Consider the following 144,179-nt stretch of genomic DNA (forward strand, 5'->3'; position numbering starts at 1 on the left):
CACCTAGCTGCAGTGTAGAACGACTTTGTGTGTTTAGATACCTCTATGGGCTTCGCTGATTGCAGCAATCTTAGGCATCCTGTGAGGTTCAGATTCAGGCAGGCTCCACATAGTGTAGGAGCTCCAGGGACAATGTCCGAGTGCCTGGGGTGAGAGGCACAAACAACAAGACAAAAGACACAAAAGGGGAAAACAAGTGATTGTTGTTGCTTGCTTTTATTCACCTGGTGGGGGGAAAGGAACCTCCACACCTGTGCTGTGTGATGAAGGTTAAGAACACAGTGCACACAGATGATGTCATCAGATGTGCGTCATGTACAGAGAATGTCACTGATGTACTGTAAGGACTGTCAGCTGGCTGTTTTGTCCCAACATACCCCTGCAACACTTTTGACAAAAAGCAATGCTGGTGTTTTGCCGTTTCTCGACTCCTTCACGTGAATGCGCATATGAAGCTACACGCTATGCTATGAACAATGCCCGCTTTTCTTTAGCTTAACTTCTCCAATTAAAATTGAAACGATAATACTGTGAATGGCGGTCGAAGGATTTACCATGAATTGTAGATTGGTCTGTTGATTGTGGTGGGTCATCATAATGGCAAAATGTCATGGTGCACTGATGAATTTGTCTTTAGTGCAGTGGGTAGCACAGCCATGGGAGGTATTCATTCACACAATGACACAATTTCTTAAAATATAAATCATTAAATGGTATTTCAAGACTGTCTCCTAATCTAATTGTTTGGGTCACAAACGTAATTTAATTTGCTATTTTTTTCAGTGTGAGCAAAATGTTAAAAATCAGTGACCGACAAGATATTTTCTATATCACAATTCTCATAATTACCGTAGGCTACTAACCAATAGGGTCTACTGCAGCACCCTAAGCACGTCTACTTACTGTGCCTGTACTCAAAGGTCCACTTCATCCTTCACTAAAGATCATGTTGATTTAGACAGATCCTTGAAGTTCAATCAGTTCAATATTAGCACTCATCTCTCACGTAATTACAGGTACTTGACTTTTTCGGGGCCATGGGTAGAATGTAACAAATCACTTGGTTTACTTATATTTCATGTCCACTGCTGTCGCAATATTCTGAAGTTCATTTTCTTTCTCTTTATATAAAGAGTATACTATACTACGGTACCTGAGGATAAAAGGCATACTTGAAATGTCTGTCTTTGATTCTCAGGTAAAGTAGTATAGTATAATGGCTAATAAATGGATTCATAGGGTTATGTATAAAATGCTGGGGAGGCCAGGTTACTTGTAATTATAGCTAGCGCGGCTGCAAGAAGAGACCTTGGTAACTTCTGATGAGGGAGGGTTGGGAGCTTCAGTGACCAATATAGCTCACAATGCTGATGTTTCATGAGCAATGCTGTTTAATGTAGGATGTATTAAATTGGATGTTCTAAGACAGCATTTACTGCTTCCATGAGTCCACTTTTGGACTCAAATGAGTCCACTTTTGGACTCAAATGAGTCCAAAAGTGCTGTTGCCAAGGGTGGTAGAATGCTTGAGCCCAGTAGATCAGCAAATACAGGACAGAACAGGGCTGTGCTACCCTGACCCTGAACAGCCACGTGGTCTGCTATTTTTTGTTTTCCTCGTAAAATCAGGAACTTGAATAAAATTTGATCATGTTATTGACTGTTTTTATTGATCAAATGAGTGCTGTGAAACAACAAACGCCAGCTGACCCTGTGACTCTCCAGAATCAAGGGTTGTAGACCCTTCTAAAGAATAGTGAGACATCATTGAAGGAAACTGTGCCATCTAAGGCCATCTTTCTCTGGGTGGGCCTATGGGCGATAATTCATCAGCCCCATGGGACTTCTGGCAAAGCGAAGGGTCACATCGCTGTACTGCACACGAGCGCTTAAAAATGGATTTGAATGACTGATAGATTGAGATTAAGGTGCTAAAGTAACACAATGTTTTGGTTTCTTAACAAGTGGCTTCAGAAAGGCCTATATTGATTTCTTGAAGTTAAATTATTAACACTACAGGTTATAAAAGGATATGGTTGTGTACATGATGTATGATGTCATGGATAATGCTGAGAACAGTATTCTTTTATTAATAGCATGTGGGTGTTGTTTTGCACACACTTGTATGAGTGTCTCAGCTGCATCCCATGGGTCATGAAGACTAATTGTAAGTGAATGCAAAAACAGCACAGACAGAAACTCTGTAACTACAGTGAAGTTCCACATCATCCAACCCATTACATTTTTTTTTTCATGGTTTTTAAAAGATAATATTAGTCTTATTGTTTATTCATTGCAGTGTAGAATCACAGCATCATCAGTCTTCTTTCAGGGGGTGTACTCAAGCTCCAAGTTATTCCTGGTAAATGTCAGTGACGCATGTTTCAGGAAACAGAACCAAAATAATTATCTCCTTAACTGTCGGGTTGTCTTTTTGCTTCAACGAATCTGGACTTCTTTGCTAGATAGCTCCGCAGCCACACCCATCCCTTCCCACACAGAAAACAGAGCCACACCCGGGAGTGTCTGGAACACATTTTAGAATGACAAATACATATAAAGGTGCATGAATTTGGCAAAAGTGCATAAAGAGACAGAGTTCCAGTGCATCGCAGATATGCTTTAGCTTGATTACTATATAATATTTTCAAGATAAAAATCCTGCATAGCATGCCTTTAAGGTAAAATATCAGGTTCTAAGGCAGAACATTACACAATATATTTTGTGTGTCTTAAAAACTATAATACACACTAGACAGAATAGGAAAACAACATAAGATGACTAACAGAGACAACAAGTTTATATTTATGTTATATTTATTCCTTATTTATGGAAGATAGCGGCATGCTGTATGTGTTGTAATTGTGTTGCATTATCCATACACTAGGACATTGCTGATTTATTTGTCCTCAGTTAACTTGTATTTAATACATGCATATACTGCTCTGATAGTAATAGACCTTTGATACAATCCACCCATCCATTATCTATACCCACTTTTCCTGGTCAGGGTCATGGGGGCTGCTGGAGCCTATCCCAGTATGCATTGGGTGAGAGGCAGTAATACACCCTAGACAGGTTTCCAATCTATTGCAGGGCACACACACCATTCACTCACACACTCATACCTATGGTATTTCAATTAACCTAGCTGCATGTCTTTGGACAGTGGGAGAAAACCAGAGTACTCAGAGAAAACCCAGACAGATATGCAAACTCAAACTCAAACATGCAAACTCCACCCAGGTCAGGATTTAAACCCAGGACCTTCTTGCTGTAAGATGACAGTGCTAACTACTGTACCACCATGCTGCCACCTTGCTGTAATTGCTTAAATGCAATTACTAAACAAAAACAGAAAAAAATAGCTATTATTTTGAAAACATTTATCCTTGTACTAGATTTTTTGGGTACTGTATCAGAGGAAGAGGTAATGTTCCCTTGCAAAGATATTATGTGTCTTTTGTTCAGCATTTAAATATTTCATTCTTATTTTACATGAGTGATACAAATTTAGAAACCGTATTAGGTCAGCTATTTAAAATCACTTGTAATTTTTAACAGTCTGACTGGTCTTACACTGCCAGGAATAATGTGGTGACCCAACTGTGATAGAATCTCTTCAGAAAGAAATCACTTTGACCCATTTTACAGGAAAAATAATGCATGTTCCTTTTCTATTTTTCCTTCAAAAAGAAAAATAAAGTGATAATAGACAACTTTAACAGCCTTATCAGATATTATATCAATATACATCCTACATAATCATTGCAGGCCCAATCTATATAACAGTACAGGCACAATTGTCAAATGCTTGCGGCAACTCAAGGCACTGGTGAATTAAGGCATGTCCACCTCAGTTTCGGTAATTTTGTGACACCAGGCTTTAGCGCAACTACAGCACAGTTGAAAAAAAGGCTGGTTCATTAGGAATACATTGACTGTGTGTGTTATGGGGGTTTTGTTTCATTATTGCCAATCAGGTCACTCCATTTATTTCCCTTTAAAAACAGTGTGTTAGCACCACAGCCGAAGAGCAAGCGTGCCATGAACCTTCACTCATGATATCAAAACACGGGATACTGAACGGTTACATTTTCTGATTTATTTCCCCCTCAAACTACACATTCTTTCCATTTATATGCCAGTGTTTGGTTCTTTTCTGTCAGTTTTTAGATGTGAAGCACCTCGTGGACCTGGCATGTAACTCATTCACTCACTCACTCACACTGTAATATTTAGCAAGCTAAAGATTCTCCACAAGGGGAAGCTATTAGCACTCATGGTGGTTCGCATCAATGACACTGTGTGTCTTTGTTGTTTAATGCCACTATTTCATTTTTTTTTTTAAATCACCACTAATTTTCATTCATTTCAGACATGCACTCGATAAGAAACAATTCTGCAGCCAATAGCCTCTTCTTGTGCATTATAAATTTATATGCAGCTTTTGCATTTTTTACTTCTGTTTGGATATATTCAATTCAGGTTAAATACCTTGCAGAAGGGTGCAACAGCATCATCCTAGTTGGGAACTGAACTTACAAGCTCAGTCCTTTAACCATCATATAACACTGCCGCCACTATGTTGTGTAGAATGCAGCTCGCCACAAAGTATACACTGACTTTTTGAGGGCTATATTGTACTGTATCACCCAATCTGAAAAGCCTTTTTAACATTACAAAGGTTTACTTAATCAGTGACCTACACTGCCAAATGCACAAGTAAAAGAAAGTTGTCAGTGTGTTCTGGGCTCAATATATGCTAGGATAGCATATATTGAGCAATAATAGCAATAATTTTAATGGAGAGCTACTGTCTCCTAAGAACAGCCATTATAAATCTGCTGCCTGTAAATACTCTGTAAATACCCTGTATTGTCACCCAAAGACTGTAGAAAAACATGGATACTGTGACGTCACCCATTGACCATCCATGGGCTTGGTGAAAAGCATTTTGAAGCCCGGTAATCGTTGTTTGTGAGCACCTGAAGCCTAGGAATCGTTGTTTGTGAGCACCGTCATGTTGTACAAATTGGAGGCAGAGACTGCACAGTAGGGACATGAAGTCTGTACAGTGACTCGGTAGTGATGCAAACTCTCCCTAATTCCTCCACAAAATATTACCGTCTTGTCCAAATAGCACAATAACTTAAATAAAATTGGCATATCGGGAGATATTACACAAAGAAAAAACACCTATTATGACTACTTTTTTTTTTTTTTACCATATTATTACCATTGGCTTACATAAAAACAGGTCACTGAAACACCGGCACTGGCGCCAACTGCACTGGCACTAGTGAGCAACGTCTCCCAACAAAACAAGGAAGTTAGCTTCAAAAACGCAGCCCGGTGTTGGCTGCTTGGTGCCACATCATACTACTTCCCAATATGTACTCTAGTTTCCTGCAGTGACATTTAAGAAAATGAATGTAGCCTTCTTTTTACTTCAGTCCATGTTCCAAATTTGGAAGGGTTCCAGGTTTTACACAGCATTGTAATCCAGCTAGCTCAGTAGTCCTGCTTTGTGAAATGCCACCCTGCTCTGGGTTGGTTTAAAACGTGAAGAACTGACCACCAAACTTTCACAGCACTGAACATTTCTGTTGACATGTCCCCTACTGTGACACCCGACCCATGTTGACACAAACGGGTTTACTGCAGACCACAAAACTACCAACCTGGCACAGACAACAAAAAATCCATTGGTGGGAAACAAAACTAGCAATTCCACTTGCACCCAGGCACTTTTGTGCTTACATTGTCAAGAAAATAGGACCCTGTAATTCCAGCCTGTGCCTTTTCAAAATAAATTATACACTCTGGATCTTGGTGCAAAAATAGTGTATATAAGTTTAATACAGGCAATGGAAATCATTCTCAGTAAACATTATAGGGGTTGCTTATGTAAACTGTGGGTATTCTAAACCACTAGTTCTCAAAATCGTTCCTGGAGACACTTGTGTATCCTGGTTTTTGTTGCAGACAATCTCTTGCTCAATTAAGGTTGTTCATATGCATTTAAGTTATTGAGTATTCGTTTCCTTAATCTTAACACAATGCATGTTTTGATCCTTTTCATTTGATTTCTCTTTGAATTCTTCATTATCTACTGTACCAAATGATTAGTTTTAGCAGTGAGTTGTCCACAATTGGTGTCACCAATAGTTTCAGCTCAATCTTTAATTTGATCATTTCAAATTTTGTAAACCTTTTTTAATGTTATCATTTGTAATATAGTACAATAAACATAATTTGAATACGACATGTAATTATTTATGGCTTATGTATCACTATTTCGAACATAATGTGGCTTAGGGGGGAAAATAATCACTCAAAACATGAAAAGCTTCTAATTAAGAAAAATGAACAGCCTGTTAAAATACTGGGATTCCAATTGTGGTTGGAACGAAAGCCAGCATACACAGGGGTCCCCTGGACTGAGTCTGAGAACCACTAAGCGAATGCGTATTGCATTCAACACACTTTCCACCTACTTGTATGAATAACTTTTGGCAGACTATACATCTAATGTACTGAATAGTTCATAGGGTTGTCAGACATTTGTAAAAATAAATAAATAAATAAATATATAATAAATAAATAAATGAACATTCAGTATTAAGGAATGTCCTATGTATTTTCAAATTTATAGTTTAATATCAATACTTGTACCCTTGTCTTTTTCAATGTACAGTACCTAAAATGCCCTCACTATAGTAAATTCTGTCTTGTTTCCCAGTAGTTTAATGTGTCAGCTTTCTTGCAGTCTTGTTTTAGTGCATTTTTGAAACTTGAATGAGGCCATTAGTCAACAAGGCAAGTCTCTTACCTCCATTAGTATTATAATAAATGGCTTTTTTGTGATGTTTTGTTTTTGTTGCACATCATAGCTATCAACATAAAATAAACTGACAAAATTGTACTTTAATACAGTGATCCATGGCCAACTGCATTAACATGTTTGTACATATCCAAAAGCGAAAGATAAGGTATAAATCCATCCATTCATTTATTCATTATCTTACCTGCTTATTTCAGGTCAGGATCACAGGGGGTGCTCGGGCCTATCCCAGCATGCATTGGGCGAAAGGCAGGAATACGCCCTAGACAGGTCACCAGTCCTTCACAAGGCACACACACCATTCACTCACACACATACCTAGGGGAAATTTAGACTCTCCTATTAACCGACCCTGCATGTCTTTGGACTGTGGGAGGAAAACAGAGTAACTGGAATATCCACATGGCCATGAGAAGAACATGCAAACTCTGCACAGGTAGCATAAATATTGCAATGGAATAGATATGACTGACCAGAGACACATTTCTCTGTAAATAAAAGGCATTTTTAGCAACACTGTCTAACAGTTAAAGTTATCAAGTAGTTATGAAATAATAAACATTGATTAAATAAACGTTTCAGGGCATTCACCTTGCATGGCATCACTGTAAGATTATTTAAAAAACGTACCTCATAGGCACGAGACATCTTGTTTCTAAAGTAATCCTTCGGATTCATTAAAAGTTTAATGACAGTGTTGGAAAAGTTAAGCATCTGTGTAAATTCAAACTGCTGCCAGAGGCTGGTCGTCTGTTTTGCAGAGTTTTAATCAACACCAAAATAATTTAAATTCCTTGCTTTGTGTGCTTATTTTCTACTTGCACATACCTGATTTATGCGAGTTACATCCAAAGCATGTAGAAGCAACTTTCAACATACAGAGCCATGAAAAAGTATTTGCCCCCTCCCTGATTTCCTCTATTGTTGCATATTTGTCACACTGAATAGTTTCGGATCTGTAGTCAGAATGAAATATTAGACAAAGGGAACCTGAGTAAACACAAAACACTTTTTTTAAAATTAGAATTTCATTTATTTCATGAAAAACTTATTAAACACCCATATCTCCCATGGTGAAAAATGAATTGCCCTCTTAAACTTAATAACTGGTTGAACCACCTTTAGCAGAAATAACTGCAACCAAATGCCTCCTGTAATGTGATACATCATACACCACTGTGGAGGAATTTCAGCCCACTCTTCTTTGCAAAACTGCTTGAATTCAGACAAATTTGTATGTTTTTGGGAATTAACTTCTTGTTTCAGGTCCTACCACAGCATCTTTATGAGGTTCAAGCAATTTTGTTTCTTTTCAGCCATTCAGATGTGGATCCTTGCTTTTGTGTTTTAAATCATTGTCTTGCTGCATAACTCAATTACCCTTCACCTTCAGTTCATGGACAGATGACTGGACATTCTTCTTCAGAACTTTCTGGTACAGAGCAGAATTCATGGTTCCTTCAATAAGGGCAAGTCATCCAGGTCCCAAGGAAGCAAAGCATACCCACAACATCACATGATCAAATGACAAGTCTTGTTCCTCTTAGTTTACACATGATTTTACACGGATGTGAAATCCTTTTGTAATTTTTAGAGGGAGCATGATGCATGTACACACACACACACACACACACACACGCACACACAAACACATACACACACACACACACACACACACACAAAGCAATTACCCTCTGTGTAGGTTGTCACAGGTGCCTGTCTAGAAGTATCACTTTAAATCCTAATGCTGTGGAAAATATAATTTTCCATATTAGGTGTCCAGTGAAAAGACAAATAAATGTAAATGTCTCAATTTGCATAACAGATAATTGTGTTTGCTTTCTATTGTTTGCAATGCAGCTGGTCCCATTTTGAGGTAGTTGCAATGACATGTCATTCACAGCCTCAACATATGATATTCTTTGGTCCTAAATAAATAAATAAATAAATAAATAAATAAATACTAGTTCCAAGGATTCAACCAAAAAATCTCTGTTTAAGTGATTTGAATAAACTTATTTCTTTCAGAAATAATCTAACTCAACAAAGCAAAGACAAAAAGCCCTGAACTCCCCCTGCAATGCAGGCCTCTCTATTTCATAGAGGCATCTCATGCAGCTGAAAGTTAAAATGAGCAAAAGAAAATGTTACTGGAAAGGGCACATAGATTGAAACCACATCCTTTGAGAATTTTCCCTTGCAGATAAAAAATGCACTTTGGGCTGCATAAAACCTTGCCTCCGTGGCAAGATAGGCTGTTTTAATGGGCTGCTTGAGCAACACATTTGCTCTCATTACCCGAAGAAAGACTGCTGTCATTAAATTTAAATCTAATTTCCTGATTGTGTTATAATGTAGCTATTTATGTCCATACTTCCAAATGTATTCCCAATGACAATGTTTCTTAAGGTAATTTCATTTGTTCTAATGTAGAAAACCATTCAAGGATAAGGTTATATTACATGATTTGTTTCTGCTTTATCTCTCACTCGCTGTATGTCCTAATACATGTGGAACTTCAGTTAGAATGTATGTTAATATTTCAAAAACAGGCAGATTAGGGAACGCAATAATGCTGTCACAGTTGTCATTAACATTATTACAGTCTGAAGTGTGAGGCATGTGTGGTCCATCTCCTTGAATGTGTCAAGAACAGGTGTAATCTTCTTTCCCTGTTTTCCTCACAGGAAGGACCGTTTGACTGTTGTAGCTCTGCTGGAAGCAATAATCAACAAACTACAGGATAACTAGTTAAATTCCTTCAGTATATACCAGTTTTTGTTGGACCATCCACTTGGGGGATGGGGGGTGGGGGTGGCTTAAGTTATTTGCTTTATTTATTGCACCAGTAACAAATAATCAATGATTTTCTCTAGTATAATCTTTCTCTTCAGCCAACCGATATCAATATTTTTTCTTCAGGGCCATATTTTAAGAACACAGCAACCCTCTCAGCTTCGTCGTTATATAACAATATTTAAGTTTAAGTAGTATGTGTATGCAATAAACAGCAAATGCACAATGCAATACATAGCAATTATTTATCATGCACATAATGAAAGGTCATCGTTACCTTTTTATCATGTATTGGGCCTAGAGTTAATCTCAAGCATGTGACTAACTGGTTTGTCAACCTGAATTTTAAAAATTATCCTCCAGGTGTCCTTGTAGACACTTTAAGTTCAGCAAATCTTTGGTAGTCAGCACAGACACATGACTAATTATATAATTAGGGACTCATTCTGAGGTGCTCAACAGTGCAAAACGACAATGACACTTAGTGGTAAGTGTGGAAGAAGTGAAACATTGAAGACAACATCAAGATGGATGAGTAAAACAGCATCTGACTGATACTGCATACAGATGGGATTAATTTATTTATCACAGATTGTGATTTATCTTTTGAACACACATCAAAGATTACAGTAAACTGGCACAAAAGGAATAGTTCACTTTCTGGAATTTGATATTATTTCAGACACAGAATTTTCTCGCAACTTTCTTAAAACTGGCTGGTGTAGGGACATTCCCAGGTTCATGGTCATATACAACAGAATATATAAATACACTTTAAGTAATTCCAAAGCAGCTTGTACATAAATGTTACGTCTTCAGAGGTTTTTTTTCAAAGAAAAAAAGGTTTTGTAAATAAGTAAGTAAATAAATAAATAAATAAATCATGGATGATTTGAGCAGACAGACTGCATATACGTACCCCAAAATGATCTGTTGTCTTGTACAGGTATAGTGCAATCTTCATGATCAGGGCTTCCATAAAAATATAAATAAAAAATTGATCTCAAAGGCAGAAAGGCATAATTCAGGATATAATGAATCTGAGCAGCTTGTTAATGCATATTGAACATTGGATAGGCAGTATAGGTAGAATACATCTGTGGCATGGTCTTTGTGTCAGAGGGTGAATGGGTAAGACACACAGAGGCTCACCACCACCTTTTATTTACTCACAACGTTCACAAAACAAAAAAAATCCTCAAAATAACAATCATCTAATCAAAAAAAAGAAAAAAAAAAAAAAGAAAAGCCTGTTAGGATGCACAACAAAGAGCCCGGAGGCTGCCAATCCCACACATGCAATTATTGAGTTCCCACTGGGTCTCTCCCCTAGGCTTAAAAGCTAGGCCTTTATAGCCCAATAATTAGGCAATGGGTAGCAGCTGCCATGAGTAGCAATGACCCATAGCTGCTGCCCTACCTGTGAGTGGAGCCGGCACAGTCCCTGGTCCTGCAGCTTTCCCTGGTGGCCAAAACACCAGAATGGTGCTGAATGGACAGCGTCTCAGAACACAGCAGCAGCCCCTCCTGCTCCCGCCCCTCCCTTTCTGAGGTAATATGAAAATATTAAACAAAATACCAGAAAGGCTCACAAGATTATGCATCCCAATCAATCGAAAAAAGAAAAAAAAAATCACAGTTCAGTCAACCAGCTCAGAAATGTCTGTAGGCTGTCAGGGTTTTTTTCAGCCTCAATGTAGTAAAATCTAATGCGAGCTTTGACAAGGGCTGTCACTCTGAACTTCTAATACTAAGGAAAATTTCCCAAAAAATAGGAGGGGCGGGGGGGGGGGGGGGGGGGCAAAATACTTAACGGTATTCTATGGAAAAATGTTTTTTGAATCTGGGGTACAGCTGAAAAAAAATTTTTTTCTGTTTATTGAGGAATACCAAACAGTATGTCAGTTGTTACATATTCTGGAATTTGTGTGCATGTTGCTAGGTTTTCACACATAATTTCCTGAAAGAACAGCTAGTAAACAGAAAAAAAATGAAATATAAAATAAATAAATAAAATTAAAGCACTCCTTTATTTAAATGTGTGGCATTAATTTGCAGCGTACAGCATATTTTAGCACTCCAGAGCAGATTGCAGATAAAACTACATTTTCTACCTTCTCAATAAAAAAACTGTTTTATGTGTTCTTGGTTGACATTTTAATTTATTGCTGCCAATCTGTGATATGTCTGCATGGTGACTGAATTATTCTCTGAGATGATATCTGAAATTAAATGAATGACTGTTTGACACATGACTTGAAATAGAGACTCCATTGAATCTTTGATGGTCAAGGGCTGAAATACAAGCAAGATAACAACCCTGGGCCATTTCTCTGGGCCCTAAGCATGTGTAGATGATTATCATTTTAGGACACTTAAGTCCGTATAGAACAAAACACAAAAAAGAAATAAACAAATACAGAATATTAGAAAAATAAAATAAATAAGTAAATAAATAATGTGTGACAGGAATAATAGTCCATAAAGAGAAAATGGTCGATAACATTATTACATTTTTTTTTTTACATTTTTTTATTTGGCAGACGCTTTTATCCAAAGCAACGTACAAAAAGTGCATTTCATGGTCATAGACAACTACTAAACACAGGTTCAGTAAGATACAGTACTTATTTTGTACAGCTATTTCTAGCCAAGAACACAGTTTAGTTCACACAGTGAACACTATTCAGACCTAACCCTAACCCTAACCCTAACTAGGCAGAAGAATAAGCTACAGTATTAGGACAAATACAAATTACCAAAAAGTGCTGGGATGGGGCAACATGTAACAAGTGTCATGAAAAAGGGGGGGGGGGGGGGGGGGGGTTTAGAGTGAAATATACAGCGTGGTGGTGGTTAGTCTAGGTATAGTCTGAAGATGAGTCTTCAGGCCACGGCGGAAGATGGGTAGTGAGGGGGAGGTTCGGAGAGGGACGGGGAGTTCGTTCCACCACTGGGGAGCTAGGGTGGAGAGGCTCTGTGATCCTTTTGGTCGGGTGGGAGGGGTTACAAGGCATCCTGCTGCCGCAGAGCGGAGTGGTCGAGCAGGGACATAGGATCGACATTATATATTTTAAATATATAATATTTAGATTTTTAAAAATATAAATTTTTTTGATCAACTGAAATCATGTTTTAAATCTGTAATGACAAAGGCACAAAAATTAGGCTTTAGCAGTTCACATTTGGCCCCAAGGTTGCTAGTTGCATTCCATGACATGCAGACATACCTTTTTCATTAGGTAAAATGGAGAAAATGGTCTGTTCTCTGTACATTATAATATTGCCTTCCTGAAATTATGAATGACCATGATCAGGGCCAAATCTTAAATTGTGAAAAAAAAAAAAAACAGTAAAGCAGATTAAGAACACTCGCCAGGATGTAGTCATAGACACACCACAAATTACTATAAAGACAAGACTACATCAGCATAAACTCACCAAAAGATTCACCACAAGATGCAAACCACAGGTAATCCTCAAGAACAGAAAGGCCAGATTAAAATTAGCTAAAAAAGTACATTAAAACTGTAGAGTCCTGACACAATGTCTAATGGACAGATGAGATGAGCACCAAAGTGATGGGAAAAGGAAAGAGTGGTGAGAGAGAGGAACTGCTTATGATCCAAAGAAGCCCCCCCCCTACCCTAACCCCCCCCCCCCCCCCCCCACAACCCCCAACCCACCCCCACCCCCATCTGTGATTTGCGTAAGCAGCACAGCAGGGTGAATACTGAAGTGTACAAAAACATCTGCTCAGATCCAGCCAAATACCTCAAAACTCACTGAATGGCACTTCACCTTGCAGAAGGACAATGAGCCGAAACATACTGCTAAAGCAACCAAGTGGCTTTTCAGAGCCCAAAGGTGGAATGTTTTTTGTTGGCAAAGTCAATCACCTGACCTAACTCCAACTGAACATGCATTTCATGAGCTGAAAACAACCCTGAAGGGAAAATGCGTAGATGCATTCTTGAATTAAATACATCATAAACATTATTTTATTATATATTACACATCACTTTTAGGAATCTAATTTAAGACTGTGATCCATTACCATTGATAAATCACTGTTAATTGGCTTTATTGACTTCACTGAGTGAAGGTTTTCTATTGTTTTGATTTTGCTGATGGTCTTGCTCTTAATTATGGTGGCTAGTGGTACAATTGTAATTGTTATTGAATCTGGAAATACACACGTTCTCACTGATCATTTTTCTACTCTGGTTTTGCTTCTCAGTGTTAATTTTAATCACAGCACTGTACAAATTGATACATTGAAGCATTATAATATATATATATATATATATATATATATATATAATATGTGTTGTATGTTGCATTCTAAAATTATTTACACATTTTAATTCTAGTCTTGCTGGAGCCTTTCTGGTAGGATGGAAGCTTAAAACAGTGCACTGCATTGCATTGGAATCTGTGCCAACAATACTTTAAACATCTCTGTGGTAAGGAAGAAAGTAAGTAAAGTCCATTGGTTATACAAACTGCTCCGAAGATGACAAGCCCTATCATTGCTGCTAAAAGTATTTGTCAGGAAAAGGGGGTCATCCATAGGGTCAAGGAGGTACCATGCTGCTTCCTGACTACAGAAAACCATTACAGGGCCATACTATCAAATGCAGCAATCTCCTGGAATAATCAAAGGCCATTGCATATTGAAGCACTTCAAAGCAGTGATATTAAAGGGACCAGCATGTAATGATATGACAATGGCTCTGCAGAGGCACAACAGCTGATGAATACCAAATCTGCAGAAAGGAATATAGGATGAGACAGTACGGGGCTCAATTCCCATGTTGCATCTTGAGGAGGCACTTTCAGAGAGAGTGTTCAGAACAGACCTACACAGATTAAATAAAGGGGGTGTCATCAGTAATCCACTCCTCAACTGACAGCGCATTCAAGTAGATTAGGACCAAATCTTCCCTATTGTTATTCTCATTGTGGGGAATACCATAATATCATGCAAATAATATTTTCATTGTCAGAGAAGGAGTATATCATTACCAGTGATGCCGTACCACCCTGTGATTTCTTGCTATCTGAAGGCTCAAACTAAACAAGGTTGGGGTTAGTTAGCACTATACACAAAGTCTGGAAATACTAGCTTTCTGCTGGATGTCAAGTTAGTAGACCAGTAGGAGGATTTTCTCAAGACCAGTTATGTGCAATGCCCCAGTAATTGGGATACTGTGCTGTAGGACACGCTGTCTCAGCTCCTGAACCATGGAAATTGCTGCTGTTAATGAGTTGCCAAAAAAGTAATTATATATACATATGAAGACACAAATTATATATATGGACAGATAAGACCAAGATTCACTTTTATCAGAGTGATGGCAAGACTAAGGTGTAGAGGCCAAAAGGAACTGCCCAAGATCCCAAGCACCCCCTAATTTGTGAAACATGGTGGTGGGGGATGTTATGGTTCGGACATGTATGGCTGCCAGATGTACTGGCTCACTTGTCTTCAGTTATGATGTAACTGCTGACAGCAGCAGCAGAATGAATTCTGAAGGGTGCAGATGTATCTTATCCATTCAAGCTCAAGCAAATGCCTATAAACTCATTGGCCTTCATTGTGCAGCACTGTACAGCAAGCCAATAATACTGCAAAAAAAAAAAAAAAAAGAAAAAGCCAAAAACCTGAAAGATACTTGACTGGTCAAGTCATTCACCCAGTCTGAAGATAAAAAATAAGGCAACTCGTCCCCAAAACAAGCAGGATCTGAAGATGGCTGCAGTACAGGCCTGCCCTGTCTATCGGTCACAGACTTGATGAAGTCATTGTATCCAAAGAATATGCAACAAAGTACATGTATAAAATGTAGCACAAAACAACACAAAAAGTAATGTCTACATGCGCAATCAAGTGTATTAAAACACCCTTAAATAAAAGCTGAGAACGTTCACTTTAACCACGTGAATTACATTAGATTTGATTAAACATCTAACATTGTTGAGTACAGAGCCACATCATGTATTTGTCCCAAACATAATGAGACTCTGAGACTCACCGAATATATATATATATATATATATATATATATATATATATATAACATTCGTAAATTCCATTTCGAATACACATTGTACGATGTGTTGTACAGAAACCGTTCAATATATTAATCGAGCTTTGATTTATTGCATTTAATCTCAAACTAAACAAGCAGTTTTTTTTTTTTAATTTGCAAAATGTTTTATCAACTATACTCATATCCCCGATCTCATACTTCAAAGAACGCCACATAAACGCGGATGATTGACTTAAATCTCACCCGATAACCTTCGTTGTAATAACGAATGAAAACGTTACCCTGGCATTCTTCTCAGTCCACAACACCACTACTAACTGGTCAAATCACGTACTCTCTGGACTGATTCTGAAATCCCGCCCTCGCCGCTAAAGCTGCAAAAACTATTGGACGATTACCCGAAGGCAAATCGTGTTCCTATTTCATTCATTGGTTGGCAGCAGATCAGTAACCATTTTAATGCACTATGATGCGCTACGAGCTAGTCACTGAGAAGTGTCGAGAGGGGTTTGTGTGCTCGAGGTGAGCGCAATTATATTCCTGCAGTTTTCAACAGTTGACGCGTCAAGGAGGGTACACATGATACAGGAAAACATTTTCTTTTGGGATTAATGTCGGCAAGCGGGACTCTTGACTGTCTGTAATAGTCATATAGCCTACATTGCGCATATTATGATGAAATATGTGTTATCTCAAAGTTCGGCGTAACCTGCATAAATGCAGCAAACAAGAGGGCTGATCACATTCGTAATAATTTTATCGGCTCTGGATCAATATTCCATATTAGGATCTTCTTATTTCTCGCAAGCATTCATCTGAAGAATTTGGTGGGTCTCATAACGCCAAGTGACACAAATCGTTGCGTTATAATCAGGGATATATTGTGTAAATCAAGCTTATTGGTATTACAGACATACTTTCTGGAACACTAAAACTACTTCAGAGCTGCAGTGCTGTTTTGTGGAGCTCATGGGTTTTCCGTGGCCAAGAAGATACAATTTGTACCAACGGAATTAAGATTTAATTTCGGACCAAGTGTGACGGGTGAGTTGTATTTTTGACGTATCATTTTAAACATTCTCGTTTTTACACGTGTAGCATACCTAGCTACAACATGTTATCATTATCCATCTGAGAGAGAATGTGGACTGAGTGCATGCAACAGTTATTACAATCCCCGAGGTGATATAGAAATAAGGCTAACAAATCAGTTTTTGGCAGACTGATTTGTCGGTGCGTTTATGAAGTTTATAAAGGCAATTGTGTCGGGTTGCTTTAATTGGAGAAACGTTCGTATGAGATGCATTATTAAAATATTTATTCATCACACGCATTTAGGTTTGTGGATAGTAGCCTATGAATGATTGAGTAGACTAGCCTACATTTGAAATTAAGTAAAATGCACGCGTGTCGACTTAATAAAAGCATAAACCAGCATCGCCTTCAGTGATGTTTCGCAACGTGATTTAGTAAGCAACCCACTACTTTTATCTGTTGAGAAGGGAAAGTCCTTCCTTTGAAGCATGTAATGTTACGCAACGGTACGGTCTAGTTGATAAATATTATTGAAGGTAATGCTTAGCCTACGTGGCAGTGAAAAACCGACACATTGCAACTGTGATTTAATTGCATATTGTTTTATTGATGTGAGCATATCTGATCTCCCCTTTTTCCTCCAGATGAGCACGCTCCCGAGTCTCGTTTCGTGGAACTGGATCGCAAATATTGCACAAATTACATCGTTCAGATGAATAAGAATTAGGTGTATAGCTTTGGCATTTGCAAACAGAGGGGAGGCCAATAAGGAAGAAGGTAGCGAAAACACGAAAATGTGGCGAAATGATTCGATTCCGTTTCTCTTATGAAAATAACTGTCTGCGATGACAATTAAAAGGTGGAAATTGTCAGTTTGCTGAACAAATCAACAGGTAGGCAACTAAACGTATCGGAATTAAAAGTCCGCACACCACAAGGGGATGTATCTTTCTGTTTTCTTTTTCCTCCTGTTGTGGGCACAAGCCCTGACGTTGAAAAACTTGAATTACTCTGTTCCGGAGGAGCAGGGACCAGGGACTGTGATTGGGAACATTGCCAAAGATGCCAGACTTGGACCAGGAGAGCGTGGCAAGAAATCCAACTTCAGGGTGTTGGAAAATTCAGCCCCGCATCTCATCGATGTGGATCCCGAAAGCGGACTGCTCTATACTAAACAGCGGATTGACAGGGAAACACTGTGTCGGCGGAACCCCAAGTGCCAGCTCTCAATGGAAGTGTTCGCCAACGATAAAGAGATCTGCATGATTAAGTTGGAAATACAGGACATAAATGACAATTCGCCCACTTTTCCTTCTGATCAAATCGATATTGACATTTCTGAGAATGCAGCTCCTGGTACTCGCTTCCCTCTGGCTAGCGCACACGACCCAGATGCAGGAGGAAATGGCTTGAAAACATATCAGATCACGCGAGATGATTACAATATATTTTCTTTAGATGTAAAATCCAGAGGAGATGGGACGAAGTTTCCCGAGTTAGTTGTTGAGAGACCCTTAGATAGAGAGGACCGAAGCCGGCATACGCTAATATTAACAGCAACAGATGGAGGGGAATATCCACGATCTGGTACGATGCAAATCAATGTGCGGGTTACTGATTCTAATGACAACAGTCCACTGTTTGAACAGTCTTCATATGTTGTAGAGATTCCTGAAAATGCCCCTATAGGAAAAGTACTGATAGATTTAAATGCAACAGACTTAGATGAAGGAAACAATGGACAGGTTGTTTATTCTTTTGGTGGTTATGCTCCAGACAGGGTCCGAGAGTTATTCTCTATTGACCCCAGGACAGGTGTCATAAAGATTCAGGGAGAAATTGACTATGAGGAAAGCTCTGTTATAGAGATTGACATACAGGCAAAAGATATGGGTCCTAACCCTATCCCAGGCCATTGCAAAGTCACTGTTAAAGTGGTGGACAGAAATGATAACTGGCCATCTATAGGTTTTGTTTCTGTTCGACAGGGGGCCATTAGTGAAGCTGCTCCCCCAGGGACGGTCATAGCACTGGTCAGAGTCACTGATAAAGATTCAGGGAGAAATGGCCAACTCCAGTGCAGAGTACTCGGCAACGTGCCTTTTAAACTGGAGGAAAACTATGACAATTTTTACACAGTAGTAACTGACAGACCATTAGATAGGGAGATGCAGGATGAATACAATGTGACAATAGTGGCCAAGGACAATGGAATTCCTCCTTTAAATTCTTCAAAATCTTTTACAGTGAAAATTTTAGACGAAAATGACAACGCGCCCCGGTTTCCGAAAGCGGTTTACCTCCTGCAGGTCCCTGAGAATAACATCCCAGGTGAATATCTTGGCTCAGTCCAAGCTCATGATCCAGATCTGGGCCAAAACGGAACAGTGTCTTATTCCATTTTGCCGTCAGATGTTGATGACGTGTCTATTTACACCTACGTGTCTGTCAACCCCACAAATGGTGCCATATATGCCCTGAGATCATTTAACTATGAGCAGACTAAATACTTTGAGTTTAAGGTTCTGGCGAAGGATTCAGGATCTCCGCATCTGGACAGCAATGCCACTATCAGGGTCAGTGTGCTAGACGTCAATGACAACACGCCGGTCATCGTGTTGCCCCTTTTGCAAAACGACACAGCTGAAATCCACGTGCCGAGGAACGTGGGCGTGGGGCACATCGTCACCACGGTCAGAGCCGTGGACAATGACTACGGAGAGAGCGGCCGTCTCACCTACGAGATCTCGGACGGGAACGACGAGCACCTGTTCGAGATGGACTCGGTCACTGGGGAGATTAGGACTGCTCACCCCTCCTGGGAGGAGGTGGCCCCGGTCGTGGAGCTTATCATTAAGGTGACCGATCACGGGAAGCCCACGCTCTCAGCCGCGGCTAAGCTGATCGTCAAAGCTTACTCGGGACCCCTGCCGGAAGGGGAACCCAGAGTCACCGAGGAGCAGCGGCGCTGGGATGTGTCCCTTCCCCTGATTGTCACCCTCAGTGTTATCTCCATCATGCTCCTCGCCGCCATGGTTACCATCGCCGTCAAATGCAAGCGGGAGAACGAGATCCGGACTTACAACTGCCGGATCGCTGAGTACTCGCACCCGCAGATAGGAAAGGGCAAAAAGAAGAAGATCAACAAGAATGACATCATGCTGGTGCAGAGCGAGGTGGAGGAGAGGGACGCCATGAACGTCATGAACGTGGTGAGCAGCCCCTCGCTTGCCACCTCCCCCATGTATTTCCAGTACCAGACACGCCTGCCACTCAGCTCCCCCAGGTCAGAGGTCATGTACCTCAAACCCGCCTCCAACACCCTGACTGTTCCTCAAGGACATGTCGGCTGTCACACCAGCTTCACGGGCCCTGTGACTAATACCACCGAGACTCCGGTTAATAGGATGTCAATAATCCAGGTAGGAAATCCAATTTATGTCTACCTTGTGACCCCCATCTTTCAGCACCTGTCCATGGGGTAAGGGGAGGGGATTAAACGTGTTCAGGAAACACAGTCAGATCAATTTTGATTCTATGAACTGTATGATAAGTGTTTTTTCTTTTATTTTGTGAAGTTCCTGCATGGAATCCAAAACCATTTTCTCATCCAGAATTCCCCCACCCAGAATCATATTTTTCTCAGATGGTTTCACAATTTAATGTTGATATATGAAGATATTTTTGTTGATCTACAGGAATCTTTTTTATTTTGATGGGTATTGATATGTTGTTGCTGTAATAAATGCAGGTTGTTTTAGCTATGCTATTCGTTCAGTGTTCTCCACAGTGTTTGTGTTCATCAATTATCTTATTAAACATTATTCACATCTGCTGGGGGATACAATGTTTAAAAAAACATGGTCATGTTGGATGACCATTCATTGTCTTAATTTAAAATTTCCTTTTCACTTAGTCATTTAACAAAATGTATGTGGTTTTTTCAATGTGTTTCAGAATCATAAGCTAGTACATTGACAAATAGGCATCTGGGGATATGCAATTTCTTGCATCTTTATAGATATGAGCTTCTATTCAAAAGGCTAGACAGCTCATCCATGACAATTCTTGCCATTTTGGGGTATTTAAAGGATGCAAACTATTTAATTTACTTTTCGTATTAACTCAATTGTAATTATATACTGGATGCCCTAAAAAGCACAATAATCCATGGGTCACCAAATTCATCCCAAATGAATAAGGAGGGAATTATCCAAACAAAATGGGTGCTCAGACTCTTCTCAGAAAACAAATAGGTTTGATCTTCACATTCCTGGTTAAGTCCTCTTTGTGGAGGCTTCTCTAAGCCTCTGACAACTACTGCATATCTTTTGTGCTAAGCCTCTTAAGTCATGTTAAATCTGTTCTGTCAGATATGTTAAAAAGCTGTTTTCTGCCTATACACCTACAACCCCTCTAGACTACTGTTTGCGAAAACAAACTTTTCTGTTTTAACTTGGTTATGCATGTATTATCTGTTCTGAAGCCTGGTGTGCTTTGATTGCCTGTATTTTATATTTGAAAACATGTCCAAAGGATTTGACTGAGGTATACATGGAAATGGATACAGTACATTTATCTCAAGGGATGGTATGGTGGTGCTGTGGGTAGTGGTAGGGCTGTTGCCTCACAGCCAGAAGGTTCTGGGTTTGAATCCCTTTCTGTGTGGAGTTTGCATGTTCTCCCTGTGTCCACGTGGGTTTCCTCCACGTACTCCAGTTCCCTCCCACTGTCCAAAGACATGCTGGTAGGCAAATTGGAGACTATAAATTGCCCATAGGTCTGAGTGTGTGAGTAAATGGTGTGTGTGTGTCCTGTGTAGATTTATAGATACAACCTGTCCAGGGTGTAGTGCAGCCTATCGCCCAGTGCATGCTGGGATTGGCTCCAGCACCCCCTGCGACCCTGACCAGGAATAAGTGGGTATAGATAATGGATGGATGGACATTTCTCTCAACACAGCTGATTCACAAGCCTTCTGATGCTTTGATGTGATTAATAAAATATACAATTAAAATAAAACACCTATGTCTATAACTACTAAAGAGTGTAACCAGATATGGCCAAACTGGATCTGGAAGCATGGCAGGACAAAGATTGTAAAGGAAACACAGTCTATTACAGAAAAGGCTTTATTGTTTCACCATGTGTATATGTTGTGCATCTATCATCATCTTCAGAAGTGAGACTTAAATTAATAGAATTAGCTTTATAGGGGCACATGAAAACTTTTTATAAGCTCAACACAGTACACAATATTACTTGGGCAGTAATGTCATTTTATAGCAGGGCAGAAGCTTGTGTCTGCTTGTTCAGAATATGTTGTCGTGAGTGAAGTAATAGAGTGCATTTGCTCCAGCAGGCCTTTCAGAGTGTAGCAGGCAGCATGATTTGATTTGTAAAGAACTATTCAGTAAGAAACTGACAGGTAATGATGCTTAATTCAGCTTAAGGTGTTAAAGCATTATTACTTACAGTGAAATCGAAGTAAAATGGAATTATATGCTGTATTCCTCAAAGTAGTGTGACGTATTTATAAAAAGCGATGGAAAATACTGTCTGACAAGCTTTAGGCTTAATGGAAGTACTATGCCAGCATTGTAATAACGACTAGATTTGAAAATGAGATTTCTTTTGCATTCTAGGTGGACCATTTATCCAAAAAACATAAAATAAATAAAAAGGCATGTACATGGCTTTGTTCACCACATAATAATTTTCCCTTTCCTGATTTGATATTTGCATCAAATCCTAGATGTAAAATACAAGTAATGAAGGTCACATCTCTGGAATAAACCTTCAATCACATCTTTCATCGTTAGAAAACAGCAAGGGTGTGTACTTGCTTTTGTGTTCATTGAGTTTAGTTTTAGTGAGTCCTTGGACTCCCAACAATGCTCCCACAGCTGCTCCTCCGTTCGTGTTCAATCAAATAGCCACTGTAAGGTCACTCAAAGAACAGAGAATATGGCACAAAAAATGCTGTACAATTGTCCTCTGAGGGCATATGTGCTCCTTATGGCTAGTATAATGTTTGCTTAACAGAAACCGTGCTGTTGAGTAGGTTTCTTGCAGCTGTCTATCTCACATGTTTTTACTCTGCACTCATGAATATAAGTGCTTACTGTATTTTAGGTCCACTTCATCACCTTATTGCAAATCAACCTTGCTGATTTGGCAAGAGAACATAATCAAGCACAGATTGCGGACAGTGGAAGCAACATGACTTTAAATGGGACTGTAAGATGAAGTTCTGCAGGCTACACAAGGGGGCAGTAGGGGACCATATGGCCAGTTTACAGAATTATACATGCAGTTTCAGGCCAACACGTTTCAATCTGGGGAAGTTCTGCAGATGTATGCAGCTGTTAGCCAGCGAGGTAGTGAGACTTGGCTATTTCACATTCTTGACCAACTCATAGGAACTATACTTCAGTTTTTATTTTTGGATAAGAGTTATACTATACTTAATATCAGACTGGGATGTTCTGATTTGGGCACCCTGACATCTGTCTAGCTAGCTAGCCAATTTGAGCTATAGCATGAGTGAATCAAAACTCATATTTTACAAAAAAATATCTTACAACTTGATAGTTACCTCATAAAGCATATTTCAGTGGAAAAAGAAATCTTCCAGTGGATTCACTGGCAAGGTGTATGTCACCATCTACAGCATGTGGGTGAATGAGCATGATTTTCCGCTTATGTTGTCATTCAATATCCATGTACATTGTGTTTCTGTGAGATTTTTCTGTGACATGAGGTACTTTCAGACACATAACAATAACAATTTATCCTTGGTAAATATTAATACCCCTTTCACATGAAAGGGTTAAAAATTACTGCATTGACAAGCAGATACAAAACGTAGTGTTTGGTCTAAAGAGGAAGTTTCATTAGTCATTGTAGATGCCCTTGCATATGTAGCCTCAGAACTGTCAATGGAAAAGGTGTTGGTCAAAATGATGCATTATCAAATTGTACAGACTCCAATTAATTTACAAGTGCAATCAAGTTGCACCCAGCTACCTAATTCTGTGTTGTATTCACCATTGGCAGTGTAAACATGAAAGCTGTTTTTGTATCACTTGATTGATAATTGTAATTTTTCAGTAGATTCCTTTTAGAATAGCTGTAATGGTATGGTGTTTAGCACAACATGTCCACTGTGATTAACTGTTTAAATAATTATGCATATGTCAAGTATCACGTCAACATTTATTTAGGGATCAAACCTGTGATGCTTTTAATTTAATTCAAATTATTGTAAACCTTGAAAACCTTTTTTTTTCCGGAAGACAAGCCTTGCCTGCTTTACAGCAGCTGCAGACTTGCGTTAAATGAGTTGTGGTTTCCTGCTGAGCCTGTAATCTGGGGATTGTGTGGTTCAAACTGATCCCGACCCCAAATTCCCTGCAGTGCGAACGGTGTATTAATTAGCCTTAAAGGTCTGTGTGCACAAAGGGTGAGCAAGCTTCTCCTCTGAAAGCATTTTTGCATGTGTTTCTCAGATCTGTGGGGGTGCCTAATTTCCGTATAGTCATGAGTGGAACATGGATGAGCAGTGTGATGTAGTGGTTAAAAATCTGGATGTGTAATAACGAAGTTGCGGGTTCCAAACCATCGCTGCTTTGCTCTTGTGTAAAGATACTTGCTTTCAGCTGCGCCAGCTGCATAAATGAGTCAGAGGTATAAGATTGGGACACCTACTAAGGCGATAAATAAAATTAATCATGCCAATTTGGAAGAATGTCAAGTGTTCGACACTGCTACTGCACTTTGCACAGTGAAAGAGCGCTCTGGAATTGTATTCACACCATCTCTGGCCCATTTCCAGGTGTTCTTCAGAGAAAATGAAGCAGTGCTTTTGATTTAGCTTGTTATTTAAAAGAGCAGTTTTTCTGTGTGTCTGTGGGGACTTAAAATATATTTTTTTTATTTCTAAATTAAATTAAACTAAAAAAGAAGGCTTGGTAAGACTTTTTTTTTAAACTCCCGTGACAATATTTTCAGTTGAGAGAATAATCGTGAGAGCAGTCGTGTATGTTAATCAAGATGACCTTGTGTTACCAATGGGGCAGAAGATGGATGGTTTGGGAGTATTTGCATTTTCTGCTTCTCGCGATCCAAGTAAACCACATATCCAGCTTCAGCGATGCTGAGGTGTGGACTCTGGGGTGGCCAGTCCATTGTTTTGAGAACACCAGCAGCCTGATCATTATCTTGCTGTAGAATTATAATCAAATGTTGCCCAGAGGGTATTGCCTGATATGTTAAGAGTTGTTTGTATTTTTCAGCATGAGGCCTTCAAAACCAAATCACCAACTCCAGATGTTGTTATACAGCCCCACACTTGCACTGATCCTCCACCATGCTTGACTGATAATCGCAGACACGGTTCTGAGACTTTTTTATTGCTTCGGCGGTATACGTACTGCCTTCTCTTAGTTCCGAAAATCTCAAATTTAGACTCATCGTTTCATACAACCTTACTCCACATCTCAGGCGTCCAGTTTTGGTGTACTACTGCCAATTTTCTTCTTTTTTGTTTATTTCCTGTTCTCATTATTGGATTTTTGACAGCTACACATCCTTCCAGACCCATAGCATTGAACTGTGTTCTCACAGTGGAAGGATTGACAGAAACACCTGTGGATTTCTTCAGAGCTAAAGCAAGAGTAAAGCTTGATTTTTTTTCCTCTCTTAAATGTAAAATCTACAGTAAATACTGTCTTTGGGATTGTAATTGTTTTGGTGGTCTCCCAGTACTTGCATGGTTGTTAGGTGTCCAATTTTCTCAGTATCTTGCAATAATCTTTATATCTCCAGCTAATCTCACCAGAAGTGTCATCCTCAGCCATTTTAGATGCACATGCAAAGAGAGTCACTTTTGAAGATAAAGGGGTCAAAAAAGAAAGGCATCATTGACACGTTTGGTTACAACTTTTTTTTGGGAGGACATAGGGTGGTCTCCGTTTTTTGCACAGTACTGTATATATATATAGTTGTGTTTTAGAAGTTTATGGTGTTTAATGTGTTAATAATCATACATTTATTTATTTATTTACTTACATATATATTTTATATTTTTACCCCAGAAGGGACACAGTGTTTGAGAACTATCCTAAAAACGGGAGTTGTGACCGTTCATACTTAATTGCTCAGAAATCGTGGCCAAAAGAACAAAAAGTCAATTTATTCTCGCCATTCAGGAGGACTGTTTTACAATGCTGTGTCCTGTGTTTTGGTTCAGTCTTCCTTGAAGAAAGTGCATCATATAGCACAGAAACCGTTTGTGGGTCAGAAGGTTACAGAATGTGTAAAGTGTACCATTAAGCTCTGCATTTCCATATGCTCTTATATGACCGTTTAATGTTACTTACCGTTATAAGAGGGGGGCAAAGCACTGAAAATAGTGGTAAATGAAACCAGACCTATTTAACCTTTTCATGCATGAATTATTACAAAACAGAGCAATTATTTTTCTCACATACATTTTTTTTTACTTCTAAGGACATGTGAAAGGATGAAGAAAAAATCTGGCTCTATGAAAACATAAGCCACACGTGCAGATTACAACTCTTAATTCATGATGTCTACTAGAGTGGACAGAATGTTTTTTCATACACAGTATAATAACTAGAGTAATTTTTTGTTTAAAACATAACTTGGTGCTCCTTGCATCTAAGGATATAACCTGCTCCGTTCTCTTGGAATAGAAGGTTTTCAGTTATACCCAAGGTACTTTGAACGTTTCCACCTCCACCCACCATTTTGACCTTCAATACATCAAAAGTAGAAAAGCCAATCGAGTATTACAATATGGAGCATATCAAAACTTAGGCAAAGGCTTAAGGAATCTGCCATCTAGCAGTTTGAAGATAAGAAATGTTTTTGCATGAAACACCATGCATGAAAGGGTTAAGGCCATTTTCACTAAATAAAATATTTGCACCTACTTTACTGAAAAAAGTAGCTGTAAAATTCAGATAGGAGATATTTTAAAATATATCAGTCAACATTTTTGCTTAATATTGACTTAAAACAACAGTACATGTTTTTTTCCCCCCTCAATTTGTCTTGAAGGGCAACATATTTTTAACTTGGTCAGAGGTTTTCATTTTGTTATAACTAGCTGGCATTGTGAACTGATTATGTAGTAGTGTGAGACTGTGAGGATACCATACTGTTACATATATAACTTGACCACATGTACTCATTTTATTCTAGCTAGCTGGAATCCTTGCAGATCATTCAGTATGGTGAGATATGTATACACTGACTATTAGTGACAAGAAGGCCAGTAGAGGAAGCTATTCACCTCTAAATTAGCGTTGTTGAGTTAAGCTGCTCTCTGACTTGCAGGTGCCAGTGATTCAGTACTTCAGCCAAATGTTTATAATCTGGGTGGTCAGACGCTGCTTTGAGGTCTCCGCTAGATCTCAAATAATTGAGTGAAAAAGGCCATTGTGAAACCTGGCTACTGTAATTGTATTCCTCTTACTGCACAAGCAATACAAATATGACTCCACGAGGAGTTATTCTACTGCTGTTATGAAATAAAATACCATTAAAACTATAAGTAAACACTATCTTTTCTGCTGAATTCTTTTGAAGAAGGGGCTGATAACTTGGGAATACTGTGGAGAGGTTTAGAAAATGGTGCCCTCCTTCAGTGGTTTATTGTGTCCCCCAACGTAACTGTAGCACACGGTGGATTTACAGCAGTGTTGTTCAGTCTTATACAAAAAGGACCGGTGTGGCTGCAGGTTTTTGTTTTAGTCCAGTATTAAGAGGCCCAATTGTACTTATTAAGGTCTTGATTGAAGACCATGATTAGTTAATTAGTTGACTCACAGTGCTGGGCTAAAACAGAAACCTGCACGCACACCGGTCCTTTACAGATAAGATTGCACACCCCTGCTTTACACTTTCTGCTTTGAAGATTGTGTGGCTTGGCAAAGGCAACCCAGTTATGTTTTGGCTCTGTTCTGGAAGCCCTCCTAGCCATTCACAAGCATGCATGGATAAGGCACGGAGGGCAGCAGCAGGGAGCTACGCACAGAACAGATCCAGCAGCAGAAAGGCTCCAGTTGGATTCAAACCCAGGACCTTCCAGCCATGAGACAACTGTGCCATCCACTGCACCACTGTGCCACCCATAAAGGCTAGTCTGGTAAACACGTGGGAGGAGCTGGGGTGATGGCAGGTTTTAGACTAGCAGTCTGCAGCAGGCATGCATGCAAGAGGAAAAAACCACTTGCACAGGGGGGACGGGGCCTTTTAAATAGAGGGACTGTTATGTGAATGGACTGCGATAGGCAAACATCACTAATCAGCCGAGCCATCAGCTGATTCAGCTGAGCCGGGCTTGACTTCCGTGGCCTGCCTGAAGTAACGGGTTTCTCGATTTTCCCATTCACTGCTCCAGTGCCAAATACACTGTAATATTTTTCTTCCCCTTAGCTTGCCATTTAAAATGGTGTCCATTTAATGAGAACTCGAGGAAGATTTGTGAAAATATTTTAGTCTGCATGTGCCTTACGCTGATAAATCAGAGCCAAAATAAATTAATTTAATCAAATGAAGTCCTTGGGCAAAGAAAATGCTGAACAAATATTACGTTGAACATATGGTCCTTGAACCTTTTCATAACCCCATTCCTATTTTCTCTCCTAAGCAGTATTTTCATATAAATGGGCTGGCTCTCTATCATTAATGTCAGAGTGAAGCTGTGTGGTTTTTATGTGGCCTACTGAAGAAGTATGGGCTCTGTAGGATGAGTCAATCATTGTGCCACTGGAAAATTCACGCCAGAGTAAAATCTCATAGAATACTGTGAAATGCCATTTCAATTTAACAGTAGGGTTGAAGGCAAAGGCAATGTGGTTTATAGCAGTTGATTATGTGGAATTGTCTCTTTTGGGTTTTGGAGTTATGTGATTTATTCTAAACCCCAGCAGACTGTTTTTTTGCACACTGGACATATGCAGAGGAATTGAGGGTGTTATGACCCTGAATTTGACAGCCAAGCTTTTTTTCTTGGCGGTCACTTCACTGATATAAGGTTAGCTGACCTAAGCAGGGATGGGGTTAGCCTTTATCACTGCCATTACTGCACTGTCTGTAACTGTGTTTTTTTTTGCTGAAGCTTTTTGAATTAATGAGCATTCAAGTGGATGTGTTTAGTACAGCAGGGTCTTTTCAGTGTAAGAACATGGTGTGTTTTCTGTATGCAAATGTGTGTGGCAAGCTTTGTTTTCATTGTGTAAATCATAGTAATTGCTCTGTGCAGTCCCATGCTTGATTTGAGCTTCCAATGATCCATTTAAAATTTTGTATCAAACAAGTTACTGGCTAACAAAACCACATGCTTTAAGCAGGGTACTTGGGATATCCAATGTTTGTGTATTGCAAGTTGTGAAGTAGCAGATCTTAAATAAGCCAGTATTTCCACAGACAACTTGTGTTTGTTTACATGTTTGTATTTTCACCTTGTAATACTTTATGTTCCAGTCTGTGCAAATTAAGCCTTCTGACTGCTTTAAACATTTTGGTCTTGAACTTTGAAAGGAGATGGTTGGTAAATGTGGCTACTCTGTGAGGTTTTTTTTTTTTTTTTACTTGTTTAAGTCCCTTAATCTGTTTTTACCTCCCTCAGGCAAAATAATCTTGGGAATCCACAGATATTCAGAGCACCAGTTCCTCAATGTTGGGGTACAAAGCTTGCTGAATTGGAACTAAATTGCCTTTATTGCCCTCTTTGTTGAAATCAAAGTCCCAGAAACCCCTTCATACAAAAGGAATTACCAGAGTTGATAATCTGTTCCCGCATTAAGATGCTTGCATTCATTTGTTCCCAAAACAAAGCAAAGGCACACACTTGTAATTCTGTCTCTGCTCAGCATGGATTGGATCTGTGCAGTTATTGAGGATGGAATTTTCTCGGGAGGCAGATTTGGCTGCAAGATCCAGAAATAGATTTATAGAACAGCCATGAGTAGGGAGCATCTTAAATTCAAACAGCCCAGACAATTGTTGTGGTGCCAGTCATAATAATTCGTCAAGTGTGCTGCCAAAGCAAAACTTTTCTCTTTTTGGCAGTGACCCATGGATACCCAAAGTTAACTTTCATGTCTGTATGTAGGACAACAACTAAAACAACAGCCATAATAACAATAATATGTTTAACCTGCATGACATTAAGTTAAAAGATAAAAACTTTTTAGGATGCACTTGATATAATACTACACTAATTACAAGGCGATTACAGTGTATGTACCAAATAATTACTGAGTAACTCTTAATAATTCCTGGTAATTATTTGTGATACTATGTAATACCAGTGGTTAAAGTAAAACCATGGGACATACAGGGTGACTATGGTGTACCTGCCGAATAATTATCAAATAACGCTTAATAATTTCTGATAATAATTTCTAATAATTTGTAATACAAATGGTTGAGGATAACCATGGTAAGTGTTAGTTCTCTGTATTCTTACTGACATTACTTAGTATTACTAGAACGAGTAATATCATTCCTGGAGACCTCATAATATGGTGGCTGTTCTAGAAATCCTGATTACACCTGGACTTAGCGAACATTTGACAAATAAACGTGAACTCAATAGTTAGCTAACTTATTTTCATGTCGTTTAAAGTACATACACACGGCAGTAGCTGTCATATCCTATTTATTTATATAGCGAGTTAGTTGGTTTAAATTGGTTAACTGGATACTTTAAAACATGTAATGAAGTAATTTCAGTAATGAATTGAGTGCTACAGACCCTGAAATCCACCATTGGTTATTCAACTGTCAGCTGCCATTCACTGCAGCAATCCGTGCAGCCCTCTCCAGTGCTTTTTTGGCTCGGCTTGTCATGGTGTTAGGTTTAACTGGTGGCATAACTTGCAGTGTACTAGCCTACACCAGTGTAGTTGTCTCCATGCTGTCAATTCCCACATTTTGCAATACTTACTCCGACGAGTAATACAAAGTAATTATACTGAGTGCTTAGTCTTATGGTTTCATTTGATAAATTACCCATTGGTATTACAAATTATTACAAAAAAATGACCAGATTAGTTGTTGACAAATAATTAGGTGTTACTAGCAGTTCCTAGGTAATGTAATTACCCTGTAATTTGTGTACCTAAGTATAAAGTGCTACCGATAAATTAATGGCAAATTTTAAGTTGGTCCATTTTCCCATTAGCCAAGCCATGCAAAGTTGTGAAAAGTTCAAATGTATTTTTATGGATTTTTCATTGAAAGCAGGTGTAGTCTCACTGCAGGTTGTTTGCAAAGCATGTACTTTGAAGTTGATTTTTGAAACTTTGTACCTTTACTATGAAGTTAATAGGAGTGTAGGAGTTCATCTATATTATATGATTCAGTGCAGTCAGACCTACATACCATTTCCAGGACGCCAGCAACAGTTTGTAAATTGGCACTGCAGTAGTCCTCAAGTAGCAGACTTTCACCAGCTCCTAACAACTGATCCTTATCTCGACTGCCTTGCTTCAACTGTCCACGCCAGTGGACCACTGTGGTGCCAATTTGCAAAATGCTGGTGTGCTGAGAGCTGTGCCAACAGCGGACTGTTAGTAGGCAGTTAGTGGGCAATCTATGTTTGCTGGCTGGGTTAGATCATTGCTGATTGTAATTGGCTGCATACAAGTAAGCTCCCCCCACATAATATTTACTGTGTTTCTAATACCTGATAATTGCTGATCCGCACTAATCTAGTTAAGCAGTTTGGAATCAGCAGGAATCAAGGGAGTTGAGCTGGGGGGGGCGGGCTGTGAGGATCAACCAAAATCTGTAACAGGTGGCATTGGAAGAGGTCTCCATGCTGGTCATGATTCATGTTTTCAGGTTTATCTTCTGTTTACTGTCCTGAGTTCAGTTTAGTCTGGCTCTAATGTGGAATATCCGCACTTCTGAAGAAATCACATATTGATGTTTCTCAATTCCTTGTTGAGATATAGTTTTGCTGTTCTGAGTAAGTAGCATAGTCTGCATAGCTGAAGATTATATTTATCTGAACATCCATCACATTGGGATATCCACTGAAAATCCAACCGCACAGTATGGGGAGTACCAATGAAGCTGAAGAAACTTTTTTTTTTTTTTTTTAATTAAGTAAGCAAAAACAAACAAAACAAAAGGGCAAAGGAGGTAACAAAGTCATACAATAAAATGACCTAATCAAACCAGAACAAAACAGTAGGGAGAGTGCATGAGGACAACACAATAAAAAAGCTGAAGAATTTGAACAGTGGGCAATCAACCACATTGTTGTAGTCAAGTGAGGCCCTCCGTTCATGTTCTTTTCCTTTTTTATCACATTATTTTGAAGGAAAAAAAAACCAGATGCACTTTGGTGGTGACCTTTTGTCATGGTGCCTCACTTTCTCAACTGCCACTCCAGTCCCTGTAGACCCCTCATCTTCCTGCTGGTAAATGTTACGTGCAGGTCCATTTTGTGCTCCATGAGACATAATGAAAAGGTATAAAAGCTATGAGTCATGCTCTGTGCCATCAGCTCTTAAAGAAAAATCATTAGAGTGATGTCCATTGATTTAAAAAAATAAAGAAATATTTCGGGTATATCTCAGGTGTATTAGCGATGATGAAACCTGTGAAAATGGCATTATACTCCTCAGTTTCCCTGGAGGGTAAACTGCCTCGGGTGCATATAATTACTGGGCAATCGATCCTGCTTCAAATATTATTATTATTATTATTATTATTATTTGTTTGCTTATTTATTGTTTGCTTTAAGGCAGCTTGTTCAAGTACAGCTCAGTTTTGTTATTTAAATTATGCTCTTTAGTCTTTAATGAATACAGAGATTTGAATATTGTCAATATTTTCATTGGTCAACCATCCCCCTTGGTTTTACTTTTCAATTTACGGAACTCAGTTACATGCATAATTCCAGTGTTACTGTCTCGGGACCCTGCCCTCCCATACCCATTTTTACCGCATGCCACCCTCACCCAACCACAGGGCGCTGCAGATGCTTGTAACAGATAACACATAAGGATGGCCATTAAAATAACCAACAGACAGTTAGCTAGACCAAAACACACAGTTGGAAAGGTGATCTGCCACTTAGTCGCACATTGGTACAAAGGCCTCGATTTCTGTTACGCCTGGATTTAGGACAACCCTATGGGCACTGATTGTGAAGAATTCATTGAAATGTGAATACAGTATATGGATATGTCAATGGCAAAGACTGGGTATCGCTGCAGCAGTTATGTATGCATGGATACACAGAAGCAATTTCAAATATATATATTACATATATATATATATATATATATATATATTATGTTGAGGAAATTACAATACATTTGTTATAGTGTATGTTTAACATGTTTACTATTGGCTATACTGCACAATAATTGTTTATACACAGAAGGCTGTGGATGTTTGGAAGAGTTTAAAAATATGTATACCCTGCCTGCATTTCCCTAAGGGAGAGGTGGATCATCAGCTAAAAGAATGCTTGGGAAATATAGTGCATTTAGCATGATTTAAAAGTTAAGCCTATACCATTAACGGGCTGAAATCAGTTATATGCCTATTAAGGGGAAAAAAAAACAGATGTGCATTATGCTCATACAAGCCAATAATTTGTCACCAGAATTGCTGTCTTATTTATGCAGAATTTGCATAATTGAGGAAACTGCAGTTTGTACCTTGTGCCTCAAAGGCATTTTAGAGAAGGCATAACCAATGCGGTTGTCTACTTATCTCAGCAAGTGTTGAGTCATATGAACTTATTCAAAAAGGGATATTCAGAATTATGCTAAAAAATGGCACTCAGGGATTTATGAAGGAAATATAGGTAAATGTTTCTACTGTCATTATTCATGAACAAAATGCATACTTTGGATACATGTTTCAAAAATGTACTTTTTCATCATTTCATCTCCTGTTATAGTACCGCTACAAAATCATCTTTTAATGTGACTGAGTAAATATTTCTGGAGACATGACTGTTTGAATATTGTGTTCTAAGAAAACTGGCTTTAAAAATTTTGTTGGGAATGTTTCCCTTTCTCTTCATAAAATATACCTTCAAAAAATGAAATTCAGCATCAGAGTTACCAACTGTAAGATACCAGAACGTGTCACATCGAGGTCACCAGCGGTAAGAAACCCCTCTGACACACCGAAAAGTGGAAGCATATGAGTGGAATAGAATGGATTTAATGATGTCTTAATTATCTGACTCAAAAATGTGAAGAGTAAAGTGACAGCAAGCCAGAAATACAGAGGTCAAGCAAAAAAGTATGTTGGCTAGCGACTCAGTGGTTCTGTGTACAGTAATTCCAGCTAATAGCGTGGCATTGACATCAAGAGAGGTAACCATAAAAGAAACGTTTTGCCCTTTTTCAAATTCTATTTTACATTTTTTACTCAGGAAAATTGTTTAAGTTTGCTGCTAAATTTGCCAACTTTAGTCATCAAACCATCTATGAATTTATTGAAAGAAATGGGGCACATCAGTCTTGATGAATTATTGATGTACAAAGACTGCGCACATTTAAGCAAGTAAGCTTTCAAGCGGTGTTTTGTCTACTTTCCATAATGTAGTGGGAGTTCCTCACTCCTCCCTCTATCCTTCTCAATGCTTGTGTCTTTTCTCCATCAACAATTAAGATAATTGCATCTGTGCATCTGTAATCTGTATAAACACAGACCAGAATGTACTGGTGTTGGCCTTGTCATCAGAGTAATGTGCCTAGCTTTGATACCCTTCTTTAAGTCTTTTCTGCATTGCGATTGGTTCTGTACCAAATAAGTAATTCCTTAGATTTGAGAAAATTTTTTGGAGGATTTCAGATGGTTTAGATGGAACACCATGTGGGTGCAAGTTGTGTTAGGCTGCCACAGTTTTATTTTCTTTGCTGCTATTTTAATTTTATTTCTTCTCTTGGGCTTTATAATTAGCATTTCTGCATATTTTGTTACAATGTGGAATCCAAGGGAATTCCAGCATAATCCCACCCACATAAATTAAGTGTAGTAAGTGTTGTTGCTTCTTTCAAGTATACTTTTTATACATCCGTTCCGTTGTGTTCGATACAGTCTCCATTGCATTGCCCAGTATTATTGGAGTATTATTTTATGTTGGAACTAATTGAAATGATTAAACAGTTTTAAAGACATCATTACATATGTACTGTTGTACAGTTTCTAACACATGCATATTATAACATCTGGGAGCCTTTGTTTTACTTATATAATCACAGAAATTAATCTTAAAACAAAGTGCAGCCTGCATCTGCCATACATACATGATGGTATTAATTAAGCAGGCTTGAATTAAACATGGGTCCTTACAGTATTTCTTTCAATTGGGGCATTATATAAGAAATGAGTGGCAGTGACTTTTAGCTCGCTGACTTTTTCCCATTATAAGCCTTAATGTTATGGTTTCTTTCAGTCATAGATCATTAATTACATTGTTATGGTAATGACTCTGGTCAAGGTGAGTTGAAAAAAATGTAGGATTAAGTACAGCAGGGAAATCTCTTTGCTCCCACTACCATGATCACTTACGACCCTAATATTTGACAAGTACCAGCAGTGGTCATGTTGTAGCATACCTGCTGTGCAGATCCTGGAGACATTCTAAGATTATTGGATTTGTACTGTATCTGCACAGCTTGGCTTTCCAAAAGGTCACCAAGTATTGCAGTAACTTCAATGCAGAAGGCATTATAGTTAATGCTCAACAGTTGGAAACTACATCAGACAAAGAGTACACTGTACACAAAATGAATTAGGGGTCCAAGCAGCAAAGCTAATGGAACCCAAATGTTTTTGTTTGGGATTCCTTTTTTATTAGGGTAGGACAGTGTTGAGTTAATGCATATGTATTTTTGGGCTTTCTGGTGGTAGACTGCAAAAATATGGGTAGGGAGAATGGAAATTTATGCATATGACCTGCTACTGCTGATTCATCATGGGTGGTGGCCGTTGCTGCAAAGGTAACTGCGTCTGTTATTTAAGGTCTGGGGAAAGCAGGTGTTAACTTCTTGCCAGCATGAGATCAGTGGCCATTCTTAAGAGGAGACATCAGCAGTAGCCTATATATTGTCTATTATTGAGAAGTTGTATGTAGACTAATGCTGATTGTTTTCCTTTATGATGTAGGCTACATTAGTCTTTATGTTGGGGCTCATGTTTCCCGTTTTGCTGAAATCACGGATGGAATCACAGAATTGTGAGATCTTTGTGTACAGTAAATTTTACAAACTGCATTTGTTGCTGTTGAGCATTGGGGATGTCATTTGCGTATGTCTGATGTGTGTTTGTATAGCCACGTGTGTTTGCTTACTGGTGGGTGGGACCATTTGGGAGTAGTTCAGTTGGGAGGTGGGGTGGCAGGCCTTTCCCGACCACGCCCATACAATCCTGAGGTTTTTAAAAACTGATTTTATACCTGATTTGAAACTTGTGTTATGACAGTTATTGGCATTAGTTTGACTAGATATTTGGTGGATGTGTAGTGGATACATTCCTCTCTGATAATTTATAGTAATTTAAACTATTTTCAGCGACTTTACAATCACTTTAATGGTTTGTTTAAAGTGAAATTTCTAGTATATGTTTAATAAAGTATATTTTACATTGACACTAACTGAAAATGTATTTAAATGTTTTGTTTTATATGTTTATAAACCTAGATAAATTGACTCCTGACTTGTCATGTCTTCAAGTTAAATGTTTTGATGTGTTCAAGAACCAGTTTTCAGGGTGCATACATTTTGTTACAAATAATATGTTTTATGATTTCCCAGGATCAGTGTCATGTGGTATAGTTAATTTATAGTTAATATTATTAATTGTTAATACTGACACAGCATTTGTGTAGCCAAGAGAAAATTTCCCAAAACAACTGAAGCACTCAATAAAATAGTGCTCAGATTTAATACATTTTAACTGTAAAAATCATCACTAACTGGCTGCCTGTCCAGGGTGTATTCCTGCCTCTCGCCCAATGCATGCTGGGATAGGCTCCAGCACCCCCCGCAACCCTGACCAGGATAAGCGGGTATAGATAATGGATGGATGGATGGAAATCATCAGTAAAATAGAAAATGGTAAGTCTTGCATTCCTGTCTATAAAAAAAAATCTATACCTACGGTGCTAGAGAATTGCAATCAATGAACTCAGCACAGTTTTTTTTCACAACTGCTGAGCCATTTCCTGAGCCAGGATAGTTAAAATTTTTGGATATGCTGCTGTCATTTTCTGTATAATAATATTAAGGAATGAGTAAGGCTGTTTTAAAGACTCAGTTGGCCTCTACAAATCTTTTGCATGTAAAGTTCTGTGGATCATTGCTAGTACCGCAGCCATCTGGTTTGTGATGGTTATCGCTTGAGTTGTTGTATGAGGGCACTGTACTCAGTTTTTGCAGGCTGAGATGAAAAAAAATAATATCTTCTTTGATCTGTTGCTTTCATTAACACATCTACTACCAGCAACTTTGTTAATGAGGCTACATCTACCAAACAAGCTTGCTAAATCTACATAAATATATCATGCACAATAATTAACCAAATGTTTGGACACAAAACAATTGATACGAGCATACGTCCACCATTTTGTATTAGTAAACTAGGTACTTCCGCAGAATAATTTATGTAGTCTTCCAGATTTACTCTGATCCAAAACTGGACCAAAGTTGACATTGCAGTTGAGTTTTTCACTCTCTAAAACTGAAAACAATAAGCATGTCAATAAAGAACTTCACCAATGGTGAGTGTGCTGTGGCTAATCTCCTGGCTAGTTGCCAGACCACTATATCTACCTACATCAGTTAAGCTCTGAAATGCTAATAAACAGTACAATTACTTAGTAGATGGTGCCATAATGAGAAGAGACTCCAGGCAACAATGTCAGTTGATACTGTGCTACTCTGTTTTATCTCATGTTGCTGGTGTTTTACTGAGCCTTTAATGCATCTCAGCACCACTGAATACAATAATCTCTGAAGATAAATGTGTTCTGTTCTCTTGTCAGTGTCCTCTTGCATGAATGGAAATGATCTCTTTCTGAAGTCCTCTCTTTGTCTCATTGTGTGGAGTGTACTGATTTTGCAGCTCGAATTGAGGCCACATACAGTATGTTGTCTGTATATTAGGTCAAATTCTGTTCTGTAACACTCATGATGAATCACGCTGAGATTAATTCTGCTGAGTAATTTGCTGTTATAATCTCCAAAAGGGAGGGACTTTAAATAAACCTCTCCAGGCTCAAGTGTTAGATTTATTTATTTATTTATTTATTCATTCAGTTTTTATGCAAATCTGGAGAAAGCTGCCGGTCCGTAAGGTTGAAAGAGGCAGCTGCAGGTAGCAAAAACCTGGACTTTAATGCAGTGGTTCTCAAACGGGGGCATGGATGTCCACAGGAGGCTGGGGTGTGTGACCTGAGGCATGTCCAAATTGATTAGTGTCAACCAAGCTTTGTAAACAAATTGCAACTGCTGAAATGTTCAAGAAAAACATTCAAACTTTGCCATTAAAATGGTGATGACAACCTTTTTTTTTGGATCACTGCTGTTCATGCAGGAACATTTACCACATATCTCCCTGGATTTTATTCCTTATGAATTGTGACTCACTTCTCCCATGGACCATAGAAAAAAAATGACAACCTTTTGGGAGCAAACATTAGTGAGAAGGGATCCAGGAAACTTAGCTAGACCACAGCTAACAGGTGGGCAATTGGCTCACCTGCATATTTTACATTACATTACATTACAGCCTTTTAGCAGATGCTCTTATCCAGAGCAACTTACACAACTTTTACATAGCATTTACATGGCATCCATGTATACAGCTGGATATACAGTATACTGAAGCAATGCAGGTTAAGTACCTTGCCCAAGGGTACAATGGCAATGTCCTCCCCAATAATCAAACCTGTGCCCAACAGAGTGCTTTATAACAGGGTTCCCAAATGTTGGTCTAAAACTTCCTTGAATGTGCATAGGGTTAAGATATTATTTTGTGATAAACATGAGAAATGTTGTACTCCTGGAATTATAAGTATGCCCTTATCTACTGATAACATGCACAAAATACTTTAGATTAGATTAGATTACTAGTTACTGCTGCCATATATTGAGTTATGCTGGCCTTAAATCTATAAACCTTAGTTTAAATTCACAAATAATAAAACCGGCTGTAAACAGGAAACTTTTTATATGTTGTCTTTGTGAAAGATAATCCACCTCCTTTTCAACATCCCACTATCTTTGATTTCATTTGCAAACTGTTTTGTTGTTATGTTTTTGTCAGAAAACAGTTCACATATGGCCTTTTGAGCACTTATTTCACTATTAACCCATTGAATAATTTTTATATAAAAAGACACGGTTTTGTGTCATTTTGAATGGATATATACTGTATATATCATATCACTTTAGGTTGTCAGTCATTAACTTGTATCTAAAGTGGCTTTACTGTATGTACAGTGCTTTCCAAAAGTATTCAGTCTCCTTCGTGAAGTTAGTGAAAGTTTATTATTTTTGAGCTCACCAGTGCTCTCTTTCTTCTTAATGATGTTCCAAACAATTGATTTTGGTTAGCCTAATGTTTGGCTGATGTCTCGGACTGTTTTTTTTTTTTTTTTTTTTTCTTATTTCTCTACCTCATAATGGCTTCCTTAACTTTCATTGGCACAATTCTGGTCCTCATATTGACAAACATCAATTACATACCCCAAGGGCAATCAAAAGTTTAAAATCATTAAACCATAAATCATAATTCATAAATCAAATTTTTCCTCTCTTGTACCTGCATTAAGGGCACAGGTAATGACGCTTTGAAATGGGGGGACTATGTATAAAAAATGTCTGTAATTTCTACATGGTGATTCCAAAATGCATACAAAAAATACCCTATAATTAAAGCTGAAAATCTGCACTTTGACCATGTGAATTTTAAATTGTGGAGTACAGAGCCAGATCAATAAACAATATGTCTTTGTCTCAAACATCATGGTGCTGACTGCATTAACAGTTATAAATCTTTTGGGGTAAGTATCTGCCAGCTTTGCACATTGTTTGGGATTTATTTTCTTCGCATTCCCCTCGGCAGATTTGCCACAGGTTGTTCTGGTTGGTTCGATCAGGCTTGTGGACCAACATTTTCAAATGGTGCTACAGATTATCGATGGGATTGTGATCAGAACTTTGATTGGGCCGCTACAGAACCATCAACTTTGGTTCTTTAGCCACTCGACTGTTGCTTTGGCTTTGTGCTCGGGATTATTGTCCTGCTGATAGGTGCACTTTCTTCCATACTTCAGTTTTTTAGCAGACTGAAGTATTTCTCTGTATTTTGCTCAATACATTCTGCCTTCAGTTTTAAGATGCACAGTTTGTGCTGATGAAACACATCCTTACAGCATGTTGCTGCCACCAATATACTTCACTGCGGAGACTGTTTCTTAAGGCATGGGTAGTCTTAGGTTTGTGCCACCGAGAGTGCTTCAAATTATTGCCAACAAACTATCTTGGACTCATGTGGCCACAAAACCTTTTCCCCACATCTTAGCTTGGTCGCTAAGGTTTTCTGGGAAACTTCAGATGTGCTTTGAGATGGTTCTTTTTGAGTAATGGCTTCTTTCTCACCACCTTCCCATACAACCAGATTTATGCAGAGCTCTTCAAATTCTTGACTAGGGCACCTTTTCTCCACTTTCAGCCACTGAACTAAGTGAAAGTTGGCCTCTCTGTGGCCTCCGTCTCAAGTCTCCTTCTTGCGTGGTTTCTAAGAATTTTAAAGGACAGCCTCTTCTACACAGTGACTGGGTAGTTTGATGCAGTGCCCACTTCCTCACTATTGATCCAACAGTGCTCACTGGGACATTGAAACTATATTATTTCATTATTTTGTATTTTTGTACTCTTCCTAATGCATGAATTTGTAATACTTTATCTCTAACTTCCACAGAATGCTCTTTAGTATTCATTTCCACACCTTTCCTTTAGATTCACAGCCTGACCAATGATCCTTAAACAGAGTGGGATTTTTTTTTTCCAGAAAATGTGACAGTTACCTTAATGGTTCACAGGTAGGGTCTAGGGATGTGAACAATTTCAGTTGCGAGCACACATCAAATGTTAAATGAAATAACTGAAAATAGTTTTTATTTTTTTGTCAAACCATTCAAAAGGAAGGATCACCAAATGTTAGCTAGGTTGCTGCTCTAAAAGGGTAATAAGGAGGCGGGTGAGGCTTGTTGTCATTCACTTCACTGTCAGTTGAAAATATGGCTTGCTAAAGAGTTTCTTGTGGAATGATTTTGAAAAGCTCAATGAAAGCACTGTTCGATACAAAATATGTGTTGCCAAATTTGCATACTACTCGTCAACATCTATGATGTTAACCCACCTAAGAACCAAACATCTGAGCCAAGGGATTACAGCAAACAAGCATCCAACTTCGTATTGAGACCCCTGAATACTGGGGGATGAAATGCATAGACCCCGAGAACTGCAACCCTCCAGTGGCGTCTGGGGGCTGCCCTACTGAAATAAAAATAAATAAATAAATAAATAAATAAAAACAACATATGTTGCACATTGTGAGGTTTGAGTCTTTGATATGCACCTGCTGTCACTGATGTTACAATAAAGGGGGAAGGAACGCTGGGCATCAACAGTGTTGACAGGGGCCATCACACATCTAATTGCAACAACTGACAAGGACCAGAATATTGATCCCAGCACATTCCAGAATCTGTATACTTGTCACACGTTGTTTCTCTCAGTATTTGGCAATAGGCTATTGTTAAAATGCGTAGGCCTATACAAATAACACTGTGGGCTATGTTAAGGTCGACAGTCATCATCCAAACCTGCTGAAAAATCACGGAAAGCACTAAAAACAGATGAAATTGTCGAAATGGCAAAAACCGGGGAAAGTCACAGACTCAATGGCATCTGTGACTTCTGTGACAAACACCGAGCATTACTGATCAGTATATCCCAGTCATAATTTCCCCATCTTTATTATATGAAGTTATTTTTCTCATTGTCATGCTATGTCATCGGAGGGGTTATTTGGCTTGGTTTGTAACTTCTGGGGGGGGGGGGGGGGTGTATCCCCCATCCTCCCGTAAATTATGCCTTTGCCTCAGTGTGTCAGCTGTCCAGCTGAAACCACAACAGACTTCATTACTAAAATTGTAACGAAAGATATTTTCCCTGGAAGCACGGTAGAGTGCGAAGGGTTTCAGGACCTACTGGAATTTGAGATTGAATATACTCCTGTGTGATGTACTGCTGCGTGTAAAACCATCACAGCTCGACTTGAATGTAGTGAAACAGCTGCCTCTTTCCATACCATTATATCCACATGCCACAATGTTGTGATAACCATCTATGTGTGGACAGCACTAACTACTTAGTCTTACGTGACTATAAATAAATAAAAAAAAATTGGGCAATGCCCTTTTCAGACAGCAACTAGTTGATGGTCAGAAATGTGTGTCATTCGCATCCCTAGTAGTGGCCAATGGTAAAGTTATTGTGTCTTTGTTAGGGCAATTATTTTCATCTGTGTAAGCATGGAATTTTTTTCCTCCATAAAAAAAGCATAAAACCTATTACACCTTTTAACAATTAATTTAGTTTCATGTTTTTGAAGGAATTAAGTTTAACATTTGTGGTATTGATTACAGTGGAATGGAGTAAATGTTGGATGCCATAATGCCATATCACGCAATTATATACCACCATGTACTGATAACAGAACTGCATGCACTGATTACAGAGGATAGAGAGGGACCCCCCCACTTCTGTCTTAAATATCAAACTCAAGCAATGTGCTCTCAGAACAAATTCATTCAATATACTGATGAATGTAACAGTACAATGTTTGTAACAGAGATAGCCCACTAAGAGTAATATCATTTAGTAGTACAGATTAGTTTAATTTGACAATTTTTTGTTTTTTATTTGTTTACTGTTATTGTTCATGCCAGATAATCAAAGTATTAACAATGTCTCTAGTTGTCAATGCATTTCTGTTGTTGTGTTGCCTACTTTCATTAACAGGCATTTTGGCTGATATTACAATGCAATTTGTCCACGATGCAATCAATCATATGCATCAGGGGAAGTCCAATTGTCCCAGTCTGCACAAAGAGCAGAAGTATGGATGTGCCCTTAGTGTACTGCACTCATGTAATAGCTAGGGCTACATCATTATATATATATATATATATATATATATATATATATATATATATATGACTGTCATTAGTAGGTCTCTTAAACAATTATCAGCACTGTATTGCTTGGAAAATGCAATAGAGCAATATATTGTCTTATGACTAATAAATATGTTTCTGTTGCTAATTTAAATGCATCCGCAAAGCATAGTGTTACATCAGTTATTAGATTATTTGTTATTTATGGGGGTATTAATGTGGTTGGGGGTCTGAGAAGATTGAGAACCACTTCTCTAAGCCATGTGAACTCATGTGAACTACCGTGCCATTCCTCCCTGGCTATGCATCTCCTTGCCTGAGACACCAACAGATAGCTCTCTTCAGAGCCATGAAAGAGCAGATGTGCATTCCATTGAAGCAAGCCAATGATGGGAGAAGGCAGTTTGCAGAACAGTAAATGTGCTCACGTTTTGTGCCACATTCACAAAGCAAGCTTCCCCTTGGCATTTGTCTCAACTGAGGTGAGCATCTTCATAAGACTCCCATAAAAGTAAAGGCTAATCCTTTAAGGCCACAAAGGAAATATGGGACAAGCCCAAACTTCAAATACAAGGCCTTTGAACCATCCTCAAGGGCCACGTCCCTCTTCTAGATGTCATCGATCTTGCCTTGCCTCGTTTTCTCCAGACAATAAGTGCTGCACCTGTGGTTTACGTTGCACCATGGCAACTGTGCTACCTCCTTCCCTGTCTACATGTACAGCAAGCAAACGAGACACCCGGCACTTGCAGGTGCTCAAAGTAAACAGAAAATCTGTTTTGACAGACATTAATTTCTTGTGAGTCTTGGACCAATGTGCCAAGCCCCCATCCAGGTTGCCACAGCAGAACAAAACAACCCCCCCTTTCTCCCTGCACCAAAAAAAAAATATTGGAGGGTACACAGGTGTTTCTTCCGCTTCTGTGATCAAATCACCAAGATATTTATATTCCACTCGGCTAGAGATACACAGAGTAACTCTGAAATTCCATTTCATGGCTCCCTTGAATATGGTGTAGCTGTATTAATATAAATCTGATTATGCTGGCTGAATAGCTCGGTCATTAGGCTCCAGCCGTCTTTCTTCGGCAAGACTGTTCTTTTAATATGACCCAGTGTATTAGACTACAGACTTTTCTTATCTTCAGTTTAATTGGCAGGGAAATCTGTGCAGCAAAGGTGTTTTTTAACGCTCTTTTCCTGCCAGTAGAGCTCATGCTTGCGTCTGTAGTGATACTGTGCCTCAGTATTTCTGCGATGTGACTCATTGGCTGTGTTTACATGTACACTAATATTCCAGTGTTAACCCAAATATTCCAATATCCCACATATATCCCTATTTGGATTTCCATCTTTTGAGTGACCAGAAAATGCATTTCTGTCTCTCAGCAATGAAAGAGATACTGTACGTATTGGTAATTAGGAATGTAACGATACATCGATCCAGATTTATATACCTGTTCAAAGGGCAGCAAACCAATCAAATCAATGCAACGTGGAAAAACCGATCCATATCATTACTGATTATAGCAAAATACTCCTTTAAAAGTTAAATGTGACAAAGGTTTTGCACTCTCAACCATGTTTTGGATGTATGTGTACTTGTATGTTGCAACAGGATTGTGTTAGCTGGGTTATATATATATATATATATATATATATATATATATATATATATCTAACCTTTGCCTCCAGAATCAAATTGTCCTCTTATGATGGTGAAGCCTGAGGTTTATGCTCCTACTGGCAATACTGTGTGATATTTGGGTGCAGGAAAGCTCTGTGACAGTCTTTAAAAAAGTATCTGAGAAAACCTGTAGATGTTGGATTATCATCAGATCGATTGTTCAGAGCAAGGCATTTTTCAGAATTGCAAAAAAAATCACAATGTCTTTCAAAATCCCATGACCTACATGGCTTATTTGTGATATTTTGATTAGCATGTATCGTGCTGCCAAAGTGATTCATGGGGCATTGATCATCTTATTCAGAATATGATAGCGACTAGGATGCATGCCATCATCCAGAATATATATATATATATATATATATATATATATATATATATATTTTTTTTTTTTTTTTTTTCAAATTTCAAATTTTATCATCACAGAGTTCTTCAAAGACCACATTGCAGAAGAGAAATGAGAAGCTAAGCCAAGACAAAGCATGAAATGAACAACGATGCCAGGCTGGTTCCCCTGACAATTAACTGACATTTATCAGTAACCAATTCTCTACAATATATGCCTGGATGGTTTTAAAGCCTATATTCCAGGGGTTTGGTCAGTGGATCATATGGCAATATTTTATTAATTATGTACCTGAACTGTCTCTAATGTACTGTTTCAGTAAGTCTTAATGTGGTATTGCAGTTCCATTAGACATGTAAATGTTTAATGGAAAAACCATGAAAGCAATAGTTTGTAGTTTGGAGGATGATATTACACAGATGGAACTGTTCAATCCCATCCTCCAAACTGTTGTTTTCATATGTTTTAGAAGCAAAGGGATGGTTCTCCAGGTTTAATTATGAGTTGTTTTTATTCAGTCATCTTGGCATTGTTTCCTAAAAAAATAAAAAAAGATAGGGAAAATTATTTAAATGGTAATCTTTTTCAGCATTATGATTACTCTGCTTTGAATAAGTTTGGGGTAAGGTATGTTTCATGGAGAATGTTTTTTATCTAACTTTTTTTGTGCATTTGAGAAAATGTCAAATACTGTATTGAATTACCATGCATAACAGTATATAATGCATCCTGTTAAAGGTTCATGTAATTCCATGAGATATATTTAAAAACAAGGATATTATTATTATATTATATTATTATATATTAACTGCTAATCTCTTGCTGTAATTATTTTTAATGTCAGAATATTTTGTTGACCTAGTAAGTTCACCATACCATAATTAAAGATGCCAGAAGACGTGTTAATTGCCATTTATGCAATTGTTTTCTGTTTCTCTATGTATGTCAAGGCTTGCATTTCTACACGCGCACACACACACACACACATACACACACACACATTCATTTGGTTTTCAACTCATATTGACTTGGTGGCCAAAAACTGGGGCATGATTCTGCATCATGAATGAAACAGAGTAATTATGACAAGCAGCAAATAATCTGTAGATTCTATGACAGATGTCTAATGACTCTACTTAGTTTTGACTATAAAATTTTCATTGGAAACTGAGTTTTACCACTCATATTTTTAAACATTTTTTATGGGACAGAGGGGTTTGCTTTTATAGTTTCTGAATATACCAAGCTGTGAGTTTGTATCCTTCAAAGAAATGCTATTTGTAAGGCCATTTGTAACTAAAATGAACATAATGGCACAAGAATTGCAGTTCCGATCACTATCATTAATGCACAAACCAAGCAAAGAGTATGCTTTTCACTTTGTATCCCTTGATATATACAGCAGCATGTGCCAATTATCTAGCAAGGCCTCGTATTTCTAGTAGCAGTTCATTTAGGTGAATAAATAACATTTATGTGCGGTCTCATAGAAAGGTTAATATGTCATTTTTCAACATCTCCGTGTTCATGTTCATTTGAAAAATTGGAAATCATGGAATTGTTTATGGTACGGGTTTTATGACCTCCAACCCCCCATGCAATTTTAAAATAATTAAAATGTACAATTCTGATGATTGAATGGAACCACTGTGCGTTATTAATCATGTTGATTTCACCAGGAAATCTTGTTGCACAGCAGGAGAAATCTCTGTGTAGCACAACATGTAAATTCTCTCTCCTTTCTCCTTCACAGACAGACAATTTCCCTGCAGAGTCCAATTACATGGGCAACAGGCAGCAGTTTGTTCAAAGGTAAGGGCGTTTAAATAAGTTGTCCGACAATTCATTTGCATTCCTCCTAGCGTCTTTCCGTCAGACCATATTACTCACTTTAGTCTGTTAAAGGAGCCATAGGTTCCTCATTAAAAAAAAAAAAAAAAAAAAAAAAAACATTTTTCCATCCTTTTAGCAACTCTACTTTCAAGGACCCTGAGCGAGCGAGTCTTAGAGACAGTGGCCACGGTGACAGCGACCAGGCCGACAGTGACCAGGACACTAATAAAGGTTCCTGTTGCGATATGTCAGCCAAGGAGGCCCTTAAGTTGAAAGCGACTTCAGCTAAACCGCAGCCTCTTGAACAAGGTGAGTTGTATTTCCAAAGACATTCTTTATCTTCTCTCTCTCTCTCTCTCTCTCTCTCTCTCTCCCTATCCCTCTCTCTCATCCTCCATCCCTCCTTCTCCAACTTTTTTCTAAATTATATTCCACTCCTCCACTTGCCTTTTTGCCAAATTTTTTTGGACAACCTTTCTTTGCTTGACTGATCTCCAGAGTCCTGTCTCTGTGTGGCCTCTCCTGACACTGCCCTCGCTGGTTAACTATTTTCTGTAGTGCTAGCTTATGAAATCATTATAGCCTTGCCAGTTTTATCACTCTAGACAATCCATTATTATTTTATAAGCTAAACCACTTATGGTCTGCCATTTAGTCCAAGCCGGGGACCAGCACTGGGCATTATTCCTTGAAACTTTAATCCTCAAACATGAAAAATGACTTACAATACACTAGGAGACTTACGATGGAGATCTCAGGACTGATTAAATATGAATAATTATACTAACTGCTATAATTAGAGGAAACTACCTGCAACACGTGTAGAACAAAGACTTTCCTGGTTGCGTCCCTCCCAGAGCTCTGCTGTTGAATGGGGTACCATATATGTCAGACACTTCAGAATCAACAAACTGAACATTGGTACCTTAATTCTCAGAAACATGATTTGCAGAAATTTCCACTGGGAATATTCATTAAATATCCTCAAATAACACCTTTTTAACTAGCATACAATTTTTGAAGTTTTGGTAAACAGTAACTAGAATGTGTGCTGGCCACATGTATCATGATATGAAAGGTTTTTTTTGAATCGACAAAATGCTCCTATTTAATTCTACTGCTACAGAAAACAGCAGATTCTTACAAAAGCTACAGATGTCTATGACTGCCCATAATATCTGGATCAAAATGTAAAAAAAAGGCCGTGCAGCCAACGAGAGATGTCAAATGTTTTTTTCCGGAGTGTCTATGCATGTGATACAGCTTTTGAAAATAAAAGCAAAGACCATGCTTGTTTATCCACCTTGAAGTCAAAATTCATGGAAGGTCGTAACTATTTCTTCTGCCCCCACTGAAATCAATACCCTTACAATGAGACAGTCAACAGGCTGCAGCTGCCTCTCTCCTCCCAATAAAATTCGGTTTCTGGGTCCCGTCTCTCTGGCACACTTCCAAGGACACTTTATTGAATCGAAAAGATAGAGGGAACTGAAGCCATATTTTAAAAGTGCAGACGTGCTTTTCATTGTTTGTTAATATATCCTGACATGGTAGGGCAGTGAAGGTATATTTTGGGTCTCTTTGATTTTGGGATTTATTTTTTATTTCTTGCTTGGTTTTCACTACATGGTATTTTTTATTTTTATTATTATTTTACATATTTTTTATTTATTATTTATGAACCTTTTTGCAGCTGCTAACTACAGCTGACGGCATAGAAAAGGACTGCAATGTAACTCAGTGCAGTGTCTGTCTTGTAATTGGTTGACTTGTTATACTGGATTTATATATTATTTAGATTAAGCAGAAGATGAATGCTGTTCATTGTAGTGCAGCGACAAGATGAGGACAATATTTCAGCTCATCAACCTGTCAAATCTTTCCATTTCAATACATCTGCTGTCTTCACTCGTGTGGAATCATTGCCCTTTTTTCTTCCCTGGAAACAATGAAGCACAGTCGCAGTAAAAACAAATAAAATCCTTGTTAATGTTGCTGTTCTGATTTGTGATGGTGCATTTGCATTGATTGCCTAATTTTCAAAAAGGTTATACAAATGAATTTGTGCTTAGGGTGCTGTGACACATACTTCTGCAAAAATAATGAAAACAGCAGGTGATACATACACAAATTAATTAAATGATTAGCAAAATGGCAGTCTTTGTTTTAAAGAACGTTTTTAACCAATTATTTCCTTTAGTGTTCCAGCGGGTTCCATAAAACATGTAGGCATAAATGCACAAAACTGTAAACCTTTTTTTAAAAAGAAAAATCAGGGAAATGCCCAGCAAAAAATTGTGAGCTCTGCTAAACTTTCTTAATAGCATCATTGACATTAGCTTGGTGTCAGAAAAGCAAAATATGTTTTCTCCATGATTCATACAGGTATGTTTTATTTCACTTTGAGAATTTACACAGTATGATGATGGCACTAGAGCCATGCATTTGCATGATGTTCAGCAGGGATCTGAACTTAACCTGGATAATTGGTAGTTTTTCATTTTGTTTTTATCCTTTTTGCATTCATTTTCTCCCTTTCTTTTGATACCAGTGCGAAAGGACGCGTTGCTGACACTAAAAGCCATTGTTTTCCCTCTCTGCTCACCAGGAGTAAAACATACTATTGAAAATGGTTAAGTTAATTTCCAGAATTGACTGAATTGAAATGGAATTGACACCAAGGGCTCCATTTTCCAGCCAGCGCATGGTGTGTTGTGAGCCGGCGCACTGGCAAAATGGTATTTTTCACCATATATTTTGACTTGCCCGAGTGATTTGGTAATTTTGTGACTCACTGTTTATCGAAGTGGGAGGGGAGCCGCTGCTCGGGGTGTGTCAGTCAATAACGCATGGTGCAGTGCGATTTTGGCAGCTCATCAGAATATTCAGGACCTGATTTGGAACGAGGAGATAAATAATCAAAATAAGCGTATTTGAGACAAAACCACCACTCATCAAATCCCACTCCACTCATTTAAGCCATGCCATTGTTGTGAATTAATGATGGACTTATGATATAATTATATGATATAATTATTCTTTCTTTCATTTGACTGAGCCATTTTCCTTTTCTGAAGGTCATCACTGGCATTGCATGATCTTCCCTGGTTTTATTTTGTTTAATAAACCTTCAAGATACAGTTGTCATTAATTTTCTTAGGTATAGCATAGAGCATTTAAGCTACAGGTTAAATGGGAAATTAAACAGACCTATAATATATGTTTAGGCAATTGTCTAATTCTTATGGAAGAAAATTTGAACAAATTCAAACAAATTTATCTTATTTATGAGATAAGTTTTTTGAAAGAATAATAAAATTTAAAAAAAACGACAGCCCAACTCTGCACCTCCCACAAAAGAATGTCTAGTGAAAAACATCTGATTAGTAACTCACTATCCTCATCTTCCATTTCCATGGTAGACTACGAAAATTGGTAGCACGCCCTGGGCAATGCACATGGCTCTTCAAAGGGATTAAAAGAGGCCATTTGATTGGCAGCTGCACTACACCCACTGATAATACAGTATATTCAGTATAACCCTGCCCTGTTTCCTGGTGCGGCATATTTTGTGTAGTGTGCTCCTCACCTCTGCTCCCGAAAATACTAACAATCACAAGCCACGCCCAGTGCGCCCACGCGCCGAGTCGTTGACGGTGGCCATGCGCCGTGTGGCATTGATTCCGCAAAACAGAACCCTGAGCCTGCTTCTCACCCAGTAGTCATTCATAATAAAAGGAAAGGTGAAAATAATGACTTAAGTACAAAAGATCTCACTATATACCATGTCCCACCATGTCATTGAGTAGTTCTTTGAAATGTCCTGAACTGTCCTTGAATTTCCCAGCTGCAGTTCAGCTTCCACACCGGCTTAAATAGTATGTGCTTCAGCAAATTGAGATTGTAATTTAGCCCTAGTATAGAGCCACGCTCAAGGCACCAAGAATATAAATATTGGAGTGTAGCAGAGGTGAAAACACCCCTGGGCCCAACTTCAGTAATTTCAGTTAAACTCAGAAACAAACTTATGTTGTCCACCCTCTATATTTGTTTTTCTTTGTTGTACAGGTTTGCTTGAACCTGACCTGCAACAGAACTGCAGCACTCCCTCATATAGTAACATATGAACAATTCTAAACGTGTAGATCACAACTAATTAAGATATGTGCTCCAGTTGACTATGTATGCTTTAAGAAAATGGCCGGTGTTGGTGCAGGTTTTTCTTTCTTTTATTATTATTTTTTTTTTTGGATAAGACTGGACACCCCTGCAGTAGGACCACGGTAGTTCAAAGTGTTTATTTTTTAAGCTTTACACTGTATTTGAAACGGATGCCGTTCAGAATCTCTTTCATCTTGTTGTGTATTTAAAGTGTATTTATTTATTTATTTATTTGTTCATTGATTTAATTTTTGTTGCTTGATTTTCACTGCATTACGTGCCATTTTAAAGTTGATTAATTATGCTTTCCAAATTAGGAACAGTGCATTAATTAAGGGGAGATATATTAGAAGCTTTATATTAATTGGTGATTAATTGATGTACAGATTTGCCTGCAGCCTCGACTAATCCTGGAAGGCATTAATCAGCAGCTGCAAGCTGGAAGTGTGTTTATCTCGTTATATGATGCCTTTGAGAATGCAAGAAAAACAGAGAGGAAGACCGTTGGAATGCTGTGAATGCTTTGGCTGACCCCATGCAATAGACCTACATTTGTGCGTTGTACACACTGCAGTCTGCATTTGGACAGTGACACAATTTTTGTTGTTCTGGCTCTGTATTCCGACACATGGGATTTGAAATGAAACAATGAATATGTTTAATGTGCATACTGTCAGCTTTAATTTGAGGGCACGTGCATCCATACCGGGTGATCCGCTTAGGCATTAGGCCTTTTTATTCACACCCCCCCTCGATTTTACTGTAGTGTACTCTGGAGTCAAAACAGTAACAATGTCCTAATACTTACGGACTTGACTTTAGTTGTAAGCCTAAGCCAACATAGAGGTGTAGGATATTAACTAGTGAGAATGAATAATATGTATTATACATAAATATTATCATGCATTCTATCTAATGTGAGTTTGTGATCATCTTCCTCATTACAGGACAGTGTTGGATTAGTATTAGTTGATCTAACTCGCCAGTTTTAGATGTACTTTTCCACTTGGCTCATCAAACAAACATCATTTATCAGTCTGACTACACAATGAATGTCCTTTGAGTATAAGCAAAAATATTGAGTTTACATGACAATGCATCAATAAAATACATTTTTTTGAAAGATGTTTTTTTTTTAGCAGTTAGTAACTTGGTAATATTTATTTTTTTCTAAATGTACATTGTTATGTGGTGTGATGTGACTACCTCAGGGGCAGGTCACAATGCTAACATAATGGCCAACAGCTTCGCTGACAAATGCACCCGCTGTACAGCAGAAAAACAAAATCAATATTCTAAGACTGTGCGAATCAATGAAATCCCTTCTTGTAGTCACCCTTATCTTAGTGTAACTTATTTGATAGTTTTTTTTTGTGTGTGTGTGTGTGTGTGGGTGGGCCTTTTTTAGACATACTGTATGCGAACTAGGTGGTAGCCCAGACCATAACCAACTGGGAGCGGCACCAAAGCAGGAGGGAGGAACATTTTTTTCGATTAATTTATCTGATGATCTACTTTTCAAAGTGCTTCTGATGCTCCCATTTTCATTTATAAACAAACTTATGCTCAAACTACACTACACACATCACAAAGTTTTGCTCATATTGAGTGCATCACGTCATGTTCAATATACTGTACTTTATATGTTGAGTTAATTATTCATTTCAATATTTATTCATTTTCTGCTTTTATTGATCCATTTGGCTGTCTTTTCTATTTTAATTGGACAGTTTATTTATTTTATTTTGATTGTTATTATTATTATTATTATTATCAATAATAATAATAATAATAATAATAATAGATTGTACTTTCAACTGAACCAACTGTATAGTCAACTGAGGCAGTATAGATAGCAGAAGAAACATGAGTTGATGTGCCCATATATGGATATTATATGAAGTTTTAAAATTCCACCCATACCCCCGAGATTCCAGTGGTTTGGTGGAAAAGACTAATCAAGCCATTAAAGGAATATTTCACTTTCTGGGTTTAAAACAAACACACACAAAAAAAAAAAAACTATTTCAGTTAGTGTAGTTTTTAGTTTAGTGTATTTTAGTGTAGGCCATTTACAAATACCTAGTGTGTGGCATATTTGGCAGCCAAAGCACAATGTTGAATTGACTTTCAAGGAACATTTTGATGTCCTTTTCATTTCCCAGAAAAGTACTAATTATCCATTCAGGCATGGCAAAGCAGTGCCCTTGAAATTAGTTTTGTTAAGAGAGTCACAAGAACAAATTTAAGTATTTTAAAAGGATGAACGCTCTGGATGGAATTCAAGTTTGGTGCCCTTTTTTTTTTTTACAAACATTGCCGTTTTGTCATTTTAAGATTTTTTTAATTCATCTGTTGGCTGTTGTGCCACCCTGCAATTGTAATGTGGCTGACATTATATGTACATTTATGTTAACTTTTGTGAAGTGTACTTACTGTAACTTAGAAAATATTTAGCATTGTTAGCATATTTTAAGTAATTATATGATACATTTATGATACATAATTCTATTTTAATTAATGATTTGACATGGAGTATTCTCTTACAGAACACAGACAGGCAGAATGATCTCACACAGTAAGACTTGCAGTAAATCAAAAAAACAACAGACTAATGTTAAGTTGTGCTTCAGTATATTTTTAATGATTTCAGTGGCTGTTACAGTAATTTTGTGATGTACCTAAATGCTACGTAAAAGAAGGTTTCAAGTGATGGATAAAAATAACTGAATAAGTTAAAAAAAATGGATAAGTAATTGAAACTGCGATGAAAAAGCCTTTTGAAGTTACTAAATGCACCATGTCTGTAAGCACCCATTTTGAAATGGCCCTCAAAGACTGTGGTTGGACCTTGATGATCAACAAACCGTACTGCCCTTGGTCATCTTGCGTCAATGCAGATTTTGAGTGGGTACTATTTGCAACTTATAAATGCTGCCATTTCCTACTTTGACAGCAAGGTATAATGTTGGGAAACAGGTGTGTAACTGATGGACTATCAGTGTCAACATTAGTAATGGCCCCATTCGAATGAAAACGATGCCAGGTAATTGTTGGAAAAATGCCAGAATTTACCATGAGGGTTGCTTGAATTTCAATGAGCATTTGTCACAGTTATATTTCTACATATTCACTTGCCATAAATGGCATTCATTACAGTCCATTAATGCATCTCCAGAAAATTACAGAATCGTGCGCTGCCATGATGGACAGTGGGGAACAATGCATTATGCTTGTAGTTCCTGCTATTTTGTTAGAGTTACATATTATTTGATGGATGGAGATGCACTAGTCACAAAAATATGTTAATGCCACCAAATATTTTTATGCTCTTAGAAATGGATATTTCAAAATGAAGCAAGATGATAATAAGAGAGTCATCAAACAAATATGTGATTTAGCTGACATACTGTGAGTGCTTTAATGGAATAATCAAGGCTCATCAGCCTGTTCGGTACAGGGTGCCATGATACGAGATACAAAGAGAAATTCAACCTACTTGCAAAAACATCACAATGTACCATGTTGGAAAAGTCATTCCTGAATTAAAAATATTGGCGTCATTCCTACATCTGAAACCAGATGCTTAAAATCAGCAAGGTCTTTGCCACAGATTGCCATCTGAAACAGGGTTGTTTGCCTTTCATGTTTTTGCTTCAAATGCCTGGTTTTCCCTCATTTTAGTGATAAAGTTTTATTGCTACAGCTTTTTTGTCATTCTGGAATCAACATTTCTATTTATTTTTAGGTGATAACATCTGTTGCAAGCCGTTTTTGTGACCATAGACCGAAACAGGTACCATATGTGCAGTTGCCGCGATCATAGTACGACATCTGCCCATTCTCTTATAATATAATCCTATAAACTGAATCTGCTATTTATCCAACAGACCTCTTTATTGTGACAACTGCTTTTCTCAAGCAGTTTAACCTTGTGATAGTCGTATACACATATTTAAATATATGGGGGGAAAATAAGGTAGTTTTAACTTTGTACACTTGAATGCTAGTACAGCAGATTTTTTTTTTGTTTCGTTTCAGAAACAGTATTTCATAGTTATGTAATTTGTATTACAGAGGTAAACAAATATTAATAATTAAGATGTCTGGTAGTTGAAGTATATTGTCTGATGTAATAAAACTGATACAAAGGCAGCTGAATTGTTTCCTAACAAATAGAGACCTGAATAAAAATACTGGAATTCACATGCGTGCAGTGAGAACATGATGTACTCTGGATCTTCCTAATGTTACAAATTGATGCATGTCATGAATAAATCTGAGGGGGTCGTGGAGGGGGGTGCATTTCCATTCCTTAAGAGCTGGTGTACATATTTATTTTTGTTTTCACCGATTACCATAGCTCAATTAGGTAATTAGCTGTGCACACCAATGCCGGTTCACACAGTAGCTCACTGCAATATGCATATTGAATTTATGGACAGAACAACAACGCTCATATTGTATGTTCATTAATATACAGATGGGTGAGAAATTAAAGGAAAAACCTGAATAGATGAGTGGAGAAACATAACAAAATCAGACACCTCTATACAGGTGTACTGCATGATACAATTAAGCAATTGACATCCTATCGTGCTCTGTGGCATGTATAAAAATGCTGAGCAAGTTGACCTTGATTTTGAATCAAGATGGCAAGAGGAAAATATCAAAGTGACTTTAAAAGAGAGTTCATTATTGGGGGCAAGGATGGCAGGAGCTTCTGTCACAAAGACTGACCAACTGGCTAGTGTTTCAATAGGAATGGTGACTAAAATGACAACTGCATTTAGATCTACGGGAAAGACGATAGTAAATAGGGTCAGAAATTGTGGTTGTGCGATATGCAAGAATGTATATGTACACACATGTACTTACATGCACGCGCACACACACACAGACACAAACGTATATATGTAAATGTGTGTTCAAATGATTGAAAGAAAAAAATGTAAAAGCAACTAATGTTCAGCTTTACATCAGTGCAGCAGGAGGTTTCATGTAGACATGTATTCATTAGTATCCAAGTATATTTGGGTCTGGGTTTGGACTGGTCTCTACTATGTCTGTCACGTTATATTTGAACATCGAGTTTAATTTTGAACTTTCATACCAATACCGGTTTCAAAGATGAATAGGGAACTTTGATATTTAAAAAGGCGTGATTTGTGCATAAGCTAACGATTCCCACCTCCCCAAGCTGGCAAGAAAGTACCTCAGTGTTCCTGAAACATCAGCGCCGTCAGAACGCGTCTTCTCGATAGCCAGGAATATTGTCAACAGTAAGTGCTGAGCTCTTGACACTGTACATGTTGATTGGCTTAAATTTCTGGCAAACATTATAATCACAGCCTCTTCCACTCCCTGGAAAAAATCAAATTCTTGTGTTTGAGCAGGTTTTAATTTCAAAATCATACTTAAACAGGCTTCTCGGGTACGAGAGTAAACTCTCGTACTGTATGCTTCAGCAAAGCAGGTAGATCTAATTACAAGTGCAGTTGTGACTTCCATTAGACAGCTTTAAGCCCAACAGTATTTCCTGTCGGACTGTCTTAGAAATGCTTTGTGGCCCTGTTCGCAAATAGGATTTGTTGACTCAGTGGAAGGTTTCTTCAGTCCATCAGTAGAACACTCCAGTTCATTGGATGACAAAAGGAGTGAATTAATCAAGACACACCGGACAATTTGCACTTGTGTATGTGGCACTGTCTTGGAAATGAAACCAAGTGTGAGAGCAAATGAGCTTAACCACCATAGGCCCTTTGTAAATTGAACCTGTGACCATTGCAGCCAGAAAACACAATTAGCTCAAAGCGCACCCAAACCCATGCTTGCCGATGATTGTTTGTAATAGGAATGAGCAGCTGCATCTAATTGGAAGTAAATGGGCTCATGTTCACTGAAATCGTTTATTTTACGCAATTAAACTATAGCTGGTATCTATTGTGGACTAAAATAATGCATTGTTGACCATTTTGTTCTAGTTTGCTTAAATTTGCATATGTATTATAAGAAAAAATGCAATTGTGTTACCATCAGCAGAGGATGTTTTATTGTGAGTGCTTTGTGAATTTCATACAATGTTCTGGTTTAATTTGATCTGAATTTCACAGTGAACAGTTATGCACAACTGATGGATGCAAGGCAGTATCTTGGAGGTTTTGCATCCTGTGAAATAGGGAAAAAAGTGATCAGTTGGTATTGCATGAGAACATGAAAAATTTGAAATGGTTGGTGAATTTCTTTAATTCTGCCATTTGACTGTGCTTAATAGCTTAGTTTTAAGTGTGTTTCATTTGAAATCTTTTCAGTTGTGGGTTAGGATACTGAACACATATCTTTGGAAAGTCACAAACGGAATCTCAGAACCCAGTCATTTAAATTTGCAAAGTGTATGTCATCAAAAGATGCAGCCTCTTCTAGCATCAATTAGAGTGCGAGCAGGTGAATCTATAAACTGTAATTGGCTGTGTACTTAACATTCCTTGATCCTAAATCAATTGTTTTGACTAATTAAAGCAGTGGGAAAAAAAAAAAAAATGAGCAAGTTCAGTTGTATAATTCACAACTACACAAATGTTTTAGGAAACATGGTTTGCAGTGTAATTCCAAATACTGTTGCAGGCATAGCAGTTACTGTGAGTAAAAATTCTATAAATATGTTTAATTCCATTATCATAGAATCAAAGGCGTGTGTGTGTTTGCCAGTACTTAAACTGATTAATGAACTTCTCGGCAGTTATAAGAATGTATGGCTGTGATTAATTAATATAGCATATAAATCCCTAAGGCAATAAATTAGACATTTTGGTTTAGCCTTTTATAGTTTATGATATTGCAAAGTGAATAACTATGCTGTGCTTCATTAGTAAGCTATTAAAAGTACTGATTAGATAATATATGCCATATGCAAGTTTTTTTTAATAGATTGTGGAATATAAATCATATAGAGGAGCATATGTTGGATTGTAATGAGATGGAGGCCAAAACTTATTTTCAACACAAATATTGTCCTCAAAATCAATGTTATAAAAATACTCATTTTTGATGTAGGAATTCCTCGGATTACCAGGATTTTTAGGATTTCTGAGCACGCCAGGGCTCTCTTTCTTCTTAATGATGTTCCAAACAGTTGGTTTTGGTTTAGACTAAGGTTTGGCCTATGTCTCTGACTGTTGTTTTTTTTTTCTTTCTTATTTTCTTTTTTTTTTTTTTTCTTCACTGGCACAACTCATGGCCCTCATGATGACAAATGCCAATAAAAGACTCCAAAGGCAATCAAAAGGCTAGAATGGAAACTAGATACTGAAATGTTATTATGAAGGCTAATGATCAGTCAGAAATTGTCACAGATATTTTCAAGTTCCTGCAGCAAATATTGTAGTTATTTGCTTCCCAAATGACGTATCCCAACAAATTACGTATTAAAGATCTTATGCAGTTGGTCTAATTCTATTTCTTATCTACTAAACACTTTAATGTGTAAAATCTCAAATACGTGTTTTGAATACTTTTAGCTGAACATTCTAACGCTGATGTAGCAGTCATTACTGATAATTTGAAGTAATGGAGTTGAAGAACACTGGCTTAGAATATTGAAAAAAAAAACATTCAAAAATCATACTGTTAAAAGAGATAAATGACAATTCACATGAACTGCTGTTGTATCCTTTGAGATCAGTGCCTGATCCAAAGATTTGAACCTGCAGCCCTCTGATATGGTAAATGGTAAATGGACTGCATTTATATAGCGCTTTTATCCAAAGCGCTTTACAATTGATGCCTCGCATTCACCAGAGCAATTAGGGGTTAGGTGTCTTGCTCGGGGACACTTCGACATGCCCAGGGCAGGGGATCGAACCAGCAACCCTCCGACTGCTAAACAACCGCTCTTACCTCCTATAGCTATGTCGCTATATCAAGCCCTGTAGCTTGCCTGCGCTGTTGCCTACAGTTCTTTAGGAAAGAGGTACCATTGATACTTTTCTGTCATAATGTTTGAATCACAGAACCATGCAAATGGCAGTTTGGTGTGGTTAGAAGATAGAGACAAGAAGACAGACATATGGAAAATAACTGCATTATTATATTATATAGTAATATAATTCTGTAGCAATTTTGTGCCATGCTCCATTTTAATAATGAGGAAAGTCTCTCTTACGTTGCCTGCAAGAGAACCATATTATGTTATCCGCTGTGATGACATTTCTCAAAATCAGACTAATGGCCTCAGAAGTCTGATGTAACACAGAGCAAAAACCTTTGCCCAAATATGGATTACAGGATCAAGGGAAAATTGCTCTATGGAGAAAATGAATGGAGTTTCACGTAACCATCCCTGTTACAGTCTGTGATTTAAGCTGGTGTTTAAAACTTGGAGGTTTTTATCCACACACATCTCTCTTAAATTACACTGGATCCATAAGCCATCTATTATTTATTTATTTATTTATTTTTGATCCAGAACTCTGGAAAATGCTAATGAGCCTGAAGGGAATGACAACTTCTGAGGCCTTTTGTGATATTGTAACTTACTGAGTGTGTGCCATTCTTCCCTTCTGTCTTATAACAGGGAGATTAATGTGTTCATGTTCACAGGTGCACATTAATTTTATACACAACTAGCTCACCAGTGGCATTAACTATAGTTTTAAAGGTTCACTACAGTTAACCATTGAGCTGTGGCAGTTTCCACCCATCACTCGTAATGTTGAGGTTAATCTGTCGCCGGAAGGAAGTGTTCTGTCTGGATAAGCAGTGGGAGTAGGTTTTCTCTGTAGGAGGAAACCATAGGTAAAGTCCCAGGGTGATCCCTTGTGGGCTGGCTGTGATCCACCACCTAACTATTCAAATAATAATCAGAGAGAGAATGAGTTGGTGGGAAAGTATATATAGAGAAGTGTCTGTGTTGATCACATGCCTGAAATTTCAATTCAGTCATGGAGGTTTTTTGGTAACAAATAAACGTAGCACTGAGATCACATCGTACATTTACAACTTCTGCTTAAACGTGCAGTATGTAAGTTTTCTGTACAACAACTTTTCATATTTGCTTAAATTTGCTCCACATGCCGACAGATATCAATAAATTAAAAGGTCTGAAAAAAAAAACATTCTAGTCCTTCTGACTGCCCAGACTCTGAACCAATCAGGAAAACTCTCTGCTATGCCTGCCTGTTAATCCTGTTGCGTGTTCACACTGAGAGCAGGCAGGGCAGGTGAGGCCACACAGATAAGAGCAGAGCAGAGGTAACGTTACAACAGAAATAGTGCTAAAGCTAGACCTCCAAACTATTCAAAACACAGGTACTGCATTGTCATCTTACGTTTAAAACTATATTTTTACTCTGAATTTGAAATGAAGACAGAAATTATGAAAGCCAAGATATGGTTCTGCTACCGTGAAACATTTATGACAATTTCAGTGTTGGAACTTGAAAGTAGAATTGTATAGTGCTGAGCATTAAAATAATGAATAATATTGACTTAATTTGAATATGATTCATGTACACCTTGAGGAATTCAGTACTAATTACTCTACTGTACATTCTGTATCTGAAAATGAACCCACTCCTGCAAGTGTTTGAAATTACCTGTCATACTTAAAAAATATCAATTTAACAATTAGAGTCTGGGAGCATTTTACAATGAAAGACCAATATACAACACGTTACTTAGACTAGGAAATGATATATATATATATATATATGTATATATATGTATATATATATATGCATATGCGTCTATATGTGTGTGTGTGTGTGTGTGTGTGGTGTGTGTGTGTTTTTAGAGGGCATTATTACATTGTTGTTTTTAAAAAAAAATGTATTATTGGGATTGTGCATTGTTTTCCAGAGTTTTATTGCTGTGAAAAAAAACAAGTATACAGTGCAGTGGATTTTGGAGTTTGTGCATAAATTAATTAGCATCTGCAAATATTGATGGGATCCTATCTTGGTTTAAACACTGGATTCTTCCATAAACTGCTCTCACTCCTCTGAGATGTTTACACTTCATTAAAAAAAATGCTGAATCACTGCTGCCTTTGCCCAAAGGGTTTTATTGGCATTTACACCCTGGCAAACGTATCTGTTATGATGTTTTCCTTTCCTCCACAAACTCAGCTGCAGGCAACTGCTCTTTCTGATTTTGTAGCATTGGTGTACAGGATGGTAATAGCTGTTAACTGATGAATCATGTTATGTTTATATTTGATTTTTCACACAAGCCATTAAAATCTCTTGACTCGCCATATTCAATTTCAAACAGAGCTGCAGTTGCAGCTGTTTAGACTTAGTTACGGAATGAAAAACTGAAAAGTGCATTAGTAGAGGATATATTAAAAAAATAAACACAAACACACACACACACACACACGCACACAACAGTGGCGGAAGCTAGTTATGACAGGCCTCTGTGCAAGATTTATTTTTTTATTTTTTTTGTGATAGATACTGTTTTGGGTTATGAGTTATGCTATTGGGAAAGTTGATCAAGGTAGACATCAGAACCATGAACAGTGTACAGTCTGTACAGACAATGTAGTTAGCTAGGCCTGGAAGTACTCAGCTCATCCAGAGATATGCAGTAAAAAAAAAAAAATGTAATTCCATGGTCAATCTTTTAAAAAACAAATTAAATACATTATTTAAGTGGCCTTAAATCACTTCAGTCAGCATGGCGCAACTTTAGCTAGTTTTTCGAGACTTATCTTGGCAACTTACAAACATAACTATCTAACTGGTAGGATATGTGTATATTTTTTTAAGTCATGGTTACTTCACTCACCACATGCTCTTTTTCCTTTTTGCAATGTCTGTCGGCTGTGGCTATGTCAGTCAGTCAATCGTATTGCCAGGTTCTGCAATCTCACGTGCCATTTATCAACAGCAAATGCCACTGTTCCACATCTTTGATAACAATGTTGTGCCATTTTAGCTAGTCTCCTCTTTCTTCGTTAAAAGCTTAGCTTAATAGTTGGGGAAACTGAATTCAAATTGTGGTTATATTCCCCAGAAGAGACCAAATCATCAGCAGTCTCAAATTAAGTTCCCGAGCTCTGGCGCTCATGACTGAACGGAACCTCTAGCCAATCAATTCACTCTGTCCTGCCTGGTGCTGCAGTTCAGGTAGTTCTTGAGGCATTTTTATTAAAAAAAAAGAAAAATTATTTCATTTAAACAGTGCAGTGAAGTGCAGTAGCCGATGCACCTAACTGAAGGTTATCGGATTGTGTCACGCAAAGAGCGTTTTCTCAAGTTAGCTCAACACACATCTCAGTCTCCTATCTCATTTTTAAAACATGAATGACAACAGTTGAGCACAAAAGGTTGTGGATATATCCCTACTGTTGTGGTCAGACAGATGTTTTGACACGGTTAAGTTGCAGGAGTGGTGATTGCTTTTTTAAAAAGCCATCAAACTTTGGCAACATGGCTACCATTCTCTCCTGGTTCATTTTCTCTTTTGTCTTCTGATATCCACCTTTTCTGTTTATAAGGCATTTTGATAAGCTTACTTGTAGCTGGGACTGCTCTCGTCTCAGCTAGCTAGCTTAAAATGTCACTGCCAAAACTAGCTGACAGTTAAGTCATTATGTATTATCATATGTTGAAAAATAGCCACTTGACACTAGACACAGACATATTTCCCATCTTTGCATATCAAAAAATAACATAAGTAACAAAGAAATGGCCACAAATTATTAAACTCAATAGTTCAAACAATACATTTTTTGTAGAGGTATAATGGCCAAGTTTGACATTATCACAGGCTATTTTTGACTACAAAGAAAGCCTAATAACCATGAATGAAATGCATTTGCTTATTGAACGGTATATAAAACAGATGGCACTGCATAAATCAGCATATTTTGTTTACTTAGTGTCTCGTACAAGAACCGCTATATATACACACAGTGAGCTACTCTATTGCAAGTTCATTTGGGGTGAATGCAGTAATATAGAAAATAATGAAGGGGGCCAATAATACTTTTTCCTCAGCACTATATGTATATATGTATATATATATATATACTTGTGTGTGTGCCTGTGTGTGCATGTGTGTGGTATGACATAGCTATTCTGGCAACTCTCAAATTGTGTGGATCAAACTGTATTCCATTCCTAACAATACCTTTGTAATCTTCATGAATGCAAAGCCTGTTGTCTTTCATTTTTCAAAACTGCTTCTTTATCCTGGTAAATTAAGATAAGGAGTATGTTTAATTAAACTGTCATGTCAATACCTTGAGGTATTGCAGGTCTCCAGTAATGTGGGTTTAATTGGAAAACAATCACCCTGCAACTAGCTTGGTCTCCTCCATCTGTTATAATAGGGATCCTGGTGAGACCAAGATGTAATTGAACCTCAAAAGATAGACGAGGAGACATTAGACAAATTCAAAAGCATTTCTGATGGCTGGATCATCAGAAGGGCAGTCTATTCCACCCTTCATTGCATTAAAATATTGTTAATTTGTGCATTGGAATCACTTGGCTGTAAAGAAATAAAAGGAGATATGCTCTGAAGTATTTTCGGAATGTTTCTTTTATTCCGCAGCTCTGTTCTGTTCATCAGAGGTTAATTATTATGGAATCAGAGCAGGCAGTGAATATTTTGGAGTGTTCAGAGAGTACATCTGTAAATCACCGATAAGCAAGATAAGTCTTTTTTTTTTTTTAATTATTGTTCAATAATTGATTTTATTTTATGTTATGTTTTTACAGTTACACAGCATCTGCACAATGGATCAGTCCGGCAAGCTTCTAGGTCAGCTTTGATATTCCATATAGAACAAATGCACATTTACCCATCACTGTGTATCATATCAAATTAATATGAAGAGCTGCCAGAACGGCCTATAAAAGAGTCTGTGTTTATAAATGGATTAGTAGAGCATGTATTGCATTCTATAAGCAGGCCAGCACACATAATGTACATTTCCATGGAATCCTGAAGGCTGCCTGTCCATCTGTCTCAAACTTGTCTTTGAAATCCTTTTAGTTAGAAAAGTGCAAATCAACATCAGTATACCACTTACCTATCTAGATTTCAAAAGTGAGCATTTATACCGTGAGAGGAATCCAGAGAATAAAGTGGTGGAGACATAGTAATAATGCCTCTTCAGACCAGCGTGATGATGTTGTGAAGATTCAAGTCAGTATTGTGATGCAACAAGGACAGTATAATACAGTTACGCCTGTATCATGGATTCCTTCTGCCCAACAAACAACGAGCATGTGTACATTTCTTAAATAGCCAGGCACCCATCTTTCTCATCTATATTACTTTCACAAGAGGTCATGTTTATGCAGATCAGAGGAGAGTCCAGAGGATGATTAATTATCAGTATTGTGACACCTCTTTAGAAAGTGGGGGACAGGGGATGACTAGCAATAATCCTTTACTGTTTCAAAAAATGAGAACCTATTGTTTTAATCATTCATTTGACATATTGCTTTTTCTTTCTTCTGTGGGATTTCAAGGTGGTTGTAAACCCTCACGCTGTGTATTCTTTCATTTCCTCCCACGTTAAAGAGCTGATTCAGTCTATGGCTGCAGTTAATGTGTATTGCTCGGACTGCTGAAGGCATTGTACAAAGGTAACACAGATCAATTAACGAATGGTGAACATTTTTAAGTAGCCAATATATCAGTTTGATCAGTGACTGTGGCATTCAATTTGATTTCGTTTGGGTAGATTTCAGGTGCTACATATGAGACAAACAGCAGCGTGGTAGAAGATAGTTATTATTTGTGTTTTAAATAAATCTAATTTTTGAAGATTGAGTACTTGTGTTTGTGTGGAGAATGGTGATGAGTTCACCTACATTATTTATTTCACTCATCATGTGAAACAGCAGGAATTAGTTACAGATAAAGCATTTTACATGGAATGTGCATGTAGAAAAACCCATCTGTTTGAACATTCATGCTGAATTTTTAATACCCCTGACTGAGTCATGTTGAAATGTGACAATGACCATAATGAAGAAATAATCAGGTATCAGCAATGACTTATTCTCCTGCTTATTATTTCTAAAGAAGAAAATAATTTTTATTTCCTTAAAAGAAGAGAAAAAATAAAACCTGTTCTGCCAGGCATGCACTGCAGCCGTCTTCAGTTCCTGCTTGTCTCGAGGACCAGTTACCTTAAGTTTTCTCTTCAGCATTGAAATGCATGTTCTTGGGCCATTCCTTTTGGCCTCCACACTTTGCTCTTGCCATCACTTGGATGCAAGTGAATTTTGTCTTATCTGTTCACAATACCTTTTTTCCAGAATTCTGCAGGGTCTTTTAGGTACTTCTTAGTAAATTGAAACCAGGCCATTCTGTTTTTGCAGCTATTGGTTTGAATCTTGCATTGTGGCCTCTGTGGTTCTGTTCATGAAGTCTTCTGCCTCCTGAAGAGTGTTTCTGATCTGTCTGAGGGGTGTTTGGGGGTTTTCCTGGGCCTTCCAGGCCCTTTGCGATTATTGAACCCACTAGTGCTCTTTTTCTTCTTAATGATGCTCCAAACAGTTGATTTTGGTAAGCCGAAGGCTGGGCCAATGTCTCTGTTTTTTTCTTATTTCTCAGTGTCAGCTTTCATGACATTGCTTGTGTGCAGTAGGTTGTTTTGCTCACAAATGTATAACAATGTTTTCTTTCTTTTTAAAGTTTTGCTCTGCTGGAAACCTCACAATGGTAGCTGTCAGAGAGCATTCAGACCTCCGGAGCTTGATTGTACAAGGTTCATAAAATTACTCAATTCCTTTCCTTATTATACTGCGTGGCAAATTACAAGAGTGCATATCATAGTTCATTGACCAGTCAAGTCGAATTGTGTACAGTTTTGGTTTCATTCAAGCAAATATTACAGTGTGGCACCTGGGCCATTGCATGTGTGACCATGTGCATAAAAAAGTTAATTGCTTTATAAATGACATTAAAATTCAACATCATATTGGGAACTGAGTAGCGTAAAATAACTTGTGTGTTTGCCAGATTAGTTCAATATGCGACAATGCAATGTCCGCCTCCATCATTTTGATTCTGTTATAACCCAGAATGTAAACCTTGGGCCGTTTACCGCATTTGTATTTAACAGTGCCTTAAGATTGCGCATAGAATGGCAAAAATGGGTTGTAATATTCTCCCAAGCCTCGGGAGCAGTATGTCATTAATCCAATGTAATAGATTTAGGGGAGGGCAGCCGGGGTTATTCCCCCGCTGCGTTGATGCCTCATCCTCCTCGTTTCCCGCCTTCTGTGGGCGGACAGGTTTTCCCCGCTGCGTGGTTCGGAAGGAGGTCACATGTAATCTGAGGTTGTTTACAGCACAGGTGTTCCGATGCTCTGCAGATCTGTAATTTACCATGATTGGGCTTACATCAGCCTATACTTAACCAACCCAAGTTTACTCACCTTCCACCCTGTTTTCCAGCCAAAACATAGTTGTCATTAGAAATGTTTTTTTCTCAGTATATGAATATACATGCCCCTCCACTGTGTTTTAATCCATAAAGTGCTTTGGACCATGTTATTTTTGTTTTCTTTTTGATTACTGCTGCTTTAGGCATCTAAACCAAGGTCAGCAGAATCTTATCAAATCCAACAAACCCTGCTAGGAGAGAAAATGGCTAATTTAATAGGTTTGAAATGTGATATGTGGATTTGTAACAATTATCCCCCTGTAGAGTCTTAAGCTCATATTACTTTCCTGTCAAGAGCTTGTTTTAATTTGATCATATTTATGAGCAATACATAAACAGCCCTGGTCTGTACGCTAACCTGCAATATGCTTGGACAGAGATGAAATAGCAATATAATGAATTTGTGAAAAATGAGCCTGTGTTATGAAGTGGGCTGCATTAACAGGATTTGAAAGTGTTTTCTTCTCTTCATGATTATTCATTTTCAAACAAATGCATAGAACGGGTCCATTTACTGCAATGGTACACTTTAGTGAAATAAAACTATCATCGCTTTGGGGAATCTGACTCTGTGTTCCTCACATTTTGCCCAAAGTTATACCATTTATTTTTTTTATCATTCCTAATCATACATTAAATATTATAATTCTGCATTAACTTGTGAATTACATTTCATACATTGATGCATAGGGGTCAATATTCTTTGTAAAAAGAGTGATTCCCTCAATAAATATACTTTATAAAATGTTTTGTTTTTCTATCCTGGATGCTGTGTTCTACAGTGACTGTAAATCCAAAACAGCAATAGTTAATCAAACAGCCTGTTTGTAAACAGTATCCCTCTTCACACAAACTGTTACTTACAAATAATATTGCTGAGTAAACACAACAGTGTCTTCAGTTGATTGTTTCTATATGCTGTATCTGTTTTATGAAAGCAATATGGCACTCAAGGCCATGCTGTATCGTGAATGCAGTCATGGCTCCAGGGGTTTCTGGCACTCCACTTTGCGTTGTGCCTTACAACAGCCCTGTAGCTGTGACTGTATTCACGATACAGCATGGCCTCCTGTGTCATAGTGCTTAAGTAGAAGTAATATGATGCCTAAAGATAGAAAATGTGGATCACTGAATGAAAAGGGGAAACATGCTGGTATGCTTACAAAGAGGAACATGAAAGGTAGATACCGTTTGTGTCACACCATACAGGAGTCTTGCGCATTGTGTTTCAGTGCCTCTCTTATTCTTGACATTTTGGTCATAACTGAATGTCTCTTTCTGGATCCAGGTTTCTGAGCCATCATCAGATGTGCTATTATGACATAACATAAGAAGCCTGGATGATTGAAGGGGCTCAGTTTGTATTTGTTGAAGTATGGTGATGCTGTTGCCGGGCAATGGTTTTAGCAGAATTACCTCCTGTGGCCATATTTAGAGTTATATCAGAAAGAAGCAAATAATTATGCCGCATGGGGAAAGCTGTAACTGTTGGGCCAGGAATGGTATCTTTCAGTTGTGTGTGTGTGAAAAGAGAAAATTAAAATTAAAATATCATTGTATTAACATGCAAAGCCAAATGATTATAGTGTTAAATAAATAGTGTGATCTCAAAATACTTGTTCATTTCTTATTTTCCCTTGTTAAGAGAATGTACCATGAGCCACAAAGTGCCTTCTAGCTGTTGATACCTGTTGTTGGCCTGTATTAGATGGTGATATCAGTAGAACACTCTTCCTCTGCATCATGCTAATTGTTGCTCACTGTTCAGCAATATACATTTCAGCTTCATTGCCTTGTGCACACAAAATGCCCATAGAAATACTGAGAATGTACATGTTTAACTGAAGTTGACCTGGATCTCATATCAGCTGCCCGATGTCTAGCAAAATATGGGCACTGCCAAATGGCCCATCCTGTCAAAGCACTTTCTTTCAGGAGTAGATCCGCTATGAAAAAAATACAGAGCGTAGCTCATGCTGCTTATTGTATAACCGCTGCAAACACTGACTGTATCAAATTAACAACTGATTCACAGTATTGATGTGAATCAGTTGATGCAAATCAAGGAGCCATGTACAGCCATGGCCAAATAGTGAGCATGGTTCACAAGTACGATAATACATCATGATTTTAGCTGTGAATCATGTTATAGCCAATCAGATAAGCCTGCATAAAGTTTTTTTTATGTGAGGGTTGTTTACTAGGTTTCATCTTATCTGCTACTAATGTACCTTTGATGCTGTTCCTCATCTCAGCTATCTGAGTGATTTTTCCCCGCTCATATACAGGTATTGGTGTCCAGTTATCTCCAAATATATGAAGGAAAAGGCTGCTTTTTATACACTGATTTTAAGTTGAGCATGTGCTGATTTAATATAATTAATTGCAAACTGCCTGGCATTTTACAAGGGATTCATTTTAATATGGCTCACACATATTGGTACACAAAATAGCAAAAAGACCTATTGACCCAAAGATGAATGATCAACAAATGGACCTTTTCAGTATTTCTTGGAAAAACCCAATTCATAGACTTGGAGAATTTCAAATGAAGATTTTTTTATTAAATTAACATAGCTCTTGGAGTTGCATAAATATTTATTTCTGTACTATTAAATAGTTTTTCAGAGGGGTGGTTCAGTCTCATCTTAGTCATCAAGCATTACTAGTATTACATTAATAATTTCTCTTTGTTCCTCTTTCTTGCACACTTAACATGCTAGTGGTGTCTTCCACTTGCAACTATTGCAGCTGCCATGGTTACTGGCAACTTAACACATTGCATGGCTTTTAAATAGACTGTGCCAGTTGACTGCCAGGTTTCTGGTCATTTTAGAAACCCATGCTTATTGCAAATGATCATTTGTGATCATGGTCACATCCTATATTGCGCTTCATTTGCATAAGAATGAGTCATTCTGTCAGTGACATTTATGTACATTGCACAAGTTAAATATGTCTGACCCAGACAGCGCACAGTTGCCGTTTCCCTAACAGTGCAGGTGTGTGTGCTTTTCACCCATTGTATTATTTTGTGGTATCTGCGACTGTTTAACGAACACAGCAGCATTACGTTCATTTCTTGATTCCCCCCCCCTCCGTGCTGTAACATGGCCGGTGGTTCTGTATCAAATTCTGACCGTGCCATTCCAGATTGGCCTGCAGCTTTGTGTAGTGCAGCACTTCATTAGCAGCTAACCCCATCAAAGGAGTATGCAATCCCAGTTTGTTGGTTTGTACTTTTTTTCCGAATAGGACTTTATGTACAATACATACTCAGAGACACAACATGAACCATTTGGAAGGTAATTCAGCTTTCTGTTGAATACATCAAAAATGTAAAATTTTCTAACTCTTCAATAGAGGTGCTATTTGTAAATTAAAATGGTTGAGTGTACCCAATCTTGAAATCCCCATTCTCGGGAAAAGAATATTGCTACCGTGTGAAAAGGCCAGTCGCACAAGATAGTACACCATTAACTACATGGAAATTAAGACTTTCAATTGATTTCAATTGAATGTCATATATTGTTCATTTTATTACAACCAAAAGGCATTCAAATTTTAAATCCAAAAGGTGACAATAACCCAGTGGTGTGGACCTATCACTCCAAATAGCCTTGTGCTGTGGTGTGGTGTCAGAGGTAATAAAACCTTCCAGGATATGAGACACCATAACACCCTAGATTTGTGTGCCTAGATAAGGGCTTCAGCCTGTATTTTAATTGCCTAATGAATTCCCTTGGATGTTTGTGGAGGAGGAGAGAGGGGAAAGAGGCATAAGTTGATGATTTTATCAAACACAGCCTTCCCAGTATAAGAGGAAATAAAGGCAGTCTACCTGCTGGCTAACACAATTCTGTGGCAGAATCACAGATCGCTACAGATACTTTTATTTGGTGCCAACATTAATGGCTGTGGCAACATATTTTAACTTTGGTCGCAGACGGTCAGTGTGAATTGCTGTCAACGCACCATCAATCACAAGGCTGACTTAAAGGAGCAATTTATCACCCTATAGCTAATTAAAAATATGGGAACATTAAATTTGTTTGCTAGCCAGTTAACATTAGTATCAGCCAACATGCCTAATGTTTGATGTCTTCTCATAGTGGATTAACCAGTAGCCAGCCAGTTAACTTGGCAACGAGGCTTGTCTCATGTAGCTAAAATTATTATAACCTAGGCTAATTAACATTAGGTGTTGAAGTTAGCTTGCTAAAGTTGAAGTGTTGTAGTTTTGTGTTGACTGAGATGGCTCTGGGAATTTTTTGAAGATGTCTATTTCTGTTGATCAAGGAGAGAGCCTTCCTGTCATAGTGATTTGAGGTATGTGGTGAAAATCACCATATAACTGTTCATTCATTCAGTTATTAGGGGTGAAAACAGCGAAGCTGCTGGAATCCTATTGCTTTTGTGTTGTTTTTTATTTGTTTATTTTATTGTTTATTTGTTTGTTTGTTTTTTTTATATCCAGATAATACATGTATATCTCCCAGACAGATTGGTGAAAACTCTTGAAACTTTGTGGGCATAATGGGGATATGAACTTCTTTGTAGGCATGTGAAATTGCAATCTATTAGAATACGGTAGCTATTGACCCAGTGGTGGTGCACGTTCAAATATTTCCAACTTTGAAAAGTCATAATTTTTGAACCATTTGACCTAGACTGTTATGAGTGTTATGATTCTCTCCCTCCCCTGCTGTCTTTTCCATTTATTTCTGTGTTGAAGGTGATTTGGGGGATGGTGGCTAGTGGAGAGGAATGTAATTACCCTAATTTGAGCACCTGGTGGCTCGGGTTTATAAGCCCTTCCCCTGTGTTCCTTTTTTCTTTATCATTTCCTTTCCCATCACCATAGCAGGACAAACATGTTTTTGGTATTCTGTTTCATTTGTTTGCACGTATACAATCTACAGAAGCACCTTACACACCTCGTTCCTACGCACCGTACACATAGCCCTCTAAACATGTGCCTTCTTTTACTGTGTCATTTTTTGTTTACCTGCTTATTTAATAAATACTAGCTTCTTTGCTACAACCTTGCATTTCCCATGTCTCCCTACTTATGTTGAGAATTGAACGAGCATTCTTAACATGAGGGAGTCTATACAAACTGGAGATAATAACATTCCTATGTATACAATGCCTTTAGCATGCATGTACTCTAACTGTGAAACAGACAACAGTGATAATTCCACTGGAGAACTGCTAATTAAACAATAGACATTATATCGTTTTCGATTTCATGTTTTTTGGACTGAAAATGACAGTGGAATTTGTTCGTTGGATCCTTGCCGTGGAAAAAAGATACCAGATTTACTGTGATTCATATCATCTGTGGATTTACAAAATGCATAGAAGGTGAGGACCCCCCAAGCTTGTTTTGCCACCCCTCATGTTACAACATAAGAAACCATTGTCAAGAAGATAAAACATTGGCCTCATAAAATAGTTTAGAGAGAGAACCTTGAGTTTCAACACTTTCAAATGGTATATCGTGTGACCAGATTTATAGAAGATTTCCCCGTTTAAAAAAAAAAAAAACGGAATTAATGCAAATGAATCCACTCCGTGCAACTTAAGGGGTCAATGGTATGATCCAGTGGTGTAACCTTGTTTAGCTATCATTAACAACTTGTGTAGGCGCAGGCTTTGTTCCCCACCTCTCTTAAAGGGCTGATTCTGACACTATGGAGATGCCTTGTTTGAAGAACACCTTTTTAGCCATAATTAGTACGGTCATTAGTTTTCCAAAGTCGTTTTCTCACCTACATTTCAGTCACCTATTAGCATGAGGTTAGTGGAGCCTTCTTGCCCATTCGACCATAATGCCATTACACCTCTCCGGTCATTGATGTTGAGAAGTCAAGTGGCACTTAACAGTGATCGACGGCAATGCTCTCATACTGTAAAATGTTGCATTACAAGTGGTTTTTAGAACCAGAAACATGCAGTAGCACATTCGAGCAGAAAACATTGTCATATCACTTGCACAAAAAATTATGAATAAAAGTCTATTCATACTAATTAAATGGTTTGCAGTAGGGGTAATGTTAATAATGAAAATGTAATTTTTATACCTTGTGACTGAATTTAATGATCTTGTTTTAAAAAGTGTCCTCGGTCATTACTTGAAAATGCTTGTAAAGTTGTCCGTACAAAGAGCCACATCTTTACGCATCAACAGAGTTGGTTAAAATGAATATATATAGCCAAGTGCCATCCTTGGAGGATTTCCCCACAATTGAGAAATGCATGTTTAGAGAGAAATGCATATAATTTTGGGTTGTCTAGTTTTGCATTGGTCAAATCTTGGATGACATCTGTCCGCCACACAAAGGTTTCTTGCGCCCTTCTAACCAATGATTTCTCTTTGTCGTTGGTCGCCAATAGTATGATTAGTGCTAATTGTGTGAATGTTTGTAATGCACATGTAAATACTACCTGTGGGTCGTGTGACTTAGAAAAAAAAGTGACCCTCCACAGCTGCATGGCCATTCATTTGCAAACAGTGTTGAATATACTTTGGTGTCAGTTCTCCATTCATACACATGCAGAGCACATTCCTCTTTTTAATCTACCAGAAATGTGCTCTGCCACTTTGAGACATTTAAGTGAGTTTTCTTAAATTAATTCTAATGCAGGATTAAGTGCTTTTTAAATTAATTCTAATGCAGAATTCTCGTTTGCTCCACATTAATTTAGTAAGCGTAGTTTTGTTCAGCAGATGCGTTCCGTGGTGAAAGATTTTTCTCAGTATTACAGTATTATTGGTGAACTTGGTCAAATAGATACGCCTGGAGCCTAGAATAGCAACAGAAGACAATAGTCATGTCCGTATACCACAGCTTAATGGAAGCATATTTTGTTTCAGACGCATATCAACCTGTGAAATCTCTGTCATCTTTATGTCCTTGTGTAACATGATCTGCTGGAACTAGAGAGGGTCTATGGTGCAACCAGATCAAAGAGCAAATCTGATCTCCACTTGCTTATTGACCACTCGATACAGCAATCTAGAATTCCATTAAACGTTTCCCATGCAGTTTAGTGTGTGTGGTTATTTTTATCAAGGTGAACGTGTACTTAAAAAAAAAAAAAACAAATTTAAATTGCAAAGCCACAAAATATCACTGGCTCTCCTTTGTCAGTACAAGAAGAAAACACATTTGATTTAGTTGAAAGTTGTTTCAGCCCCTATTGTCATGACTTGTATGAATCACCCATATTGTCCATCAGGTCTGGATAGGTTGAAATTTTCCTGAGAGCTAGGAAATGTTTTGGTTTGTTTTTTGAAGTTTTTGAATGCGTTGTGTGGAACATTGCAAGTTACAACATGTCTGATGTTGTGTGATTAAGAAGCATTGCGAATGACAATAAAACACAGCACACAAAAGTATGAAATCAGTAAAAGAAAATCTGAGATGTTACAGTTTGAATGTCTTGGAAAGATGGCTATAGAGACCAGTGAAATGGAAGAGGTGGAGGGAGGCTGACCGAGAGGTATTACAGCCAAAGCCTATTGAGTCAACCTTATATCTTTTGGGTTTTTTTTTTTTTTTGGAGTCAGAAGAGAAGGTCTAGCGGAGATACATACAAACAAGTAAATATTACTGCTAATAGTGCTCAGCATATTTGTACTGGGGGTAAACGGCTGTTAGTATAGGGGCATTATTTTCATACACTGGGCTCTGTTAGCATGGTGGCTTGTAGCGGCCTGCTTTGTTAGAATTCATAATATTTACAATGAAATTGACTTTCTTTCAAGAGGTTTGCAGCACTCTCTAATGTGGGTATTTCACACACTGTAGTGTAAACCTTTGTTGGTGGTTCAGTCAGGTGTTATGTTTGTTGTTTGGTTTACCATAAAAACTATTAATTCAAATTAACTGTGTTGATATGTGCTAGATTAATGTAACATTTCCCTTGGAATGATCAATGATAGTAACATTTGTTAATAGATTACATACTGTTCAGTTTTTTTTTTTTTAATCTTAAAATGTCATAAGGGGCAAATGTATATGCTTTATAATGAACAAAAATAATTTAATTCATTTTTGGAGAGGTTTTGGGGCCCCTTACTCCCATTTGAAAATGATGCAAAAGTGAGTTTCATAAGTAAAAACTATTGATTTATAGTTAAATATATGATTGTCATGATTTACAGCAATGCACAGTTGCCTCATAATGTTTTGATTCATATATATTTAGTAGTTCTGCAAATCAGCCTCAGATATTTTCACACTTGTGGTCACGTATAGTTTTTTTTTTTTTTTTTTTGCATTTTCGACAAGATAACTGCACTTGTGTCTCTATGAATATAAAGTAATAGTATTGTAAACGATAGAAGTGTCTTGCTTCATATAAGGCATTTTGTAAGTCTCTGTGACGCTCGGAACTGGAGTTATAACACCCCCTAAATGAGAAAAGATTGGCCAGATTTGGCGTCTGCATGAAGGGGTTGATTAAGTAGGGATGGTTTTTGTGTAGAATTAACCAGAGTAGTTGGCACACTGTTGTGGACATGCCCAAAGATGAGCAAACATTCAGATTCTTTCAATTCCCCTGTAGGTAGTCTAAATGTAGCCCAAACATTTAGCATTTCCTTACATCGATATGTCTGCTGCGCTTCAGGGAGAGTTTATTTAGATTATGGTCCATGGCCCCCCACCCAGGTGAGCAGGTGCAGTGTCAGACTGTCACAGATGCTCGGGTCCCTATCCAGCTGCCACCGTATCGACAGAGAGGAGAAATCCCTGCACCCTCTGCTCCTCTCTACTTAGCCCAGCTGCAAGGACGCAGGTGCAAGCTGTTTGTGGACTGGGGCGCACAGCTCCTATTTTGACTTTGTGTTTTTTTTTTTTCCTTGTTGATGTTGATATTTCTTCTTCTGTTTAAGGTGTGGTGCAGGGTGAGTGGTCAGCAAACCAATATCGTGACTGCTTGGTGTAAAATGCACTACTTTCAGAGAAAAGTGTGGGTGTTGAGGCGGCAACCCTCCCGAGTTTGTGTTTTCCGTCGATCCGAGGACATCCATCTATCTGAGAACATTAATCATAGCGCCAAGCAGCAGAGTGAAACTCGACAGCAGCACAGGAAGGGAAATGGGCCCGGCTCCTGGGTGACATTTAGAGAAACTGGCCTGTCCGTCATCCTGCCTCCTATTTCTTGGAGAAAGGACGTACCAACGTTAGTGCACTGGCTCGTGGAACGGAATACCACAACGATGTTTGGGGTGGGGAGAAAGAATCTCTTTCAAAGTTACAGACGTTCAAAATGCATACAGCTTTCCACCACTTGTACAGCATTTCCAAATAAAAACTTCTAGTGTTCATTTAAGAAATAGTGTGGTGAATCCTTTGGCTAGAAACCTACCAAACCAAAACGTGTAACCCATGAACCATTGTCCTATAGGATCAGACTCATCTCCAAACACACACACACACATATATATATAATATATAAGGGGGAAACAGTTTCAGTTTTTTGCAGCAAACTGTTTTTGTTTTTTGGCAAGTACTTAATTTCAAATTACTGATGGTAACACAAACTCATTACCAATTGTGGTCAAGAAACTAACTGTTTGGGATACATTCTTACCTACAAAAATGGCTCTGAGAAACAGTAACAGAAGAAAGGGCACTGATAAAAGTTTTAAGAGTACTAAACTTCTTAAATCACAGTGTCTCCATAATTGGTGCCAGTACTGTAGCTAATTGATTACATGTAATATGCTTGTCTTCGACAACTGTTCATTTTGTCAAGTCATCAATCTAGCCAAAAATATTTCCCAGAGCATTGTATTATTGCAAAGCCCCTTGTGATTTTCTTTTTAAAATGTACTGAATGCACACTAAAATTCAATTGGTTCCTCCAGTTTTTCCAAGTACTGATATTATTTTCTAATCATTGTGAGATGTCCTCATCCCTATTTTGCTGTACGCTAGGCTTAGGCAGATACGAGAGTGCAATCAAAATCAAAGCTGAAATGCTTGTTATGCTGTAAGGGTAGCGGATAATCAAAGCAACGGGAAAGCTAATGCTGCTCTTTTACAGTTTTTTTTTTTCTTCTCCTTTTCCACTGTGCACTGGCGATGTTTGTAATCTGGGCATCATAATTCCATTTCTCCTGACATTTCATAAATGGGCCTCTCGGAGAGAATTCGCTCTCTGTGTCCTCTTGACAGAGGAAGGGGGGGGGGGGGGTGAAGGGAATGATGCTGTGGACCAGACTACTCAGGAACCTGGGTATCGCCCGCAGCACGTATATTCCGCAGAGGAGTCGCGGAGTGAAAAATGAGATGCTAATAAAAGATCTGGCAGGAGCCCTTAATGCACCCGTCTGTGCATTAGGTGTACACAAGGGCTTTGGGTTCTCTGCATTATCTTCCGGATGGCAGCAAAGTATGAAGAATAACAAACCACAGGCAGCCCACGTGTCTCTCAGTTTCCCCTGAAAGCCTTGTTGCATACAGCCTGTTGGTGCTTGTTTACCTTCTAAAGCAATGAGTGTGAACTGTGTGTTTTCAGTGTATAAAGTGTCTTGAATTAGTGAGATAAAATCATTCTGCTTTTTCTGAAATGTTCACAAATTAAAGCAATTTAATAGGTCATAATTGGGGATGTTAAAAATGTGCGAAAGTATTCAACAGATTAACTTTATTTACAACTGTGCTATGTACAATTCAATATTAACTAGCAACACTTTTGAGATGTGTGCAATAAGAATTCTAGTACCTGAAGCTTTGTGGCACATTCACACTGCAAGGAATGATGTTATCCTTGAAGTAGTCAAATTCCCCCACAAACACCAAAACAACCAGACGGGGCAATGATAACATGGTGACATTCAGGCGCAGGTTTTAACCCTGGCCTGGATTCAGTGAACATTTGCCCTGGATTTGCTAACAATTAAAAGCAGGAATAATTATATATTGTTATTTATTGCCAAGTAAATCAACTTTCACTACACACTTGGTGACAGCCCTGTGACATTATGCGATTCTCTCCTGTGTCTTTTGTGTCGTTCCTCATCTAGCCATGGTGAATGGGTTGGACTTGGGTGTTCGTCTTGAACTGCTATTAACTTATTAACTTAGAATAGTGCTTCTTGACTGATGTTATCTATAGGATTAGGAATATAATCAAAAGTGTTTAAAACTAATTCTGACCATGTTTGTTTCTTAAGTTAATAACAATGGACTTATCCGATAAGGAGTACCTTGACTTGACAAGGTTGAGAGTTATTTCGGGGAATGGAGGTTTGGATTAAGCAGTTAATGTTACCAACAACATGCACATATCCACACAAAAACAATCCAGAGAAACAAGCCCCTACTGTCCAAAACGGCTAATATACCAGGTTTGTTCACCTTGAGAATCTGCTGTTCTGATAATATATAAAAAATTATCCCAGACAGAAGCTACAGCATGACCCTATGCATGCATGCTTGTATCTGATTTATCACAATCTAGACTGAACAGACCTTTTTTTCTAAAAAAGCATGCAGTTACATCTTATTTACAGTAAGTGTTTCAAATTTATTTAGTCGTTGATGTTGCTGAAAAAAAATATATCATGTGGAAGTAGGCCAATGTAAATCACTGCAATATAGACATGCAGCCTTTTACCATTAACCTCTCCACTTACCTCTACAAGATATGAAATATGATAAATATTCAATTTCATAGGGTCAAAAATATAAAGACAGGCTCCAGAGAGTTGATCATTTCTGTGTTGCATGTGTATATCAGCAACAAGAATGACATAGCAAGCACCATTAAAGACAGGTGCTGAATCCCACAGCTACCAGTAAAGTTTCTGAATCATCTGAGCTGCAATCTGACCACAGTCAGTCAGGATCAATCAGGCTATATTCTGTGGCCACTAAAAAAAGTGGGCTTCCAAGCAGACCCATTTGTTGTAGCTGAGGGGTTACTTATTGTGTTTATGCTTCTTGTCCCTTGTCTCTTGCAAGAGTGAATGATGTGACAGCCCCCACTCAGGCACATACACAGCCACAAAGTACTTTCAAAGCACACGTAATGTTTTGTTTGCCCCCGCCATCATTTATAAATACATCCATTGATAGTTCAGTTTGAGATATTAGAGTGATTTTCCATTTACTACCATCTGTGAGGCTTAAATAAAAGGACAGACAGCGCACTGTTGCATGGAAGTGACAAACAGCTCAAGGTCGTGATTAGTACTGTCAACTCTGATATTCTTCTTATTCATAACCAGAATAAATAGTGTTCAGATTTTTTTTTTCTTTTTTCCTTTTTTTCCCCTAATGATTTCTTTCACCTTCACAGTATAAATGATCTAATCAGCGCACTCATTCAGGAATTTACCCAGTGAGACTGGCTGTGGATATAGCATCTACCATTGTCCTTCTCTCCTTGCTTTGTGGCATAACTGGCTAACTAAGTCAAAAGATTGCTGAAATAGTTACTGAGGATTAAGGATGTTTTGTACCATAAGAACAAGTTCTATTGAGCTGAGACTCAGGGATTGATAGTCATTCAGGGAACATGTTCTTGTGTTGGCACATATACCTCTCGGGTCCTTCATAGCTCATTGTAATTGCGGATCGGAATTGAGAATTTATGATTTGGTGAAAAATTGCTTGAAAGCTCATACTCTGGTGTGAATTCAAATTGCAAGTATGTGCTTTTTGTATGTGAATGTCTTATTATGCAATAGACCGCCTTTTAACAGTTTTGTTTCTAATTTCCAGCTGAGCATGTTAATGGTTTACTGTTTGGTCTTTGTATTGGCCTTCAAATACATTTATTTATTTATTTATTTATGTATTTATTCATTTACTTATGTATTAATACAGGGTCCCAATCTCTGAAACCCAGAATGCTCAGAGTAACCATATTTGGCAGGTGGGCTGCTATGACCCCTCACTGCTCAGCGAAGATATCACACATGCATTGACCAAATGGTGACGGTGTAACAGATTTATTTACTGTACATTTTGGCCCATAACTTATAACTTATCATACCTAGTCCAGTTTGTGGCAAACGTCATCTGAGAAGTTCAGATCTACAGCTTTGCCATTGGGACTTCATTTTCCGCCATTTTATTTTATATGCAGAACCATTTTTTCCTGAATGGCATTTATCGAACACACTTATCCAGAGTGACTTACATTATATATAGCATTTACACCCATTTGTACAGCTGGATGTGTACTGAAGAAATGCAGGTGAAGGACCTTGCTCAAGGGTACCACAGCAGTGTCCTACCTGGGAATCAAACTTGTGACATTCAGGTTACAAGACCAGTTCCTTACCCATTATCCTACACTGCCACCCAGTTATTGGTCCTGTTTGTGTCAAAGTTGTTGCACATGAATCATTAGAAAACTATTAGCAAATGAATTTAAAAAAAAAAAAATTGTGGAAAACGACATAATTGGCCAGAATTCTATGGGAGTTAGTTCGGTCATCGTGATGCATGGTACATACACTACATTGCCTAATATTTGTGGACACCTGACATCCAAGATCTCATCCAAAATGTATGTGCATTAATATGGAGTTGGTCCACCCTTTGCTGCTGTAACAACCTCCACTCTTCCAAGAAGGCTTTATACTAGATGTTGGAGCATTGCTGCAGGGATTTGCTTCCATTCAGCCAGAAGAACATTAGTGAAGCTGGGCACTGATTGGGCAATTGGCTTTCCAATTGATCCCAAAGGTGTTGGGTGGGGTTGAGGTCAGGGCTCTGTGCAGGCCAGCCAAGTTCTTCTACACCATTCTCGACAAAACTATTTCAGTATAGACCTTGCTGTGTGCCCAGATAACTTGTCGTGCTGAGAAAAGGGTCATCATCTAGATTTTTTTTTTAATTCCCATTTGCTTGTTAAAGCTACAGTACTGAAATTCCCAACAGGCATGACTCAACACTGAATAATTTCATCATACCATGACAGGTCAGAAAGGGTAAAAAATGAGTATAAAATCTTAACACTTTTACCTAGAGAGCTGCAATTTCCAGGGAATGTCAGCTAAAATGACACTAGTATCTACCACGGATTCTGAAGTCGACCCACTCTGTTTATAGCAATATTTGACTGTGATCACACAGTGTTGTCTCAAAGATTTATGATGTTTGGACTCTCAAGATGATATCTTGAAAGCCATTTTTAAATTGACTGATGAAAGGCCCTAATAAAGATATAATATTTTTCTGAGGCTGTCGGTATACTGTAGCTTGGACTGTCATGACACTCCACCCCATACGACCCCCTCCACCTTCCAACCCACTAAACTAGGTGGTGGCCTAGTCAGGATCAGGATCAGGTCTTCTAAACATTATTATTATTATTATTATTATTATTATTATTATTATTATTATTATTATTATCATCATTATTATTTTTATTATTATGTGTCTGTATGCAATTACAAGATGCAGTGGTGCAGTGGCATACTGTAACACAATATGGAAGCCTAGCTGTCTGATATACATACAATTTATTCTCTCTCTGTCTCTTTCTCTCTCAGAACAAGAAGAGTGTGTTAATTGCACAGATGAGTGTCGAGTGCTAGGGCACTCTGACAGGTGCTGGATGCCACAGTTTGCAGCGGGAAATCAGGCAGAAGGCACAGACTATCGCACCAACGTGTTTGTGCCGGCAGGAATGGAGGCAGTGATGGAGACCGAGGCTTATGAGACGGTAAGCTCCAACGGCAAAAAGACATTCTGCACCTTCGGGAAGGACAGACGGGACCACACCATCCTGGTGGCCAATGTCAAACCTTACCTGAAAGCCAAGCGTGCCCTGAGTCCCTTGCTGCAGGAGGTCCCCTCGCCATCCTGCAGCCCCGCCAAAACGTGCATGGCCTCGTGCACCCCCGGGAACGGGCCGACAGAGTGCTGCGAGGTCGACCCAGGAAGTAGCCATTACGGGCAACCCGATGGACAGTATCTATCGCCTAGTAAACAGCTGAGGGAGCCCCCCTACCTGAGCCCCGACCATGAGCACTCCGGTGAGGTGGGCCCCGGCATGCTGGAGCCATTAGAGCACGGTGGCCGCCATTTCCGCCCGGAGGGTGCAGATGCTGATCGCGTGGTCAGAGATATCGACAAGCTTTTACAGGACTGCAGAGGAAGTGAAGCCACACCTGTCAGGAAGTAAATATAGATATATACATACACACACACACACGCACACACACACACACCTGTGCCAGGTATCAAAAACCTAACAAAAAAGGACAAAGCTTTGTTTTGGACTTGGGGGGCGTTATCAAAAATGTCAAAGCCTGCCTTCTGATGTTGGTATCCTTGACAGAACTGTAAAAAAAAAATAAAAAAAAATGCTGCCTCTGGCTTCTTGTAAGCATCAAGTGCCCACCAGCTCAACTGTCTCACTACGCTCTGTTCTTCACCTAGGCCCCCCATTAATGTGGAGGGTGTGGGAACAGCAATGAATATGAAAGGAACGGTGATTCATTATGACAATCGGAGTACTAATGCAAGCGGTGGCATTCCCGGCCTATTATGTCTGACTGAAAGAAGATAGACATATACCTTCTTTTTTTTTCTTTCTAATTTTGCGATATAGATGTTTGAAGTGCAACAAAAAAAAAGAGTTAACTAAAAAAGATGTTTTCTTAGTTAATCTGGGGGAGAAGGAGGAGGAAGAGGACAAGGTAAAGATGTGAAATGTGAAACGTAATTGTTCTTCACCTGCCATTCATAGTTATGTGTGAAAACTGTTGTTCCCTTCTATTTATCTAATGCATAAAACATTCCAGTTGGGTGAAGCAGTCAAACACAGCTTTTTCATTGTGTAAGTCTCATTCTTCATCTTCTCCCCATCTCGTAGTGATATCCACTTGTTCAACCATATCCAATGGCAATCACAATCCTGTATGTTAGGGACATTTCTCATCTACTATGAACATATATATGTAAATATAAAATGTTCAGGTATGAACAAAATTATTTATACATTTTGTAAAAAAAAAAAAATTATATATATAAACTGAAAACGGTATTCAAATGCTGAAGTGCAGTTAGTAGTGAAATAGTTAATTTATAAACTGCTCCAAAATTAAATGAAAAAAGAAATGTCCCTTTGCATTATCACTAAACACTCCATTCAATGTGCAAGTGTATTGACTTTAATGTGTTTACATCAAATTACATATTTGTATTGACTTACTGCAATTTCTGTGCATATGAGCCAAATTGTTAAGTGTACAAAAGCTATATTGTGTATTTTATCAAATTACTATATAGTTGTGTTGCAATATACATGGGCATATATTGTATTTGGCAACTGTTGCCTTAGTCGCTGTCAAACTCTATGAGTTTATTTTTTTTTTCCCTTCTGCCCCTCATCCTGCGGGATTGGGTAGCAATGCTTCAGAGCAGAGTCTCGCTTAATGTTTGGTCAAAACGACTTCAGGCCTCTATTCAGTTTGACCACAATTCACAATTGTCCTTTATTCTTGGGGTCACAAATTTAAGCAAGTGTAACATTTTTGTTGTTGTTGTTTGTTGTATTTTTTATTTATTTTTTGTACACTACCTTTTTGATTTCAGCCACTTGCGATGTGTGTACTATATATCAAGAAAAGTAATGTTAGAACTTCCTTGAATGTGTTGCTCATACTTTAAGGACAATGTGCGTTGCCTTAGATTGAATAGTAGCCTTTTGATATATAAACTGTTCAAAGCTTAATGAGCCAGTTAATGAAAAAGCAACAACCATGTGTGATCATAGGAGTACATTTACAAAGCTGATGTATTGTTCCAAGGCAGCTAAATTTGTAATCAATTTATTTTTAAAGAAAAAAAAAGGACCTGGCATTTATACAACACAGCTGTTTCCCTGTTAAACATGCAACTGCCTTACTTGCGCTGAAGTAAAATATTATTGTGATGTAGTGCTCTTGACAAATGTGAAGCAATGAGAGGCTAACAGGGGAATGTGTTTATTGTAAATAAGGACCAAAAAGGTTCTTTTGAGCAGTTTATGTATTTTCTGTATGTACTGCATTGTTGTGTTCATCAGAATAGCCCTTCACTTAAAGATGTATCTTAAATTAAAATTCCATTTTTTTTGTATATTTTCTGTCAGGCACAGATGTAGCAGAAGAATCAGAATTTCAGCTGTATTCCGTTTACATACTTTGATAACCCGGTGAGCTCAAGTTAGCCTTCTCTAAGTGTAATATTAATTATGTTTTGTGTTGTTTTTGTTTCCTTTGCATCAGGAAAAACAGTGACACAACAGCCACATGTGTGGAGATCCGTGTAAGGGAACATGATTTTATATTGGTTAGCATCCATTAATTAAATTTGAACAAGATGATGCTGCGCCATCCTGCATCATTTGAGATCTGGCTTCATCTTGTCCATCTCATACAGTAAGGGAACATGACAAGGCTGGGAGATCTAAAATAAATGAGACCTCTATTCCGTGCTTATTTGGCTTGAAGTAGAGGAGTCAAAGATAGATCTTAAACAATGGAGATAAGGATACTGAGAGCATGAAGATGTGCCACATTTTATCTCCATTTTGCTAACCTTTTCCCCTTTTCCTGAATTTTTTGGTGAAACAGATTTATCAGTACACTGCCAGAGATAGGCTTTGGTAAAATCCTGCTTTTGTGTATATTTCTAATTGAGATTTACATAAATCTATGGCTGACATATCTGACATGCTTGACATGTTCCTAAGAATGGTGCAACAACAACAACAACAAATCAAGAAACTGAATACAGTGCTTTTTTTTAAATCTCCAGCTACTCAAAGGCCACCTGAATCCAACAATTACTTATTTTCCCATCGTTGGCCAACCATTACACAGCAAGAACACTATTTAAAAAACACACTGTCTCAAAACACAAATAGTATGATAGCACCATAGCGGCAACCAATCTCAGAGATTAATAATTTTCTCTAGCTTTCGACTTGTTTGTGTGTGTTTGTGTGCATTTGTGTGTGTATTATGTATGTATGTGAGTGTATGTATGTATGTATGTATGTGTGTGTGTGTGTTTGTGAATTCTAAAAACATGCTAAATTGACTTCCCTGAAACTTTGAGCTTTTTTCTTTACTTTTTTTTTTGGTACAATTCATTGTTGGCTATGGTCCTGTATTAAAATGTCTTTCCTTGAATTACTTTACAACATAAAAGTACAAGTTTAAATTTATTTTCTGAGACTGCATTCATTATCTTTGAATTGCATTACCTTAATATTAGGAAGACTTAACTGGGAAGACTTCATTTAACTAATAGGTTAAAATGGGAGTTTGGTGTGCTGATTTGAAATTAAGTTTTATTTGAGGTCCTGAGTCTATCAGCCCCCAATGGTTAATAGGACTGCTACCAGGGATTCTGCCCCCATCACCCCATTAAACATCCATGCTAAGCTGGGCAAGTGCTAAAAAGAAAAGACATTGTATGGATTATCTCAATTGCTAATGTCTAATGGCTGTGTTCAATGTGATCTATCTGGAAAAAAAATGAAGACTATGAATTAAAAAAAATGACCAGTATTTTTTTGTCTGTTCTGTTTTTTTTTTGTTTTTTGTTTTTTTTTCAGGTTAGTATGACTTTTTATTAATGACCAATGAAATTACACACAGTGCTCTTATGTATGCAGCTCATGGACCAGGAAAAAAATTATCTTATGTGGCCCATATTTTCTGATTCTCTTATTGCCAAAAATTTCACCTCATACAAAAAAAAAACCTTTACACTTTTCCCCAGTTTTTAAATTAATTCATTTGAATGAACAAAACAAGAGTGCTTGACATTACAGAGATGTATCCTATAATTAGTATTGTGGCACTGCATATGCATATTTCAGCTGAAATGTGTACGTTTCTAGCCAGGCTCAAATAGGATTTAATTTCTGCAGCGCACTTGTTTTTTTGTTGTTGTTTTTTTCTCTCTCTCTCTTTCATATTGTATATTTAAAGGTTGGCTTCAGGCATATAATTCTTAATTCATCCCATTAGTTCAGATTCCCACGACAGAAAAGATAAAAGGTGTTGCTCGGAGACAAATAAATTCTTGTGCAACAGAAAGGAAAGCAATCTGCCACAATCCTATTCATCGAAACTCAACCAAGATTTCCATGTGAGGGCGATTGCAGCTTTGTTTATCAAAATGGGTGACATTTGAATTTCAGTTCCATTATGATTCAGAGAAATATTCCATTTATTTTTAACAACGGTAGCTGAATATCTAGATCCCTGTTACTCAATTTGCGGCCCTTTAGGTCCAAGAACTGCTGGTTTTCCACCCTCCCTTTACCTGAGAGGCGTGTGAATATAGTCTGGCCAATTAGTAGAAGTAATTCAAGAAGTAAAGTTCAGTTAATTACCTGGTGGAAAGAAGACCAGGGCCATATTTGGATTTGAGGTCCAGATTTGAGTATCTATGATCTAGTTTGCTGAGTCAACACTGTCTGTGTATATATATATATATATATATATATATATATATATGTATACACTCACCGGCCTCTTCATTAGGTGACAGGAGTGGCACCCAGTGTGGTCTTCTGCTGCTGTAGCCCATCTCCTTCAAGGTTTGACATGGTGTGCATTCAGAGATGCTCTTCTGCATACCTTGGTTGTAACGAGTGGTTATTTGAGTTACTCTTGCCTTTCTATCAGCTTGAACCAGTCTGACCATTCTCCTCTGACCTCTGCCATCAACAAGGCATTTTTGCCCAGAGAACTGCCGCTCACTGGATATTTTCTCTTTTTCTGACCATTTTCTGTAAACTCTAGAGATGGTTGTGCATGAAAATCCCAGTAGATAAGCAGTTACTGAAATACTCAAACCAGCCCGTCTGGCACCAACAACCATGCCATGTTCAAAGTCATTTAAATCACCTTTCTTCCCCATTCTGATGCTTGGTTTGAACTTCAGCAGATCATCTTGACCATGTCTACATGCCTAAATGTATTGAGTTGCTGCCACGTGATTGGCTGATTAGATATTTGCGTTAATGGGTGCAGTTTACAGTTGAACAGGTGTACCTAATGAAGTGGCCGGTGAGTGTGTATATTGCTGATTACAAGCTGTATTTGCTCCAACAATTAAGGAAGAACTCAAAAGTATTAAAAGAGCTGAAAAATCCATTCTTGCAAAGCAAGTAGCCACAAGTAATGTCAATGATAAATATATATATATATATATATATATATATATTTTAGTGAACTGATGCAATGTCTAGTTATTTAGAGGTAACAACAAAAAGGCATACTCTATTAAATATTAAATGCTATAAGAAATTAATATTGATTTCCCTGAATCTATTTACTTGGCACTCCAAGAGTGCACATTCACATTTTCGCAATATTCAACATAGAAAAATTATCCATTTAGGTCCATTTGTGCACACGACTCACATTTAGTCTATAATGAATTTATTTGTATACATGTTTTTTATTATTTTATTATTATTCACAAACTTATTTTTCAAGTTAATTTGAGAGATTGCACTCAGAAAACAATATTAAATAAATAAATAAATAGACTAAAGCTTGTATTTGTGAGTTAAGGCAATTATTTGGGGATCAACTCTCAATTCTGCTCAACTCATTTTTGAATTGTTTCAATAGCTCCCGAGCAGTTATTGAACTGTTTTATGTGACCAAATTATAGAAAAATGTACACATTGGTCAGATTGTGCCAGCAAGTTGTCAGAACTGTGAGGGAAATCAAAGACAAAAGGAAGCAGGGGAATGTTCTGGAAAAAAAAGGCTTTTGTGTTTTCCGCTATTTTATTTCAAGAGATGCTTAAATTAGCTGGAAAGCAGACAGCATGGGGCATGATATGATGAAAATGTAATCAAATTAATTTAACACCAAATAGGCAGTTGGGGTAATTTAATGTGAATGAACAATGATTTAAAGTGAGTAGGCTAATGCTAATTTCCATGGTGTTATTTAATTTTCACAATATTGATCCATTTCAGTATACCAGAGAGACACTTACTATAAAATCTACTGAGAATAGTTTACATTTCCATAACAATACATTACTATTAGAGGATTGTATAAAACAGCCATTATTTATTTATTTGTTAGGTATTTAATTGGCTTTATTATTGCTTTATGTATATAACAGAAGTAGTATTTGCACTTGAAAATGTAACTGTGTTTTCCATCGCAAGTGTATAATTAGCCTCACATGCCGGGATAAAGTTATACCATGGTGAGAAAAACAGATGTGTTCCATAAAAATATCATGTGTTTCGGGAAATGATCAGAACAAAGTTAGTTTCCCGAAACTCATGATATTTTTATGGACCACATCTGTTTTTCTCACCATGATATAACTTTATCCCGGAAAGCTTCCTTATCAATGCCTATTCTTCCACATGGCGGAGGTGCTTAATGATGTTTCTTGAAGCATCAAGATTTACTGGCATGACCTAAAAAAGATCAGATTGAACATATTGGATCACATCGTGCATGCCTGATTTACTGGATCAAATTATATGGCTTGCAAGCGATTTATATGTGGAATAATTGTACTCAGGCTGATCAGTGAGATATATCCACATTCTATGGCTGCCTTCACTTCTCTCCCTTGTTATTCCACAGTCATTAATAAAATATTACTCCAAACGTGTGACATACCATTGGAGAGCTAGGAAAATAGCAAGATACACATGCACACACACACACACACACACACACACAGACACATAGGTAATGAGCTATATTTTATGCTGAGAAAATTTGTGTCACAATTATATACACCCCTGTTTACTTGCAGCCTTTGCAAGAACAACAGTATGGAGTCATCATCTATGGTTTTTGGGATATGTGGCCATATTGAGGATAGTGTGTTGACAATTCCTCTATACATAGCCTTCATTTCTTTTGATCTATGCTTATGGACTGTGCTATTCAGTGGCACATGTTTTATCTGATTTAAGGGTGAGGATGGATTTGGCCATTTTAAGACAGTAATTTAGTGTTCAGTTAAGCATTTTTTTGTTGATGTTGAGGTATACCTTCTTGAGGTATGAAATCTTTTCTGTTAATTTGTGAGGGAATTCATCCACACTAGTGTCATTGTGACTTCTTTATGTATATGACAATACAGTGTTTTTGAAAATCTATGTAATATTGTGAAAGACATTATTGCGATACTGAACTTTATCGATATATTTCTTGCACCCCTACTGCTCTAGAAAGTACAAGGAATCCAAAATCACAAAGTGTGATATTATAGGCTTTTACTCCTTATAAAAAGCTATCAATTCAAATAGATATTTAGAAGGACTATATTTTATCAACCCCCCACCATGAAATAACGCTAGTGGTTTGGACCACTGTCTTGCTGAAAGATCAATTTGAATTCTCAAGCAAGTTCTAGCTTCCAGAAGATTCTCAGGTGGCGTACTGCAGTTGTACCCTTGAGCAAGGCACTTAATTAGATTTTCTTTAATAAATATCCTGCTGTATAGAAGAAAGGCCAAAGATCCCCTCAATAGATACAAATTAAACAGGCTGTAAGTAAAGAATATAAGCTTTGTTGCTCTGGATAAGGGCATTTACTAAATGTGTAGTTTGTATGTGTGTGTGTACATGTGTGTTCAAGGAATCGGCAACTGCAAAACAGCAAGCCCGGGGGGTTGGGGGATGGGATTGCGGTCCGAGGGAGTGATGTGGGATTGTGGTGTGTGTGTGTGTGTGTGTGTGTGTGGGTGCATAAAAACATGTGCGCGGTGCGTCTCTTTTAAGTAAGGCATGAGCGCATCTTTCAGAAATAAATCCTGTTATTGACTAGCCTATTTTTTGGCATCCGTGCTGATATTGTGGCAGTGTGTCACAGATCAGTCTATGTAGGGGAAACATTGGTACTTGGAGTTAACGATAGAAGAACAGTCATCATCATTTGGATTAATGTACTTTTGAGTTAAAAAATTCCACTATAAAAAAAATTTAAAAAAACTTTATTACCCGAAATTGCATCCATTTCTCCATACGCATATATCAATGATGGGTAAACTCCTCTGACAAACAGTTAAAATGCTGCTGATGCTGAGCTCCATAATGTTTTGGATAAACATTTTTTTTCTTGATTTGGCTCAATACTCCACAAATTTTGATTTGTAATCAATACAGTTAAATTCAGATTCTCAGATGTCTGATTTAGAGCAAATCAGTGATTGTACTATGCCTTTAAGGTTTACAGCATGTTTTATGTTTTGTAAGCATGGAAATGGATGCCACGGTAAAGTGTAATAACTTTATCCCCGGTCCAGTCCTGAACATAATATTTAGGGAACGGCAGAATGGCAGATTTCAGTTTATCCCCACCTATGCCATTTCTCCCTGTTCCTGGTGAGCCTGCCAGGAACTCTTTTACTCCTACTCTTTTAATCTCTATCTTTGCCATCGGGTAAAGAGAATTTGCCGGATGTTAGGAAGAGCGCCCTTTTGCAACATAAGGGACAGTGTATCTTTGCAGCTCTGACACCAACAACAAACTTGTTTACAGCAGCTGCTGAAGTCCTCTGAAGCTAGCTCTGGTCGAAGGTCCGGTGAGTCCGTTGCACAATTTCTCTCTGAATTATGGGAGCTGGTTCAGCACTGCAACTTTGGGAATTTACAAGACAAACTTATTCTTTATCAACTTGTTGAGAAAACCAGCTGTGCACAGCTGAGAGAGAGGCTATTGTTGGAACGGATATTTTGAATTTGGATTGCGCGTTAGTTATCGGCAAGCAGATGGAATGTGCATTGGCAAAGTCATAAAAGTTTGTGTGCACATCCATGGCTCAGCAGAGCATGATGTCATCAGCAGCTGTTCAAAAAGTCACTGAGGGAGAGGATGCATATGTAACAATGAGAGCTAACCTGTGCAAAGAGTGACTGGAAAGATGCTGTGCAAACTGTGGTTCCATCAAAAATGAAACCAAAGTCCTATCATGCCCAGCACTGCGTAAGCACTGCAAAAACTGTGACAAAATTAATCCTTTTTCTCTCTGGTGCCACTCCCCTCCAATACAACCACCGAGTGCCAGGAGCTCATCTGCTATGCATATAAACTCTGTAAGCACCAATGTAACATGGATTTGGATGGCACACCCATTTACTTAATAGTACATACAGGGGCGAAAGATTCACTCCTGAATAAGGTCACATATTTTATGGCTGTGCCCCTATCTGCATCTTGGGAAGGGTGTGCCCCCGTGCATGATTTTTCACTGCCATGAAAGGGGCCAGCTTAATGGAACAGGACGTGTTCCATGCACTAGGATTTACACTGACTGATGCCGCTGGCTTGCATGCCCTATAGGTCTCTGTCGTGCCGCAGCACTACTCTGAACTGTTTGAAGGATTGGGCTGAATCTCTGGCTTTGTGCACCAGCCCACAGCTGGCCCAACAGTTGGACCAGTTATCCAGGCTCTACGTTGACTCCCACTGACCCTTCGTGATGAAGTAGAAGAGGAGTTACGCTGCTTAGTGAAACAATGCTTCATGTTGGTTGTCCAATTTGGTGGTAGCCCGCAGGAGGACAGGACTTTGCCTGAAGCTCAACAACGTCAACAAAGCCATCATCCCCGATAAGTATCCCCTCCCCACTGTGGAAGAGCTGAGTACTCACTTCCATGGGTCCAAATTCTTAAGAAAGATAGATCTGCGCTAAGGATACTTACAGGTGCCCCTCACTCCTGAGAGTAGAGGACTTGCAACCTTTATCTCTCATGTGGGGGTCTGCAAGTGCAAGCACTTTATTTTCAGGATATCATCTGTCCCAAGCTGTTTTCACAAAATAATGTCCCTCATCTTAACAGGCATCCTGTTGGTCACCATTTATCTTGATGATGTGGTTGTCCATGGTGCCATGACAGCTCAGCACATCAGATGCCTGGACTAAGGGCTTCATGCAGCACAATGTCACCCTGAACACAGGGAAATGTGTGGGGTTGAAGACATGGGGTTATTAGGCTTTAGATTGTCCGGTAACAGCATTACCCCCATTCTGTCTCATGTAGAGATTCTTCTCTCCCTGCCAGAACCTCAGTCCCAAGGCCCAGCTGTCCTCTTTCCTGGGAATACCCACCTATTACCTCTGATTTATTTCATTATGGAGCTCATTATTTAAAGAAGCTGGTCAAATCAACTAATTGTTGTCTAGCCACAGACTAGCAAACAACTGGTTATGTTTTGCATGTGTCTTTTTAATTATTTTTTTGTTAACAAACTAGTCGGAGCTGTTAAAAAAGCTTTAAGTATTGTCAAAGCAGAACATTACACTAAATAGCACGTCTAAGGAATGCAGTAGCAAAGCAAGGTTCAGACCAACCAAAGAAACCTCCTCGCAAGGGGAGATGGGGCAATTCACGTTCTGCTGTATTGTACAATACCCAGTGCCTTTAATCCCTGTTCCAGATTTCATGACCTGGAGATGGACATTAATCAAATATTTCTGTGCTGGCACAGCTCATGGGGTTATTCTACTATAAGTCTTTATCTCATCCCACTTTAATCACAGAACATAGCAAAAGCATTTGTTGGATTGCGAGTAGAGAACTGAAAATACAGGAAGCATACTGTAAGATTGAACACATAAGAGATGAACACCAAACAGTGGTTCTGCAAACACACAGCACAGCCGGAACAATAAACAGCCAACATGCCAAAACATTCTGAGAAACTGAAGTGAAATTGACAGCACATTACAACCCCAATGCACTCCAAAAGAAAGTGTTTCTTTCCTCAAGCAAACAAATTTCTTGAGGCTGTTAGGGTTTTTCACCTCAAGCATGTCTACACACTTGACTTGGCAAAGCTCCCTGTGGACTCAGTGGCACTGTGGGAGTTCTGGGACAGAAGCAAGAAAATCTTTCCAAATACTGTGCAGAAAGCAAAATGATACTTCTCCATTCGAACCGACTCTGTGATGTGTAAAGATGCATTTAGACTAGGCATGATCAAGCAAGCACAGAGGATTCTGTTCAAAAACTGACCATGATTCAATTCAGTCACAAAGTTGAAACCTTACATATCCATTTAATTTAAGTTCATCTGCATTATATTACTCTGACAAAAAAGTATACATTTCAGTAAACATTGTCCTGAATCATGTATGTGGCATGGTAAGCGCTGTTCACTTTTAAACCAAGTTCTACCCAGACATATGGTGTATATATAAATAAGGATCAGCATTACTTCCCAACTGAAGAATTTAGACATGTAACCAGTGAGTCAAATGTGGCGATCTATCAGATTTTAGTACAGGCGTATATGGAAATAAAGGGATGAGCAAACATGGCTAAATGAGTCATTTAAATGAATTTCTTGCACTTACTTCACCACATGTTCAGTATCCTGGTTTGCTTCATCATTGTTTCTCTGAGGTTCAGATCATTGCCACTGGATCCCTTTGAAAATACTGCCAGGTTCGAGATTTTCTATGGCTATCAGATGGTCAGCTCCTGTTTACATCCCATGCACTCTGTTTCATTACTTTTGGTGGTTATGTTTAATAACAGTTTCTAGGGCTACAAAACAGATTATGATTACTAATATTCAAAAGGCACAAGTACTAAACATCCATTGCCATCGGCATTGTGAAGCCATGGCTGGTAAGCTGAAAACAGACAGGGTGAAAAACTTCATTCTGAACTGATCATTGGTCTCAACCTGTTTTCATTCATTTTTGAATTATAAACAAGTGTGCCAATGATCTGAATAATGTTCGGGGGATGAAATGACTGATTCAATTAGCAAAAGCTGTTTTAATCACTAAGTAAGAATACTGCACAAAAAAGATACTGCTAGCCTATTGCATTCGATTTCAGCACAATCACAGTCACAATGAAGGCTAATAAAACCAGTTTTTTCAAGAATTCAAAAGCTGCGCATTGCAGATTCTCTGAGTGTGAGTGAGGAGAACAAATAGTCCAACTATCCACTACTTTAAATAATGTTAATAAATGTGCACACTTTTGTGATGCAAATAAAAAGAAATGCATTACTTGTCTAATAGCCTAATTGACTACAACTGGCTATATTTGATAATATTAAATATTTTGTGAATTAATCTTTAGCCGGACACCCACCACATGTGTAGCGGTTGTGAGTGCACAACGCACATACTACACGCATAAGTGAAGCGTAGTTGAAGTACTGTTATTACAACGGCAGCGGGCAATGTCCTCGACACCAGCCGTGAACAGGGCACAAACCGTGTGCGACACAAGCGAACTGAAGCATAGTTTTTCGCTTCTGTTCTATTTTTCGGCTTGCCGCACGTCATGATGACCTGTTTATACACAGAAATATGCACTAAAATGCTAGGTATACATGCTCTGATTTATATTTCATCCTTATATTGCTGGGGGTGTGTCCCTAGTTCCCTCTTGCAGTAGTGGAGAGCAAGATAAAACCAGATAAACACCAGATATTTTATAAGCAGCTAAAAAATACAAGCCGTTTCGTTTTTGTATTGTCCTTGCAGAAAAAATAAATTAAAACTGGAACCTGGGAAAAAGGCAAACTTAGTTTCTTATCTTATTTTGCGGAGGCGGTGGGGTAAATTCGAAAATACACCACAGAAAGACGCAGCCTATTGAATGATGTAGAAGTGAATGCACTGAGCAGCGGTTTGTTAGCTCAAAGTGTTGGAAGGTAGTTTTTAACCAACCATTGCTCAGCCTATTTGACTTCTCTGATGTCTTCATCCGCCGTGCTTTCAAAAAGGGTTTGTTAATAAAAATAAGATTATCCACAGAGCTTTAAATAATCAGATTATTTAGTGGTCTTGCCGATGTTTCAAGTTTTAACTGTTACGCTATCTTTTTGATGATTAGCTGATTTTAGTAAATCTGATTATTTAAATGTATTGATGTTAATAACAAGACGACACGGGAATTCCCAATGGTTGATTACGGATTATTCTTTATTATTATGATCATTACATATTCTTCATAAAGTTGGCACGCTTGTTAACCAAGCAAATAAATGAATACAGTTTGAGATTGATTATTATGTAGGCTACGTTGCGATTTAAGCTTATGGTAATTATTTAAAGTGTTTACTTCCTCACGTATTTACATGAGTTAACAAAATATTACCAAATTAACAAACCGAAAAAGGTCTCTCATCAAGTATTCACTTACCCATAATCAACAGTCATGAACAAAAGTGAGATACACAATGCAATCCCACTTCAGACTGCGAGAGCTACTAGGAATATATAGCTTTAACCAAGCCTTTGTGCGACACAAACGGAACCCGTGTAGACACACGACGCCCGTGTAGACACACGACGCTGCTTCGCCTTGCTGCTTATGCGCTGCTTACGCTACGCGTGCGGTGGGTGCCCGGCTTTTGTATTGATAATTAAGGGAAATCATTAAAAACACGCAGAGATAAATAATCAGTTGAAGGGGAAACATTTTGCCTGTCAATTTTCTTCTCGACAGCTACCACTGGTATTGTCTGTTGTTTCAACCAGACATTCATAATAGACATTTAATACATTTGGAATGTTTCCACGTCAATGAGAGTACAGAACGAAAGAGACAAGACTTTTAACATTAGAGACATAGTGCTGACAATCAGGCAAGTCTATAAAGTCTGTGCTGGTATTTCAGATACAAACAGACAGTGGCCAACTCCAGAATTATATTACTGTTAGAGCCTGTGTTGACTATGCTATGACTCAGTTATACCAGATATATGTGGGGTTGTTATGTTTTTGGAGATATTAAAGGTTGTTTAATCAGTGTGTTGAAGTGTTCTTTATTCAGAAATATGTGGATTACAGAGAATGAGGATCTTGGAGACAGACTGCTCTGATTCAGCTCAGCAGCTGTTGCATGAAAAGTTCAATAAGGACTATAGCTTTGTATTGAGTAAACATATGGAATTCATCACATGAATCACAGGCAATTGCCATTGGCAATGCTGAATGACATTTCCTGATCAATTCATAAATATCAGATTTCTACACTCTGTAGTCCATATCCATACTCAGTAAGAGGCCTTTGATGAACTGGCCTTATTGACTTATCTATATTCCTCTTTTCCCCTTTGATATATTTTGATATTTTTCACTAATGGTGAAATCTAGCCTGCTTACTACTTACTAAAGTTAACACATTTCAGTGAGAGAAAAAAAAAAGATCCTGGCTGGAAGAATAAAGAAATATGAGGAAGGAATGAGAAAGACCTTTTATGATGTTTATGTAAGGATCAAGGACATCACATGCCTCTTTTTTCTTCTTAGGAGCATTTGCCAATCAAGGAACAAACTTTGATTTGCATAAACAACTAGTTCAGATCATGTCAGGGAGCCTGTGGAATCTCACTCCTTCCGCCCAGCATTTTGCAGCACTTGAAAGTAGCTCCCCAGCAACCAATGCCTCCAGGTCTTCACCAGCCAGCAGAGAAAATTGTCTTTCTCTTTGGGAGCCCCATCTGCCTCCACCTGATAGTTTTGATAGCCGAACCAGCCAATGTCAAGGTTTTTTTTTAACCCAGTGCTCTTGAACTTTTGAACTCCAGCCTTCTAGTTTTCTAATGTACCACTCCGAAATACCTTTTATCATCTCAATACTCTTGATGAAAGCCCTTGCCTGGTCAACTGCTGTTTGGTAACAATGCTGGCAGTGGAGTGTGGAGGGAACACATTTTTTTATCAGCCATAAAATATTAACTAGTTACGAATGACCTACCTACAGATTTGGATCAGCTGATCACTTTGGCTATCTGAGTTGAAGGTAATCTTAGAGAGCTTAAGCTGCAGCACCGGTCCATCATGGGGTTCCATCGCACAGCACATGTGGATCATTCACCAGTGGCTAGGAGCTCCAAGGCTTCTGATCCTACTGCTCTAGCCCCTTTCCCCTTCTCCTCCTAGTCCAGAGGTCTGCAACCCTGGTCTCGGAGAGCCACAAGCTCTGCTGCCTTTTGTTTTGACCTCAAAATCAGCACCCAATTCAGACCAAAGTAACCAGGTTAAATGAGTTAATTAAAGCAGCTGATCACATTGTTGACTCAATAGGTGCAGAGTAACAACCAGCAGATATAATAAAGACCAGAGGAACCAATGTAGCTAGGGACTACCAGAATTTCCCGAGCTGAGTGAGAGCGCCATTTAAAGGAGCGTTGTTGCATTTATTGTAGAATCCCTGGTTACTTTTGTAACACCTGACCTGAATTGTTGGGAAAACATGTTCGTCAGTGAGTGGGAGATTCCTGATAAGCCAGATCACTTCTTCCACCACCTCTGTTTCCTAAACTCAACTTCTGGCTATTATTTGTAGGTACTCACTTATTGTTACCATGGATCCATTCATTGAATTTGAGGCAATGGGGAACTTTCTAGATCGGGGGTAAGCGCTCTGCCAGGGCTTTCCTCTTATCACCCTATCTGAACCCTTATAGGTGACAACCCTTGATGGCAACCACATCGGTTCCGAAAAGTATTACGCAGCTAATCTCTCCCATTCATTTGCAGATCGGTGACTCCGGTACATCTGGTAGGCACTCTGATCTCCCATTAGTGCTGGGCCATGCCTGGCTCAGATAATTATCCCCACATTAATTGAGCTACTGGCAATTTTGTATGAGTAAGGGAATGAGTGGGGAATTGACTGCTTTAAAAACGGTCTATCTTGACTCTTCCCTGTCTTCTAGTTCCTCTGTGCCTGATCCTGTATCTCATGTCAGAGGGTGAGGGGGGTGTGGACCTGCCACTACTGCCTTCTGGAAATTGGGACCTCTGCCAGGTTTTCAGCAAACAGTGTCACCATGGGTTTACTTTCCATTTGACTATGGTATTGACTTACTGGCAGGCATTACGCCTCCTAGAGGGCTTATCTTCTCCCTTTATGCCCGAGACAAAAGCAATGAATGAGTACATCAGAGACTCTCTGGTGGCTGGGGGGCGGGGGGGGACTCTAAGCCCATGTATTGATTATAGGGGCTTAAATAAAATCATAGTGAAAGACTCATGAACTTAGCTTTTGAGGCACTCCAAGGGACGACTGTTTTTACCAAGTTGAATCCCGTACAGCACTCATCACTGTGTACACATCCACGGAGGTAATGAGTGGAAAGGCGCGTTTAATTAACCAACCCCACACTATGGATGCCTGGTCATACACTACAATGTTTCTCTCTCTAATAAATAATCTAAACACTAGAAATCTGACAATTGTACTCAATATGACTAAATGTATCTAGACACCCCTGGTTCGGGGACTGTTTTTCATGGTTTGGGCTAGGTCCCCTAGTTCCAGTGAAGGCAAATATTAATGCTGCAGCATGCAATCACATTATAGACAATTCCATAGTTCCCCAACTGGGGAAGGCCCAGGCACACAGCAAGGTCCATATAAAATGGTTTTGCCAAGAAAGGTGTGGAAGAAATTGACTGGCCTGCACAGAGCCCTGGCCTCAACCCCATCCAACACCTTTGGGATCAATTGCAAAGCCAACTGTGAGCTAGGCCTTGTCACCCAATCAGTGCCCATCTTTACTAATGCTCTTCTGGCCGAATGGAAGCAAATCCCTGCCACAATGCTTCAACATCTAGTATAAAGCCTTCCATGAAGAGTGGTTATTATGGCAGCAAAGGGAGGACCAACTCCATATTAATGCCCATGATTTTTGGATGAGATGTTGAATGTCAGGTGTCCACATACGTTTGGCCATGTAGTGCATTTATGTGTGGATATGTTTAACAATTTTGTAGAAACAGCTGTTTTGTGTTGAGTCCGCCACGTGTGTGTGTGTGCACTTTAAGCTCGTTTTAGTTTCAACTTCCTTTCATTTGTACACGTTTCTTTGATTTATAGCTATTTAAGTATTTATAGGTCCTGCACAATGAGACATATTAGAAAAATCCACATAGAATGGCCTTATTTCTTTTAATTATCTATGGTTATTGCTTTACTAGTATAGTCCACATTTAGTCCACATTTTCAGGCTGAGCTGTCATGTTGCTCTTCTGGACAAAAGGAGCCTATCCTCACATGTGATTAAGTGTTTTGAAATCAATAGTTTGACTCTCATACAGTCTTTTACAAATATATTTAACTCTATTATCAAGATAGTACTACACTTAAAAATGTATTGACATAGGCTAGACAAATAATTTACAGTGAGGCAATGCTAAATATTTTTAAACACATGGCTATGAAATATTCGCTTCATTGTGTACCATCAGATAATACTTATCAAACCTTTTAGTTAGGGATACATTTACTGTATTAAATGATACTTCTTACAGTAAAAAAAAAAAATAATAATACTGTATTTTCAATCCTAGATGGTAATCATTTTGCCTTTGAACCATCACTTTCTCTGGGCAATAGCTGAGACATAAGTGGCAAATATAAATCTGTTATCAGGAAGCAGTCCTACAGTATGCCCCTAGACAACATAATAGACTAAAGCTGAAAAAATAGAAGAGCAGAACATGATCCCATATGTTAATAAGCATGATGGCCATGTCAGCAGCTTGGTATAAAACCAAACTCATTCACTGCATTTGTTTATTTTTTTATTTAATCATTTATCAAGATGTATTTTAAAGGTCACAGTTGAATTTAAGCCATTGCATTGCATCTTTGAATTTCATAATATACATTAAACAATGGTTACATCTGTTAATAGGAACGCAATCTCAATAAACATCACAATTTATTATTATGAAATACACCATATGTTAGCAAAGAATGTCTCCCAAATGATGAGGAAAGGATTACAAAACAAAGGTAACCACCCTGTAAGTACCAAACAAAAAATTGCATAAGTACACATATATTCTAATATGATATATTCTTAAATATCCAAGTAACCTTTCATTTTTCCTTATACAGTACCAGAATATTTGTATCAGTCTGTCACAGTTGGAGCCAAGATTCAAAAGGAGATTCTGAATCAACATCTGTTGTAATGGCCAAACCATCTGTTCTGAAAAACCACTGAATTGTATGCAAGTTTCAGAGATTCACCAGATGTTTTTTGTTGCCGGTCACAGGAAGCATGCTTCTTAAAATCCTTGGGGATTGTAGATGTGTCTTACTCAGTTAGTGCATTGTCCTTCCTTCCATTTCAGTAAAAGCAAGAAATAACTCAAGATAAAAAAAAAAACAGATAACTTTGCCATGTGGACTGCCCTAGAAGTAAGAGATGTTCTTTTACTCATCACTTGCTTAAAGCTATTGCTATAGCTAAAACTATAACATTTGTCTATTCTCCCAGTGATTACCAAAGGCCTGTAGCAGACAAAAAAGCAGGCATTGTGGTGTTTTTTGTGGTTGAAGGGTAAAACTTTGTGGTTCTGGTTGAAATTTTTGTTTCACATTTCTGTCTTGTGTGATGCAATGAAAATGAAGCAAGCATGGTAGAGGTAAATTTCAGAATTGTATAATTTGTTAAAGAAATTGTGTAAACATAGGCATTGCACCTGGAACACAAATGTCTTATTGTGATAATGGTTGGTTACTAGTGCTTAAATTCATTGTAGTCATGTTTTACTAAGAAGAACTGAGTTTGTTCTGCCTCACATAGCAATATTTGAATTAAAGTTTGAAGTGACAATTGGGATGCAGTAGGACCTATCTGGTTTCTCTGGGGTAACAGAGCTGCATATTAAATTTAACTGTAAACCCAGCTGTACATGTTTTGACTGTAAATTAATGTAAACTAAAATTGTATCATTTTGAATGCGGAGTTTTTCCCTTTGAATTTAGTCACTTTTCTTCATCATCCTCCAGCCATCCATTATCTATCCCAGCGTGCATTGGGCAAAAGGCAAGAATACATCCAGTAGAGGCCACCAATCTATCGCTGGGCACACAAACCCATACCTAAGGGCAATTTAGAGATTCCAATTAGCTTACCTGCATGTCTTTGGACTTTGGGAGGAAACCGGAGTACCCGGAGGAAACCCACGCAGACATGAGGAGAACATGCAAACACAAAAATGCCCCAAGCCAAGATTCGAACCCTTTACCTTCTTGCTGTGAAGCAACAGTGCTACCCACTGCACCACCATGCCACCCCTTTCCTTCATCATAATACATGCAAATGTTACATCTTGAAGTCACCCACAATCCAAACCTTCTGATTATTTCATATCTTGGATGAAAGACATATTCACCGTCTATTCATCAAAGTGACACGAGAGCGGCACGCTTTCCTTCATTCTCACTCAATCATCCTGACAGAGCTGCATTAATGACCATCACCATGAATTTCAAATACAAACGTCTTTTCAGTGCCTTCGTATCACACATCGGTGGTCTTTAGAATTAACTTTTCAGTGTTTATTTTAAAATTTTTATTAACAGTGACCTGGATGTGGTCTAAATCTTTTTCAATTTACAATTTTGTATTAACCTAATTATAAAGATAAAGCCCATTTATACTTGTTTCTCAAAGTAAATTTTTTTGGCATTATAAAATCTAAGATAATTCTGCTAATTCTGCTCTGAAAAGGTACTAGATCATAAAAACATAGTTGTGCATTGTCTATTATAATCATGGTGTTGTCATATTCATTGACTGTCGGTTAGACGAAAAAAACCCTTCTTATTTTCCACATTCTATTTAAATGAAATGAATTTATATTACCTGCCTGGTAAGATAAATCATTTTAGTTCAGTGACACTGTCAGCTTCTTCATGTTCAAACAGAAAACATTGTGAGGACTATATAGTTAAGTATAAATGCTATTATGCATACTCTCCAATAAGATAAAGTACACATCGGTATATAAACAAATTATGAAGATATGACAGACATCTAGTTATGCAGCATAATAACTGAGATATGTATTCTTTACAGTTTTTTAATCTTCAGTTCTGGGTGTGTCACATAGCAGCATGCACATGCATGAGAAGATTCTCTTTCTATGTTATGGTGCCAGCGTTCTACTGACAATGGTTCCTTATTTTGTAATGTGGGGTTGCAGCTTGGGGGTCCTCAACTTCTATGAATTTTGTAAATCCACAGACAACATGAATTACCGTAAAGTTGTTGTTTTTATCACAGCAAAGATCCAGAAAACAACATCCACAGTAATTTTTATTACATGCTCGGAGAAGCATCAATAGAATGTCCATTGTTTTCTTAGCAATTCTCCTGAGGAATTATCATTGTCAACATTACATACACACCACAAGTATTGTGCACAAATGCATGTTATTATTTACAGTTTAGACAGACTCTCATGAACAAGAGGAGTCTACCTACAAGGTTCTTTGACGAGGGACCATATAGCCAATGGGACCCACTGTGCACCAGCAGTGACCCAAGCTGGGCAGTATAAGTTCTGCCCAGTACACAGTAAGCGAGTGGTGAGATATTATAATGACATCTGAAAAGCATTTTCTTTTGATGAAAATACATTTCTAATGGTGTAGTTTGTTAGGCTTGCATGAAAGGACACATGTTGTTTCTCCTGTGTAAACAAACCATATGTTTTTAAGTACACACGCTACAAATGTTACGTAGTGACAAGTTCTTAATTCTTTATGCCTAAACAGATTGTTTTTTTACAACAAATTTCATTTTGCAATGGTTAAGGCTAAACAGAAGACTTGAAATGTGGTGGCCCTTGAATAAATCACTTGTGTGAGTGAATAGTTCTGAGGAGGACAGTAAAATCAGCATTGACTCCATCATTGGGGATGTGCAATGAAGGACTTGACCTCATATTTATAGGTCAGTGTTTAAATGTTCAGTACACTTGCGGGCAGCATGGTGGTGCATTGGGTAGCACAGTCGCTTCACAGCAAGAAGGTCCTGGGTTTGAATCATGTGTCTTTCTGTGTGGAGCTTGCATGTGAAGTTTGCATGCAGGTACTCCCGTTTCCTCCTACAGGCATGTAGGTTAATTGGAGAATCTAAATTGCCCATAGGTATGAGTGCGTGTATGTGCCCTGCAACCTGTCAAGGGTGTATTCCTGCTTATTGTCCAATGCATGCTGGGATAGGCTCCAGCACCATACATCGACCCTGACCAGAGGTGGGTAGTAACACGTTATATTTACTCCGTTACATTTACTTAAGTAACTTTTTGAATAAATTGTACTTGTAAGATTAGTTTTAATGCAACATACTTTTCACTTTTACTCGAGTATATTGTGGCGCCCCGATCCCTGATCGGTGCTCTCCACGAGACCACCAGGACGGCCGAGCCCATCGACACCGGCGGCCGCTGGGAAAAGTCGTGAGTGGGTGTTACGTACCAAACCACAGTCTGGAGACGTTCAGGACCCGGGACAGCACCAGACAGAACAACTGAGGTGACACCAAGCAGCACCATGGACAGGGCTGCAGCAGAGGGAAGGTAGGGGGAATTTTCCACTCTGCAGCACACCTGAAGCTGCTTGATAGATTGGCTGCCGGTGCCCACCTGAAGCTGCTTGCGCTGACGAGCATGCAGGCTTTTGTAGACCAGCACAACCACAGGAAGAGCAGAGCTGCTGGGGCTTTCATCGGAGCTACACCAGGCGACTCTCTGCACCTGGACCAGAGACCGTAAGCGGCCGTGGGCCACTCTCTCTCCGCGTAGAGGAATAGTTGTGACAAACTGCGAATTGTATTGTGTAAAGAGCAACAGTGAGTCCAAGGGACCGTGTGACCGGGGGCGACGACAGGGACCGCTCAGGACTGGAGCTGGGGGAAGGTTGGAGCGCTAACGCACTGGGGAGGGAGACCTTCACCCTCTCTCAGATGGGAGGATCACCAGTCGGCACCTGGAGGAAGGAGCCGGACCCGGACCGGACTGACCAAGCCCCGTCTCCCCCCCTAACCTATGTGCTTCTTGTTTCTCTCCAGAAGGGCGTGTGAATACCTGGAGTGGAGCACCGATACCCCGACCGGGAAGACGTTTTAGTTGTTTTTGGCTCCCCCTACCCCTACCCCCACTCGTTACCACGATTAAAGAACTTTTTGTTAACCACTACCTCAGTCTCCCTGCTCTGGTTCTTCTGGACTTCCGTCACTCACCCCCCCCCCGCCCCCCCCCGTTGGCTGAGAGAGGTCACAATATTTGTGAATAAAAAATGTTACTTTTACTCCATTATATTCGGCTACATTCCGCTCATTACTTATTTTTTACCCATTTTTTATTCAATGCACGTTCTGTTCGTTTCATTCTCTCAGAGAGACTTCAGCCAAAGAGGCTGACTGGTCTTTGCTTTGGCTCTGTCATAGCCCCACATGACTCCGTTTCACCAATCAAACGTAGCCAGTCACAGCACACAGAAGGATGAGTGGGCGACAACAATGGCTGAAACAACGGCAGGTGATTTGTAGGAGGCAGAACACCCCTGGCCTCACGTTCAAATTACGTTTTACTTACAGACTACCAAAAACAGTAGTTACATTATGCGCTTCCATTCTTTGTCTGCCTAGAAATGTGGACATTTCAGCCTACAAGAACTCAACTTCGAACTTGAGAAAATATATGGCGGTAAGTTGTAGGTTAGTTTTGGCTGTGGATAGCTAACTATTTGACTGAGTGGTCATTTATTGTCTTGGACAATCCGTTTGTGAAATATACGGGCATTTGTGATGCCTCGGTATCTTCCAAAATAGCTGTGCGTAATACCACACGCGTTGTTTACAGCGTTGTCGCCCTTTTTAGTACAGTCTGGCTTGATTGACAATTCATTTATTCAGTAGGTGAGAGTATAAGCTTTCTAACGATATATAGCATGTCTAATTTTGCTTTTGGAATAGCTTTTTTTAGGTCAGCGTAACCAAATTTTTTCTTATCATCGCATTCACTTATGCATTTACTCTGTGGTAGAGTAAAAGACGCAGCACGGAACGTGGTCAAGGATTATTCGTAATTTCTTGGGAAATACTATTATTATTGAGGACTTCTGGGCATAGCTAAGCCGTATGTTTGCTGATAGACCTAGATGACATCGTTTTCTGGAGCAAAACAGAAGCGGATTGAACTGTACTGTTGATTTACGGTCTCTGTCTCCATCTACTGAACACAGATACGATTTCATCATTGCTATGTAAGTAGGCTATTATTGCTCAAAATACTTTGGTTATATACGTTATTTTTGAAATTGAGTGTGTTTAAATAGGTTACTGGTATTAATGTGGATATTTCACACTGTAATGTAAGCATTAGTTAGTAGTGTAATAGTTTTTTGTGAAGCATGCAACAGTCATGACGTGAGCTCTGGAACATTGCATAGCATACATAACGTTTGTTTACGCTAAACCGGAAGTTCTACACATATTCCGCGCAAGGCATCACGGGACTTTGGAATATCGTGGAGAAGTGCATCATAAGGTACAATAATGGTGCTACAAAGCATTATGTTTCCCACATATAAAGTTTCTGTTTGAATTTGAGCAGGCTCCTCTTTGTTGTGATGATGAGTCTATTTTAATGGATACATCCCTGTAGCCTCATTGATATTTTTCCTGTCAACGGAGGGTTCACCCCAACAAACTGACAGGGTATACAGACTTAATAGAGTCCAACAGAAAGCGAAAATCCTCCTCTTCTGACGAACCTCCTGTGTATTGTTTTATTTAAAGGGATATGATTTAGGCCATATTTGAATTTGCACATGGCTATTTTATATTTTGTTTATTTCTATTGGACAAGCATTTACAATTTTATATTTTGGACATTTAGATTTTTACGTTCATCTTGCTCTTCTTATTTCAACATTAAATCAGATTATATGAAGTAACTCAGTACTTGAGTAGTCTTTTCACAAGATACTTTCTTACTCTTACTCAAGTAATTATTTGGATGACTACTTTTACTTCTACTTGAGTCATTACTATTTTAAAGTAACAATACTTTTACTTGAGTACAGGTTTTAGCTACTCTACCCACCTCTGACCCTGACCAGGATAAGCCGTTATAGATCATGGATGGATGGAATCAGTACTGTTATATATAAGCAGAAGGCCTGATTTTAAATAATTTATACAATCTAGAGGTGGCAAGGGGAGAGCAAAGAGGGGGGAGGGTGACAGGCAGGGGAAAGTGTGCTCATTTCTGCAAATGTTTTCAATTAGCATGTAGTATACAACATATATTATTTTACACCTCTAAATGTCCATAATATCATTTACCAAGTATCCTTTTGAAGTCTGCAATTGGCAACCTGCCTAGACATAGCGTAGAAAAAAATAATGCAGAACGCTCTATTTTGGTGCTATTCTCATCAAATGTGAACCAGCATTTGTCCAGTGTTGTGGCTGTGGCATTGTGTTTTTGAACCCACTGGGCATCTGTGTCCACTCAAACAAAAAAGTTGTTTGAGTTTCTGTTACTTTGTTTCAGTAATATTTAGAGTAATTCTGACCTCAAAAATGATTGGAAAACAAACTCCCAACGGTTACCCTTCAGAGGAGACCAGGATTGAGGAAAGGCTGAAGGTTAATGTCATCCTCTGAGCCAAGAGTAGCTGAGATTATTTAAAGACTATTATCATCATTAAGTGCTGTTAACAATCGTGGAACAGCTGCGTGGCACACTTGTAGTTCAAGAGATATTTACTACCATTGTAAGAGGAGTCAAAGAGACAAATGTTCTTACGGTTGATTTGGATTGTTTCATGACATCAAGACAGTTATTTATGCCAACAGGAGACATTGTTAGCTATGGCACATCTGGCATGATATGCTGTGTAAGAAGGTGTTATGTCACCCTGTATGAATCTTGACATTTGCTGTGTGATTTCTGAAACCATTATGTCATGTTTATGAAGGCACTATATATGTTGTATAAATCCTTTATAACAAACACTTTGTTGAAAGTGTGACAAATTTGCTCTGCAAGGAAAACATTGAATCTTTGAGGCTGTTCATGTGATGTTAATGTGCAATGCGATATTGATAAATACATTTAAATTTTGGTGTAAATTAATCATAAGCTGTATGTGTACTATATACATTCCACCGAAACTACGCAGATTAGTTTGTCAGTCTGTGGACTTCATGATGTGTGCTTCTGACTAAAAATACACTGATGAAAACATAGGGTAAAACCATGACTATAAACTTACGGCCCTTTAATGTGTGAAAAATTCCAGCAAAAGTAACACCTGAGCGACAGTTTACACCTGTCAGTCATCCGTTAAAATATGTGCATGTATAAGTAAAATATACACATAATGAAACAAATTTCACTCTGACTTTACTATACTTTTGGACAGTACATGTATGGATATTTGTTTTTAAATTATGTCTGTGTGAATATATTTTCATATTTTTGAATGAAAGGCACAGTCACAATTTTGATAAACTAATAAAATAAATGTAGTCTATAACTTAAAAATGTTAAAATGTATCACAGCTTTGCGCATTTTGTATTTGCTAATCTCAACGCAATATGGACCTTCTCTGTTAACTAGACTGACTATATGAATTTAATTGATTAAGCTCAAAGTTGCGTCATGTTTTTCTCAGCTTCATATTCAGACACATTTTCAATTAGATGGCAATTGTGCTTTCACTTGCAGTGGCAAAAGAACCATGTGGTTAGTGATATGGTACCAGTTTTGTATGACATCTGTTTTATTACACACTGGCTGAACAAAAGATTGCATGGCATTTGTGTTACTTAAATCACATTTTTGAGTTCTAAAGTCTAAAGTCTCCTGTTTCCATGTGATAAATCAATTAAGGCCTACAGTTTAAAAAAACAAATAAAAATATTTTAGGGGCTCAAATTTGCATGGCCCAGGACCTCCTCTCTCCCTTGACACATTGCTGGACAGAGAGGAAACAGGAGGTGAAAAATCCTCTAGCAAACCCTCTGCAGCAAAAGTGGCAATCAACACATTTATATCCATTGTTTATTCACAGATAAGCTGAGAGGCCACCATGGAACGTCACTGTTAGTAGGAATATGCGCATATAACAGGATTCACCCAGACTTGGCTGAGACACACATCTCCCCTCCCCCCAACTCTATCTCCTCCCTCCTCCCCCCTCCCTTGTGTTTTCTCACTCTCATCTCCAATTTGCATCTTTAAAAATTGTGAAGTGGGTGGAGACAGGCCAAAGCTGGGGTTGCTGCACACTTTAATTGAGCTACTGACAGGTCATTTGGGCGGGCTGCTGAGGGTTCAAACATACAGTTAAACGGCCTACAGTATTATGTCAGGACACCGGCATTAGCTGCTTCTTATAGTAAAGATCATAAATATCAAAAGCCACAATCATTTTCCAAAGATAACCAAGCAACAAATATTAAACATGATTAATCAACAGAAAACAGAAAAGCCGAAATGACTGCCAGCTAGTGTCAACAGTATAGCTAGGTGCATAGTTTAGATGTTCTCAGATGATGATGGCCTTTTCCCTCATGCAGTAGTGAAGGTGCCATCCTCATTGGCTGAATAATATACAGTGCAACAATGTCTGTGGCTTGATCAAAAGAGAACCCATTTTAGATGGTGACCTCATAGAAATTACAGTGCTCTTACAGTTTGAACCCAGTACTATGTACCTGTGCAATGCTGAAACATTTTTTCTTCAATGCACAAAGTGTAATCATGTAGATACACCTGTAAATATAGTAAATACACAATTATATTTGTACAGTTTGCAAATATAAAGGGTTGCTTTTCTGAACCGATCTGACACCACCATGTTTCTCTTATTAGTGTCTGTACCAAATCTGTGGGCACTTGCATTATCACTGTGGTTTGTTACCGACAGATTCTGAATAGCAACCTTTCCTTTCATTTATGATTAGCCAATTCAAGCATTTTTACCATGCTGTAAATGTCACTGACTTTACTGTTCAGTATTTTGTTGTATTGCATCCCATTAATTTATACCTGAGAGCTGAAGGTTTACAGTGTGTGATTTAATAAGTCAACTCGCATCACTGTGTAAGATTGGCAGCACGTACGTTCTCCCTTTCAGCCTTTGTGTGATGGCAAGCAGTCACTGAACGCTGCTCCCCGAGGGCCACCATGACACGTACGCGCTGTTACAAAGTGCTCCGTCTCTCGAAAAGGTGCATAATAATTTATTGATCGCGCTGCAAGTAATGAGGCTCAGTGTTAAAACATAAAATCCCGCTGACTTCTGTGCACCCTCTCATAAAACATTCTTACTGTACTTCTTACTCCTTCCTTTGTTTTTCTTTTCTTTAAACTTTGCACACTGCCTTCTCAGCAAGTTTCGTCCTATCAGCATACTTTTATAAAGGCACCTTGGAGCGCACAATCCCTTTTCAACATGCAAGAATGTACTGTACCTAATACACTTACCAATAATAAAACAATGAATTAGCTCTGCATGGTTTACACTTGATTTGGAAAATTGGTAGCTTGCAGTGGAAGCCAAAATGGTAACATTGCTGCTGCCTCCATGGTCCTAAAGTCTGTTGCATGCATGCCTGCATATGGAATCTCTCCATGTGAATATAAATGCTAGGACTCAAAAGCAAGCCAGTCTGTTAAATATCGTGACAGTAGGCAGTTTAGTATAGATGTGTATCGTTGTTCTTTTAGTGCATTGAGTATGATTTGGAAATATGATTATGTAACACATTATTTGAACACCTGTTGAGACAGTGTACATAAAAACCATACTGTATTTTTCTTCAAGGTTATATATATATATATATATATATATATATATATATATATATTATTTCATTACGTGACATTTATTTTTTGACATTTTTATCCAAAGTGACATGCAACCTCATAAGTGTGTACCGAATGTCATTTGAAATATACAGATAGGTTACAAATTTAAGAAAAAACCTGAAAAAGATTAGTGCAGAAACATAATGAATGCAGATGCTTCCACACAGGTGTACTGCATGATTTAATTAACCCTCTGGGGTCGAGAGCTCCGCCGGCGGAGCTCGACAAGATGAAATTAACTTTCGTTTATATTTGGATGATTAACTTCACGTGCTGTTATCATACAGACGCAACAAAAACATTGACAGAGACCTTAGAATCGCGACTTTCCAATGCGCCCATTGGCAAATAATATGAATTGTTTTAAATGTTCTAAATTTGATTAATTAGATCATGTATGCTTCGTTAAACTTTACTCATTACTATGTGAATTTCGCTCAGCAGGAAGTCCACCCAAATCGCATTCACATGTTAACAACATTATAATTACCCTCCATAGAAGGAGACTAAAGGAGGGGCGATGCGAGATCCATGTGAGAAATGCCAAGTCTGCGAAAGCGGGATAGAATGTCAAAGTGTCGCCTAATTCACTTCTTTTGAGGTGAACATTTTGTTTAATTTTGGAAAATGGTCCGTCCGGAAGCCGACACTGATGAAGAGCGGTATCATTTCGAACAGCGAACTGATCCAGCTGAGGATCAACTTCATGCGTAAGTATATTTCTTATGATCATATTGGTAAATATGTGTACTGTATTGCAACGTATCTGTGTGTTTGTAGGAATATCCAGCAATATGCGCGTTTGTAAATTCACACACTATGAACGATTCGAACTATTGCATCTCAAAATTATAGGCTAGGCTCTCTGCGTCTGGTTGTGTTAGAAGTATCAGGTGGACTGTATGTTTTTCGATCATATTGGTAATAAATAGCCCGTGGCGTGGCTAAGATTCTAAAACTGATGTCCTCGCACAATCGATATTAGCATACTGTAAGTAAATTCGGGAAATAGCAATATAATAACCACTTAGCTAAACAGACCTAGCCTACTTCAGATTGAAGCATTGTTATTGATGAGTTGCGTGTAGTTGAGCTGGAATAGCAATGTTTATTTAGTTTAGCTAATGTTGTTTCGTTGATAGCTTGCATTATTTGTAAATGTGTGCTGTATTGCATTCTCTGTGTGTTTGTAGGAATATTCACTAATATGCGCGCTTGTAAATTCCCACACTACGAACGATTCTAACCATTGCTTCTCAAAATTATAGGCTACCTCTCTGCGTCTGGTTGTGTTTGTTTGGTTCTTTGTTTGTATATGATGTAACCGTGTCACATTTCCTAAGTTTTGTTTTCATTAGTTAGTGGTTTGCCCCTTTTTTGTAAAGCACATTTAATTTTCACCTGTTGAAGGAAATGTGCTATGTAAATAAAGTTTGATTTGATGTCACATTTCCTAACAATTTTGTTTTTATCATATTTACAGAGATGCTGATCAGGAAACACGGCCTAGTTCACCACTAGCTAAGAGGCCACGCAAGCGTTGCAAGAGTACACCAGTCTCATCTCATCTTCCATGCGTATAGTTTGCTTCAATAAATGTTCTGAAAATCAAAATATGTCTTTGTTTCTGTCTTCTAAATGACTCACTGAGTCTTTGTCTTAGTGGTGGGGAGGCATGCGGCCAGGTGTGAATAGCCTACTTAGCTGGCAGGTCGTCCTACCCAATGCATATTCATTACAGAAAGGCTATTTCCCCTCCCATTCTCACCTGGTGTTGAAAAATAGTAGTCACAACACTAACTTTTAGCAATGTATTTTATATTTCTCATTGGATTTGCTAAAATATTTTGTCATCTTTTGATACCCAAGACCTTGATGAACACATTTCAGTGACCAAAAGTCTTAGTCACAATTGTTCAGTGTGCTTTATTACAACATCCCTGTGCATGTTCAAAACTACTGTTTACAGTTTGTGTGTTTTTAGAGCAGTTTACAATTCACACATGATTATGACCTACTTACTGCTGCCATATTAGTGTAGCTGAGTCTGTGCTGAAAACAAAGATATGAAACACTTTGGAATCACTGTATATAAAGTTGATGAAATTTACACAAATGTCGGAGCATCGCACAATCACCAGTGTGCCTCATTTTACCCTTAGACCCCAGAGGGTTAAGGAAATAACATCCTATCATGCTCTGTGGTATGTAAACAAAAAATTACAGCAGGCCCAGTTGATCTCAATTTTAGAGAAAGATGGAAAGAGGAAAAGTGACTTTGAAAGAGGGTTCATTATTGGGGCTCAGATGGCTGGAGCTTCACTCACAAAGGCTGCTGAACTGGCTAGTGTTTCAATAGGAACAGTGACTAAAGTGGCATCTGCATTTAGATCTATGGGAAAGGCATCAGGAAATTCTCGGAAATTGTACTCGAAAACGTACATTGGATGACAATGATGCTCGGGCATTAGTGCGATATGTAAGGAAAAACAGAAAAGCACCTATTCCTCAGGTGACTAATAATATCAATAAAGGACATCTCTGTAGTATCAAAACTACAGAGATGTGGAAAAAAGTGATATGGTCAGATGAGTCGTCCTTCTCCATATTCTCCACAAGTGGGTGAGTACATCTGTGGCTTGCAGGAGAATAGTACAGGCCGGAATGTGTGACCCCTACAGTGAGCGAGTCCGGTGGCTCTGTTTTGCTGTGGGGGGAAATTTACAGGCATGGTTTGGGTCCATTTGTTCACTTAGAGGGAACGGTCACTGTAAATCAATACAAAGTTATTCTGAGTGATCACCTTTATCCTATGATGAAACAATTGTATTGTGATGGGACTGGTCTCTTCCAGGATGACAATGCCCCCATTCACAGGGCATGATGGGGTCACTGAATGGTTTGATGAGTATGAAAATGATATGAATCATATGCTATGGCCTTCGCAATCACCAGCTCTCAACCCAGTTGAACACCTATGGGAGATTTTGGACCGACGTGTTAGACAACACTCTCCATCACCACCATCAAAACACCAAATGAGGGAATATCTTTTGGATAAATGATGTTCCATCTCTCCAGTAGAGTTCCAGAGACTTGTAGAATCTATGCCCAGGGGCATCAAAGCTGTTCTGGTGGCTTGTGGTGGCCCAACACCTTACTAAGACACAATATGTTGGTTTTTCCTTTAATTTTTCACCCTTCTGTGTACATAACATCCTCCAACATATGGGAACAATAGAGTGAATATTTGTAATTTTTCGATATGCTGAAGTAATTTGTATTTGAGGTGACAATATTAATAGACAAACGGGGAGAGAATCAGCTTTTATTTTGTAGTATATGCATTCGTAAATATTTTACAAAAAATATCTGAAGTGGTGTCATTGTGTGTGGTGGATTTATATACATTGTGAAGTCCTCTACTATTTGTAATTGAAGCTTTGATTCAATAGAATTTCAATTGGAAAATTACAGTATTTTTATTTTCCTGCCTCTCTCCCAATGCATGCTGGGATAGGCTCCAGCACTCCCCACAACCCTGCCTAGGATAAGTGGGTATAGATAATGGATGGATGGATGGATGGATGTATTTTTACTGTGTATTATATTGAATGCAGATGCACCTGATAATATCCAAGGGATAATATTCTGGCTGTTCTCATACATCAAAGGCTGGCTTTTTAATTTAAAACAAACTATTTATTGAAGCACTGAATCTATTATTCAAAAACCAACGGGGGAAGAAATTGCATTATAAACCTGTGTGGCTACTATTAAGCAAATATAGCTTTTTAAATGAGACACCATCTGTATAATGCAGTGGCCATGCAGTGTGTGAGTCCAGATGTGACATTGAGCTGAATTCTGCCATATGGGGTGGAGGACAGCAGCAAACGACCAGTCATTACAGTTAGGCTTTTAAGAGCTAATCCACGTTTGAATAAGCAAATTATGCATTTTGTGAGGGGAACCAGCCCATGCAGCAAAGCCAAATACAAAACCAGCTGATGTGTAAGACATTTCCATGACCAGTCACCCTTATGGAGAATTAGACACACTTGGGTTTGAGGGCACCTTGCAGAGTTACCAAGGACAAAAGCACTGTCAAATAAGACATTCAGGGAACCGTGCATGTATATTTCTTTCTCTTGTCAGCAGCTGTTAGACAAGAAACATCCATACATGAAAAGCAAAGGATCTTTTGTGTTGAGCTCACAAAGGGAATCCCCAGCTGTCCAGCTCAACTATTATGCAGTCAGCTAAAAGTGTCGGCTGTTTATCATCCCGAGGGCATGGTGTACATTGTGGGAGTGCCACTTCTTACCATGTTCATTTGAGAATGGACACATTCCCAAACGTTTATTTTCTGTGGTGTGCTGATGTATGTGATTCCATGTGATTCCTTCTAAATGTGGTTAAATCTCTCATTGACTGGTGATCCTGCATTGTAAAACTATAAATACTGAAAGTGTGGACACCTTGTCTTTGAAAATACATTTGCACAAAATGAAGCGGTGAAAGCCTGGAAACCTGCATTGTGTTAAAATCTGTTTAAGGAGATCACCTTAACTGAAAAAGATAAATAGCAGCAAGTCAGCATAGAGGATATTGGTATCTGGGCCGTGAATATCTAATCTACAGGTATGGTTTGCTAAAATCGGATACTACTAATGCAAGCGGGAATTCGAAAATAAGACAGGTCACGCTGTTTACTGGAAGTGTCAATTGAAGACACAGCTGGACATAATGGGTCATAACAAGACATACGTTTCTGTGCTTGATTATAAATGAATAGAACAGTGTTGTTGCACATTTCTTCACAGACATATAGCAATGATAATACAGTAATAACTGCCTTGGAATATGTTTTTCTTTCTCATCATGTGACATGTTTATGAATCACTTATGATTAATGGTTAAATAATGTGAATCATAAAGAGCCACAACATAATTTAAACATTATCTATAATAAAAATCCCATAAATTAAAAGATTGATTGAATAGACATTACAGCTGTCAGTTTAACACATGAATTATAGTAGCCATAAATACAGAAGGTAATGGTGGCAGCATAGATTTTCCATATCTGGAACAGTAGTGTCCTACATTACATGCATTATAGTTGAACTCATTATTTTTATGGTAAGGGGTACAGATCCTTAGGGATCCCAAGTCTGCACTGTAGAGACAAAATATGCGAAAATGACTGGATGCATATCAAACCATATATGCTCCAAATAAACTCATTATATGCAGGGGAAATAACAATCTCACTTTGATCCCATCTACTTTATGGTTGTGTGGGTATGTGTGTGTGTGTGTGTGTGTGTTTGTTTTGCTTTATTCTATTGTGGGGGGGGGGGGGGGGTGTTGGGGGACAAATGATATTTGGTCTCCAAAAAAAAGCCTTGAAATTATAGACATCAGAAAAAAAGAAAAAAAAAAAACTGACACACTGATTGTTAGCCAAGATGATCTGTTTTCCTCCAGGATTATCCTTTAATCAATCATGTCAATGATATCATCCAAAACATTGTATTAGTAATCAGCCTGCTTGTTCGTAACGGTTCCAGAATTTTCTGATTTAAAGCTTGGAGATGCTTGTTTCTTAACTTGATTGTCAGACAAAGTGAGTACTTAAGGAGCAAATTCTTTCAATGGTGAAAGCAATTTCTGTAGAAGAATGATGGACTATGTGTGTGTGTGTGTGTGTGTGTGTGTGTAACTGATTGATTAACACTTAAAAGTCTGATAAGTCTGTGACAGAAAATGCTTACTGTACAATATAACGAATCTTGCAGTTCAGAAATAAATACCTTTTTATACCCGTAGGCTAATTTAGAGACACATTCTGGATTTTTTGAAGGGTGTGTGTTTCTGCATATTCATGAAGCATACATCACACTGCCATACCCTCATACGTTGTGATTAAAAAGGTTGTGACATATGGATGAAGTCACTATCATGCTCCTCAAACCACTGAATAAGCACTCTTGGCCTGTGGACGGGATCATTATTCTCTTGAAAGACACCTGTCACTGCAGGAAATAAATGGTTTCACACAGGCTAAGGATGGTCACACAGTGAAATTATCAATGTCTTATTCAGCAATGACTAAAGGGCGAGTGTAACCAAAACTCGGCAAGCAGAAACACCCCGTACCATTAAGGAACCATCACTGTGGGAATACTTATGTTTCCTTGTTTTTGTTCACTCCCTGTATGTCCAATAATTATGGTTGGGAGCCTAAAGCAACAGGACTGATTGGCATATCCCACCTAGCTAGGGTGTGCTCAATGAGCCAAAGCTTCTCAGTTTACCGCTACAAATGCGCTAAATGCCTGAAGGTTACTTGTTCTGTAATCTATTTGAAATGTTGGAAACAAGTTCACTGTAACCCACATAGTTTAACTGTTCATTCTTATTGAAGTAGCAGAGGCAAAACTTTCTAATTACCTTAGGAACACCTTCATATGACTTTTTTATATTTCAAGCTGGGTATATCCGTACACTTTCAGCTCACTTTGCAGAAATGTAGGGCAGTTGAGAGACATTTAAATTCAGCAGCTCAACCCAGGCAAACCTCAATTAACACACACACGCACACAAACTCACACACACCTTTCTCTGTCAGGCATTTAGTATAATATTAATACTGATTTTTTTTTTCTAAATCTCAACAGATTTTTAAAATTTCTTTGTCAAAGTCAGTCTGCTTTAAGTAGTGCTGTTTTGACCAAGTACAATATTGTGTTGGTGTTAACATCATAAGGTATTTTAGTTGCAATTGTCCCCGAATGCTTTACATCTGGAGATTGTTTCAGGAAAGCAATTTGCAAGGATTTTCACTCGCAGATCGCAAAGTGTTGCTAAAACGTGTTCCACAAAAATGCATCACTTGTGAATGGCAAATAAAACTGATGAAAACAGACCTCACATACATATGACATTTCTCCTCATGTGCAGTGACTGCAGAAATAATCTTCCGTGATCACGGCCACCCTTTAGATAATTATAGAGATAATGAGTTGATCAAATGATATAGATTTCAATGGCATTAACTATTATGTTTATGCAACCTTCTCAACAGAAATCTTAGGTTAATCACTAACAGGAGCATAGCCTTACCATGGCCTCACCATCTCGCTTCAAGTGTTCCCTTAAAAAAAATAGCACTAAGGATAGTAACTTTGTTTTTAAAGTGTGTATTTAAAGTAAAGTTAATTTTAAGTGCACTTAAGTATTTTAAATGATCTATGTTTAGTTCTGTAAGGTGAAAGTATACTTTAAGTAGAAGAGTCACCATAAAGGTTTTTGGACTTTGCTAATTTACTCAGGAACTCTTTAGCCTAGCACTATGAAATTGAACTTCTAAGAGCTTTGATATGTCTGTTGTCATTAGCCATTTCAATGACATTCATAACGTAATTGAATCAGATACAAATTAAAATCAAAATACACACAGCCCAATGTTACATTCTTACCACCTAATCGGTATGATTGTAATTGAGGTGCGTAATAATTGCAGCAGTACATGAAAACGCAAACGCAAATTTTTAATTTTTTCTCCACACATGCTAATGTTAATCAAGGAAACACATTTGCAATGGTAACATGAGACCAGCCACATCCTCAGATTAAGAAGCATGGGGCTTTATTCATGAAAAAAATATGCACAAGTAACTTTGTGACTTACTATGAATTGATAATGACTGTTTCTTTTCCATGAATCACTTTGGAGCATCCAGAAAAAGAGACTCAACGCAGCAAGTAAATTAGTTGAACACATTAATATTAAACACTGAAACGACTTGTCTAACAGGTTGATGAGTAAAATTAATTTCTTCACGAAATATTAACTATCTAAAATGCCTAAGGCCTCCCAAAAGGACACTACATGTTTTAAGGTTTATCTCATTAATGTGAATAATTTAGAAACCAACAGAAGCACAAATTAGGCTTTCAGAAGCCATGATGAGGAGCTTTCACAAAGAAAATGCTTAGTTTTCACTGATATCAAATTACAATCAAATTTCAACTTGTTTGAGCAACTACCATAAAGAAGAAGAAAAAAAAGACGCTCAACTCATATAGAATATGCTCATAATTTTTCTACATTCAAGACTTGAGGAACATTTCTTTGTACACTTAGCAGTGTCCCTGATCTTGTATAGCTATCACCTTGTGTGGTCCATGTATTTTGCAGAGACAGTTGGAGAAGTGCCAGGGGAATCGTATTCTCCCATCAGAAGATTGGGCGTTCTTACCCCAACCGGGTGACTGAACAGGCCCAACACACCAGAGCTTTGTCTCCCATGACATGACATCTACGATTCACTGTGATGTAAACTACTGAATATTTTATACCATATGTATCACTTATTTAGCTTGTTTTGAGGGCAAATGAATGGCATAATCCACAACTCTCAGGCAGCCATGAAATTTGAATTGGAAATATACCGTATGTAGCGAGCTCACTGTTACAATATAAGACATTTTTGCAGTGCTGTGTTGGGTAAAGATCTCAAACATGCCTAATTTTCTCTGTTCAGTAGATGCCCACAGAAAGATGAGGAATCATCTAGAGTAGATCCCTATAGGCATTAAAGAGATCTTGACAGAAAATCTGTTTTTGACGCTTCAGTAGATTTCCATTAATTGCACTTCTTGTAAACGTTTTTCAGTTGTACATTTGACATGTAGTTGATGTCTGCCTGCTGCATACGTTACACTTAATACCTTAGATTGACAGCCTCAGAAAAAATTTAAATCAGCATTGAATCTTAATGGCTGCCATCAAAGCAAGATGTGTGTGGTTGGTGGTTTGAGCAATTTTTTTTTTTTTTTTAATTGTTTTATGCATTTTGCCCTGGAATTGAACTGTTCACCCTTTAAAACCTAAATCACTCAGTTAAAACTGTCATTAACCATTTCCTCTTAGTTTTCTTAGTTTACTGAATCTATCCTAGAGTTCATGTTGTTTTGATTTTTTTGATATTTCTGTATTTTCAACATTTGAAGTACTGGAAGTACCATTTTTGGATCTACAAACACACACCAAAAAACCTCCACCTGCACTCAATCAATATTTGTCCTTATAAGTCTGACTCACTACTAAATTAAGTATGACTTTGATCTACTTTGAGTTCAGTTGCTGAGATGGGGAAAAATGCCCATGAGCTAACCATATCCTCATTTCACTGAACTGGCCTGTGTATCAATAGCAACAAGAAAGACGTTTATGATTTTTTTTTTTTAATCATTAAAACTATTTTACAGTAGGATGTTCGCAACAAACAATTTTATTTTTGGAGATGTTTGGTGTCATAAGATAATGCTGTCTTATGAAACAACATTTTCCTCTAAATCAAAACCAGTACTTCAGTCCACTTTTGTGAAATAACCCAGGATATTGTGGAATCACAGATATCCTCAGCCATATCTGTGATTCCAGTTTTTAGGGACCTGTTATGCGCATTTTTGAAGTGATATGCTATACATACAGTACCCAATCCTTAATTTAGTGATATTATTTAGTGATTTTTTAATTTATGTATGTATATGCTTATCCTGATATGTGCCTTTCTCCTACTTCATCCTGTAGCCATTTTTAAAAGACTTTGGTCTTCATTGTTGAATATTTTATTGAAATGTAATAAATGACCATACAGAGACTGATCAATTTTGTTAACTTATTTTTTATGAAATAAATATGAACTACTATAATTGTATGCGGAGGCTATTTGATTGTATGTTTGTTGTTACATTTCCAGCTCTGAGGATACAAATTGTGAAAATGAGTCAAGGGGGTTAATATTTTCTATAGCACTGTATGTTTGTGTATACATACACTGCGTATGTTTATTTCATCATTCCTATGCCGACGACACGCAACTCTTTCTCTCCTTCTCCCCATTGGACACACAGGTCCCTGCCCGCATCTCCGCTTGCCTGAGGGACATACAGAGCTGGATGGACAATCACCACCTGAAGCTCAACCCGGGAAAGACGGAGCTAATCTTTATTCCTGCTCTAACCTCTCCCCTCCTCGACTTTTCCATTTCCTTAGGGGACACCGTAGTGACATCATCACCCTGCGCCAAGAATCTCGGAGTGATGATGGACAACAGGCTGTCCCTCTCCAACAACATTGCAGCAGTAACCCGGGCATGCAGATTTTACAACATCCACAGAATCCGCCCCTTTCTCACCACCTACTCAACCCAGCTCCTGGTCCAAGCAATGGTTCTATCCCGCCTGGACTACTGCAACTCTCTTCTGGCTGGACTACCGGCATCTGCCACCAGACCCCTGCAGCTCATTCAGAATGCTGCGGCTCGTCTGGTCTTCAACCTCCCCAGACAATCTCCCACGTAACTCCCCTGCTCACTACCCTCTACTGGCTGCCTGTTATAGCTCGCATCAAATTCAAAACATTGGTCCTAGCATACCAGGCAGTCAAGGGATCAGCCCCAGCATACCTTCACAAGATATTCAAACCCTACCTGCCAGCCAGATCCCTCCGTTCTGCTACCTCAGGACGCCTAGCACCTCCCCCTCTTCGCACCTGCACTTCCAGAACACGTCTCCTGTCTGTTCTGGCCCCACGATGGTGGAATGACCTCCCTGTGGAGGTCAGAACAGCTGAGACTGTGACCCATTTCAAACGACGACTGAAGACCCACCTCTTCAGGCTGCACCTCTCCCCATCCCTCCCTTCCCCCCTGTAAATGACTAAACTTAGGGTTGTAACTAGGCAGCTGTTTCATAGGTGACTTAGGCGCATCAACTGTCTTAACGACTACTTGTATTTTTATTTATTTTTATTTTTCCATAGATTGCGTTGTTGCCGTTCTCGTTGTTAGTGTTAATCAGTTTAACCATCAGGGTCCAAGTTGAACTATGCGGTTGTTCCCTGTACTTGGACCGGTACTTCTCTCTAGGGGTTTCGCCATACTTGTTCCTGGTTATGGTTATACACTTTGTTGTATGTCGCTCTGGATAAGAGCGTCTGCCAAATGCCTGTAATGTAATGTAAATGTTATTTAAAGTTTTATTCTTTTTTTGTATATTTAAATTACAAAACATAATATACCCATGTCATCAGCTCTGTGTGTGTCCTAGACCATTAAGTTTGCAAAAAGAATTTCCTAACATCATTCAGTTGCATGCAACCGATTTGTTTGTTTTAAATAATTTCTTCAGCACAGTCGTTTTCATAATCAATATTTTATCTCAAGTGGGATTTCAATTACTGACACTATGTCTGAGGTCATTAGTTGAAGTCTATGGAGAATGTGGAGGCAGGAGAAGGCTAAATGAGAGTGCAGTGGTAGGGTAGAGGTCACAGATGCAGACACAGTACTTGGCATAATTGCCTCAGAAGGTCCTCTCTGATTGGATGTGGAAGCTGAAGTAGAAAATCAGATTCTGAAACACAGATGATTCTTTTTATTTATGGGTTTATCTGATTGGGTTTGCTGTGAGAAACATCACCCTTTGAATATGAAAACGGTGAAAACGTATGCCACTAGAAACCAAGTACACTGTCAGCTGGGTAGCAAGATGTGACATACTATTCTAGCAGCTCAGGAGACCTTCTTACGGCATCCATTCGACAGATCAGAATTGAACAACCAGGATGATGACAAGAGAGGTTGGCTACCATTTGAACCAAGAAAAATTCCTTCTCAGGTTATTTTGAATAAGATAGTGAGCGCCGCTTTTTAGTTTGGTGACATTTTGCTTCTGAAATTGCAGCAGAATTCCAAGTCCCTCAGGATGCTGGCAGCTTAATGTTTTAGGACACCTAAATATATGAAAGTATGAATACATAGTACCTCTGCTGAATGGATACCTCTACTGCAGAGCATTGTTGCTGACTAAGTGCATCCCTTTATAGCCATAGTCTACACTTTATCAAATGGAAACTTCCAGCAGGAAAATGCACCATGTCACAAGGCACACACCTTTCAAAGCTGGTTCCACAAATATGTTGTGACTTTAGATTCCTCCAATGAACTGCACAGTTCCAAAATCCAAAAAGAATGAATGGAGGTTTGCAGCATGCATGACTGAAAGATCTGCATGGACTTTGTGATGCTATCGAATCAGCATGAACCAAAATCCTGAAGGAATGTTTCCAGAACTTTGATGAATCCACGCCACAAAGAATTCAGGCTGTTCCGGAAGCTAAAAGGGAGTCCCACCCAGCATTAGGTAGATGTACCAAATAACGTGGCCACTCTGTGCATGTGTGTATGAGTGTGTATGTGTGTATTGCAAATACTTAATATAACATATAAATTACCTACTGTATGCATTCATAGAGTTTGGCACTGATTTATTTAGAACCAGGGAAGGCTCCATGATTCCCAAGTTGTAATGGAGCTCAAGCAAGTCAGGATAAGTGTCCTGTCAAGTATTTCTGAGATGGAAATGTCAACCTGGGCCCTGATCGGAAGATGCACAACCTTAGACGAGGAGATTGAGCCAGGAAATTGATCTACCGTGGGGATGAGGAAGTGTGAACACTGAGCCCTGAGTCCTATAGTAGGCACACCTGTCTTCTTCTGTCACCCTCACATGTGGTAAAATATTAAAGACTAGACACAGTGCATGAATCTTTTCAGGGTCAGTAATGGCAATGGAGGTGCAGAGCTACATCCGTGCAGCACATCTCACAGTTTTTATTTCACTACTTCTTAGCGATAGTGTAGAAAAATGTGAATTTAGAAAACATAACATGTTTTAATGCTTTTCTATGACATAACACCTGTGTGACACATCCATTCATAGTCCGGACATGCAGGTCTGGCAGTGCAGTATAATGGTTAGGGAACTGTTCTGTAACCCAAAATTTTCAGGTTTAATTCCCAGCTGTTGTACCCTTGAGCAAATTACTTAACCTGAATATGAATAGTTTTGATACACTATGCAGTCTGCAAGTATCTGGACAGTGACACAGTTTTTGCTGTTTTGGCTCTGTACTCCAGCGCATTGGATTTGAAATGAAAAAATAAATAAATAAAAATATGAGGTTAAAGTTCAGTTTGAATCTTTCATTAGAGGATATTAACATTCATATCCATATAGGAATTACAGCACTTTTATACAGTTTCCCCATTTTAGTGGACCAAACATAATTGTAAAGTTGGCTACTCTGCTGTTTTTCAGCCAGCTGGGCATCATTACCTCACAAGTTGATGCACAAGAAAGCTAACAAAAGGCCTACAGTTGCTTCTAGGTGTGGACGATTCTATGTGCTTTGCAGCAGCAAAACAACAAAAATAGTGTCACTGTCCAAATAGATACAAACTGCACTGTATGTCCTGTTCTAAGAAATGGACACTATGTAAAAATGCAAAAGCTGTGTGAGTTCTGGATAAGAGTGTCTGCAAATGCTTATAATGCAATGTAACACAACCTTGGTAGGACAATATCTACCGTTTTGTGTATAACCTCCTTTGATATAACCTCCATATAAGGTTCACTATGGCAAGAGCGTCATAACACTACATTCACCCTGAAAAAATGCCTGTGTCAATAATAAGTTATGTTGGTATGTTGGATATGTTGTTGTGCGACAGCTTGGCAAGTGGAAATCCCAGGAACAACTTTCGTCCTATGTTATTATTGGGTATGGGATGAGTTAATCTTAATACATAGATTATCTACCTAGTTTCATTTTCTGGGATCCATCTTTTACCTCTGGAACCGTATTTTTTTAAATGCATCCTTGCAACGACTCCTTTGAAAATAGAGGTGTGGTCTTTAATGCATGGAGTCTGAGGGTAGATTAATGACACAGAGATAGTTCTCACATCCACAGTCCCATGGTCATAATTCTTCACGGCAAAGATTAACCCAGGGAGCAACAAATACCCCAATCTAGACATTCTGGCTTCAGGAGGACAACACTGGGGAATTCAGCAATGATCCCCAAAGACACTATTTTCAGTCGGGTGTCAATGATGGACCATCTGCCTTTGCTTGCCATGGATTGGAAGAACAGGCTCATCACATACAGTACAACTTGAGCTTCCAAAATATTCACCAACAAGGTTATATTTGGATACACAAACACCTACTTCCTCTTGAAAACATTAAACTCTTAATACATTTTTTTTTTAACTATCTGTGTGTGAGTGTTTGTGTGTGCGTGCGTGCGTGCGTGCGTGTGTGCGTGTGCGTGTGTGTGATTTCATATTCTACTCTGTTGCTGAAATCTCTAGACTGCTAAGAACATGTTTTATAGAACACAAAAGCTCTATTACATGACATGAATTACATTTTCCTGTTGCAAGAAATGGTATGGCATATAAACACAGTTTATTGTTGCTGAGGTGCGTTGGCACTGAAATAGGTGTTTGGACGAAGAAGGCAACAAAAACTGTTTTGGATCAGCACCTGGGAAGTTTTTTTTTTTTTTTTTTTGCCATCTGGTGGAAAGAAATTGGATGTGATCACTGTTTTAAAACATAAATATGACTAATCTGCATCTCAACAGGTACAAGTTCTATTTTCAGATGCTTGGTTGGGAGAACAAATAGCATGTATCGCAGATTGTATTCTGTTCGAGTGCAGGCTTCTGCATTTCCTTTTGTTTTAAGCAGCCAACTGATGTGCTGATATTTTTGTTGGAAAGCAAGTGTCAGTAATTACCTTAGATTAACATTTTTCACTGAGGGCAGCAGAGGACTTAAGAGGGCCCTGAGGGAAAAAAAGAGGACGTAAGAGTAAAGCTTATTATTGTTAATTTTTTTCATTTTCAAAATATTTTTCACTTGTCAAACTATACTTCAAAAAGAAAAAATCATCTGACCGTGAGTGAACATATAAAAGTATTCTAGCAGGAGCAAGAGTGAATGATAATTAAGAATTATTTTGTTAGGGGCAGAATCCTCTGTTGTCCAGGCTTCACCAATATCAATCATGTGTGGCATTTTCAGTTAACGCTTGCCTTTATTACTTAACCTTCCATTACCACTTCAGCTATACAGCAAACCTTTTATTTGATATTTGTAAAATAAACCTTACATTGCTAACACAAACAGGTCAATAACACAAACAAAATAAACTGTAATTATTATCACTTTAGTACACTGTAAATCAGCAAGCTAACTATGCCTAGCCATCACTGTTCTAGGTAGCTAGATACATAGATACGCACTCATGGATTAGGTGTTAGCTGGGACGACTACACTGATGTGTACTGTCAAATCTGATGATCAGCGTTGCCACAGAGTAATCCATTTGTAACCAAGTCATTGATGGTTAGTTGTATTCAGACTACCAAATACTCCTAAAACGGTTTACAAAACACAAGCAGTATTTGGCTGTTGTGGAAATTCATTTTTCTTCCAAAGTAACCCAGAAAGCTGCAGGATGGCTCTGATTAGAAGCAGTTCCACTGCTGCTCAGCAGCTTCTTGGACTTGGCACAATGTGCTCAATCACTGGTGGGCAACAAGGGTGATAATACCAGTCAGTCATCATTCTGTTATTCTATTTAATGCAACACTGCACATATTGGCACAGACCAGAGAAAGTGTGAGACAGTATGCTTTCAATTTCTTCCAGTATGCTTCTGCTGCATTCCATCCAACTCACAGTTACTGCTTTGTTTAGTCTGAAAGAGAATGTTTTCAATGAGGCAATGAAACCTTCTTGATTAAATAACAATCCACCCTGAAGTACTATGTAAGAATATTGCAGCGTGTTGCAACATTTCCTTACTTATTGATGAATGTGGGCAAATGTTCAGTCTTGGGGAAAAACTGGTGCTTCCAGCAATCAACAAGGCTGTATCCATAGTGATACAATGGAAATAAAGTGTTGGTACAAGTTCGGTTTTCCATTTCAAAATATACACCTTGCTTATATGCTAGACATAGGCTAAGCACGGGTGAATGCATGAATCATGGAGTGGGAAGTGTGGCCTATTGAGTGAAGCCCAGAAGTAAGGGGGTGGCAGAAAGGTGAGGGGGGGGGGGGGGCACTCTTTGTGGAGTCTCCTGCCTTACACACGGGACAGTTTTAGTGAGCCTGTGAATGCATTTATTTAATTTATTTCCTTGTAAAGCCAAGGCCCCAGTGGGTAAAAAGGCTTTGTTTGCAGAAGAAAGACACAATTCGACAGTGGAATGCAAGTGCAAGCTGGTTAACAGGCCATTGAGTGAGAGCACAATGTTAAAAAATGTACAATTCTTCACACTGGCTGGGCTCCCGCAGTCTTACAATACCTCTCGGATGTTTCACAGGGAAATACCAGTATTTCAGCAGAGAGCAGTCCTGGCTGAATGAGGAGTAAAGTACAGGAACACATGACGATAAGACTCATCTCAAAGTGCTGGAGCAGACAGCCCCCATGGTATTCACATAGAATTTTATCTCCAAGCTCAAGACAGGTATGGGAAGCTCTAATGATTAGGAATGGGGATGGGAGCCAGAGGGCATTCTCTACTTGGTGCCATGTTCAAAGAGGGAAATCAGGACCTGGATTTTGCCAGGAACCACATTTCGAATGGTAGTGGTAGTAGTAACAGGGGCAGTGCTAGAACAGATCCTAACAGCAATGAATAAAGAACACTCCAAAGGAGCATATGACAACTGGAATGAATATAAGCTATTTCAGCATGTCCCTTCACTAGGCTCTCTAACTTCACATGTTCATTTTTAAATGTATGTATTTATTTAAAAATGTACATCTGCATTGCTGCCTATGATGACTCACATCATATTACATTTTATTTGCATTTCAGACTGTCTTTGTAGGCCTTTACACAATATTTAATCAACAATCTGAATGATGTATTTATTTAAATATAGAGACTAAGTAGTTCACAAGTGTTTACATTTTATACTCAAGGGCATGTTGTGATGTACCACAGTACAGCAGGTGTTCATGTATACACTTTCATAAAAAAAAATAATGAATCAATTTTTCCAGTGTCCCTCTAATCCCCATCCCCATCTGTTACATAAGCCTTAAAACAAAGAGTGTGCACATTTTTCAAGGGGGACAATTACGATTAAGAGTAGGTGCTGATGAAAATGAATGAATGAATAAATAAATAAATAAATAAATAAAACCACTTGAAACTGTCAATTAGATTCTTGGTTGGTCTAGACTGGGGAACTAATATAATACATATCCTTCATGGTATACAGTATATGCAGCTCATTGCTCCCAGAGCAAAATATATCTATAGCTAGTTTATAAACACTCATTAATATCACCAGGAGCAGTATTGCTTTAAGGAATACCTTTTTATTCTGCTTACAACAACTGCAACCATATTATGCATCATTTAAAAAAGTGACTGATTCTTGGTTGGACAGTGTTAACCAATTCTTCCTCCTTTTTCATAGATATATATTTAAGTTTTCAACCCTCAGGTCTTCTCTACATACAAATGGAGTGTATATTTCTATGGCAGAAAATACAGAAATGATTCTACTTAACATAGACTGTTAATGTTCCAAGGTATTACAATTTTTCTGCATACATTTCAATAACTTGGAAATTTAATAACTTGTTATTATAACGAATTGTCGGAATTCTCCGCAGGGAATGTGCTGTACATTAACATTCCTTTGCTGAAAAGCCCCAGCTAGACCCAGCTTGCAAAGGCAGCAGGGGGCAAGGAGGCTATGCCCTGTGTCTCCTGTGAGATGTTTCTGTGCCCACAGAGGATTTCATGGATGGTTTTGAACACAGGAAGTTCAAGCACATTCACAAATGTGATTGCTGAAGGAATACATAAACTCTAAAGAAAAGAGAGAAGGATGAACAAGCTGTGACTCCAGTTAAAATTTTTTATTTTTTATTATTATTATTATTTATTTTTTTTTTTTTGCATCTCACACTGAAACTGAAGATTACCACTAACAGGTTCCCTGTACCAAGTGACCCTGAAAGAATATGAGAGTCTGTGGAACAGTGATTGCTCACAACTAAAATTAATTCAAACAAAATCTTCTTAATTGGCGACTCTGTTGTTAGAGATGTCAATGTTTTATCTGGCAACAATAAGCATACTGTGCACACGTCTCCATGGTGCCAGAATACTGGATGTAGCTACTGTTGCAGAAAGTCTTTTTTCCAAACAAGAACAAGAATGTGAAAACCCTAATTGTTCATGTAGATACTAACAGCACTACTCAAAGGTAATCTGAAATGTAAAAAACACTTCTGCACTTTAGTTGAAAGACTATATGTAACAAATCTCCCCTCAATTCAAAATTACACTTGCTTCTTATCAATGAACACCAGCCTAAATTGATAAGAATCAAGTGTAATTTTGAATTGTGTAACGCCAACACTGCTGAATATGAACTCTTGTCCCCTTTGCACAAGCCCTATCGGGCTAGCATGCTAACATCCTGGCATTGCTCAACTCAATTCATTCATTCAGAGCCACTAAAAGCACACAGGGCCATATAAGGGCCTAAGTGGGTTTATTTGGTTTCATTCTGTTTTTTATGGTGAAATTGTCAATCAATCTGGTCACACAATATACCTTTCAAAAGTGTTAAAGCTCACAGTTCTGTCTCTATAAACTATTTTATGAAGCCAATTTTAGTGACAATATAGATATATAGATAGATAGATCGATTTTATTTAGTACTCTTATAAATAAGGAGTTGGTATACTGATAATAATAAAAATATTTAGCGCCTATTGAGGATTGATAATATTTTTTGCATGTTGATGGGGGCAGGGTATTTGAAGAACACTTCAGCAAATGGACCGCAATCAATGCATTAGTAAATTAGATAGCTAATGCATTCATTTTCTAAAATCTTCCAGACCTGCTGCTGCCAGAGGTGGCAAGGGGAAAGCAAGGAGCAAGGAGGTGGAGATGGGGGAGAAAGAGAGGCAGATAGAGGGGGCAGGTGACAGGCAGGGGGAAAGTAAGCTCATTTTCAGCAGACGTCTTCCACAAGCATATAGTATATAATATATAGAATTTTACACCTCTAAAACCAATAATATCTTTTCATTACCAAGTGCCCTTTTGGAGTCTCCAAATGGCCCTTTTGGAAACCTGTCTAGACATAGCTCTGAAAAAACAATGCAGAATGCTCATTTTTCCTCACTGTGGCTGCATTGTGTTTTTAAGACCACCAGGCACAGACACATGTATTTTGTATCCACCCAAAAAAATCTTTTAGATGAGAAAAAAACTTCCACTTGCGCTTCGTTTGAGCTTCTGTTACTTTGCTTCAGTAATATTTTGAGTAATTCTGAATCTTGGTAACTCCCAAGGGTTACCTTTCAAAAGAGACCAGGATTATAACTGTAGTCAAAAGGGTTCAAGAATAGTCACCGTTTTATTTTGGGTATGTCTCCTCTATCACATTTAAATCAACCATTTAAAATGTGCGACATAGAGTCAGTAATGCCTATAAATACTTGGCCATGACCTTGGTTTCACACCTCTCATATACAGACTTCACATTCATAAATTAACCAGATAAGGTAATACGAGCAATAAAATGCAGTCATATGTCACTAACAAATCAAACACATTCCTCAATGCCATACTTTTGTCAACCTTATCCTACTGTGTCCCACTTGGGTCGCTAATCACAAAAGAGGCTATTGAGCCAGGCTCTTTAATACAGATTATAAAATTGATTTACAACACACATCTTGGACTCGCTGCTTAACAGCAAACTACAGATGGTCTTATTTGAGGACACTCAGCTACAAAATAAAAATCATTGATCATCTGCAATCTCCTATCTATGACTACTGAAACAAGACACATTTGAATCGTACATTCCACCTAAAACTTTACAATACATATTAACTATGGTAACTATGGTGAACAGCATGCCAAGTTAGAGGCAGCTGTCAGATGCTATAGTGTGACCCGCAAAAAAAATGGTGACATTAAGGTGAAACTGAAAACTTTCACTTGTGAAAGGTAATCCTGAGGACAGTTCTGAACTTATCATGGATAAAATGAGAGTAAAGTGAAAGAGGGACCAATGCATTGATGAGGTCAGGTATTGGAAGGATAAGACTCAATCATGGGAGAAGTCTTTCTCAGTCTCTTGAATGGGATATTGCCATCTTATTGGCTACCGGCAGGCCAGAGCCAGAGCCTAGTGAGTGAGGGGGGCAAACGCCTATTCACCCTGCAGCTAGCCTCTCCCCTTCTGTGTCGGTTGTGCCTACCAAAGCTAGGTCACCCATTACACCTAATTATTCACCCCATCGGGAAAAGGAATCACCCTCTCACAAACTCGTGTCAGCTACAGGATTTAACTAAATTCATGTTGGATGCATACTCAACTGAGAAGGAGATGTTGATTTGCAAAACCACGGTGAACGCTGTTAATGAATTCATAGAACAACATGGCTCGTGTGTGATGATTATGAAAAGCTTTGACAAATAAATAGTCTGTGCATGTTGATCCAATCACTGCGATTACCGCCTCCCATCAGATTAAACAGAGCAAACATGAGCCAACGCGTGATTATTATGAGCGTTTAAGGTCCAGCTACTTTTCTAGTCAAAACTATCATGGTGGAGAAGAGAATGTTAACTTAGGGTTAACTAAGGGTTTGTTTGTCTCTAATCTGCACCCAGTAGTTAAGAAGATAATTGAACTCCATGCTGATGCATATAGCATGGTAATGCATGACATCAAAAAATGGTGCAGAGGACTGTGAGAGTGGCAAAAGCATTCCGGATCATGGACTAAATATGACAGCTATTTGTCTAATTACTTTTGGTCTCCTAAAATGGGGGAACTACATATTTAGGGCTGTAATTCCTACACCGATCACCTGATATGGATGTAAATACTTTCAAATTAAAGCTGACACTTTAGCGAGAGAGAGAGAGAGAGAGAGAGAGAGAGAGAGAGAGAGAGAGATAACTAATATATTGTGATTTTCCTCCATGTTGAACATATTGTCCTTTATTTGTGATTGAATAGAATTAATCAATATAAAACAATGTTCAATTTACAAATTTGTTTCCAAAAAACAGGAACGGCAGCAATTTTATATGCTTGTAACATCATTTGTATACCCCAGTGAAACAGAAAGGGATGGAAGGCCAAAATACAGAGATTAATCTAAATAAAATAGAAATTATATTTTACCCATTTAATATGTATTGGTGCCAATCATTTTAACAGCCATTCAGACAATGATCAACAAACATAGTTGTCATAAATGGCTTAAAAAACACAGAATCAATAGATTTACCGGAAATGCATATGCCAATAATAATGTTTCTTTTTTTTATAAAGAACCCATTACCAACATATGTAATAAATGTGATTCATAAAAGCAGAAAAACCAAATTGTTCTGTGAGGTTAAGAGGCTAAGTGCTGTGCATTGTCTTATGGAAATACCAACTAGGTTTTTTTCTTTTCTTTTTCTTTTTTTAATAATCCTGAACCTAATGTTCATTACCAGCCATTCTCATATCTGCATGTAATATCTCCACTTCCAAGTGGAGGTCAAAAAAGGTTAGTGTGAAATGAAATTGCTGCTCAGTTTTAATTCTAAAATATGTTATCCATTAAAGTGAAAGAAAAAGAATAGGGCTTCAAAGCCTTTCCACTGTTAGTGCAGAGTGAAATATGCTTTAATAAATGCAAAATGTGTTTGTCATGTTTATAAAGCTTTATGCCCTATTTGAATGTCATTGCTGAGGTAATGCGGGCCTCAGTTATTTATATTTATATATTTATTTTTATTTTGTTTTATATTTCAAAAGAAAGAAAAATACCTATTGGATAAGATCAATGTTATGGAAAACACAGTGAGAACACCCTATTTCTACAGGAAAAGACAGCTTTAGGCTGCTTTGATGTTCCCTCCAAAATGAAGAAAATGGGGTGTATTTTTGGTGACAGTTGTAGCGTAATCATGCCATAGTGCCAGTGGAATTGTTCATTTTCACCAGAGCATGCAAAATATTTTTCACTATGGACATACTTGGTAGTTTAGTGGTTTTCAGTAAAATCTTTTGTATGACAATGGGGGTGTGTCAATTTAAAAAAACATCAGTGCTGTGCAAGTTGGTGTTGAAAAATGCATTTACATTTTAGCCAACCCAAACCATGTTTTAACTCTGATGCTAGAGCATTGTGCTATGTTGCTCTTAGCAATGCATGACATCTTGATTGATATTTAGGGAGATAGATACCACTGTGTATGCTGCTTTTCATTCCAACCACAGTTGCAATCCCTACAATTGTAACAAGCTCTTCATTTTTCTTTATTTGTTGCTTTTCATGTTTAGAGGCATTATTTTAACCTCTAAAGCCCCATCGTATCAGAAATCACTATGCATGCCACAGGAAATTAAATTCTCAGCTTGCCTTTTGTATGAACTTTATTGATAAGGCATAATTGTGTAAGCTACTTCAGGTTTATTACGGGCTCGGTTGACTGTCATGTACCAATTGGCTGTGAAATATTCATGTGCATCAATGAAAAGTAATTGAAGCAGGGAATTATGTATGTAATATGTCTCTAAAATAGTCTGGTAAACTCACAATGTAGTAGAATCTATAAACAAGTTTTGCTACTACAAATTGCAATGACAGACAATAAAAAAGTGACAGATATTACCAATATTATCAATACTTCAGGTTTATTTCAATCTAAGATGAAAAAAGGATCCCAGTTTGCAGCCAGTCTTGAGAGCATACTTTGCTCAAGGAGGCTTGTTTTGAGACTGTGACTCTACACCTTCCAGACAAGTACAACAGACATGACAAAACTGGCAGATCACTTATGGCCTTTACCGGTGAAATTAAAGAGAAAGAAATCAGCAGATAAGATTTGGGCGCACCTTCATTTGCAAGTTCCTAATGTTACCACCTTGACTGTGAAAATAGGGTGCAGACAATTATCTTAATGATAGTATTTTGGCCAGAACATTTGATAGCACATTACGAGTCAGTCCGGATGTTCTGGTTGGGTTTTTGTTATTAGGATTTAAAGTGTATTTGATGCCTTTTATTTAACAGGTATAGGTACAGAGGCATGGAAGGTCAAATTGAAACAGCTGTGTAACCTCAGGTTCAGGATGAGGGGGAGGCCTGACTCAAATGAGTTTGAGTCTTGCCTAGACCTTTCATTTGATTGAAATGTCAAAATGCTGAACAAACTTAGGCAAATGGGGAAGTAGAAAAACTATCCCAAAAAGTTACCTAAAAGAAAGTCTGCCTAATTGATACACACATACAATGTTATTCTGCAGGGTTGTTAGCTACTCTCACGATATTTACCAGCAAGAAGACCTCTGCGTGGTATACTATAAATGAAGCTTAACATGCCTTTTTCTTCATAAAATGAAGTTTGGCTACTTCTGGCACAATCATTTCTTATAAAACTGAAGAAGTCACTATGGCCACATCACATAACTCGATGTTTATGTCATAAATGTTCATTTTTCGCTATTTTAGGCTTTCATCATATCTTATAAGAACGACATCTTTCATAATCTGTATATTTTAATGCCAAATTCAAAATAAAAATATAGTTGTGAAGCTTTCAAATGTAATATAACAAGCTAACGTGTTTTGCGTGATGAAGCTAGTCAGCTGGTCATCAGCTGCACACATCCCATCAGCTGCTTTCATGGCTACAATCTAATGCACTGGGTTGCATCCGATTATAGTCAAAACTGGAAGCAGACAATTGTTCAAACATATAGTTTAGTCATTTTACAGAATTGTAGGTGTAACACGGCTGAATTGCAGATTATTTCCACTATAAATGATTGCCATTTGTTTTGCTTGACTCGGGCTTCTGCCATCAGACCAGAACCAAATCAAACACTGGAATGATGATGTTATCCATATGTTGAGGGGGTGTTCTGGAATTAAGGCAGAAACAGTATGCCACTAACATCATCTAAGTGTGAGCTGATTTACTTTTTTGAACAGTGGTGTCAGATCTCTCTCACAAAATTCTAGGTGGTTGAATCTATGCCATATAACATACTTGCCACACTGTCCACATACGGCGGCCCAGCACCAAACTTTTTCATAATAAATTATTGAAAAAGTGTGGTTGTGGGATGAATGTACCTTGTAAAAACATGCAGAAACTGAGACAACCTGCAAACATCACACACATTTAATTTCAGAATTAATTATCCAAGCCTGGAGGTGTGAAATGACAGCTATATTTAAAGACATTATAATAAAAACACAATATATATATATATTTTTTTCATACTGTAGATGATTATTAATGCACAGCTTCTTCTGGAAGGTGGACAAATTAATGCACTTGTGCTGTTTCCCAGGCCTTATTATGGGGCAGAGTCATCACTACTATAATCTTTCGAACCCCATTATTTTGCTCTCTGTGTCGCCTCTAAGTAATAGGTTGCAGAAGTGGATGAACTGACAAGTATTTAGCCTGGAGTGTGGATTAACTCTGAAGGTCCATGAATAAAAATTGCCTCCCAACACTACTCTTTACCAGAGCCGACTGATTGAAAACAAGGAACATTTATAAACAGTACCAGAATTAAGCATCCTCTGAGCACTAATCCTAATATTTATTTTTCTTGTTTTATCATTTTTATCACGTATTTACTGCTACTGTCACTGTGTTTGGTTTACTCTTTCTTACCTCTTCACACACCACCCTCATAGGCCAGCGACCAAAATGTCCTTCAGATGTCATTCTGCATTGCTGTGCATGTGGCCTTGGATGTTTCTTCAGGGAATGAGGGGTGAAATATGTGGATGTCTGGGAGAGAATGTTAAACTCCTGGCCAGATGGTAATGCATTGGTGCATCCACAGACTTCCAAGTTGATTTTTATTCAGGGACACATAGGAATCAAACTACCCCCCCCCCCCCCCCACAGACTGACAAAAATATTTCTGTTAAGAAAAGACAAGAAAAACAGCAAAGAAGAATAACAGATCGATATGGATTACTGCAATCTGAAAATGGGATTAAGGCCATGTGCTTGTCCCTACTGCCTGTTCCTGTGGGGAGAAATATCTGGTCAGGCACATGAAATGATTCAATCCATAACTAAAGAACCGAGAACAAAGTAAAGTGTGTCTTCTTGGATGTAATGTATATTTTGTGATTATTACATTGTTTGATTGCAGGTTTTGCATTATGTTTTTTTGTTTAAAAATGATTGCTTTCGTGAAAGGGGACAAATGGCTTCACAGCTGTTTCTGATTAGTCAGGTGTGTTCAGTTGCTTTCTTAGTGCAGGTATAAGAGAGTTTTCAGTATCTGGTCTTTATGCTAGGCTTTTGATTGCCTTTGGAGTCTGTTGGCATTTGTCATGAGGACCAGAGTTGTGCCAATGAAAGTCAAGATTGGGGATCCCCCGAGATTGGAAGAGAGAGAGGGAGAGAGAGAGCACGACACAACAGAAATTGGCTGAAAAGCTACTTTTTCTGATTGAATTAATTTTGTCTTTGTTGCTTCAGTTTTTCATTTTTACCCAGATCCTCTGAGGGTGATGGGCAAAGGTTTTTCTGTTTGTTTATTCTCTCTCTCTCTCTCTCTCTCTCTCTCTCTCTCTCTCTCTCTCTCTCTCTCTCTCTCTCTCTCCCTCTCTCTCTCTCTCTCAATAAATAAAACTCGGAGTAATCCGGAATTCCCGCATCCCCCCGTGTCCAGCTCTTCTGTCCCTACCAGGTTGGTCACAGCATGTGACATGCTTATAGACAGTGCTTTGTATTTGTGAGCAACTTGCCACTTTTGTAGGTTGAAAACATGTTTTTAAAGATATACTGTACTATGTATTCTATTATTCTGACTCCTATGCTGCAAGAGACATTCAATAATAATAAAATAACATTTTTGAAAATATTTTTTACTGCAACATGTTTTTTATCATCCTAGATACTTATGTACAAACAATTATAATTTAAAGATCCAGTTTAGAGGTTAATGGTCCAAACTAAATCAGAATCCTGACTATAAGGGGCAGATCCACTAAAATGAAATACTGAGCATAGTTCAGGCAGCTGAAACCCTGAGTATTATACCAGCCATATTAAAGAAGGATTCACTGAAGTGCTGATGTAAATCAAATAAGCATACACCAGCAGCCATCAGACTGGCCTTCATAAGATATTTTTCTGCACAAGGGCCCAGCCAATTTTCATCTTCTCTTCCACATTAGTTTACATTTGATGCTGTGCCTCCTCTCAGTTGTCTGAGCACAATAATTTTTTATTAACTCAAAAACAGGTCACTTTGTCAAGTTATCTCCGAATGTACAAACAAACTAAAAGCTTTGTAGGATTAATTAGAAACTTGCCTTCCATTTTACAAGATAACACTTTTTAGTTTGGCACACAAATAATTGTGCTCTAATAAGAATGACTTTGAAAAATTTATGCTCAAAATTCTGTTAAGCTAAGGGGGATACCGTTGTACTCTCTTTTACACCTAACATGTCAGTGTTGCCTTCCTCTTGTTATGGCAATAATTGACAGCCATCATAGTCAATGACAAGTGTACACTTTGCATGGCTTTCAAATAGGCCATTCAGTATTGCTGTCTGGTTTCAGGTTGCCTTTAAAAGGTTTGTGCCTAAAAAGTCTTGTTTTCGTGCTGAATTTATGCTTTCCACTCAGGAATGTGGCTGCTTTGTGAAGCATGCATACTTTTTTATGGTCACTGGAGTGGTTTAATAGGTGCAAGTTCTAAGTCTTATCTTCCTTCATTTATTTACATCAATAAAATTAGAACATTTTCTGTCTATGAATATTGCATACCTGTATTGTAAGGCCTAGAATCCATGTCTAATTGGACACATTAAACAAGGCAATACGCAAATTCTACATCTTATGGAGATGAGTGTAACATTTGTATGTTTCATAATGGAAATCATTAACAGATTAACATATCCATACACATTACATAGCCCTGTTCTTTGTCTTCCCATAATGACTCTATCCTCTCACCAGGTGCAACAAAGAGGAATAATATTCACAGACATTAACATGCAGAATGAAGTGGCATTGTTGGTTTGCTTCTTGTATTTCTTCCATCCTGTTACAATGGCAGGACTCATACCATCAAACTATCCAAAGCTAGTGTTCAATAAAATCTTTTGTTAACTACAAAACAATGTATTAAACACTCGTTTCTTTCTGTATTGTGTGTAGCATTCTGTAGCATTCATTCCTGATAATGCAATTAACACATCAAAATAAGGTAGTACAGGAATGAATATTGCATAAAATACTTTTAACAACTTAAATGTTACATTGGACAGTTCTCTTTTTCTATAAATAATGAATGGAATATATAATTATTCTCATTAACTGAGAAGTGATGAAAGTTACAGAAGGTGAACGAGCGCATAATGGAATGAGGCCCATTATTTAACATGCTATATATTTAGGTATTTAACGTTACATATGAAAAAACTAATGTCAGACTTAAATGATTAGATTCATAAGTAAAGACTCCTAATTATACCGACAAAATTCATTTTTGGCCTTTGAGTCAGGTCTCTCTTTCCCTAATAGAGATACATGCCATCATAATCTTCATCAAAACTGAGGGAAGGTTTTGGTAATAGCAGGTAAAAGCAATTTAATCCCATTTAAACACATTTCATTTCCTGTCACAGAGCCTTCTTGCTAAATCAAGCTATTTGCTAATGTTCAAATAAGCTTTAATGCTTATAAGCTGTATAAATTCTTATTTTGTGAGTGAAAATACGCTACTATAACTTATTTATTTTCGCAGGTCTTCAGGTATGGTCAAATGCACAAATTAAACAGATAAAACGCCAATAGCAATAAAACAGAGAAACCAGCAATAAATAAATGTTGGCAGAATAAATAATGACAATGTAAAATGCATATATGTGTGTTAATGTATAGGTCACATCAGCTTCGATTTATGAACTGTTCGGAATTGGTGAGTACTAGATGACAGTTAGTTATGTCATATGTAAAATCATCCATCCATCCATTATATATACCCGCTTATCCTGAACAGGGTCGCGGGGGGTGTTGGAGCCTATCCAAGCGTGCATTGAGTGAGAGGCAGGAATACACTCTGGACAGGCCGCCAATCTATCACAAGGCACACGCACCATTCACTCACACACTCATACCTATGGGCAATTTAGGGTCTCCAATCAGCCTACCTACATGTCTTTGGACTGTGGGAGAAAACCGGAGTACCCAGAGGAAACCCACATTGACACGGGGAGAACATGCAAACTCCACACAGAAAGGCCCCAAGCCTAGATTCAAACCCATGACCTTTGTACTGAGGCGACAGTGCTAGCCTATATAGTAGTGCCTATATGTATAGAGTATACTTTCTTTGTTCATGCAAGAATTTTTCATGTTTTATGGAACTCACTGACATTGTTATATATGTTAATTTACTAATGTAATGTGCCTTCAGTTTCACAGAAATTACAGCAAACCACTTGGTTTATTTTAGTATCTTCTACAACTTGTTATTAATCTTCTTACTAGATACATTATGAGTTATGAGCTGTGTTAAACAACCTTACATTGTTTAACCCCTTCACGCAGATGGCCAATCTGGCCAATCCTCACCCATAAATGGGATGTTCTATATAAGGCTGTAGAACTCAAGATGTGTCCATCACATGGATTTGCTTACATGAAGAAAGACACTATAATTAGATTATATTCAGAATTTATATAGAAATAAAGTGCCACAAATGTTATTATCATGGTGAAAATACAAAGATGAAGTTGTCATCCTTCAGTTTGAAATGAAATACCGAGAGATCATATATATATATATACTGTATATCACTGTATATATATATACAGTGTATATAGCAAGTACAACTATACATACTCTGGATCAAAAACTCCTTGACTACTGTAAGTATGCTAAATCTGAGGGTGATATGCAAACTACTAAAGATCTATGAAGCAGTGTACCCTGGTGTCCCTTAGTGTCTCAAAATATATCCAAAATATCTCATTTTCGCACCACTGAACTCTTGAATGTGCATTTGTCTTTATAATGAGGGGTTTATGCACTGCAACCCTCCTATCAACCCTCTCTTTGTACTTATCGACGGACTGTTCTTCCTGACGCAGTTTGATCACATCCATTATTGACATTCTCAGTCACCTGTGGAAGAGTTGCTCCTCTGTTTTTCCTCACATATCGCACTAATGCACCAGCATCACGGTCATCAAATGCGCGCCTTCGACCACAATTTCCGACCATATTTACGGATATCTTTCCCATAGATCTAAATGCAGATGTCACTTTAGTGACTTCCACTGAGTCTCTGTAAATAATCATAAGAAATAAAAATAAAAATTGACAGCTTCTAAGGGAGCAAATCACAGTACACCATCAAATCTAAGCCTTTTGAAATTGATGCATAGATGCTCTGGTTACTTTCAGTCAGGAGTTAATTAACCACTTAATGATTCACAGCTTCAGACATGATAGTTCTCAACCAACGTTTACTGCAGTGGATGGTAGCCTTGGCCACTGACATCATAGCCCTCAGCAAGTGTCACCATTTTCCTTCTACGACTTTCCTTGGGCGTCTGGGCCATTCTTTTCAGTCATTTTGCTGTAGAGCTTTTTCATTCTTGTTTTTGGTCCTTTTTGAACAAATGGCAGAAAAATGTGAGTTTTCAGGATCAATTCCGCTTCTGCATGCCTTGTGAGTATTTTTTATTTTTTTCTGTTCCACCACAATTTGATTCTTTTCAGTGGTTTATACTGAGATATACATATTCTGGTAATTGAATTGGTGTCTTGCTGCACATTTAACACGTTATCACAAACACAAATTAAGATGCCATACGTATGAATTAAACACTGAAGTAATACATGAATATAGTGGAAGGTGTGAATAATTATTTTGCATTTTATCCTGTTCCTCCCATGTTCAGGTTTTTTTTTCCAATGTGGTTGTTCTTTCTTATAAAACTGTGAATGGAAATGTTATGTAGTATTTGTGTTGTGCAACTTGGTAGTGATGCTTGGAAGACATTTTGCAATCATATTCAGCTGTTCTAACATAAATATACTTTACTGTAATGTACAGCTTCCTCTAGATTATGGGACCAATGCAGTAAGCAAAAACCCTAGCACTAGCCTCATTTTCATAATTATGGAACAATGTGCTAACAAAGTAAACAGACAATTACCACCATTGCCTTAATGCAACATCTTATTTGTGTTTACTCCTTACTCTATTTCACATGTATGTATTATTACATGCTGACCTGTTAGTACAAATGTACAGTGCCACTGGGAAACCACATTGCTATTTAAAAATAAAGAAAAATAAATCTGTTGGTGCCCCGGGGTCAGTCTGATGTAACTGCACCACATACCCTTGAAATCTATGTAAGTATTGTGTAGCATGCTATATTTATGTCAATGAATTAATTTGCTGGACCCAAATCTTGGTTACATGATAACTGGACACATTAGTAGAGAGCCAAGCAGCCTGGATGTAATGTATCTGCTTAATGTTGTGTGCTAGAATATGTTGCAAATTCAGTTTACAAGCAGAAGAGCAATTTCTTCTGAGTAGGGACCTCCCAAGATGACATAAATTGCAATTGTGGTCAGGTGGTTAAGCACATAGAGCAACATTTTTCTCTTGGTCTTCTAGGTTTTGAGGGGGATAGGTGCTGGTAGCTGTGCTGTATAAACAGAATGGGGTGTACTGGCACTGGAGGGGGCAGATTACCATACCTGAAAATCCCTTTAGACAGGTACCCACATTAAATCAATTTCCAACAAATACATTTTAATAACTCCCAACCCCACCTAAAAATGAATAGATAAAAACAAACTTTTCCCAATGAATCCTGATGACTATAGCAATAGGAACACGTGATCTTCCGTTTGACAGAATGGATAACAAGGTCAGTATACCCGCAGTATCAATAAAACATAGTAGTCGATCTCACAAAGCAAGGGATAATTATAGTCTGCATCCTCCATTACCTATGCTTCCATTAAAAAATCCAGGATCAATGTAATACTCAACTTGGTCTCACAACCCATTCATATCTGTTCAAAGAAGTTACAGCACCCTAAAATTCTTATCTATGAATGAGAGACTCTTCACATGACGTGACTAGAGTTTTTCCAAGTCAATACAAACCAGAAAAAAAACTCCACAAATTTTCTTTCACAGGTGAAACAATAAAAGTAATCCAACAATATTTTATTTCCACATACATTTATAGAAATCATGTCTTGTTTCGTAATTGCATTTTACTCATTGCATTTTGTATCATTCTCTGTGTGGGTGACTTTTTATATCCCACATTCCATGTCCCAATTATCTTACAGCTATTTTAGCAAGATTCCCAATTAGCAAGCTAGGTCCGCTCATGCATGTTACATGTTATTTATAAAGCACTTTTTGCATTTTCAAAGCCCTGTACAGCACTGCAAATACAGCAGAATATGGAGAAAAAATAAATAAATGTGCCAAATGTGTGACACTGACAATGAAAAGTAAAACAGAGAAATAATAGTTAAAACAGACTATGAAAAAAAATGTCTGCATTATAGGCTTGTTTAAACAGATGTGTATTTAGTTTCAACTTAAAGGTATGTAGAGACATGATCTCTGCAGGAAGGGCATTCCAGAGCCTGGTGGCCACAAGGAAAAAGGCCCGATCACCCATTGAGTGGAGATTGGTAGAAGGGACGGTGAGTTTGTCAGAATCAATAGAGCATAGAGGGTGGTCAGGGGTATAGCGATGGAGGAGTTGGCGGATATAGTCTGGTGCAAGATTGTGAAGGGCTGGGTAGGTCAAGAGGAGGACCTCAAAATCAATCCTTGGTTTAATGGGGAGCCAGTGAAGGGTGTACAAAATGGGGGTTATGTGCTCTTTCACTGGACATGCAGGTAAGGTCTATGGCAGCAGCATTTTGAATTCATTGTTATTGTGAGGGGAGATTGGAAGGAACACCAGTGAGCAGTGAGAGGCAGTAGTCGACACGTTATGTGATGGAGGCATGAACTGACTTTTCAGCATCAGAGAGGAACAGGAATGATTGAAGATGGAACAATGACACTTTCTTGATATGATTAATATGGGCCTGTTGAGTGACAGATGAATCAAAGATAAAACTCTCGCTATGATATCTCAATGTGAGAGGTATACAGTGTGTCGTCATCTACAGTTATGGATATTGTGTCAGCATTCTTAAGGATGGGTTTAGTCTCGATTGCTATGAACTCAGTTTTCTCACGGTTCAGTATTAAAAAATTTGGACTCACTACCAATTTCAAACTTCACTAATGGAATGAGGACACTTACAATTGTATTATTACGAAAGTACACAGTACACAATGTACGCAGTGTGTATTACTTTCCTTTACTTGCATCTCAAAGGTTCTGTATTTGAGAATTTGTGCATGTTCATTTTAAGAACTATTTTTAGCTTCATAACTTTATAGGGCTGATTAGCTCTGCAGACTTTACATTACTCGCAACACCTACTTAACTTATTAAAAGATCGTCATGTCGAACTCTGTGCATGTAAAAATAAAAGCAGGCCACAAAAGTGAAAAAAAAAAAAAAAAAAAAACATAACAAGTAGTCAAAACGGCAAATCTGACAAAAATCAAACAGTTTTTTCTAAAAAAAATGAATTAAAAAAATCTAGCGGATATTTACAAGAATGATATATCCTCCATGTTTCCTAGCCAAAAGAGCTTTTTTAAAAATGAAAGAATTCAACAACTACTAAAGATGTTATCTGTCAACATGTTATGACAGCATCACTGCAAACTTTGGAGGTGTGAGCAGGTTTGCCATGTGATTTTTAATTGTTGTGGATGCATTAGTCAGATGAGCTATTTGTAGCCGTTGTTGTAAATGAATGTGTGAGTGGCACACAGTAAAAGTAATATAGGCCATACGGTAGGCTGCTACAGATGAATGATATAACAGTCACATAATACTAATCATTTTGCGTTAATGCTACTCAATTGTTCAAAGTACTTTTGACTTTACTAACAGAAGAAAAGTTAGTCAAAATTAAACTGAATCACATTAAATATAGTTTAATGTTTAATGTTAATTGTTTGCTATATTTTCCTTGAGCTGCACTTGATTTTAAGTTTATTATAATATGTATAAATGTGTCAATTTTGTTCCAATAAAGTTGATTATATTTTTATAATTCAAATTTTATAACATTTTCAAGTGAGCTGTAATCCATTTTAAGTAGTTCTGTCAAACTCATATTGTTGAGTTTGTTCTAATACAAAACACCCCTAACTGTATCCAGCTCATTAAAAATGAATGTAAAATGTTACATTCATTTTTATTAGTAAAAGTTAATCTAATATAATTCTGATCAGTTCTCAGTTAATCACACATATTAAACAGTGTTGTCCTTGAACTCTGAGATTCAAATTTGCACATATTTTCCTAATTTCTATCCACATTTAATCAGAATAAATAGAAAATAATTGGCACAGGCCTCATTTGCAAAACACTTTACACAAATGTTCATGCTTTATATGCTTCACTTGTGCAATAATTTCCACATTCAATTTTAATTCTTGCATATATTTTCTAAATACACATTAATGTAGAATTGTGATGCCTATAATGTTTCTTGTTTATATTCACCATAGTACTAGCAGAATGAAATTCATCCATGAGGAAAAAAAAAAATGACTGCATAAATTTCAGAATGCCAATGTATTTTACCTTTTTAATGTATTAGTGAAAACATTGCACTAATTGTATGAGGCGTAATTTGTAATACATATTTATTCATCAGTTTATTTTCAGCTTCCCCCAGCTCAGCTTTGTTTAAATATGTTTTTGTGACTCTTTCAAAATCTGTTCCAGGTGTTTCTTATCTACACTTGACCAAATTTGGTAGAACATTTATTTATTTATTTATTTATTTATTTATTTATTTATTTATTTATGTATTTTTGTAAGCTGGTATTCATTGGATTTACCGCAAGGGATATATAAACTCCATGAAATTGTTAATAGGCTTAATGTATAATATGTCTCAGAAAATGTCTGTGGATTTGTGGCACTGAAAATACTGAAAAGGTGAACATTGAGATGTTTTTTTTTTTTTTTTTTTTTTATATTATTTCAGTGTATAATTTATTTTGAGCATTATACAGTACACTGTGACTATGTATTAATAATTTCTAAATGTGAGTCTCTTGGAAAGTAGTCTCCTGAAGTATCAGACAGGCATATCGCAGCTTACAAGATCCTGCAGTCCTGTCTTTAAGCATAAAAAAATAACAAATTTTGGTAATGGATTCCATAATGTGTGTAAGGACTACCACCTTATATTAAGTCCTTTCCAAAATGTGATGCTTGTGAAGATAAGACACATGTTTTGGTGGTGCAAATATTCATAAAACCGCAGTGCTTCTAATATAAAGTGCAAGAAAAGAACGTCTGCAGTTTCAACCAAGTGAATAATTAATTTGAGTCCTTTTCATGATTTATTTTTCAGTAATGGATTTATTTATCTCAACAGGCTGGGAGGCAACTTTCTGCTTTATTGGAAGCAGCCATTTTACGAGGAGTACTTCCAGTCAATAAAGGGAGATTGTTTGAATTCCCACAGATGTCCCCCCTCTATTTATAATTTAGTGTACATGAAATGCTCTCCCTTCACAGATTTAGGACTTGCGGTTTAATTTATTTGCAGCTGCGCTGGGTTGACCTATGCTGTCTATCCCCATAGTGTGATGGCGCATTGTTAGATGTTTCGATGTTGCCTGGTGGCAGTAAAATGTTCTAATCTAAATTTTCTTTCCCCACTGGATGCAACAGAAAATAAAAGCGGCGTCTACTTTGTCAAATATTGGCTAGTATAGCTCTTACTAATGTAGTCATAGTCATAAATTGACATCGCAATTTCACCATTATTGAATTCTATATATCCTATAGTATGTGTGATATGTTTATGTAAAAATATGTATACACAAATATACACATACTGAATATTATATAAGCAATGGGAGAAAGACACACAGACAGACGGCTGCTCCTAACCCCCCTCCGTCCCCCGGCTTGGAGAAATGGCAGATTCCTCAGGTGTCTCAG

At 38.1% G+C, this 144,179-nt stretch overlaps 1 protein-coding gene across 2 annotated transcripts; it reads left to right on the plus strand.

Moving 5' to 3' along the window:
- The first annotated feature begins 16,203 nt into the window (after positions 1-16,203).
- On the plus strand, positions 16,204-84,984 carry LOC118222349 (protocadherin-17-like). 2 transcript variants are annotated; one of them, XM_035407868.1, is made up of 5 exons: positions 16,204-16,744; positions 17,380-20,157; positions 46,788-46,846; positions 47,004-47,176; positions 80,971-84,984. In XM_035407868.1, exons 2-5 carry the CDS (start codon positions 17,677-17,679, stop codon positions 81,603-81,605), a joined length of 3,348 nt encoding a protein of 1,115 aa, XP_035263759.1. In that variant the 5' UTR covers positions 16,204-16,744; positions 17,380-17,676; the 3' UTR covers positions 81,606-84,984. The 2 variants fall into 2 exon arrangements, with proteins under 2 accessions (XP_035263759.1, XP_035263760.1); XM_035407869.1 differs by having other exon boundaries at positions 17,380-19,947.
- The last annotated feature ends 59,195 nt before the right edge of the window (positions 84,985-144,179 follow it).

This window comes from Anguilla anguilla, chromosome 3 (genome assembly GCF_013347855.1).
Source record: "Anguilla anguilla isolate fAngAng1 chromosome 3, fAngAng1.pri, whole genome shotgun sequence".
Classification (NCBI taxonomy): Eukaryota; Metazoa; Chordata; class Actinopteri; order Anguilliformes; family Anguillidae; genus Anguilla; species Anguilla anguilla.

Excerpts from the sequence above, each read along its gene's own strand:
- LOC118222349 (XM_035407868.1), top strand. The coding sequence starts at position 17,677 with ATGTATCTTTCTGTTTTCTTTTTCCTCCTGTTGTGGGCACAAGCCCTG. Across the intron at positions 20,158-46,787 it reads ATAGGATGTCAATAATCCAG|ACAGACAATTTCCCTGCAGA; the intron begins GTAGGAAATCCA and ends TCTCCTTCACAG. Across the intron at positions 46,847-47,003 it reads AGGCAGCAGTTTGTTCAAAG|CAACTCTACTTTCAAGGACC; the intron begins GTAAGGGCGTTT and ends CCATCCTTTTAG.